At 40.2% G+C, this 116,412-nt stretch overlaps 3 protein-coding genes across 3 annotated transcripts; all 3 read left to right on the top strand.

The window, feature by feature from the left end:
- The first annotated feature begins 18,035 nt into the window (after positions 1-18,035).
- htatip2 (HIV-1 Tat interactive protein 2) lies at positions 18,036-25,523 on the top strand. Its single transcript, XM_084731531.1, has 7 exons — positions 18,036-18,463; positions 19,798-19,990; positions 20,082-20,189; positions 21,886-22,023; positions 22,129-22,190; positions 24,981-25,211; positions 25,451-25,523. Exons 1-6 carry the CDS (start codon positions 18,348-18,350, stop codon positions 25,183-25,185), a joined length of 822 nt encoding a protein of 273 aa, XP_084587657.1. The 5' UTR covers positions 18,036-18,347; the 3' UTR covers positions 25,186-25,211; positions 25,451-25,523.
- A 2,842-nt stretch (positions 25,524-28,365) lies between these two features.
- LOC146332575 (uncharacterized) lies at positions 28,366-30,919 on the top strand. The gene is made up of 3 exons (XM_084724214.1): positions 28,366-28,374; positions 29,048-29,075; positions 29,274-30,919. Exons 1-3 carry the CDS (start codon positions 28,366-28,368, stop codon positions 30,638-30,640), a joined length of 1,404 nt encoding a protein of 467 aa, XP_084580340.1. The 3' UTR covers positions 30,641-30,919.
- A 1,150-nt stretch (positions 30,920-32,069) lies between these two features.
- Positions 32,070-111,910, top strand: prmt3 (protein arginine methyltransferase 3). Its single transcript, XM_084731661.1, has 16 exons — positions 32,070-32,146; positions 32,407-32,545; positions 34,022-34,104; positions 34,187-34,236; positions 34,476-34,581; positions 36,426-36,591; positions 38,094-38,235; positions 42,364-42,429; positions 44,256-44,377; positions 49,624-49,723; positions 67,945-68,023; positions 77,171-77,358; positions 82,928-83,014; positions 97,042-97,092; positions 99,190-99,277; positions 111,643-111,910. Exons 1-16 carry the CDS (start codon positions 32,125-32,127, stop codon positions 111,750-111,752), a joined length of 1,599 nt encoding a protein of 532 aa, XP_084587787.1. The 5' UTR covers positions 32,070-32,124; the 3' UTR covers positions 111,753-111,910.
- The last annotated feature ends 4,502 nt before the right edge of the window (positions 111,911-116,412 follow it).

The raw sequence follows: 116,412 nt of genomic DNA on the forward strand, positions 1-116,412 counted from the left end.
ACAAACACGGCCGCGAAACTCGCAGAAAATGTAAAAGGCCCTGTCTTGAGCCAGCAACTAGTTCGCCCGTTCTGGGCTACTGTAAAAGCATGATGGTGCAGCACGGCGTCCTCCATAGAAGAGGATCCACCCCCTCTGTAAATGTAAACAGCTCGGTACTTCGGAGAACTGCAGGGGGAATGTGAGATCTTTTTTTTAAAATGTTTATTTAAAAAACATCAGTTATGCAGTTATTTCCTAAATATGATAAAAACACAAATATAAGCTGATTAAATCACATTTTATACTTAATATTCCAAAAACTGCCATAAGACCTCACATAAGGTAAAGTAACTTCACTGCGAGCAGGAAGCCAGTTTTGGTATTGAATGACTGATGAAAATGAAGAAAATGGATTTGTGGTTGAAATGTAGCAGCAATATGGCTGAAAACACAGAGAAAGAAGTGAAAAGGAAGCAAAAATAAAGGCAATACAATTCCGTCGGTATCAGAAAGAATATGTTGAGATTTTCCTTTACTGATGGCACAGCGCTGCACATGCAAAATATCAGAATTTTGAATTAGTACCAAAATCAAATCATCTGATAATTAGGTTATGGATGAGCTGTCCATTATATGTCAGCCAAACACACAAACAAACTGGCAGACCAGAGAGAAAACACACACTCCAGAGTCGAGAGCATCTCTGAGTTGCTGCCAAGTGCACTTCTCACATCAGTTTATTAAATTCATTTATTAAGTTCAGATTAAAAATAATTGTCTAACTATACAACAAAGCCAGATCATCAGTGTTAATTTAGTTCCGTGGACCAATAATGTAAACATGTTGCTAAAAATCTGACATACAAGTTCATCTCTTCATGCTGCAAAAGCGAGGAGTCAGCTGCTTCTGTACAAGTTAGTAGTGACACATCCTATCAGTAGGGACCTGTTCCTCCATGTTCTCCACGCCAAGCTACTTTGCCTATCAAAGCCCCTTTTAGCCCGAGGAAGCCTGTGCCGGTTTGACACCATGCTCCCTCGGGGCCCTCTCAGATCTCCACCAAAGCACCCATTACTGGATCATAAGCTCCAGAATCAGCCTACACTGGACAGGAATCCCCAGTAGAGTCCCGCGGATCGGGGCTGATTTGCAACATAAGCCCCCCAGTGATTGCCCATTAGCCCCCTGTCCCCACTGACAGTGGCTAGCAGGGTAGCATGTGTAGCTCTAACTAGTTACTGTGCGTTGCCATTGAGGGTTTTGCTACCATCACGTCCCCTAATTGGCTGTGAGGGGTATTAGGAGAGGTCGTGGCTTCGGGGAATTGATAGTGACATCTGATCTGATGTCCACTTAAAATGAAGACGATGTTGAGTCATAGTGTGCTGACAGAAGAGGATCCCCCGAGGATGCAGCTTAGATCTGATGATTGATGGGTTATTATAATACAAGCCCCGAGTGTCAAGACCGATTTTACTTTTGCTTTGTTTTCTTTCATCTAGAACACAGCTTAAATTCACACTGTACTTCAGTTCGCTTGTTTATATTTGTTCTGACCAATTAGAGATGAGCAAGGACCTGTAGACCAATTTGGGCTGATTCAAAATGAACCTAAATTTAAAAGAATGTTTAAAAATAATACACTGATTACACATAGGTTGGATGATTATAGAGGAACTAGCAAAGTGAACAGAGGAGAGGATGTGTAGGTTGGGTTTCATTTGTGCTGTTTATTTTATTCTGCTTATTTGCTCTTGCTATATCATGAATATTTACATTAATTGAGTTATATTTGCTGAAAATCAGGGCAAAAAGCAGGAACAAATATTTTTTTCTCTGCTGAATGCTTGCAGTTAAGTGAATTTATTACTATTAATTGTTTCGGGAGGGTTGTACTTGTACTTTTTTCTTTTAACATGTTTGAAATAAAAACTTATTTAACCTACTTGACAGCGTTTCCGGTAACAGACATCCTGTCACAATGGAGACACTGGCAACAAATCTGATTCCCCTTTCACAACACGTGAAGAAATAGCTGAATATGATCATTAGTCTGGGCTATAATGAAAAAAAGAGTACTCAGAGTACACACAATGTGCACATATTTTTACTTTTAAATTAGATAATAAACATATCTCCATATTCATATATGCTACTGTTTCATTTCCTACAGCTTGCTGATTAGGTCGTCATGGCGACTGCGTCACAGTTCACTTGGGGGGAGCAGAAAATCTAATTTTCAAGCAAAGTGGTGCAATTTTTTATATGACACCACTGTTTTGTTCTTTCATCAGCAAATTAATCAAATGAAGAGGCAACACATTTTGCACGCCAGAAAACGCCAGAAACTATTCGATATTTTCATTAAAAGGAGTCAGATTTATGTAAACACAAAAATGACAATCAACCAAGATAAATCTAAGATGACAGAGTAAATCATTTCAGGGAGGATGCATGTATGTATCATCCTGCAAGGTGACGGAGCAGGAAAAAGTCAGCTGACCAGTGGATGGTAAACAGTGCTCACATGCACTGAAGTAACCACACTGCTGTCTGTTTTCTGCACTAATCTGATTTCTTAATCACCATGTTAACAAGAACGCTGACTTCTTGGCCATGTACACATAAAGTGTGACCAGATTTGTAATCAGTTTTTTACGTTTATAGAAATACATGACATAGACTTAAGCTAGGGTGAGTAATGCTGCAGCAACTGTGCAAATGATGGAAAAGATTATTACATGAAGCAATGCATCTTTGTCCTCCAAATAGTCCCTATATGTCTGTGAGTCAGTTAGCTGAACAGCTGGAACTCCTTTTGACTGGCTGAAATTGCCTAAGGCGGTCTTGGTTCTACTCTAAAAAAAAACTGAGCAATTTGTTTGCAGTCACCGGTCAAAATCGACCCTCCCATCCCAAACACCTGGCTTGAGCATCCCCTGATGATTAAAGATGATCTAATCATCATTTACCTGATGCACCGTCTAGTGGCATTTAGTGTCGTGCAAGTTTGTTGTAGTATGCACCCATCAGAGCCCATCTCCCATGGAGAACTCTTGAGGAGGCATGTCTTCAAATAACATGCATCACAAGAGTGTTATTATCGCATTTATGTGGTTAACATACCGGTGTTAAAAAAATGAACAAAACAACCAGCTTCAGAGAGCCTCTACTGCAACAAGAAAACAATTAGCAAAGCAAAAAAGTTTATGCATCTTCTGGCCAATGGGAGAACAGCTTGCCCATGCGTGGAATTTCTTTAAAACTTTGACCGCTTTCGAATGTTGCCTTGTAAACACAAACAAAGAGGCAAATGCAACAATTACATCAAATTAGTCTAGGTCTAAAAATGTCCTTAGACACAGTTTCAAAGTAAGGTGTGGTCAGAAATGTGATTACTGATGAGTCTGATGCATACACAGATTTTATAGTATTCATATTAATAATGTGCATGTAAACTTATCTGTTTCTGCTTTTGGTCTGAGACAAACTTACAATTTCATTTAGCAGACGTTTTAATCCAAAGCGACATGCATCGACAACAGATCAGAGCGCACAGACACTGAGCGTGGTCTATCAAAAGCTCTTTCTAATCAACCTCTGAGACCCCGGCTTTTCAGCCACCAAGCTGGCCACTACTGAACTTTCCTTAGTTTTAATCAGATGATATGTCGAACATGATGAACATGATACTGATTTCAGCCATCAAAAACTTTTCCACAGCTTCTGTAGAAAGATTATGGAGCAGAAATCTAATAAAAGCTGCATGTATGTGCAGACAATGGTAAAGTCAAATGTAATTTTCTTGCCATCTTTTCTTCATAATCCTGAATTCCTGCATACTAACTCATAAGTAACCCTCCAATTTATCAGTTCAAAACATTGCAGATCCACCAGAGACCACAACAGATTCACTCTGAGCCTCTTTAAACAGCCACAATCAGCCAGAACAGAGCAACGCATGAGCCCAGCTGCATGTGGTCTGCAGATCAGAGCGCGCAGACACTGAGTGTGGTCCATCAACAGCTCTTCCTAATCAACCCCGGAGACCCCGGCCTTTTAGCCGCCAGCCCTCAACATGTCTCATGTGTTTACACACGCTGATTAGTTTGGTAAGTGTACAGAATGTCCCGAGGACGGTGATCTCTGAATCAATGTGCCCCTCAGTCTCCTCCTTTATCTTCCCATCCCTCCGTCACAAAAGCCAGAGATCCTCTTGGAATCGGTGAGAGAAATTAGGGGATCAGAGTCGGCCAGCTCCTGAGCAAACAGACTGAGCTAATGGACCAGCCGCTTTTCTCCTCCCCTCAAATTATTAGCGGAGCGAGGGAATGTAGCCGGTCCAGTCATGATGTTAATGCTAAAGCTCGCTAATCCCTTATACACACACACTGGCCTCGCACTTGCCTTGATGCGCACACAGCTACCGGGTAATCAGTCCACCACCCAGGCAGTGGGAGAGGATGGGAGAGCGCAGCAGCAAAGGAATGAGACTGAAAGTGAACACATACACATGGCGGGGTTCCCAGGGGCCTGGAACACGTTGGAGGAGTGTGAGATGTGAGAAAACTGGCAAAGAACGGAGATGTTCCAGGAGCTTGAAACTTTTCAATTTCAGATGACAGGTTTCAAATTATCAACAGTTTATGAATCACACCTGTTCTTTGAGGTTTTTCTGGAAGTGCACTGTCATGCACCCTTAGAAATAAAGGTGCTAATTAGAACCATAAAGTGTTCTTCAGCTGGTCACCATAGGAGAACCCTTTTCGGTTCCAGGTAGAACCTTTTGTAAAGGGTTCACTTTGAAGCTTTTCATAGAGTTCTACCTAGAACCCAGCATGTTACATGTTGTAACTTCAATCATCTATGAAAAGTTTTAACCAAAAACCTATTTATATTCTAGGGGTATTATCTGTAACACATTCACAGAGTTCTAGTGAAAACGTCTTTATATTCTAAGGGTTTATCTAGAGCACTTTCAGAGGGTTCTACTGAGAATTCTTTTAAACTCCAAGGGTTTTACCTAGATCACACAAATAGTTCTACTGAGAACATTTTTGTACTCCAAGGGTTTTAGCTAAAACACATTTAGAGGGTTCTACTGTGGACCCTTGTACATTCCAAGGATTTTATCAAGAACCCAGCCAGGGGGTTCTACTGAACTCTTTTATATTATGGTACAAAGAAAGTTCTTCATGCATTTCAATAATCTTGAAAGAAGTATTTCCTTTTAAAAGGAGTCACTGGATGAAAAGGGTTCTTAATGGAACTCTTAAGACTGTGCAGAGCCTCAGCTCAGAAGAAAATCTTTTGGAAACCTTATTTCTAACAATGTGATGTGTTGGTTCCAAAAATGTCAACTTTGAGCCCTTGACTTTAACAAAATAAGAGCCTTGACGTAATCGAAAAGTCTTGGGACTCTACAGGTGGAACCTGTTGCACATGGGGAAACACAGGTAACTCAATACACACTCATTAAAACCTTCCTCCTCTCCATCAACACATCACTGCTGAAGCTTGTCTCTACTGGGTGCAGAGCTGGCAACAGCTGGTTGAAGCAGAATATGCTAATGCCAGTTCTTGGGAGGAGTACTTTGGGCTTATGAGGGATTAGCGCTTGTTGGCCAGCCCTGACTCCCTGCCGAGCGAGCACGCTAATACAGGTGTTAGTAAACTGGCATTAGACTCCAGCTAATTAGCTTCCATTCACCGAGTGATTGTCCAGCCAGCTCTGCCATTTGTAGCGGTGTTTGCTCATCGGCAGGGAGGTCTCTGTGCTGTGGTGGGTCCGTTATGATCCGACATGATCTCCCTTCTTCCTTCTTTCACTCTGTCTGTAGGCTGCTGGGCAGCAGGGCCCATCCAGGAGACAAACTAGTTTTATAAGAGCCAGACAAGGGACAGAAGAGCCAGCAGCACCACCATGATGAGACAGTGTCCATCAGAAAGTACGTAAGTATGAGAACACAGCTTTGCCTTTCTCAGGTTTGGCCTTCCATCCAGGCAAAGCCAACATTTCCTGCCATCCAAAACAGTCTGATCATCCTGCAATAAAACTTTCAGAAGCCAACTTTAAGTCGATGATCAAACGGGCTGTAAACAAGCCAAACATTTAGTCAGATCATCTAAAAAACTTTGTTTGGATGTGAATCTGAAAGTGAGCACGCCTGAAATGTCACTAATCATCACACAGGAAACCTCTGCATACTCGGTAAGTACAGCTGAACCAGGAAACTGGTCTGTAAACTGTGATGGATGTTTACAACAGTTTGGGTGATCAGTGTTTGGCTTAATATTCTTTTCCAAATAAGGTTGGCTAACCTGGAAGTTTGTTTAAAACCTCGGCACTTCTTCCTGTTGTATTATATTGTATTATAAAACCAAACTAGCAGCAGAAAGCATCCAGAAAAACATAAACGATCCTGAAAATTTAACTAATCAAATTGATGTTCAATGCAGCCGTTTTCAATTCTTGTTTGACACGAGACAACACGCCACAAGCACATCAAACAAAAACCTTATTAACCAATGATATGCTTTGAATAATTCATTAGAACGACATACATTTGCAACAACACAATTCCACCTAAAGTTGATATTTACTGTTTAATCAAACTCTTTACCAGAATGTTTCTGACATGAACATTTAAGTCATTTAGGGCCAAGAGTTATTTTTCTATTATCTTAGCATGTCACTGAACCAAATTTATAGAAAATGATCAGAGTTTGTGCGTGAATAAAAAGGATGTGCAATTTTTTAAAGATTTACCAGCAAATATGTTTTTTTACTGATGATTGGCTGCATAAATCTACAGCTGACCTCAGATCCATGTGCCTGTCTGTATTTCAATTAGTCATGTCTCCATAAAGTCACTATTTAAGAAGAAAAACAACATTATTTTACAGGATTCAAAAGCCTAAAAGACCAGAAAACGCTCCAAGTCTGCACACATGAAAAGCATCATGACTGTACATATTACGGGGTTTTCTGCATTTTGTCATCCAGAGGAACCAAGTTGTTGCGCTAATTTGATTTCTGCTAAACAGTCAAAATGTGGTAGGTTTCATGAGTATTACGCCAGCTCTCTTTACTATGATAATTGCTCCATGTTTGCATGTGCGATGGACAAAAAGATTCACCGATTATGGATGTAGGTGGCGGACAGGAATTGAAACATGGGTATTACATGCCCTTCACTGTTGCTGGATGTGGGAACGAGACTAAAGGTTAGTTGGTTGACATTCCCGAAGCCATTCTGCCGGGGATGTCGGCAGTTCAAAGGAGTCATTAAGCTTCACCCGTCCTGCCACAAAGGGGAGATTTAAGACAGCAAATAGATCTGATAGTGAAAACTCAAAGCCAAACACAAATATCCTCTAAGAGGCTTTGGTGTATTATGCCATTATTAGACCCCCATACAAGACCGTACAGATTTAACTGTTTCAAGTTTAATTTTCTCCTGGGAAAGTCTCATCATAACGGATCATCCTTCCTTTTTATGTTAGCCACTGAGAAAAATGATGAGTGACAACAAAATACTCATAATAATCATAAATACTGACATTTCATTCAACCTCAGAGGCCCTGAATCATACATGACTGAAACCACAGGACATGTTAACTCACTATATTTCTGAAACACATGTAACATTGAAAAAGGGGCTGGCAAACTTTCACTAATGTTAGCATAACTTCCAATGACAGAGAAAAAAGGAATCTCCCGTCAATTAGCTGACTGACTTTAACAAAGCCACGCTGATGCAAAGGACTCACAGGCCAATACACATCCATTCAGACAAGCAGCTCAGCAGCAGAACAAAGGCTGCGGTACACTTAGTGAGGAAACAACTTTTGGTAAATGTGACACAGGTACTTTAAAAAGTGAGGTTTCAGAGTCGGTGATGAAATGATAGGACAGTGTGTGGTCTGTTTCCACTGAAGTCAATTTTTACTTTCCCCTGCACAAATTATCTTATTTATTAGCAGTTATAGAATAACTACAAAGTAAATTAATTTACTATGTTAATTGTCATGTTTAATCTAGGACTGGAATGTCTATAATTATAGACATTTAGTTAATAAGATAATAAAGAGACAAATGTGGGAAATCTCCACATTAAAGAGGCTGAAAACAGCATTTTCTGCAATTGTTACATGAAAAATTACTTAAACGAATAATCAATAACGAAAATAATTTAAATGTTTAATTCCTTTTTTTTACCACTTACCCGATCATGCAAGCCAGATTTACTAGCCCCACATGGTATTTTACTTGCCCGGGGCAAGCGGGCAGTCCTTATTGTTGAACCCTGGATATGACATAAGTGTTTTTCTGGTCTTAAACGCTGCATTGCAGTAAAATAATGTAATTTTCTGAACTTAACAGGCTGCTCTATTATTTGTCTTTACCCACTTACTTATTTTATCCACGTTACTGATGATCATGTATCGAAATAAATAACTGAGTATTTGGTAAAAAATATTGTGAAATATTTCTGATTTTTTTCCAGCACCAACATGTCAACACTGATTTTTTTTTTAAATCCACTGTTGACAAGACTGTACTCACAGTTCCTGTATCATCTGCTACAGTTTTGTATATGCTTCTGACCACATGTATTACATCTTAAACGATCATAACTATTTAATTATTTTATTTTTCTATGAAGCCCAACAACATCTGGCAAAGGGACTGCCAATAAAATTCATTTGAATGTTGATTAATGTACATCGTCTCATTTCAAACAAGTAAATGTAATTATCGCTGTTTCTACAGTGAGGGTTTCTGTCAATGTTTGGTGAAAGTTTAAATTTCCCGCTTTAATCTCACTACATGTGTAAGCCAGAAACAGAGAGGTGCAGTCAGGTGAGGTGGCAAGTTACCTGAACTTGAAACAAAACAGTCTGACTCAACAGATGTACCAATGCAAGACGCCGCCACTGACCAGCTCTGCTTCCTTCATCTCTCCCTTCCCGTTTTCCATCTTTGACAAACAACCATAATCACAAATGCCACCAAGTGTCTGTGCAAACCACTGACAGGCAGCTTCGATATTCACTGAAAATTAACTGAAAGTTTAATCAGTCATGTAGCAGTACACCTGATCATAGTGAGATTGAGTGCTGCTGCTTGCTGGATAAACTCTAAAGCGGATGTCAACACAGACAGCAGATACGCACATGGTTGTGTTTATACGTCACCGGGTGTCTGCATACAGGGCAGTGGACAGTCACAGGCACGCAGACGCAAGACGAGTCATTTGACTTCAGCAACTCTAACTGATTCAAGAAATCAAGAAAATCGCAAAGCTTCATTTTCACTTACCTCAGGATGGTGTTGACTTCTGTCAGACTTTTTTCTTGTGCTGTCACAGTGCAAAGGTGGTCGTGCCACTTCAATGTTAGTTCTAGTTGTGCTCTCCTCCCCACATATTCTGCAGTCAGCACAGCTGAAGATAATGTATGAAGACTCGTATTCTTCCTATAAAAAAGAAGAATAAAACACATTTGCTGTGATTTGTTTTCTGTAAACCACAGCTTAATCACAGTAAAGACAAAGCTTTCACTTGATTGGTCACTGGATGTCTCCAAAAGAAAATAATCTTTTCACATGTCACCTGACAAACTTGTGTCCAGCTATGCCTTCTTATTCATTTTTTAAATCTTGAAAAGCAGTTTATTTTAAGCTTGGTTTCATTGTAAAGTTTGAGTTTTCAAAATTAAGATACACTTTATGTCTTATTTAAATGCACAAATGAGGAAAACTAACTAAATGCAGACAAATTTAAGACAGTGACTGACATGATTACAGACTGAAATAGGCAGACAGACGCAGCAGTTAGCAGCAGGCCGGCCAGATGTGCAAGTGAAGTCTTATCTCTACCTGCTGGGAGCTGCCAGGTCCCCCAGACTCTTTTTAGGACCCTCTATTGAAAAACAGTGATAATCTGTTTGCTCCTTTAATGAGCTCATTGTTCCTCAGAGGAGGAGAACAGGTCTCATTGCTGCTTAGCTGCGGCTCTTTGAGCAGGAAAGCTCCTCTGAGCACCGCTGATACTCCGCTTCGCCTCAAACATATTGTGAAGGTCTGAGCCTCGAGTCTGAGCCCGTAACAAAGCCGAGCCAGAGGAAGAGCCTGAGCCTCTGTCCTACTGTGGAGTCACTTTATTGTACTGCTTTTTTCACAGCTGATCAGAGGATCTGGCAGCTGGTATGGCCTTTTTAACCCCTCAAACTTTTGATTTTCCCTTTAAGGTTCCTTAAAATTGAGAAATAATGCTTGCAGACTATTTACTACATATAATACAAAGAGCAACTCGTTTTTTTGTTGTATTGTATGACAAAAGGTACTTATTAGTTATCAGTTAAATTAACCTTTAAATTTGTTTATTGTCGATTTATCTGTACATTTGTCTTTAAAGTTCTATGTATATATATACATATATATATATATATATATATATATACATATATATATATATATATATATATATATATATATATATATATATATATATATATATATATATATATATATATATATATATATAGATTTACCTCATAGTCTTACATATGGTCTTGACAACTCTCAGTACCATTATTACACAACTAAACAGGTGAAGTCAGCTTTCTGTCAGTTATCATGACATTATCATATGGAATAAAAACTTTTAGTGGATTCCTCTGTGTCACTATCCATGCTGTTAAAACCATTTGATTTAATACACTTAGAAACTGTTGCTCATACTGTGATACTGCATGCCAACAACTCTGGCCTCGTTTCATTCTATGTGGATTGTATTTTTAACTATAATTATACACATTTTATTTGTGCAATTTTCAACACTAACATTTAAATGTATTTGTGATTTGTATTGTTTGTATTTTACATATTTTGTATGTCTTTTTGAGTGTGCTTTCCATATAAGCCTTTACAGGTTTCTATCCACACCCTCACATTTATACTCTTTTTGTAGTTATGTGTATGTGAAACAAATAAATCTAATTAACCTAACCACTTAATGGATAGTGAAAAGGTGTGGCAGGGAGGAGGGGTGCTGAGGGAGGGAGAAAAAGCGGGAAGGAGGCCCTGGACTATTTACACAAAATTATCATACATATATTATTAACAGGATATCAATACTTTTTTTTAAAAAAGCATTGTTATCATGATGCTCCTATATTCAATACTGTATTAAAATGGATGAAAATCAGCTTAAAACACAAGAATTAAAAAAAATTAGGTGTTTCTAAACTACCTCCATTCACCACCTTATTTACTGTAAAGTTCAATAATCTGTGTCTTTTTACAGGAGGAAAGAAAAAATCCTGCGTATGTGGAAATACCTGATCTGCACCTTAAAAAAACCTGTAAAAATAAAATATATTCTGTGTATTCTTGTTGCAGTGACACTTCACTGAAGCTAACAGAGGAACACATTAAACTTAAACAGCACATTTACATATAACTGTAACCCTCACCCTAAAATGCTTAAAATCATGAAGGTAATCTTAAAAACTTCCATGTTGCTTTTTACTGCTCCTGAAGTTGACTTTAAGAACACTGAAATATTCATGGATCTGTTATCATTTGGATGATAAAACACATCGGAGATTAATTACCATTGAAACGTATGACAATAAATGGATATCTGTGCAGAGGGTCACCACAAAGCAAAAGGCATCATCTTGACTATTGTTCACACCAGCTGCATCAGCAACAAATAATGGCAACAGTCGGCTCTAATAACAGAGGCCTCTCTCATAACACACACACACACACACACACACACACACACACACACACACACACACACACACACACACACACACACACACACACATCATAAGGTACCATCGAACCCTGCATCTTGATCAGACAGTGCCTCTCTAATTGAGCTAATCCCCACTTCAGGATCAGCGCTGTCCCCTGAGGTCTGACCCTCCACCCAGCCCGTCCCCTGCTCTCACCGTCTCAGCTTAAAGCTCCCGTCCCCTCTGTGGCTCATGTGGACTGTAAAGCTGTTTATTGGGAGACAATGGGCAGCAGATTGTGCTGTCAGGCTCCATTAATTTCCATCATTAGCATCACACTCCAGAGTCTGTGGAACCGGGCTCCTAAGCCTTAAGCTGTGTTTGTGTACAGCATGTGTGAGTGTGTGTGTGTGTGTGTGTGAGTGTGTGTGTGTGCCAGTTTGTGCATCTGTGTTTGTGTGTGATAAGTGTATATATGTAGGCATGCATGTACACGTGTGCTGGAAATATGCCTGAAAACCCATTCATAAGTGTTTTTTCTACCATATTCTGTCATTATCAGTCATTTCTATAGAAAAAACATCTGTTTTTAAGAAAATAAATAATTCTATATATTCTGCAGAACAATCTAAAAATGTGACCATATAAATCATGGAGCTAAAAAAAATAAGCACATCAACTAAATCTGATCAGTTGTACAACTGAATGTGCTCATTTTTGTTAAATGCCAGAGGGCGCAATCAAATGTCATCAACTAACACTTTGAACTGTGAAAAGTCTCAACTGCTTTTTGGAAATACAAGCTTACAGCCTTAAAAAAAAAAAAAAAAAAAAAAAAACGCCCCACAGTAGTTTTAAAATTGCTCCAAGTTTTAAGTAAAAGCTGTTTTATCATTAGCACTGACTGCTAAGAGTAATATCAACACTGAGGTTTCAATACATTTTTATAAAATAAAATGGTGGAACTTTGAAGCAGTTTTAAGGAGGAATAAATAAGGAATTTTGTCTTATATTTAGGGGTGTCACAATACAATGATATTGACAATAACTGTGATATTTGAAAAAAGAAACATTGATATGACATTAAGACACATAATGTCATGTAACTAATCCAGCACCTCTTTAGCATACTACATGCTCTTAAATCATTTCTATTTCTTTCCTTTTTCAGTTCCTCTCCCTCCCCAACACACGTCTTTTCAGTATCTATCGAGTGCAATTGTAATTTTCACACACTTTTGTACAGTTATGGTTACAGACTCTCTCCACCTCTAAAATCATATTTTGAGTGCAATTAATCCCCTACAAAAAGACAAAATGCACAATAAACAAAATTAGTGTCAATTTGTAAACCCTGTATTGTGTGCAGTATTGAACTGTGAGGTTATTTTTAGACTTCATCATCACCATAAACAAGTTTGGTCACTTTTCTGCGATTTAAAAACAACAAAGATTTTCTTAAAATTAACCCTCACGTGTTTCAGCCATGATTTTTTTGTTTTTGCTCCGACATCAAGGTTGGAGTTGAATTGTTTGCACATTTCAGCCTCAACTGCAGAAGTTTCATGTGAAACATGGTACATTTTTTTATTGTGAAGAAGCAGCCCTGCTACAGCTGGGATTATGTGCCATGTGCAAATTCTCTATCAATATTAGCAAAAACCTTAATAAATTAGCATACTATTTGCATTAGCCAGTACCAACTTTAAAGAGCATTATGGTCCAACTGTTTTTCACCTGCATCTGCAATAAAAGTCTTGGAAAAAGATTTCTGACTTTTCCTTAACAGATAATTGAAAACATTATCAATCATTAATAACTTAGATGCAAACACGTTTTTCTAATTTTAAGTTTCATGTTAAGGATTTAATTCATGAAGCACAAACTTTAAATGAACAGAATGATAAAGCATTAAGGCTCTCGCTAGAAATGTCTGCCTGTCTTCCTGTCCTTGTTCAACAATTAGTTGCGCATGAAACAATGTAAAACGAGGTGCAATTACTGTCAATTTTAAACTAAAGAAAATCAAACCAAACCATGTGAGAGCCTGTGAGCTCCAGAGGATTGGTACACTAAACATGACAGGTGAAATTCTTAACAAATTCTGATTAATGAGTAACATCCCTAATATCAGTATTTGCCCACGTAGGCCTACAGTTAGGAAAACACCAAACATTAGTTTCAACTTCAAGGAACTACTTCAATGCATCACTAATTCATATTAAAAACATCACCAGTAAGTTCTGTGTGAGCCTGTTTCATCCACTGTTCTGAAAACAAATTCTGTCTGAATAGGACTTCAGGTGACGTGTGGCAGAACAGCAGTGACAGACACATCAAACACATTATGCAATGTTGAGGAAATGCAGGAGGGACTGTGAACGAGCTGTAAAGAATGTGAATAAGCCAATGAAAATCAGCTCTTTATGATCCATATGTCCTTTAGTGCGCACTAATCAATGGACAAACGCAATTGACCACTGACCACCGTTGGTATTTCCACCTCCAGCGGCGGAGCTCTAAAAGGAAATTGAACCACGTTTCTGCCACGCACCCACTGAGGCATAAGCCTTCTTACTCCAACTTCCTGCCTGATCAATGTGAGAGACAATGACTCAACAGGTGTGACAGACAGGAGCCCAGCGGCAGCTTTCCTCCCCGCAGCTAGGCCCAATTAGCACCCGCGGCTAAGGAACAAAGAGGCGACATTTCATTTCAGCGGAGTGCCAGTTTAAGGCCTCTTCTCTCAACCTCAGCCTCTTTTCTTTCTGTCTCTTACTGCTGACATCTTTACAGGATCATCCCTGGCTCCATCATATTCTATTAAATTGGGTCGATGCCTTGTGTTCGAAGTGGCAGGGGTGTTAAAAACATGGGGTGTTGATGAATTCATTGCATGTGACTAGACTTGCTTTCTTTGTGTGGAGGTTTTGGCTAATGAAACCCCCTGACGGTCTGACAAAAGGCAAAGACATTTTTCAGGGTTTGCTTCGCACTCTCCGCATCCAGGCTGGATTTCCTGACCAAATTACACACAAGTGCCGCCATCCCACACAACTTTTAAACTTATTTAGAAAGAAAATATTCACTGCGTTTTAAAATAAATTAAAAGCTTTTCATTAAAACTGTTTATAAAGTGCCAGGTGTGTAAATAGCTTCTCCTTCTCCTCATGACTGCAACACATTGTTTCCTGCACTGCTATTAACTGGGCTATAACATCAGATGCTACTCTTCAACATCAGCTTTTTTATATAATTATTTTCGCACACTGAACATCCATAGAATTTTCCTCAATTATTATCTATTACACAGAAATTGTTCCATATTGTATTTGTTTGTTATGTTTGTACTGTCCTACTGCACTCATGTGGATTGCAGCTGCAAAATTTCCCCCCAGGTGCAATAAAGTATATCTTAAGTAACAGAGTACAATTGTGAGGTAGTTGTACTTAAGTTGAGTATTTTCATTTTCTGCTACTCTATATTTGTACTCCACTACAATTAAGAGGCAATCTCTTCACTCCACTACATTTATTTGGCTTTGCAGATTAATATCAAATATAACCACCAAATAAATTAAATATTGTGCATCAATGTATGGAGAGATGTCAGAGCGAGGGGGCTGCCACATAGTCAGGCGCCTCAAGCGTTCGGGGCTTTGGTGCTTTGCTTTGTGTGGCGATGAACAGGAGGTGAACTGGCCAGATCATGCTCTGCACTAGCCAGTCCGTGCTGGACTTGAACAGGCCAAACTCTAATATCTCGAGCAGGATGGAAGAATAACTAATTGAGATCATGTGGAGTTAATTTGATCTGTGTAAAAGAAAAAAGGGCTTAGGCTTTAATCCTATGCCCAGGGGTCGAAGTAACTAATTACAGCTACTGAAATTATTGTAATCAAGTCATTTTTGGGTACTTATGAGTGTTTTTTCAAGGTATTTTACTCACATTTAAAGGTATAATCTGCAAGATTTTCTTCAAAATACTTGTAGTTGAGAAATATTTCAGTAATATAACAGTAGTTGTACTTGAGTACAGATTTGCAGGAAAGTTTCCACCACAGTCTACCGGGGCGGATCTAGGAGTTGAGGAGATCAGAGACTGCATTAATATTTATATACTATATTATTTATATACTACTTATTTTTTTTGCATCTATGTGCAGGGAAATATTTTTTTTTAGCTTCAGCACCCACCAAAATGTTTTGCACCTCTGCTGAAATGTCATATGAACTTAAAGTAGACAAAAGACACTGGAGAACATATTAACACATAAATTCACTCCTGTTCATGATGCAAACTAAGCACATTTACATGAAGTACTGTATTTATTTTGTACTTTAACTCAATTTTATCCCACATTATGTTTCTACACTACATCCCAGAGGCAAATATAGAACATTTTAATCCACAAAGCTGAAAAACGGCTGTTTCCTGACTTTTAGAGATACGTGGTTCTCACAGGACAGTGATGCTACAGACATTAAATGGTCTTATAGACCATGATGCATTGCTGTAGATTAAACCAGCCAACAGCAGCCTATAACGTATTTAAAATGAGCTCAACTTTAAACATCTACAGCAGTGAACAGAAGTAACATTAATGCAATAATATTAATCCAGAAACATCAGACATAACAACACTGACAGGAAACATTTTACTATAACATGAATACTTTTACTTTAAGTACATTTATCCAATTATATTTCCATACTTTGACTTAAGTAAGGTTTTGTGAATGCAAGACTTTTACTTGTATTTTTACAGTGTGATATTAGTAGTTTTGCTTCAGTAAAGGATCTGAATAGTTTTTACACTCCTGGTCTCCTGAGGAGTCACATCTCGTCCACATATTGTCTGGACGGACAGACAGACAGACAGGCCTCCGAAAGTGAACACATGTTCACGCGCGACGCGGTTAGCTTCTCTAAGTTACGGATTATAAACACTGCTGCACGTTGGCGCTGATTAAACCTGATATATAGTTTTATTTCATTTTGTGACTCCTTGCGTCAGACACAAAGTCACAGAGCAGCTCTGAATGAGTCTGTGAGCAGGACACAGACAGACAGACCGCAGATCAGCTAACATCAAACAGACTGCAGATCAGCTAACATCAGACAGACAGAGGGAGGAGCATCAACTGAACGTCACTGTGAATGAATGAGATCAAACTTGTAGAGGAGGAAACACAAGTTTACCTGATTACTGTTAACTCTGTTCACTCTCTGGATGTTATTTCGTCTTTAGGTCTGCTTCATCCTCTCATTAAAGTTGTAAATATTGACACATGTTTCGACACGAGGGGCAGGTGCGGCCTTGCGTACCTCATGAGGCCCTACGCGACTTGCGTAGTGTGCGTACAGGGCCGCAGGCTCTGATTATGTGTTATATTAGTGTTACACCTGCACTTTCACCTGAAACATCTCCTGTCTGTGGTTTACTGGCGGCTCCTGATGCTGCTGTTCATGTACTGCTTTCTGTGGACGGTGACGCCGGTGGCTTTTTTTTTTTTTAAATTGTTGATGAAATACTTCTTCTTCTGGGGAGGTTACGGAGGCTACGTGCCCGTCGGCGGCGTATTACTGCCTCTCTGTTAGACTCCGGTACTGCACACTGACACGCAGTGCAGTCAGAGAGAGAAATTACTGGTACAATGTCATTTTAAAAACGTAAAAGATGCGAGGCTTTTGAGAAAACATCCGGGACCTGAGCCTGTAGCCACCCTTAAATCCGCCTCTGACAGTCTATACCTTTCCACTATAAAAATAGACTTATATAGGCAGTCTTTTATCGTTAATGAAGAGCGTGGTAATAGTTTAATACATTTTAAAGGACTAAATAATTGTTTTTTTTTTATGTCAGGTCATGCTAATACACTTAATTGAACCCTATTTTAAACATATTTATGTGACAGATTCTCATCAAAGAGAAGACCTGCATTATTAATTTAATCTGGGGGATAATGGTGGTGAGTATCAAACCTCTAATGCATTTGTTCTCAACATGGGGGTCCGGACACCCACTACGGGTCACCAAAGCTTCACGGGGGTCGTAAGGCTGCCTTGATTTTAAGGGGTGCAAGAAAACTAAGATATATAGAAATCTATACATATATATATATGCCTATATCTTTGTAAATATCATGATACCGATACAATACCAACAACAACAACAACAACAACAACAATAATAATAATAATAATAATAATAATAATAATAATAAACAATACAATAACTTGGGGATTGTTTCGAGGGTCTTCTAATTTGAAGTGCGCATGCGCAGTCCATGAAGCGTTGTCTGTTGTGGAAAATGAGGATGAGAACGATGCCTCGTTAAACATCAAGGTCTTTCCCTCACGATTGCTGTTAACCAACATATCTTACCAGATAAATTAAATATGCAGTTAACAGTATTTTTGTCAGCTCGCTCTGTCTGTCAGGCGACGTTTTGACGCTGACGATCATTTCTGATGTTTTCCTCCGCCTGTCAAAGAAACAGGAAGAGAGCGCGAGCACCGTCTGTGTACAACGTGAATCGTTTCCTTGGAGGCAACCAGGAAGTGTCCCCGCTGCAATTTAACCGTTGCTCCAACCCGTATCTGTTATGAAACTACTGGACAGCACTTTTGGGAAAACGACCGGGCTGCTAACTGTCGTGGTTGTTGTCTTTGCAGCGGTTTTGTATTATTTCGACGACCCTGATTCTGTTAAGTACACCAGGTAAAGATCAGCAGTTAGACTAGCTTATCTGCCTGCTGGACTCCGCATATTCAAACGTTAACTAAATGCTACATGTAACGTTGCGAAATGCTAATTTAACCAGTGGTTTCTGTCAGCTGTAATGGTCCCTGTGCATCTTATTTAATTCGTCCGTTTCTTGTCATGAAACTATACAGTGACAGTCAGTGCATCTGCCAGCTCAGTTAATTTCCTATTATTTACTCAAATGAGTGTATGAAAACAAGCCTAATGCCCATATAAACAGTAATATTGCATGTTTCACATTTGCAAACATTGCCTATTTACAATTAGGGCTGGGCAATATGTCAATGTCATAATGACATTGTGATATGAGACTGGTTGTTGTCTTGATATGGCACAAATGTTGTCTTTTTCTGATTTTAAAGGCTGCATTACACGAAAGCGATGCAGTTTTCTGAACTTACCAGACTGTTATAGGTGTTTTAGTATTTGTCTTCAATTAATTATTCATCATATCCACATCACTGATGATTATTTATCAAAAAGGTTTGTTGTGTTAATATTTTTCAAAAGCACCAAAAATCATCCTTACGGTATTGTCACAGTATTGATCGAGGTATTTTGTCAAAATATTATGATATTTGATTTTGTTAATATCACACAGCCCTAACAGTGTGTTATTTTGAGGAAATGTGCCTATGGAGATATCTGCAATGATTAATAGACTGTTGAATCAATCGCCAACTATTGATATTGGTAATTGATTAATCTTTTGAGTAATTTTTAATGCTACGACAAGGAACTTTCATATCGTGTTGATTTTGGCAGCACCTGTGGACAACAGCGGCTGTGTTTCCTTCACCATAACTACAAAACATATTATAAAATTATCTTAATAATAGTATCCACCTGCTTCATTTTAACTGGCTAACACACTACTTGCTGTAACTTTGGCTAGGAAAATGTAAACACAGACTTGTTTCATTTGATTTCACGAGGATCTGACCCAGCGGTTGACTTTAAGAATGACTATTAAGAAAGAGCCGATCTTATCGCTGATGGTCTCGTTTGCTTATGTAGACCATAGAAGCTTCAGTATGTAATTGAGACCATGTCACAATGGGTGAAAAACTCCTTATAATAGCTTTAATAAAAAAATGATTTCAGCTTCTCCAATATGAATAAAAGACATTATTAGTTGTAGCCCTATTATCATATATTGTGGAGTGGCCTAAAAATATTTAAATATTATAATACATGTTGCCCAACCCTACTTAAAATGCATGGTTGTTAGATTTTACCTTTACCTGAACTTATGCATGTTGCGCTGTCCAATTGTTTTTGGCACACAGCATGGCAGCTGAAGACATCAAGACTCTTGAGGAAAACTTCAAGCAGCAAAACAAGAGCTGCTTCATCCTCGGTGCCACTGGGGAAACGGGCAAGGTGCTGCTTCAAGAGCTGCTGGAGCGCAAACTCTTCTCCAAGATCACTCTCATCGGAAGGAGACAGATCACCTTTGAGGACAAAGCATATGAAAATGTGGTTAGTGGGTTGATCCTCTCATCAGCTGACTGAGATTACCTGAGAGTCATCATGTTGAAAGTGGACTTCTGCTTATTTTCTGTGCGTCCAGGCACAAGAGGTGGTGGACTTTGAGAAGCTTGATGACCATGCAAATGCCTTCAAGGGCCATGATGTTGGCTACTGCTGCCTTGGAACAACCAAAGCCAAATCAGGGACTGTAAGTTTACTCTACTGGTGAATTAATTAAGATTCTACTGTTGTACTATTGCACCAGAATACAGGATATCTGTTGCAATTTGATGTTGTTGGTTTGTATCACGTGCCACGTTAAGTGAGCTAGATAAAGAGAGAGACCACTCGAGATTTAAAAGCAATTTAAACAACATTTTGTTTAAATCTAGGGCGGAAGCAGCAGAATAAAATGAATCTGTAGTCTGTGAGTCAGTCGTGGTTGCAGGTTTGAATATATGCATAGCATTGTGGTGATAAATCAAAAAGATAATCCAGGCTCAGCTTGCACAGGTGCAGATCAGGTTAGGTGGCTCCGCCTGGCAGTATGCAAAGCAAAAACATAAAGCTGCAGCTGGTGGTCACAGTTAGTGGCAATGATTCAGCATTTTCTGTGTCATGTACCAACATTTCTAGTAGAGCCAGACTGATAAAAGGGGCCAGGCCATTATATTAGCTATAGTGCACTAAAAAACTATAGTGTTTTTTATGTGCAAGAGACACTTCATTAATGGCAATAAGAAAAACTGTTCAGTAAAAACGTAAATGACAATAATTATATGCCATTTATAAATGTAGTCTTACTGTAAAGTGGTACCAGGAATTGTTGATAAAGAAGGACAGGTCAGCTCGCCAGTGTGGTAGCTTTATGTTATTACGTTCATGCCTTGATAAATATAGTGATTAAATTAAAAGAAATACATTTATTAAATACAACCTTCTTTGTCCTGGTCCTTATTGAAAATAGATCATTAAAAATTAAAAATAATTATTGATAGACTGAAATTAAACCTTTTATTGTGATAAATTTTTCAGCTGGATCGCCCGGCACAAATATATCAGTATTGTTTTGTCTTGAAAAAACTGAAGGGATCAATCTTAAGCACTGATGTAAAATTATTAATATTGGCAAATATATCTTAAGAGTTTTAAAACTCTCAAATATAATGATGTATTACCCAGTGTTTGTATGTAACTAAGTACATTTACCAAGCAGTTACGTACTTAGGTAAAGTAGAAGTACCTCAAATTTGTACATAAGCACTACTGCTACTGCCCATTTTGTCTTTATACTTCTATTCCACTGCAGCTCAGATGGAAGTATAGTAATTTTTACTTCATTACATTTGTCTCACAGATTTAGTTACTCTTCAGATTACAATTTTTCGTACCCCTCCTGTCCACTGAAAACCACGAATCTCCAGACGTGGTGATTTTGAATAAATAAACTCTTTAAAACCCCTCTTGGATCAGCTCGAAAATGCATCTTCACAAAGCTGAAAACAGAGCTGCTTCTCTGATCTCATGAAATGTTGACATTTTAGAAGTTTGTGGTTTTCATAGGACAGTGACACTCAAAGTACTTCCTCCACCACCACCTTCAAAATTCAGAAATGGTCAGGCTACAATTTCCAGCTTACATGACTCACTTTCTGTCACATAAAGGCTTCTTGTTTGGGGGAAAGCGCTCCACTGTGAATGAGCAGTTGCTACAATAGTTTGTTTTATTCTCAAGCCATAGTTTAAATGTCAAAGCGGAAGTGTTGTTAAAGTGTTTGACATTAAACCACAAGATTAAAAATGTTGAAGTAATCTTTGTCCATGTTCAGTCACATGTGTCTGTTGTTTAGATGTTCTCAGACATTAGTAAGTTTAAGTAAGCTTACTCTAGTTTTTTATTTCAGGATGGATTCATCCGCGTCGATCATGACTATGTCGTAAAATCAGCAGAGCTCGCCAAGTCAGGAGGCTGCTCGCAGTTCCACCTGATGTCCTCCAGAGGAGCTGATGAAAGCAGTAGCTTCCTCTACCTCAAAGTCAAGGTATTTTGTTTCTTTTATTTAATGTGTGCAGCATACTGAAGTCTTCTTTTTCTCAACTAAAGCTCAACTGTGTATCTCGTTAAATGATGATTTTTTTTTTTCCAGGGACAAGTGGAAGCAGAAATTGAGGCGATGGGTTTTGACAGATATACCATTTACAGACCAGGGTGAGTGATATTTATTTAATTCAATCATTTTATGAGACACTTCCACATTCCCCCTATGAGATAAGAACATTTGTCCACAGTTGGCAATTTAAGATCTCTTGTGGTATTCATCAGTACTTGCGTACTTATCGTTTATTCTGAATTTAAGACCACATGTAAGTACACACAAGAGCCAGCTTGTGTTTTGTGCTGTAAAATGTCATGAAGAAAAAGTTATTTTATGAAAATACAAAAGAAAAAATGTTTCCATTTAAAGACGATTAGGTTACAAAGACAGATTCTTCAAAACTTGTGCGCCGTTCTTGAGCATCAACTTAGATCAGACAAAACAATCTAATCCACCTCATCTGCAAGTACTCATTGCACCACTTCCTGGCATTCCAAAGAGAGTTTCACAACATATCTCAGTCTACTGTTTAACTGGTATAAAGGCTGGATCGCTCCCAAACAGACATGTACACAGACAGCTGTGGAAACCACAGTGTGTTTGCCAAAGTTCTCCAATTAACACCACAGTTCATTCAGTGTTCATGTACCGCTGCTCAGCAGACCAGATAAATCCATCAAGGCACCATTTCCACATCTGTTGCCGTTCCTCAGAAGGTAACAATCCTTTAAATAAATGTCTAAATAATATTTGATGCATAGAAACTTGAACACTGTGGCCTCCTGGCTGGGAGGAGGATGACCAGGCTGCACCTGCTGCAGCCTGACGGAAAAACCTCTCCAGTAATTCTCCACTGCTCCCATACATGTCTGCTAAAAAAGTTTTCTGACATGCTCATCTAATGTACAATCAAATGCCATTCACTACACACTGTGCAAGAACAAATGAAAACATTCATGCATGAGACCCATTGTATTTAGTGTAAGCAGTTGAGAATGACACCCTGTCAACTTGGCCAATTTACACATTTATGAATGAGAGTATGCAGCCTCTTGATACCAAACTGCAGTAAGTTTTGTTTGGCAACCCCCTACAGGAAATGACCCCAAAACACATTGGGCCAACAGTCATTGATGAGTGCACTGCAGTCGTCATTGGAGGTCTCTCAGTCTTCTCTGTTTTCATAATGTAAATTTCTTTTACTTCATTATTATTTATATTTCATGGCACAAATTGCAATTAGGTCATTCTTAAATTTTGATCGCAAGTATTCATGATGCCTCAAAAGTTCTTAAATTGTTTGCTTGCACAGTGGATAGCTCCTCACAACAATACAGGGAGGCTGAGCAGAACAAAACTAAATCCTGGCTGATGCTAGCAGGGATACACAGTAATACTGTATCAGTGCCATCGGCCATCGAAGGCTTTAAAATGAAACATGACAGATGTAACTGATGACAGGCAGATAAAATGTCGAGTATGTCTGTGGTGTGGAGATTTTCTGAAGCGTCTGAAGCAGATAGCTGTTTGTAATGATTGTTCAGTGTCTGTCACGCAACAATGAGCCAAATTACATTTCTTCAACACTACATAATTAATTGCCCATCTCACAGTAAGAGCCATCATCCTGATAATCATGACAAATTTGAAGAAAAGGATACTGTATGTTTTCTGCAATTAGATGGAAAAAAATGTGCATATATTGATATTTGCATCGGCCAAACGGCATATCAGATATCTGCAAAAATCCAATATTGTGCATCCCTTATTCTTTGTTCATACAACACCAGAGAAAAAGAGCACAAACATTATGCCTTACTAATCTTTCAGTGATTCTGATCAAGTTTGTTTTGATTGCTCCCTTGCTGGAATGCCCTAAAAACTTTTCTGGCATTTCACCAGGATAGGTGAGGTTTTGCAGGATATAGCAGTGCATGCATCAGCGAGCTCTGTATCACTCTCAGCTTGTATTTGGTCTCACACCTATGAACATGGAAATTGATAGTCTGCCTTGTAAGCCTGTTTGGATATACTGATGCGAGATACTAACTCAAGTAGATTTTTGCTGTTGGACATAATACTGTCCATCTAAATGTCAATCTCTTGTTGCACTATTTAGTTGTAAACATTTCTAGTATAACTTTATAATGATCAATTTTAGAATTGATCGGCAGTCAGGTAGAAATCATTTGAAAATCTGCAGGGAAGTCTTATCAGGCTTGCAGCCATGCCAGCAGTAATGGGAGTGTATCTACTTAAACTGATGATCACAAAAAAGAAAATTAAAAATCATCTGTGTTTGGAGTTAAAATTTGCCGTGAGGTCTCTTGCATGTTTAATCTTGCGGATTAAGACAAAGACCAGGTTAATAAATAAATGTATAGATTACAGTTTTGCTACTTTATCCGAAAATTGACGAGATGACCCAAAGTGAGCCGATGAGAATGTGTATCAGGCACACAACACTCTGTGTGACGCAGGACGTGAGGCACAGCCCCGAGAGTCTTCTCCCCTTCTGAGAAGGCAGTTACCAAACTGTTAACCAAAACTCCATCCAGTGAAACAGTTGTGACACCATGTGCCTTTCTTTAAAGTCATGGATGAATCATAATGTCCTGTGAAATTTTAATATACCAAATGAGTCAAGCCTTTTCACTCTGGTACAGACCAGATAAAACATGTGATTGCATCCTTCTACATGATACAAAGTGTTGATTGTACTTAACTGTTGTTCCGCTGAAGTAATTCTAGTATGACATGTTGAGAATCAGTGTTGTCGATCTCCCCAGTGGAGGAAAAAAAAGTGTCATCTGCTGTATGAAGTGGCTGTTTACTATTGAAAAACCTGATCCAGCCCAGTATAATCTATAAATCATCAATACCTCTGTGTTTTCCTTCAACAGGGTTTTGTTGGTAGACCGGCAGGAGAGTCGCCCTGGCGAGTGGTTGGCCAGGAAATTCTTCGGTGTCTTTTCTGGCACGTCCATGTCCATCCCAATCGATCTGGTGGCAAAAGCGATGGCGGTAAACGCTCCGCTTCAGCCTGAGCAGAAGACGGAGATCCTGGAGAACAAAGACATTGTCAATCTGGGAAAGAGGGCAGGATAAAATGAAAGAGCAGGAAATACACAGAGGTGAGAAAAATATTGCACATTTACTCTGACGAGACAGCCGCTTGCACTGACAGAAACAGGACAAATAGACAAATTATTTACTTGATTTCCATAACCAAACTCTTCTAAGATTTCTGCTTTATAAATATTGTGAATTTTAAAATTTGGACCAATTTTGTTTCAAAGTCTGATTAAAAATTTACATTAGCCAAATACTGGATTTGTAAAGATATATTGTCTGTTTTATTTTTTCTTTTCAGGCAATTTCAGCAGATACAGAGACGACTAAACACTGCAAATACTAATCACATCATCATCATCATCATCATGTCAAAGGAAAATGTTGTATATGTCAAATGTTTATATACATTTTCATCAGGGAACTGTGACCAGGCTTTTTGATGCTCACCATTTGTGCTCAGAGACAATGCTGGAAAACTGCCTTAAAGTTGTATTAAGCTCATTCTGCATTAAATTTAGCATGTTTTAATTAAATTATTACACATTTTCAACTGTCTGTGTTTGAAAAAATGTTTCTATAATGGCTGTATCAATATTAATATATTGTGTCTACATCTGTGCTGTACTACAGCTGTGCAGTATCTGCATATTCTCAATATCTTTGCCATATTACAGGGAATGTACTGTATTTGCTCATGTTGCAGCTACAATGCCATCATGTGAAGATATTAATTTGTATTTCTGCAGAGATACCAGCAATGGAACAATTCTGAATAAACATTGATAATGAGTTTTGCGTACGTTTCTTCAGCTAAATGGCAGCCCTACACACTGATATACAGTCAGTTTGATATTGAGGATTATGAATTTTAACTTATGATCCTTTGTTTCCTTTTGGTCAGTTTTGTTTACATTCTTCAATACAAAAAAATATATATATTGGAACCAAGTTAACCAGTTGTGTACATGCTAGCAATGCCAGATATCAGAAGGATGATGTGATCCAGTCACGCGTGAACCAGCGTGTGTGTATTTATATTTAAAGAAAAGATGTTAAAGAAGTGAAGGCACAAACTACAACAACCTGTGTCCTTGTTCAATTCTAAAATAAAAAGATTTTTAATTTTTCTGTTTCAGTTTTTATTTCTTTTTGAATTGTTTTAGCTTTAATTTCATTTTCCAGTTGTGTTTGAGATGATATTCTAATAAACTTGCCTTTTCTCTCATTGATCTAGCAGCGCCCCCTTGTGACTGAATGTGGTAACACCCAGTAGGCCTATAGGAAATGAAGCCATTCCTGTCCAAGACATCTGTGTTTAAACATATGCTTCTCATTGTGCACCTGTCATCTGGCAGCAGGTCACCTACATGGATCGTCAACAAAGTTTCCTAAAGAAATGGCAATAGAATTTCTAAAGCCACATGTAAAAGCAGTGGCCCAGACTGTTGATAAATCTTTCTCTAAATTTGAAACAGATGATGCTCATCTCTGACAGACCTCTTTGACATATTTTGACATGTCATATCACAGTAGGAAAAGTAGAGTAAACAGAATTAATGGTGGCTGAATTCCATTTATTGGTTTCTTTCATGGTCCTGGTTTGCACTTGCTGCCTCGCTGTTGTATTGTGTCCTCTGCAGTGTGTTCCTACTGCTTTTATTATGCTAGGCACCTGCGTTGACTGTAGTCTGTATTGCACTTTAAATTTTATTTATTGTGTCTTCTTGTTACGTGTAGGACTACAGATGGAAATAAACGTCTCGATAAATCCGGTGCAACCATGTTATCATTTCTTGTAAATGATCAATGTCATTGCATACTGTCCTTTTATAAATCAAATAAACTACACTAAACAGCCACACTTTACCAGACACTAGAACATTACAGGAGTCACTGATATAAGTAACACCTGTACTTTTCCTACTGTGACATTTCAACATGTCTGTTGTGAAAAGGGCCTGTCAGACAAAGGTGTGCACAGAGAAAAAAAAGTAAAACATTAAGTTCTAAATAAAGTGTTTCCTTAAAGGATGATGACCTCGCTTACACACAAATACTCGGTTCAGCTGGGAGATAAAATCACACACTTTACAAGTGAAGACTAGTTCAGACAAAACTTTCAGCAAAAACACCAGAGGAATAAGGCAAAATAATCTCCTGTACTTTATATATGACTGTGACACTGTATCTTCAGTGTTTATCAGGGTAATTGTCACATTTCTGCAGAACAAAAGTCCCTTCTCCTTTTCTTTCTGGACTTATCTTATTAGCAGACAACAGGGTCCTATCTGAGTATTTTTTGAACTAAGTAGCTTTGGTGAATGGATAGCTAAAGCAAATCCATCTAAAGAAGACCTAATCTTTGTAGCAAGACAGACAATGCTAAAATATTTTAAAAAAAATACACAAAACACTGAGATGAAAATGTTTGTCCCAAAATGTCTCCCACTTCCTTCAGCATACAACATTTATGGCCTCTATTCAGTATACTGCACATTTCATCAAAAAACACCCCCAAGAAGTGATGTTGAGCGGGAGAATTTACCTCAGACTGACTTTGTTTGGGGGAAAACATACAGCCTCCTCTTCTTCCTGCAGCTCTGGGTGTTGCCATCTTGGCCGTGCAGCAATCAGCCCAAAATGAGGAACAGCTGAGCCAATCTGCCTCTCACTGCTCAGAGTTGGGAAATAGACATCTGGGTCTGAACTACCTGCTCCAACAGGTTAGCCATAGTCTGATTAACTGTTCAGTAAAGTGCTGCTGAAAAAAGCTTTACAATGAGCCCTACAGATTGTCTGAGGTAAGCTGTCCCGTCACTTTTGACTGTAGCTGTTTAAATACTTATAATCATATAAATATAATTTGGAAACTTCTGGATTAAACCTGTTCCCCTTTGGTTTGCAGGCTGTTTATGCTTTGTCTTTGGCTGCTGGACAGTGATGTAAATTGTGAGAATACCCATGAAGGTATTAAATGATCTGTCAATTTACAATTTTATTAGTGACATGTATTTTTAATATAACTGATGATTGATTGCCTGTTCTGTACAAAAAATCTGTAAAGGATACTGTTAAAGGAAAATTCTTCACTTTCCATGTGGAAGTCCAGTCAGTTTTGGAGGCAGATGTAGTCACCTGAAGCAATAATTTCCTTACTGAGTGCTACATGACCAAGAGAGCTGAGTTCTTCTGCTTGCAGTATTTTTTCCCAGGATGGCAAAGGTATGACCTGCCCAACTCTTCCTCTGATTGGCTTACCCTGATAGTTTTATCCTAAAGCTGCGTACTAGATAATGTCAAAGTCTGACCTTGTACTAGAAAAAATATAATGTAATGCCATGTAAGGTCTGATCTGTTTTAAATCTGTTCTACATGTAAACCGATGTCAGAATATGTTGCCAATGTAAAATGTAGAATGGGTCCCGTTACCTCATGACTCATTTTCCCTAGTCTACATTTTTGCTCATCAACTTTTCAGGGTCAGCCATGTTTTTTTTCTTTTTTAATGTTGGCATTGTGCATCCAGGACATGGAAATTTCAGTTGTCAAATTCTGACCTCCGACGCATGAGGCTGCAGTCACGTGTGAATCAGTGTCCTTTCTTCATGTGGAGTTCAACTTTGAACTTTGAAACTGCAGTCTCGACCAATAGAAAAGAGGTGTGTGTGTCATTTGTCTCAGCTTATAATGGCCACTCACATAGACATAATGGATGTAGGCGCTGCATTGACCGCTTGGTTAGTTGCTGTGATGTATCATCGCTGCCGAATACAAAAATGACTTATTGAAGTTGGTTAAAAAATGTAAAAGTTATAGTGCTCTCTATCCAGATAAAGTGCAGCCCCCTATGTTTACATCCATGACCACACTATGGTTAACACCTGGGTATGTTTAGGGACACAAAGCACTTGATGAGGATCTGGGTAAGATCATGGTTTGGGTTCAAATGATCACTTTTGTGAGATCTTTGCAGGTCTGGGGTTCCCTTGAAGACATTTGTAGCAGGAGAACTCAGCCTTCTCTCACTGAGGAATGTCTTGCTTTAATTGAGTGCATTAAACAACAACACTGACTGGACTTCCATGTGAAAAGTGCTGAATTTTCCTTTTAATGTCTTTCAGTTTATGTTCTACGTGTCCAGGCAGGACAGGCTGCGATGGGAGTCCACAATGACGATGTAGACTATAAAAGATGGAGTGAACCGCCTCTTATCAGAATCCATAAAGCTGGTTACAAGACATCGAGTGTGCACAGAGGGCAAAGTGGAAACAATTACCCCACTCAAGAAGATCACAGCACCGACTCCCAGTCATCACAAATTCAAAGCAGTTATCTTTATTCTGTTTTTCCTGAAACCCAAAATGGAAATTTCCCAAAAAGCCAAGTCAACCATTTTAAATCTGGCTTCAACCTAGCTTCAGTTACACAAAGACAAAGTACTGTGGTGTACAACCGCTCTGGAAACAAAGCGTCCGCTTTTCCTGGTGGCAAGAAGATTGAACAAGCAAACTCTGATTCTGTGCTCTCCACAGGTGCTGCTCAGGTTCCACCCCGTACCTATCATGTCCGTACAAAGTCTATGGGAGGTTTTTCACCCGGTCAGGTAGACAGAGCTGCAGTGGGCTTTGGACTGAACAACCAGAAGAGCATCATCTATTCACAAGCAAGTCCAAATGTGCAAGCTATCAAGCCTAGCTTGAATTTTGAGTCTTACAAGATTCATGTAAACCCTTCCGGTTACTTCAAGAAGACAGGACATTCTGACACAGAGACGTCTTATCCAGCATTTAGGCCCAGGGCCTTTAGCAGTGACGTGATGCCTGAAGCAAAAGGATACACCCACACCCGCCGCCTCAAGCCTGGTTCTGACAAAACAAAGCCCCAAGCTAGTTCTGCTGCAGGTAGAAAGTTCTTGGACACTGGATTTCCATCTGCAAAACAGACTCCAGGTAGTTATGGCCACGATTCAACAAAACTAGGGTTTGGTTTTGGTGTTCCTGTATCGAGTCATAATTATAATTCTAGAGGAAAACAACCCTGGTATCCACCACCACCAGATAGATCACAAATTCCTGTCCAAGGGAAATTCAAACCTTTCCAAAGACTTCCTACTCATGATGATCTCCCTGCAACCACCCATTCGTCAGACAATGAAACAACTCCCACTCAGACATCTGCAGAGACAACTCTACCTCCCAGTTTGAACTCCACAAATATTAATTCATCAGCTGTTCCTTCAGTTGATGGAGAACTGAACACCAAGGCAGATTCATCCATGCAGACAGAGGGCCAAGATGTGGAGCTTGTGCCTCAAGCATCAGACCCAGAAGGCCAGTCTGAAAGTTCAGCAGAAGTTGGACCATCCTTGGAACAAAACGAAACATTTACAGCTTCTCCTCCAGAGCTACAAACAGCAGAAAGGGATGATGAAGAAGATGATGACACGGTTGTTTCAAGTCCTCCAGAAACGGATCAGTCTGGAGTTTAAAGTGAGCTTCAGATGCTGTTTAGGCAAACATGAATATTGGTGGAAACGCCAGCAAGAGGCACAGCTTGACCTGATGCATATTTTGCCATTTGTGTGTATTTTCACAAAATCTGTGTGTAAGAATGCAAATGTCAGTTATCAAGGTTACAGTGGTGAAAAAACTGCTGCATCAAGACACAATCTTTCTGCCTGTCATGCATTTTAAACCAACTCAGAGCTCTGTTGTTTGTCAGAGAGAGTCTCACTTTAAATAAAGGCCATTATAAAATTTTTTCTTAATTTTTCTGGTTTCATTTTAAATGATAGTTTTGCAGTGATGTAAGATATATTCACATTCTTTTTTTTTTTCAAGTAAAAGTAGCACTACACACAGTGTGAAAATACCTTGATCTGCATTATGTGCAGAATATACTTATTTTGGAGATTGTTCCTTTCAGTGTTTTACTATTATACATGTTTTTGGATAAATATTACTGGTGTACTAATGTGAATTCTGGTTTTTACTGCTGTAGACGTTTAAGGTTGAGCTCATTTGGACTACTTTATATAGGCCTGTTTAATCTACAGCAGTGCACCACATTCTATAAGATCATGTTGCTTCTCTGTGAGAACCACATATCTCTAAAAAGTAATCTTTTCATGTGCTTAGAAAAATTTCTTTTTTCAGCAGTGAATTTTAAAATATTTTTACTCAGCTGAGGAAGTCGGAACGGGCATAACATAGAAAAAAGACACTGTGGTTAACACCTGGGTGGGTTTAAGGACACAAAGCACTTGATGAGGATCAGGGAAAGATCATGGTTTGGGTTCAAATGATCACTTATGCAAGTTCTTTGCAGGTCTGGGGTTCCCTTCAAGGTGAAATTATTTTGTAGCAGGAGAACTCTGCCCTTTCTGTCACTGAGGAATGTATTGCTATAGTTGAGTTTATTAAACATCAACACTGACTGGACATCCAAGTGAAAAGCGCTGAATGTCCTCTTTAATATCTTCCCTCCTATGATTATGTATTTACTTTTTTCCATCATTCTCTGAAAGGCTCCCTACTGACAAAATAAATTCTCAAAATAAAATATATAAAATAATGAACTTCAATACACTGTAAGTTATTAAATATATGTAATGTAAAATAAGGAAGTGGCTCGGGGGCAAACAATATTTCTACTTTATGTCTACATACATGAGCATACTAATCTGCACATGGTTAAAAAACAAGGTACATTTAACAATAAATAATATTTAAAATATATCTATACATTTGATTAGTGAAAAATCATTTTTCCATTATATTAGCCGGGTACAGTACAGATTTATATCATAAACTTCTTGAAATTGTTCTTTTTAGCAGCTTAGACAGCGAGTGCGATGAGGAGTAACTGAAACTTTGGCGACATCTTGTGGTGATCACCCGGAAGTGCCTCTCCAGGCCCCTCTTATACGTCACCAAACGTCAGCAGGAAGTCCAGTGAAACCAAGGCGACATCATGGCAGAGTACACAGACCCACGTGAGTGTTGTAAATAGCTAATTTAAACCCCCAAAACTTCACCTGTTAAACATGCAAGAGCTCGTTCTGGCTAGCGATTGTTTCTGTTGTGTATTTAGTTTGTGAAAATTGTTTGTAGTTGCGTTACATGATGCGTTTGCGGCCGTTTGTTGGACTGTAACGGTTATAAGGCTAATGCTACTTGATCTGTTGAATGTAATTAGCTGACTGGGTGATTCGTGGCGCTCGTATGCGGCTGTAATGAGGTTTCATTTGGACAGACGGTGATGGAGCTGCTGAGGAGATGCCAGAGCTCTCTGACGGTGATGATGACATTGATGATGATGAAGAGCAGTGGCAGTGCATGGAGGAGGAGGAGGAGGAAGGCAGTGAGCAGGTTACCTGTCTGTTCTGTGACAGGTGAGATGACTTTGCACCGCAGGAGGAAACAGGCTGCAGACTTTTACAACAGCTCAGCATCTTCAGAAACACACAGGACATTTGGATGAATGAAATGTTTTGCTGTTTCATGCCGTGCAGTGATTTCCTGAGAAAAAAAAAAAACACCTGAAGAGCTTTTATCAGTGTTTCCAGTCTCCCTTAACATTTTCTACATCCTTTCTCCTTCATTCAGACATACATACTAATAACACTTCCACATTAATTCCAGTTATTATGACATTAAACTGTATCAGTCCCTGGAGTTTAGAGGACGTTGGCAACCATTTTGAGAAATTGGCAACTAATTCCTGGCTTAAAATGTGGCGACCACTTTTTAAAATACAAAGCACAGAGGCCACAAACACAAATCTTTTATGTTAAAGTTTTTAAGCTGACATATATATATAACTCCACAGTATCTTAATTACTCAAAAGATAAGGTGACTAAAATTTGCAACCATATTGTAAGTTGTGGCAACCAAGAGCTGATGCTCAGATGCCAGCCTGGCGACGACTTTTAAAATTTAGTGTTGAGCCTTAGTAAAATAAGTTCCCTAAATATTTTTCTTTGGGGGGGGGGTTGGGGTGGAAATAATTATGACAAATTTCCCTATTTAAAAGAAATATGGCAAGAACATAAAACAGAAAAGCAGCTCGGATTTTGACTTTATTTCATGTTGTAAGGGATAATGTACAGCGAGCAGGTTATTATTGTTAAATAAATCCAGGCAGGATGATACAGGAAGTTGTTTATTTCATAATAACGTACATTATACCCATTATTTCATAGTTACTTACAATTTACTTAAAATATATATATATTTGACACACATTTATGTGACACAAAATATTAATTTTAAAATGATTTAAATAATTTAACAGTGATTTTATGATGTGATCAGAGCTGTGTCCATACCAGCGGTCTGTTCTTCACAGCAGTGGTCTGCTATACAGAAATAACAGCCCTGTATTTGACCAATCAGAATTGAGTATTTAACAAAGCCATGTAATAATATGTGATAAATTCTTGTGTCTCCATTTAACTTGTCGAAAGTGGACCACACGATCTAAGGGTCTTCCTAAATTCGGAAAAACAAAAATAAAGCAGGAAAGGTTCAGTTCATCATGACAAAAACCTAAATGATCCAGTTACGACTGTGGTTATGTAGGTGCTAAGCTTTCATATGTCTCTGAGACGTACAGGAGGTAAAAGGGACACCTCTTTTCCAGCAATCATGCTTTTGTGTTTCACAAGTCCTTAAAAAGTCCTTTAAAAAAATCACAAATCCAATCATCTAAATTTTTGGCCTCGAAATGTCTTAAGTATGATTTTGACATGTCTTTAAAAGTGGCTGGATCATGAGGTTTCTTATGATCCAGTATATTTTCTATAAAACAGACTTATAAAACTGAGAATGTGTTACTGAACCTCACCTGTGTACTTTTGTGTTTCAGGTTTCTGAGCTCTGTGCCTGCCACCCTGCAGCACTGCACATCTGAGCACCAGGTCAACCTCGTAGACGTGATAAGAAAACACAGTAAGTTCACAGTGATGATCTCCGTGGCTCTTGAGTATTTTTCAGATTTGCGCAAATGGCTTAAACTTCTTTTTCTCTTTAGATTTAGACGATTACGGCTACATAAAGATGATCAACTTCATACGATCAACAGTGAGTACTGTCTGTGATGAGATCTGATTTAATGCTGGAGAGTTTACATGCAGTATTAAGTTTTTAAGTTTAATATGCTGTTTGTTGAATTTCTCTGATGTTTTCAATTTTTGTTCATACCTGGATTGGTAATATTTCATCCAAAAACATTACCTGCTTAAAGATAGTCAAGTAAATGCAGCACAGCTCAAAAAAGTAAAATAGATGAATTTTCTTTCTAAACAAATGTATGTTTATAGAAATGTGATGCATCCTACCTGACGGGGCTGCCAGATGCTCCTTTACCCTGGGAGAGCGAAGACTTCCTGCGACCAGTCCTACAGGACGACCCCCTGCTACAGACAGGTACACAGACTCCTTTTAGGTTTATTGCACAAATTTTAATTTTTGGAGTCATGACTGAGATCTGACAGTCTGGCTTGTAACTCGCTCACAAACAAAAACTCACACATTCACATTTAGCAGCAGGTACTTGTTGGTGTCGGTTTGTCCCGGGTCTCACATCAGACTCAGATTAAAGAGGTGTAAAGTGTTCAGAACAGTTCAAACAAGCTAGCGTCGTCTGAACAAAATAAAGGTAAAAGTTTTTATTGCTTTTCGAATAGTCACCCTCAAAGGCGCAGAGAAAAACCTGTCGTCATACAGAGGGCAGAGGTGTGCTGAATTACAGAGATGGAGATAAGGATGCACACTTTCAGGAGACAGTCTCTCCAGGGAGGTGCACATGGTGTTGCACTCAGTTGTGCGCAGGAAAAGTGACAGAAGTAGTTGTGATTTTCAGTATCAGGAAGTCGGTAAAAAAAAAAGTCAGGTGCCAAAATTCTGTCTTTGAAAACGTGTGGAAAAGTGCAGTTCAAAGATCCCAGCAAGCACTTGGTTTGAAGTAGTGATAGACCAATTAATCAGGCAGATTATTGAGCATTTTGAGATAATAGCTATTGGCAAATGTCTGTGCTCATGAGGCTGATTAAACAAAAAGAGTCTGCAGACTCATCTGCAGGCAGACCTGTCAGTGTTACCGCTCTTGTGAATTATGGGAAGCCTAATTTCCTTATTCCCCGATGTCTTTTTTAGACGTTAACATGTTTCCCCCCATCCAAATCTAATCTAAAACCATTACTGGCTAATGTTAAATATATATTTTCTGTTATAATGTTCAGAATACTGCAGTTGAAAGACATGTCCTCTGACATACTGCACCGCACTCGCCTTTTAATTCCAGTCGCATCTGAAATGTACCACTTAACTCATTTTTTACAATTTCAATAATTAATAAAAAAACATTTAAGACAGCAAGATTAACAAGATTAGTTACTTTGTGTTCACTAAGAGAAGAGTTTTAATTCATCCTCAAAGACTTAAACGACAGCAGTGTCTCAGGTGACTGTTCTGTATCTGGGTGGCTTGTGTCAGGAGGACAGCTGGCTCAGGTTTCTGTTCTGCATCGTCATCTGTTGTACATCTTGTATCTTGTGATGTGACACAAGCTGCATTTTTATCTTCTCCCACATGATACGTTCGCTCTGACACAGTGTGTAGTGTAATTCACAAAATAATTTGTTAGTTATTAGTGCTTGTTCAATTTTTTTGCCGTTGTTTATCTGGTGCAGCTTCAGTGTTTTCTCTCAGTCAGCTCCAGCTGCTCATCCTGCAGCCAGTGATACAATGTTTCCCAGAATCCCTTTGAAAAACCCTCAGAAAAGGAGCAGGACACAGTTTTGAGAGGAGTTGCAGAGAAAATTAGTGGGGTGCGATGACAGATTTTCTTGTTGAGGAAAAAGCAAGAGTGACGTATTTTATTCATCCCTCAGCCTGCCTTCTGGCGGTAGAATTGGTCTCTGTGACTCGTCTGCGGTGCCTTTCTCCCCACGTTATTGTTGAATGACCGGACAAAATGACAGCTCCAGAATCAACACTTAGTTCTTGTGATGCAACTTACAATTATTGTCAGTATTGATTAACCTGCCGATTAATTTTTTAGTCTATTAAATGTCAAAAAAATCTGAAAAATGCTCATCAAAGTTTCCTAAAGCTCAAAGCAACATTCTTCAAATTGCTTTCTTTTGTCAAAGCAACAGTCCAAAACCCAAAGACTCTTCATTTACTGTCAGAAATGACAAAGAAAAACAGCAAATCATCACATTTAAGATGCTGGAAGCAGCAAATGTTTGACATTTTTACTTCTGCAGATCCCGAGGAGCTCTGTGGCGGCGAGGGCTCAAGCCTGTTAACATGCCAGGCGTCTGGGGCCGATTCCCGCGATGCACTACTGCAGAGGGCACAGGCCGCCGAGGAGAGAGCCCGTCGCTCAGAGGAAGCGCTGTCCAGAGCCATGGATGACCTGCACAAACTCAAGTCAGTGACGTTCACTTTCACATGTTGTTTTTTGGACATAGTTGTTGTATTAGTTTGTATCTTGCAATCTTTGGTTGTTTTATTTTTTCTTTTTATGTTCTTGCTCGCGGGGGTTTGTTTGCCTTGAAAGTTGAGTAGAGCAACAATTTGTTTTTCGATTATTCAGTCAAAATTCTCTGATTTCATTCATTTCATTCTTAAATGTGAATATATATATAGTCTTTACTCCTCTATGACAGTAAACGGAATATCTTTGAGTTGTGGACAAAACAAGACATTTCAGCACATCATCTCGGACTTCAGGAAAAACTGATATTTTTCACCATTTTCTGACATTTTATGGATCAAACAACCAATCGATCAATCGAAAAAATAATCGATAGATAATCGAAGTGAAATTAATTGTTAGCTGCTGCCCCAATAGCTCTATTGATCCCTTACTTTCAGGGTTCCTATGCAGTAGGGAAAAGTGTAGGATTTGAGCAAATTGCAGAAAAAAGAAACTGATATGGAAAAATATTTGTGTTTCCAGACTACTGTTCCTGTTCTGTTTTCTAAAATATTGACTGAAATGCAGAATTTTTAAGGTTTTTCGTGGCGTTTGGAGCAGCACTGTCCATTTTCTGCATTTTCCAATGAATGAAGAAATTATCATTATTTACATTTCAGTCTTTTACAGCAGCACCATCTGTGAGATGGATTGCAAACACACAATAAAACAGGTGATACTGTCAAAGCAACAGGCATACGTCATATGAGGAAAATGTGGGCTCTGTCTCAGCTTTAAACTCTAACTTTATCATTAAAATGTCCTAGAATCCTTTTGTATTTTTTTGCCATTGACCAGTTATGCAAACTAATGTCATATTCTTAATTATAAAAGTTCCTGATCAGTCAGCAATGTGTGTGGTGAAGAGTTATTTACAGACTTAATTTATCAAACTTAATTTCATTACATTAATTACTGTGAGTAAAAAGAAATATGCAGTTACATTTATAATAAGAATTTATTTGTGATCATAAAGGCTTCAAGAGTTTGGAATTTTTTTGTTCAGGTATCTCCAAAGTGCTTGAATTTTACTCTTAAAAAGTACAAACCCTGTACTCAGTGTGTTGCTTTACTTCTGCACTACCCTCCTGTGGCCAGCAGGGGGACACAGTGAACCCAGTATTGCAGAAACATCAACTACTAGAGTACCTTGTGGAAGAAGTTTGGAGGAAGGGGAAAGATAAAAAAGGGAAGGGAAAATTCCACTGCAGCATGGAGGTTAAAGTGAGGAGGGGAGGTAGGAAGGGGGGCAATAAGGGAAAATTACAGAAAGCGGTGGTGGCGGTGGTGGCGGTGATGGGGGTGTTGGAGGAGAGTTAGAAAGATGAATGCCTCCCATCTCCTCCATTTACTGCTACGTCCTGCATGAAGGTTGTGTGTGCTTTGTGCTTTCTGGCTGCTGCGAGTCCTAATATGAGAAGTTAAACGCAGCTCTGTCCTCTCGTCTCCTCAGGCTGCTGGCTCAGGGTTTGGTCCTGAACGCGGAAACCGGCAATTCCGGTAAACTGGGAACCGTGGCCGAGCTCAGAGAGGACGAAGACGAGGCCTACTTCAGCTCCTACGGGCATTATGGCATCCACGAGGAGATGCTTAAGGTCTGAGTTGTACAAACACACACACACACCGAACACACACTCTGACCGGGCCTGCAGGTCTCATTATAGTCTTGTGAGTCACTTCCCCCACCGGCGCAGCAGTCTCCGCAGAGCAGAAGTGGGTTCATCAGCGCGCGTCTTGGCTGAAAGATTTCGATGTAGCACGTAAATGAAAATGATCATCTTTATGCACACATTGATACCGAGGACAAGACATTTTCTCAAAAGTGACAAATCAGCAATAAGTGCTGAGCTCTCATGTGAGACCCCAGCATGCACGGCGGCGGATGCTTGAAACGTGGAAATTAATTTTTACACTGCTCAAGCGCTGAAAGCTCAAAGTGTCAGCAAGCTGAGGGATGTGTGTGTGTGTGTGTGTGTGTGTGTGAGGGGGGGGGGGGGGGGTCTGCTCTGTCTCCTCCCTTCCTGTTCTACTTACCGCAGTGCTTAGACATATTCCTGTTGGCCGTCCTGATTGGTGCTAAGCACCGTTAAGTTTTGCGTCATGTGTGTGCGTCAGGCTGTAAACTCCATCAGAGCCTCAGGAGGGGCCGAGGACACGTGACCGGGGGGCTTTGCGGTAGAACGTGGTCAACTCTTTGACAGGTCGGCATGAAGTACATCACCTATGACGCACTCTGTGTGTGTGTGTGTGTGAGAGAGAGAGTATGAATGAAAGCGTCATGTTTTCTCAGGTAGATTTATGTCACTTCCTTTTAAAATGAGACAACTTTTAATTTGCTACTGACAATATTAGTCTGAATAATAAATAACTGGTTCAATCAGTGTGACATGAAGGAGGCGAGAATCTTTTCAAAGTAAACCTGCCTCACTGTCTTCACGTATCCAACCCACCTGGGAATATCATCAGCCAGTTAATAGTAGTTTTTATACAGAAATTCAGATTTGAAAGAGAGCAATTTTTCAAACTGCAAGAGCTGAAGTTTAGATTATAGCCTTCATTTTTCAGATTTATTTTTAAAACAATGCCCAAATAACAATATGTGTGATAAAAGAGAGGGAGACGTAATCCAAAGTCCTCTCTGTTTTATGTAAAAATACATTAAAGTTTTGCTGAATATCATCAGTCTCAGTTGGTCATCTCTTTTGGGAATCTTCTAATGCTGTGGTCTTTTATCATGAAATTCCCTAATATGTCCCTCATCAAGGAAAAACTGTCAAAAGACCAAATTTGACAAAATTTTAATAAATCCTTCAACCAGTCTTACATGTTAAAGTTCAACCCAAACATGAGTGAACTGGGGGTGTAACTGTGTTGAAAAGATGTGGGGACATAAAAAACATGGCCAGGGGTTTCCAAACTTTTCCATGTCGAGGCCCAGCATTAGCCCATATATACATTATAAATTATATTTTATAATAACGCACATAATATTAATAAAAATCTTTTTTAACCTTTCATTCATCTTCCCTCCAGTTTGTTGAGGTTCCCCCCAGCAGCCCCCGAGGGGACCTCGGCCCCCACTTTGAAATTCACGGGTCTGGGCTACTGCAGAGCTGACAGTACAAAAATACTCAGCATAAGAGCAAAACAACATGGACAGCACAAGAAACAGTCATTCATCACATCCTCAGCTACAACACCACGTCAATCAATCACATAATGCTATTATCACATCTAACTCTAGAAAGCCCCAGTGAATGTCATTCTGCAGCAGAAACAAGATCCACTGGAGAAATAACATTAGCTGAAGGTAATACATCGCATTGTTCGATGTCGAGGTAAATTACCTTGTTTCAAAGTTGCAGACTTTAACATTAGTGAAGTTCAGAGTTCATGAGTCAAGTTCAGCCAATCATGTTTCACTGTATGTTTCTCCTTATTGTACAAATGAACAAGCTTTCTTGTTTGTTATTCAACGTTTCTGGGTGCCAGCTATTTTTAAGAACCTTTCAAGTAAATTGTGTTTTTAAAAAGTCACCATTTTAAATGACGTCTGTGGCATAAACTGTTTGTCGATAAGTTTGGCAAATTAGAAGATCCTCATCATGAACTCAGGAACAACACAAACTTGCAACAACATGTGATTTGCAGCTGCGTTAGCAAGTAAATATTTTCACCAAGTCATTCAGCCCCAAGTCTAAATACTGTTTTTCTACAATGTAAAATTCTGACTACAATAACAATATTTTGTTGCGATGCTCTGTCAGCATGGACTTTGATGTAGTATAACTTTGTGTTTTCCTGGTGTTTACAACTGCATCATAGTTAAATCACACAAACATCGGAGCATATTTGACTGTTCTGACTGAGCGAAATGAACACAGAACGATTCTTTGGTCATTGTGTTCATATTACGAATCATTTTTTAATTGAAAACTTTCTTTTGTGTGAATATCTTCCAAGAGCTCCAGATTCTGTTTAAACCGCCGTACTTTGCACTAATGCATGTTACTGTGGTCTCAATAGATTCTGTAGCTTTTCCTCCAGAGAGGAGGTGCTGGGGTTTGTGGGCATATTTGATTGGCAGGTTAATTAGCAAATCCTGACCTGACCTCCACTAGAAAAATATCAGGGTTCCTCCCGGTTGTGTCTATCCCATAGATTTGTTCTGACATTTTCAAGAATCCCCCACAGTCTGTTTTGATCTGCTATTATTATTATTATTATTATTATTATTATTATTATTATTATTATTATTATTATTATTATAAGAACAAAAAGTTTTACATGTCATGATCTTGGGATCGTCTTTCCTGAGGGATGTGATAAAGCTTGTGTTGAATTCGACTTACAACATAAGTGTCCTGATACAAGAAGTCATAGAACTCTTAGAACGCAAATTAATTTCCATTAATTGTTCAGCCCTGATCCTGTGCCTTGTTTTAGTGGTGGGATACTGAAACAGGGAACTTACACGGCCTAACCCAGATGTGTCAAACTCAAGGCCTGCAGGCCGAATCTGGTCCGCCACCTCATTTTATGTGGCCCTCGAGGGCTTGCAAATAAGATAATTTGAGGAATGCAATTCAATGCTTTGTTACCAAGTAGCGTGTCCATAAACTAAATGTTGCAGAATGCATCCTGATTTTGTTATCTGCACACTAAAAGGTGTCTGGTCCCTAGTAGGCCATAATCAGCACATGCTAGACAGCATCTTATTATCACATAGCCGTTTCCAGCTGTGGTATTCTAGCCAAGTGCTTGTAGCCAGCAAACAGCTCTCATTTGATTTTTCAAGCAAATAAACATTTTGGATTTGAGATCTTGCTTGTAGGCTGGACAAACTGCAAGAACCCTCATTGTTAGTTTGATTTTATTGCTTATTCTACCTTGTGTATTTGAAACAACATGAAAATGAGTTTGACATCCCTGGTCTGGTCTATATATGTCATATATAGCTTTTTATTTTTATTTAACCATTCATTTTTCCTTTTTTTGTTGTTTTTTCTTTTTTGTATTTGTGCATATTGTCTTATTTCTTTATTATTTACTTATTTGTGCATTTTTACTTCCCCTCTATGTAATTCTAAACATACACAGTATATCCAGGTACTATTATTTAGATTTACATGTGCATATTTATGTGTACGTGTATATGTTTGTGTATGTGTGGACGGTGACCACAGATGTGATGTGATGTGGGGTGGGAAGGAAGATGTAAAATAACAGATGTCACTTTAGCATCTGTAGTATCTGTTCTTTTGATTGGAAAAATCCAAATAAAGTTAAAAAATACAGGGTGCACATGATCTACAAATTAGATTTGTAAACTTTCACTTAACTCCCAGAAACCCTGCAGTATATTTAAATTTTCTCAAAATGAAGATTTGGATTTATGGGCAAAATATGGCAAAAATTGAATGTGATAATCATTAGTATGTTTTTTTTAGTGTATAATTAACTGAAAATCAGACTGATCGTGTTTTCGTCACCTTAGAATGAGCTGTTATCTACAGAGGACGTGGGTCTTCTTCCATGGAGGCCGCCATGTTCCTACAGTAGCCCAGAATGGAAAAAACGTAATGCTGGTTCTAGCAATTGGACTCTGCAAGCTCACCGCTAGATGCCACTAAATCCTACACACTGGTTCTTTAACTCCTTTACTGAAGAAAAGTTGGTGCTGTTGTGTATTGTTGTTCATTTTTGTCATATTCTCTTCACAGGATAAAGTGCGCACAGAGAGTTACCGCGACTTCATGTACGGCAACCCTGAAGTGTTCAGAGACAAGGTGAGCTGCTGAGCAAACACAGACAGATTCGTGTGCATTAATGTGTGTGTACAGTATGTGCAGGGGGGCTGCTTTAATGTACGGCCAAGCGTATTAACAGAAACAGGCGTGTGCATTTCGCAGGAAGAACATTAATAAGGCGTCGGTGTCTGATTTAAAACATGGTGTGTTTTTATTAGCACCTCGAATGTCGACTGCAGAGTGCTGATAACAGACGCATGCAATCCACCACCAAACCCATAACACCCACCCCCACCCAAAAAAACCCTTCCAACTCCACCACCACCACCACCCCTCTCCTTCTATTGCCTTTAGTTGCGGGAAGCAGTGGCCTGTATCATGACCATCCATTATATGGGCGGCTGCTGGTTAGTGCTGGGATGAGGCTGTAGAGGAGGGAGGCAGGCTGCGTTGATGGGAACGTACATTATCCCTGTCAGAGCGAAACATTCGGCGGAGAGCGAAGTGTCACCTTCTACAGGAAGCGGCAGATAGAGAGCAAAACAGGATACTCTTGTTTCAGTTAAGATTGGGGGAGTGCAGAAGGAAGGAGCGAGGAGTTGAGTGTTGTGTTGAGTCAGCAGCGTGTTGGCGACCCTCTGTGAACCCATAAAGCCAGTGGGAGGCTCACGCAGAAGTTGCCTTAGATAGAGACACATAACCACAGTGTTACATATAGATGTGTGTACAGTCGCTGCAGCTGTGCCTCGACCGTTTAACACCAGCCGGGGGCGAAGATGAACAAATTAACTGTAACCTATGGGAACCTGAAATAGAGGTGATTAAAATCTCGGTCGACAATAGCAAAGGCTAGATTGAAAAAGTTACTGGTAGAACCAGAGAAATTCAAACAAGATCATCAATTTTGATGACTTCACCTCCTGATGTCAGTACAGACATGGAAGCCAAATCAGCTAAACATCACTTCAGTGCATAAATCTTAAAAATATATTTCACACCAGCCTCCATGACAGTTCTTTCTTGTTAATTTGTTCATCATTTATCCTCTCGTTTTGATTTTCTACCAAGGTAAGTTGTGAATGTAATGCAATTTACCAGCTGTCATTAAAGTCCTACATTACGAGACGACTTTCCAAACAACACGTGAATGTTTAAGATACAGTTTGCATGCAGCTCCTCAAATCTGAGGGCAGCTTATGGCTGAAATGAGCAACTGTTGTGGCTAAAACATAAAAATTTAATTGCGGAAGAACCACAAACTAAAATCTTGCCAACTTATCCTCCGGTCACAGCAATTTTTCCATATTTTTTTAAAAATAATTTTCTGGCTGTCAGACAGTTGGGTGAAAGCATATCTCCCCTTTAACTGTAAAAACCCACCGCTGACAATGTGTGAAGAATTTGATCAGCAACCTTGTTTGCACTGCAGCATCTAAAGCTAGCAGTTTTATTTTATCCTGTCTAAATTCATTTTCAAAGCAAGTACCATGAAATGACTAGTAGGGTCCAGTGGTCATTTCCTGCCCTGTTTTACCTTTTCCGTGGCCTTCTTTTTTGAACTTACTTGACTTACTTAACTTCACACACTCAAGTCTTGTTTTTGCTGACCTGTAGTGGTTTAAATTCTCACCTTGGTCCAGAGATGCACAGGTGACACTTCACAGACCAGTTTTAATGGGACCAGTATGGTGGCAAAGTTGATGATAATCCAAAGCCCAATCCCACTTCAGGGAGTGTTCCAGCTGAAATTTCCAACTGGGAATTTGGAAAGTCTGACTTCCCAGTCCAAATGGCATTTGGACTGGGACTCTAACCAACGGTCCCACTTCTCCCCCCAACCCACTTCCTCTCCCGTCCTGCTGCAGGTGGTGCTCGACGTTGGCTGTGGCACTGGCATACTGTCCATGTTCGCTGCCCGATCTGGGGCCAAGAAGGTCATAGCAGTGGACCAATCGGAAATCATATATCAGGCCATGGACATAGTCAGGTGAGACACATCCACTACTGAGTCACTTTTTATGAACAAAAAAAAAACCTTGTTCCTCAGATATCTGTAGAAAACTTTCTCTTTGCCTTCACCTACATTGTGGACAGTAAAGTTTTTTTGTACTTTTAAAACTAAACACAAACTTGTCTTTCAGTCGACAGTTAACATGCTCGCAGATTAGCTCGCTAGCAGTATGCTAGTTCACGTTAGGACTGGACAATTTATCAATATTAGATATATAATTACTAGATATTGTCTTACACTGTGGATATTGATAAATCGTGATAAGTGTAATCTTTTCCTGGTTCCTGGCTGCATTACGGTAAAATGATGTAGTTTTCTGAATTTACCAGACTGTCCTTTGCTTTTACCCACTCAGTTATTATATCCACATTACCGATGATTATTCATCAAAAATCTTGTTGTGTTAATCTTTTATGAAAGCACCAATGGATGTGATATTGAGATATTTGGTCAAAAAAAGTGATTTTATTGCCTAGCCCTGCTGTTGGGTGGCATCATATTCTGTGAGATCATCACATATTTTCACAATGTGAGAATTTACGGTATGCTATTTCAGAGAAGAGGTATGAGATAGTTATTATATATAGCAGTATAGCCTAAAGATATCAAGATATTATTTATAAGTCATATTCCCCAGCACTAGTTCACATCAGTCATGTGACCCTCGCCTGGACATCACAGCGATCCGTTCGGCAGTCTGCAAGAGAAGGCCGGTCCTCTTCCCTTTGTGTGCAGCATAGGATTGTGGGACTAAAGGTCTGTGTGACCTCCAGCCACCTTTTATTTGTTGCAGCTGGTTGACTTCAATAGAGCTGCTGTCAGTTGCGGGGCCATAATGCACATAATTTACACCTGCGGTCTGACTCATTCACCCCGTGCCTCTTCTTCTCTGCAGCAGCTCCTGTCCGAGGCCTGCAGTCATACACACACACACACACACACACACAAACTTAAACATGTAGATGACCCCCTGTCGGTACCTTTTAATACAGTCCTCAGTCCAATTTCAGGTGCTGTTTGGTTCCAGTTTTCCAGTGGCTTGTTCTCCACAGTTGAGTCATTTACCTCCACCAGAGCGTCCGCCGTCCCTCCGTCTACCTGCAGCCACTGCCTCCATCACACCCCGGCTTCTAAAATGCATTTTTGAGTTAGGGGCCATTATGACTGCTATTATTACCGTTATGTAAGAGAGTGTCGTATAAGCAAAACAACGGGGTTTGCTGAAGGAAAAGGACGTTTTAATTTTACAGCCCACTGACTCGCTGTTGGAGTGTGTGTTGGCATGCAAGCTGCGTCGCAGGTTCGCCAGCGGTGAAGATTCAGCTAAAGAAAGATGTGTAACCCCCCCCCCCCCCCCCCCAATCCTACACACTCACACATGTACACACACACATATACATACAGGAACGCACACGGCCCTCGGGTCCCTGTAAATCTACTGTTTGCTTGTGTTGTGGTTTTTAAGCTCTTCTTTCTGTGTGCGTGCGCGTGCATGCGGCCGGGCTGTGTGTGTCCGTCACTTCGTCGTGATGTTAATATCAGGATTGTAATTAAAGTGGCTCCTGTTGGTTAGGCAGGAGCATCCATCTCCTGTCTCCACTCCGTCGCCAAAGTTTAAATGAAAAGCTCGATGTGACTTCCTTCCTTCACAGTCACTTCCTTAATGGATAATGTCTAAATACGTTTTTTTAAAGGGCTGGAATTGATGGATTATCCAATAGAATGCTTTGAATTGTGACAACAAAGTGGAAAAAAAGGATAATATTTTACGTTGATGAGTGACATTCAACTTTTAATGGTGATATGAACTAAAGATGGGCAGATGATCAGTTTGAGGATGTTTATCAGCTAATATTTGACTTTGATCGACGAATGCTTGCCAGCGTTTTACCAGCCAGTAGCGCACATTACGGATGCATGTGATAATGGACAACCTGGTAAATGTTTATGTTGAAGTGTGTGTCATTCATTATCCCAAAAACATGATTAAAACTAGAAGGGCAGAGTGCAGACCTCCGCCAAGACCAGCAGTCCACTCTTCTGTGATGTGCAAACTTAAAAGTGCAAACTTTATGGTCATCATTGGGTTTGAACATTTTGCCTTAATATCTCTGGATATGTGTAGGAGTATAATTAGTTGCATGTTATGTGTGTATTTATATTTCCATAGCTATACAGAGAAAAAAAACATGCTTGCTAAACCCCTCCCCTGAGCAGCAGCTGTCCAATCATCGATTAGCAGCTGTAACTTGGCACCCTATAGGCCTGTCAAGCTTTGCATTTCTTCACATGCTGAAGTGATGTGCATGGAGCTGTAAGAAGACTGATACTCAGTGTCTCATGAGTTTGGGCAGTACTGTCTTTTTTGTAGTCTCAATATTTGCAGCACATAATTGATCCCTGTGCTTTCTTTTCTGACATAAATGAGTGGATCTTTGTCGTCTATCACAAACGTGCCATTTTTCACTGTCCCACTAATGTTTGCTGGGATGTAAGCTAGCTGTAGCCTCAGTCTTTAAGCATTAATCGCATTATATCATGCACTCAGCTGCTAAGCAACTTAATAATATTGTTTAAGTTCCTTTTACAGGTTACCCATTTTAAAATGTGTCAGATGGAAATATTAAAAAGTCCACTGGAGATGGTCTTCTTCTTTGACTTAGGCGTTAGCATTAGCTAGCTACATTTAAAATAATCTGCTAGTGAGAGTCATCATTTTAACTGACAAAATCTACAGCCATCAGCTGCAAATGAGGAGCTGCTTTTGTTCACTTCTCTGTGGAATCAAAGTGCAACTGAGTGTTTCAAAAGTTACCGCTAGTCCAGCGTTATCACTGTAAAGTGCACGTGTGCAGTGCGAGAATAGAAAGCTTGGCAGGCATAGCAACAGTAACTAAGGAGGGCCTGGCTTAGGGTAGGGTAGTTAAGGGTAAGGGAAGGGTATGGAGTTAGAACAACTACATGTGAAGGCCACCTCAGAGGATCACTGGTATGTTTGAATGTGGATTGTGATATGAAGTCATCGTCTTGCTAAAACTTGCTATGTTTTGAGACTAACAAACTTTTCTACTGGATTTTATAATGTATGGCATTTCTCCTGCCAAGTTCAAATGTCCTGTATTGTAATATTAACGTTTCGTGATTGAGCGGTGCTGGAGAAAGATTGAGATTATTGTTGATTTTCTTTCCCATTTCATCAAAATCAAATGTTTTGGGAACGAGACTCATCATATTACTGACCTGTGATTGGTTAAAAGTTATGCTTAAAGGTCATTATGGACCCTTTACCCAGTGACACCAAAAATTAACTCCCCTTCACAGCTTTTAAATTTTTTTTAAAAATCAAAATAAAAACTAATTTATCCGCCCCTTGATTCATATCCACTCCACCCTTCCACCAAACTTCATGAAAATCGGGCCTGTAGATTTTCCTTAATCCTGACAGACAAACAAACCTCCTTTGCAGGGCTGAATGATTTCTGCAGCATGACAATATTTAATTCAAAATAGTGTTCTGACACACATTTAGCCTTTTACAAATATTGCATTTCTTGCTATTTGAAAATTGCAGTAGGCCAATATTGCAGTTTTGCTAAAATGTTGATTAATGCTTCAGTCCTATTCCTTGGCAGGGATAATATGTTTTTGAACTGTTATTTATTTCTTAATTTTTATTTTCATTCATGTAGCAGTTCCTGTTTAAGTCATTTAAAAAGATAAGTTCATTCTTAAAAAACTAATTTGATTTATAAATTTTATTTTCTTCTTTGCTTCTTTGTTTATGTATAACCCCTGAAAGAAACAGCAGGAAAAAAAGAACGCAAATATCTAAATTATGAGGAAAAAAGTAATTTGTATGACAAACGCATAGATTCACCATCGAAAGACAGCAATTATTTGCAAACACTGGTTTCCTATGATGAAATGTACAGCCTCTCTGTCTCTCACAGACACACACACACGCCTACAAAGCCGCACAGATACTGATTCTCTCCCCAGAGTCTTGACATTGTCCTCTAAATTACCCCAATAATGAGATTACAGTGTTTCCCTCTTGTGAAAGGTGGAGGAGGTGGGGGGGTTGCGGGTGAGGGGTGTGGGGAGTGTGTGTGTGGGGGCGGGGGGCGAGGGGGGTGCTGGATTCTGGGAGGAGGTGATAGCAGCGGTAGCAGAGCAGCAGAGAGGGGAGAGACAGTTCAAGATAAGGATCGCTGCCACAGAAATGCACTCTGGGCCGCTGTGAGTAATTGTTCTGTCCTCGGTAACATTAGCTGTCATGATAATGGAATATTCACAGAGATTGATACCCAGACTGGCCGGTCTGAAAGAAAGGATCATTTGAACAGCGGCACCGATCTTACAGTCCCTACCTGAGCCTGACACCTCTGCAGGCCCACGGGTACAGTTTCCATCTCTTTCACACTCAGTAGGCGGCTGAGGAGAGACTGGACAAGTTTGAAAAAAGGCCCAAAAATGTGTGGAAAGTGGTTGTTGTACAGTTCGGATATATATTTAGATGTATACATCATCCATTTTAAAAAGTTTGTATGTGACTGTGATGTTCTTGTCACTTGACTGTTTATTATGGCTTTTTGAGTGGCACTTTTAGCCACACAAAGTCAAACCGTGCTGGGCAGATTTGAATGAATGAATGAAATACTTTGTTATTCAGTCAGTCGTTGTTTTACTCACACAGGCCTGAAATACACACACATGCACAAACAGGACCTATACGCATGCATTTATACACGGAGAGATGACCCCGGAGAGTAAAGGGTCTTGCTCAAGGGCATCTCGACAGAGTCCAGGAGGTGAACTAGCACCTCTCCAGCTATCAGTACACGCTCCATACTCCCACGGTTCCATGTCCCAGCTAAATGCTGGGAACTTAGCGGCTAAGCCATCATGTTTCCCTTGAGAACTGGTAGAGACCAGAGCAGAGCTACATGGGGACTGGATACTGGGCTTAAAATCTGTGCATGACCTGAAGCATGACTCCAGATGAATCCTAGTGTTGCTTTGTGTTTTTTGTGTATGTAATTTATAGGCAGCTGTTTGCTGACAAGTTTACCTCATAAGGTGATAATATGCCAGCAGCAAAAATCAATGAACTCTCTTTGAATGTGACAGAATTTAAGTGTCATGATTGGGATTTTTAGGGTTTGTAGTGTCCCCTGTTTTGAACATTGCGTTGTCTTCTGACTCTTGCATGTTACCCACAGGACCAACCAGCTGGAGGACAAGATCACTCTGATCAAAGGCCGCATAGAAGACATCAACCTCCCTGTGGAGAAGGTGGACATCATCATCTCAGAATGGATGGTCAGTACATATTTACACACACATAAACACTATAGCAGTTTGATTGTGACAAAATTTTAGGAGTCCGTCTCTCTACCAAAATGCTCCTGTGTGATTTTCATGAATTCAATCAAGAGAAAGAAAACTTAGAGGTAACTTGTGGCCACTGTGGTCATTTTTCCTTCAGTTTAGGAAAAGGAAAACAAATCGATTCAGCCATAAGATGTCATCCCACTAGATTTAAGATGAGTGAATGTACTGAATCTTCTGTACATGAACATAATGGTTCAGATCAAAATGTGAGACAGATTGATTATTAAAGTACAAAACTATTAACCACTATCTACTACAAACAAAACAAGTGATTTTTTACAATTTACAATTTTTTAACAGGTAATGGCAAATAATACACTCTCATTACAGCTCTGCAAAAGTCAAGAAGGTTGTTTTGAAATTGCTTTTGAATAAAGACAAAGTTTTAACATTTTTCTGATGCACCAAAAGAACTATAACTTTTATTATTACTGTGACATGTCAGAGACTCAGTTACAACTTTAGACAAGTCATTTCTCATATTCAGTTTCAGCAGGTCTCCACAAAAACAACTTAATAAGAATTTTACTGCTCTGTCACAGAACTATTGTATATGCATTTACTACACTGACGATCCTCAATATACAGTAGAAAAAATACAGAGAGGCAGAGTATTGTCCAGCGTCCTTCATACTTTGAGAATAGTTTTTTTGAAATAGTTAACAAGCTTGATGCTAGAGGCCAGAATGGACTTTTTAATTTGTCTTTATCAGCCGTTAGAATGGACTCCGAGTATTGATCTTATATAACATAAATTAGTAATATTGCAAATGCAAATTAAACTTTTTGCCAACAGACAAAAAAGTTTTGTCATTTGTTTTCTCAGTCCACGAGATGGGGTTTAATGTTTTTTTTTCTCTTTTTTTTCTGGTGAGGTCAGCAGAGGTCACAGTCAGCAGGACTGGTAGCTTTTAATGACGGTGTTGGTTGGTCTGTCTGCTTGACAATCCAATTTTGCTGCAACATATTGCAAAACGTTGAAAATCTCAATAATATTGTATCACAACAACATGGAGCCTCTGGTGATTCAGAGGCAGGTTAACTGTGGTTTTCTCACCTTTTTCTACTCACTGACTGACACAGTTGATCTTGAATTAGAGGTTTAAATGCTCAGCCTCATTTCAAAGAAGTGGATAAACTGATTTTACTTGGGTTTATCCCCCACTATGCTCCTCCTTGTACCCTTTTGTAGAGGATACCCTTGGGAGCGATTGTTTCTGCCTGGAGTACACCTAATTTCTTGGCCTATTCTGAGGCCAGTAAGTTTGCTTACATGTGTGCTGTGAAAATTATTGGAAGGTTATCTTCCATCTAACAGCCGAACTCTTCAGACACATACTGTATATGCAAATGCCCAAAATGTAGATCCTCAACTTAATCTCGGGTTGGTCCTTTACCAGCCAATGAGTGTGCAGAAACCAAGGTTCCAGCGGCAGTGAAGCATGTTTTAAACATGGCTTAAACGGGGCCAAACTCGGCCATGAGCTCCTCTGAATACCTAACCAGGAAGAGCAGTCTTCCTTCCCCTTGATGCCCATTTATCAGGGAGATTCTCTGTGGCGATACAGGCGGGACGGCCAAAGTTGAACGCACCGCTGAAGTCATCCCTAATTCATGAGCATCCCGTATCTGTCCCCCCTCCACCTCCCCCATCCATCGTGAAACCCCAGGGTCACGAGCAGGGGTCGCCAGCCAGAGCCTTCCCATCCTCACGCCGGGGAAATTGAAATTCGGCGGCTGACATGCCGGTGGAACGGTGAAGGATAGGGGGCGTAATCTCTGATGACACCAGCTCAGAGAGCGCTAATAAATCTAAGAATTCTCCAGTCACTTCTCATCACGCCAGCGATGGCAGACATTTCTCAGAGTGGCCAGAACTTCAGAAGCTGCCCTCCAATCTGCCTGTATAAAATGGAAAAATGACAGTTGTCACAGGAGGACACTTTCTGCTCGGTGTAAATGGCCTCAGACTGTATTAAACTTTAATGGCTTTGTCCTATAGCCAGGTAGTGTCTTATTACCTGAAAGAGATTCTGGAGAAGACATCGACCTAGTATGTAATTTTTTCGGGGGAGGGGGGTTCAGATGCCTTTTTTTTCTCACAGGGCTCTCCAAAGTCAACACAGTATGAATGCTCCTTGTAGTAGCTTCAAGTTTCTCAAAATACAGTTACTATGTTAGAAGGGGAATTCCCAAGTGGGAATGCCAGATTGATCCCTTGCTACCCACTGACTCTCTGAAATAGCCTTTTATTACAAAATGTTTTATTAAAAATCCCTAATCTAATTTAACGTTTTACAAAAACATAATTTAACCTCTCCTGGTGGTGATCAGAGAAACAATTATGTTACCCTCTTGTCCAAACATTTTTTCATCAATAGCCATCCAGTGTATTTAGATTCTGTAATTACCTCTCTATTAGATCTGGGCTATAAAACAATAGTGATCTGCGATATGTATTGGCAATAGACACTTCATCAATAGCAATAAGATTTAAAATTTCTAGTAGTTTGAAACGCATTAAATGCAAACCGCCGTGAAAGCACCTAACGAATATACCCAACCTCGTAAACAGCCTGTCATATCCCTTGATAATGGAGCATGCTACAAGTGACATGCAAACAGCCAATCATTTAACAGGTGTGTGCACTATTGACATTTCACACAACAACAGAAACAGCGTGGAGTCAGGATATGGTCTTTATATAGTCTTTTTCTTGTGTGCCTTAAAAATGAAGTTAAATTCAAAATAAAGAGGTTAAATTGTTTTTTTTTTCCACATGGTCTTTATTAAAAACTATCAATAATTATAAATATCAGCTGATAAATGACTAAGTGATACATTTTTTCAGCTATATTACCCAGCCCTACTTTTTGTAAAGCAGTTCTCATTGTCCGTGGCAGGGTCCGCCATTCCTGCAGTGGGTACACAGGAAACAGTGCTTGCATACGATCCAGCATTACTGCTTACCTCACTGATATCAGCCTCACTGTTACAACAGTACAGTCATATCAGAGCTGTATTAAGTTACTACTGATGCAAACCAAACTTTTTCTGCCACTGCTAGTTCACATTAAAAGAGCTTAACTGGCTTTTATTGTGAAGCAGTCGCAGGAAACGCAATCCATTTGTCACCGAGGTTAGCACTGACAGCAGCCGTTCATCTTAAATATGTCAGCAAGACAACAGCCATTTTTTTTTAACACTGAATCATATTTAAATATTACAGTGGGTAATGGAACAAGAAGGAGCTGCGACATTGAGCCGTTAGATGAAGAGCTGCAACACCTTCAACTTAACAGCAAGATAACCAGCTCTGGTTAACACATCCTACTGCTGTATAATGGAAAACTACTTGTGCAGTGTGCAATATGAAATCAGATTGTGGTTGCTGATGGCATGATGGACAAAAACCAATAGTGAGTAATTTTTTATCAAAACAAGTTTGTTTGGCTGCTCTGTAAACAGACACACCAGTTGCTCTACTGTTGTATATCTGACAAAATAACTGCCTGCAGCACCCAACTTTCTAGGACCTGCTCTTGCCATCACCATGGTAACCATGGGTTTTGCCAAATCAACATGAACTGAAGGACTATAACTTTAAACTCACTTTTATTATTCGTATCCCACTCAGTTTGTACAGTTCCTCCATGCATTATTCCCAAACATCCTGTTCTAACCATAAATACGACAACTAATGGAAGCCAAACAACATCAAAATGTTGTATCTTTGTGACTTTGATCAAGGTTTAATACCTTGGCCTGATATAGCTTTACTGCATGCCTGTGGTGCCGCCAAGCCCTGCTCAACATGCACACAGGCACACACTGCATACACACAGGCTGGTGGGTTGCTAAGGCCTCCAGCAGAGACTGGCCAAACTGGGTCAAAGCAGTGCCGGGGATGCACAGGAGGGAATTCTGTAACTAAGAATAGATAAACATTCAGCATTTCTTCTGTGCAGAAAAGCTGCATGCTTTGGAACATAGGACTGATGAACTAAAAATGAAGGGGATGAAGGGAAAAACTCAATTTGAAGGCCTGAGCTAACAGAGTACCTTTCACACAGCTACACTGCAGTGGGTCTAGCTAGAAAGAATAGTACAACAGTCTGGTGACTCTGCTGTCACTGAACAGTGTAATTAATCTGAAATTTGTAGAATTAATAGGTCTACAAATCCATGCTCTGTGGATCAAGAAAGAGAGAGAGAGAGAGAGAGAGAGAGAGAGAGAGAGAGAGAGAGAGAGCCTTGGGCTTATTGTGGCAGAAGAAAGCATCACTCTTTAAGAAAATAGCAAAACAAGACCTACATTAATTTTTTATCACGGGTGTTGTGATTGAAAATGTTGCTCTGTAGCCTGGAAAGTATTGAGTAGAAGGCATTCAATGACAAATGTCTGAGACTTTGAAAAGGTATTAATTCCAGAGAGACAGGAAACTAATGAAGTACATAATTTCAAAAACAGAAAATAACTAGAGAATCGAATGACAGTTAACGTTAAGTGTTTATATCAGGGATGTACACAATTTACAGACAAACTTGCTTCATGGTGCTACTATTGCTCAAAAACTCAGCAGAGTACTTTTAATGTTGTCACATTCTTTAATGAAAGATGTCTTCAGTGTGTGTACAGATACTGCTGGCAGCATCATAGTTACATACCTCTAAAACCGAGCCTTGAGTTTGGCGGTACGGAGGCACCGTGGTTGGTTTTTGCAACCATGTTTTTTTATTGAGAGGTAAATGAGAAAAGTTGTGTGACTGTCTTCACTTGTGTGTTTGAAACAGAGTTTAGAATAATTACTGGAAGGAGATGGGAAACTCCTTGCCTAACTCTTTCACAGGAACTTTCACTTGTATGTGTTAAACTGAAAGAAATGACACTGTTTCCTGTTCACGTTGCAAACATTTTTGTAACATTTGGCAGCCGAAAGAGACGGTGTGTACGCAGTCAAGGAGTTGTTGGAAGGCTAGACTAGTATTTAAAGGTAAAATTGGTAGGATATATTCAAACTGTACATAATCTCACCAGGAAGACAGTTGATTGTTGAGTCTCCTTCTCGAGATGTGAAATGCCGACATTTTGGGTTGGTAAAACGTTTCAAGAACAGCAAAATACTGAGAAAACAAGAAAACACTTCATCACATGTTCATTCATCATGTGATGATTACAAGGGATTATGTTGGTATGAGGTTTTTATACCATTTTGTGTTTGCTTTTTCTAGGAAAATGTTTTTTTATATTATATTTCTCGAGAAGTTTTCAGCCTACTTCAAAAGTTAAAGGGACTAACTTTTAACGTAGGCCTAAAAGTTTCCCCTCCCCCTACTCTTTGTGCTAAACTAAGCTAACATGTCACAGAGCTACTTCAGTGTTACTTCTGGGTTGGATTCATAGAGATGTAGACTCTCTTATGAGGAAGATCTTGATCTCGGTGACAGTTGCTGAATTAATAGAAGTTTAACTATCCAAGAAATTAGCTGAATTCATCGATCCTCTCTGAAGTACAAGAAATAATTCATTTAAATTTAACAGCCAACTTATCTGATTCTCACATAGCATTAGATGTTTTATATCATTATGTAATTAAGTATTGACATCTGTATTACTCAGACTTTTATTGGTGCTCTATAATTGACCATCAGTTATTTGTTTCTATGCAAAATGTCATGACAAAAAGAAATGGTATCATAAATAGTGGATGTGGGGTTTATTACTTTAACTATCCAAATACCAGCAAATTGTAGCTTTTCAGAGATAACCTTGTAACTTCTGTCTTGGAGTAATAAGTTACTTACTTGACAATTAAGGTCGTTGTGGAAGAGAAAGAAAGGATTGTATCAGTGAAGTCCAGCTGTCAGAGTTGTTGGAGCGAGCAGACGGCCAGTGGTTACAGGGCTAATAGACAGAGATGGGTGATGAATGTGGTGTATCTGTGGTGGTGGCGATGGTGGCGAAGGGGGCAAATGAGAGTCTGTCTGCTGTGGCAGCGTTTGAGAGACTGCCTTTAGCAGCACCGCTGTCATTTCATAACTCACAACATTGATCGGCCCTCTTTCTCAGCACACGGAAAAACAAACAGTCCAGAGCAGATAAGAGACTTGGGGGGGCCGACGGGGAGGAGGAGAGCCGAGTCCCCCCCCAAAGGCTAAATAAAGATTGTCACTCCAAGATCAATCACAGGTGATGGGCCTACTAGCTTGATAGTGTTTAATGGCAGGGACGCACACGTGAACGTGAAAGTAGACTGTCAGAGGAGAGTTGGCTTTAACAAACTTTTGTTATGTAATACAAGAGTGAGCATGAAGAACTGAAGCCTTAAAATTAAAATCACATCAATGATAAACTATAAACAAGACAAAAACTTTTCCTTTGATGTGCATTTTAATAGATTTAATGACACAACCAGCTAACAGTGACTTACTTTGCATTTATGAGTCTGAGTTTTTGTAGTGAATTTATTTTAAAAAATGTGGATAGCTAATAATGTAGACAACAACACATCTATTTGATATATTCAGCAGTTATAATGAAACTTTACAAAATCAAAAATCACTTGCAACTTGACACAGATGACTTGTAACTTCGCTTTGACTTGAGTGTTTTGACTTAAAAATACTTGGTACATTCCCATAAGCTCAAAAAGTGTGTTATTAAAAAAACGTATGCCTTGAAGCAATTAATTTCCTTTAATTTCACTGAACTGAATTGACAACACACCATTGTCAGAGACACACCCGTCTACAAACCAATCATTTGCGAGCACAGGAAGACACACCACATGTAGGTGATGACGACAGGACGTAGATATGTCATGTATAATTCTTTTATGCATTTGAATAAGTGCAATGTGAAAGCAAAACTAATCTGATTAAATTAATACAATGAAAGAAAAACACAAAGCTTGAATCAGACCTTGGTTTGGACTTCCAAGTCTGAAAAGGCCCTTTCTACAGAAACAAACCTGGATCTGAACTGCAGCATTTGATCCAAGTGTGAAATCGCCTTCACAACTCAAGTTGTGTTGATCCAAACCGATGATACAGAAATTTATGATGTAAAGTGAAGTGAATAAGCGTTGACTTTTGCTTGAAGAAATATTATTCTTTTTCTGTGCATGCTGAACGTGAATCACATATTGTCTTCTTCATAATAGTTTGTGTAGAGAAGCGAAGGCCAGTGTCCTTGAACAGTGAGCTTCTTGAAGTATGTGGTAACTCACCTTGGAGAAACTCTCCCAGAATGTCAAATTGGTCTTCAGCAACAGTCTGTTTCCTTAAAATGTGAAAGAAAGCCTGAACAAGAAAAGTGTCAAAGAGCCTCCATGTAACTTCTCTGCTGCGGAGGATTTCTTTGTGCCCACGCCGCTGATATTTTTACCTTGAGGTGAACATAGTTTGATTGCAAAACAAGTATCATTGGCATGCACACCTACACAAAGTCCCAATCCTTGTGTGGTGGAGGTGCGAAGTCAAATAACGGCAGCCCTTCCTCTTTAGCCTCATTATCAGTGCTGGGAGCCTCACCTGCCCAGGAAGAGGGCGGTAGTCATCAGTCATCCTGTCCTTCAGTCTGACTGACTGTCACTCACACACACAAACACACACCCATAGATAGACAGAGACTCAGATGCAATAAAGTAGATACACGCATCTACTCACACACAGTGACGGTGCCACAGGTGTGTCCATGTTCTAATGAGGATTTATTGGCTCTACTTACTTCCACAAGACCTTCAGGAAGTGTTTTCAGCCAGCTGCCTGTGGAACAAAAAGCCTCATCCAACTAACTCAACCCTTTTTTATAGATTTGGAAGGTTTTTGGTCTTGTCTGGTCTAAACTAGGTGATTATATATGCTCTGTATAAAGACAGTCATTTCCTCTTTTGACAGACTTTAACCCAAAGTTTTTTTTAAAGATGCAGAGTTTTAAACTGGTTTAAACCCAGATTTCATGTCCAGACATGCATAGTATCAGACAAATTATTTCCTGCTGCAAAAGCATATCAACCACTGTTGTTTACAGTAGGGATGATCTCGGCCACTAATTTCCCTGTTGATTAAACACAAAATTTAGACTAGCTGACTAGTCTAATGGCAATAAAACACTCAGAAAGCAGTTAAAATTGAGCACAATTTATTAATGTATAATGTTAAACACTGTCCGAAAAAATTAACAGCCATTTGAAGTTGTTAATCACTGTCATATTTTAAATGCGGCTGAAATGTGTGGCACTTTGTGCTGTGCAATACAAACATTGCACAGTCACATACAAAAGATGACAACTCACTAAATGCTTCACCTTTCCAGACCAAAGAGGATCACAGTATCTGCGGGTAAATGACCCAGAGCTGATGTTAGCTGAAAGCCAGTGTGGCTAACGTTAGCAGTGTTAGCAGCAGGAGCTGCTCTGCTTGCAGGTGTCTGTGCTGAATGTGGTCACGTTGCTCCAGTTGAGTGATTATGTACCAGTTTATTCTGTCATGGTCTACATTCAACGTTATTTCCATTTTCTAGATTAAAACACTGCCAGACCGTGCTGGATTTACGAGCTGTTGTCTGTCCAACTTGGCCACAGCCCAGACTAGTGGTTGGCGGCTGCATAACATCTTAGAGACAACAGTTAACTGGCATTGTACATGAATGAAATATTGGTAAATAGTTTAACAGAATAGTATTTCTGGTGCCGACAATCAAGAGTGGCGACATTTAATCGTGTAGTTGACTAATCGCGCACATCCCTATTTTACAATAAGATTTGTCCTCATGCAGAGCACAGCTCAGAACATCTAGCACTAACATGACACAGGGCAACCATTTGTTAACTGAAAGCTTCACTTGCCATGATCTGTGACCGGCCGGTCAACGTCAGATATCCAATTTTGTGACAATCAATTTACATGCGTGCACCAGGTGATGGTTTATGTCCTGCGCACAGCGACGCAGACAGTCATGTCTTGGCTGTATTTACAGACAATGGTCACAGCCACACACACATGCCAGCATGTTGTCGGCGTTAAGAGGAGTGACAGACTCTAAGAACAGGATAAAGAAAAGAGGCAAGTCTACAAGGAGACAGAGCAGCTGATGGTGTTTCCAAACAACGGTAAACTTTCTAACCCTCGAAGCTAACGGTAACTAGCAGCATAGTTCTGTTGACAGGTATTAAAGCTGATAGCTAAAATCTCTCTTCCAGTTCTCGCTGAAGAACAGACAGACAGACAGATCTGGGGAGACAGATCGCGTCTCCCCAGAGACTGTGAGACCGTGCTGTCTCTGGCACAATAATCTTAATAATATCCTGTAGTGTGTCATGCGCCATTATTTTCAAATCTTGTAGTGTGTGCATATTTGAGATTAAAGAGAAAACAGTCTGTGAAGTTTCAAAATTGGTTGGGATTTTAAAGTGCCTGTAGTCTGAGCCCAGCATCAGGGAAAGTAGAGAGGGGGAAATAGATGGAGGGAGATGTGTAAAGAAGGCAAGAAAATGCAAGAAAAGGACAAAAGAGAGGAGAAGAAAGGTTGGAAAAAGGATAATAGTTCTTGGAAAGAAAGAAAATCGGAATCAGCCACATCAATCATTGTCAGTATTTAGTGATTTTCATTTTAAAAAAGGTTTATTTAAACTAATTCTCAATCAGATTTTATACTTCCATACATCAAAACACATTACCTTCTGCTGGAGGGTCATTTCTTAAGTATTTCTATTCATTTATCAACCATCAATCTCTCAGGTCACACAAGCTCATATTTTCATAAGTGTCAATCTACAGCAAGTCAGCGAGACATGTCTTGTGTTTCATGTCAGTCCACCACCCGTCTGTTTTTATGTGACTGTTTTTCCCCCTTTGCGCCCAGTGAAGCGTAGGCATACGGCCATATAGGCAGCCATTTACAATGAGCGGGGTGGTACATAAAGACCCACAATGCATTTCAGTACAATAATATATACTGTATGTATCTAAAATGCAGTGTTGCATTTCAGTCGTCTGGTCAAAACATCCGACTGCTGTCTGGTTTGATCAACGCCGCTACATGCAGAACAGGAACCTGACGACCTGATGTATCCCTCAAACAGACATCCTCATAAACCCAAAACCATAATCCTGCATTGCTCAGTTGACATTGTTTTTGTGGAGAGAAATGGCCTCCTTGTTCCCTCAAAATGATAAATTTAATAACGGCCTGTGAATGCTTGGACAAGTGCACTGCCGAAAAACAAGTATATTAGGATTTTTATAGTGTATATGTGAATGCACAGCTATAACTTTTTATTTCTCAAAGACGAAGGGACACAAAGGCAAACATTGTTTTACTTTTAGTCTGCTGACTTAGACTCTGACCTTAAAACCAAATAAGTTTCCATTTAAAGGTGCTTTTTCCAAAATCCAAACAGTAGGCTTATGTGTTAAGAAATGATGTGTGCATGTATTAAATAAAGGATTATCTACTGCAAACACGATGGAGGTTTTCTCCTCATTACAGCTTCAAACAGCCTGTAAAAACAAAACATTTCATTATGTTTGGCTCTCTTAATTAATTTAAATATTTAGGTAAAGCCTTTATTGGACTGAAAATAATCAAAGATCTTTGAATAGTTGTGAAATTTTAAAAGTAAATTCCACAGTATTTCACATTCATGCATTAGAGTAAACCAGTGCATCACTGCAGCAGGGTGAGAAGTTAAAGCACTGCAGCAAAAACAGCAAAAACAAGATTTAGATGACACCGGATTAGAGTTTGGCAATGGCTACCGAATTGACATATAATTGTCATGCACGATAGCAGGGTTAGTCGGACTCACCGGATGCACGCTGCTGGTTTAAGTCCTGCTATTGGCCGTGGTATTGTGGCATCTGCTATCTGCATTTTCAAAATTTTTCAGCCTCATGTGTCCGATGTCCATTGTGTTCAGCCTTTGAAGCTTGAAACAAAGCTTTACTAGCTTTACTGAGAAAGCTATGTTAAGAACATAGTAGAGCAAATAAGAACAGCAGGGCTGAAGGAAACATGCTAACAGTGGCTCGTAGAAAAGAAACATCAAGTAAGACCAAGTGTTATGGCTTCTCCTGTTGAGGCAGGTTTAATAAGAAAATAACATTGAGATGCAATGACCAACTGCAACAACTTCTTTTTATTTTCTGTCCCATGTGTAAAAACAGAACTTTGCTCTTACCTTACTTTTACCTCATGGCAACTTTGAGGAGACACGCCACCTCAAATACAGGAGGATTTTACTACTCCACTCCACACACATGGTCAGTGCAGCTAATTTCTTTGTGTGAATCAAGAAGGAATGAAAGTAGTAGTAAAAAATCACTTAGCATTCAGTCTGAACTTATCTTTAAAGACTTTTCTGACGAGATGAAATTCTGGTAGCATGAAATTAGACAAAAGATAAAGATAATGATACATGAACATCCTGTAACTAATCAGATTTTACACTGTGCAATGAAACTTTGCCCAAAGTGAAAATATGCAATTTTCCTTTGAATATTTTGCATGTTTAATTTAAATGTTTTACTGTCCATGTAAATCACTGTAATATCTTTTAATAAAAACATGCAATTTCAGAAGAGCCACTGCTTCTAATAACCTTGTAGCTGTGGTGCAAATTACTCTGTTGTTAGACAGACTATCTTTCCCCTCTATCTCTCATTTGCAATCCTTTAAATGGAAATTAGGCTGTAATCTGCACAATGTACACGCGCCGAGCGTTAACACACGAATAAAATCTATTACAAGGATGTGTGTGATATGTTTATGCTAATTTGGTGTCATCTGATCATAGACTACTATAGAGGAGGCTTGTTGTAGAGGGTGCTGCCTTCAGTGTTCAGTGAAGCATGGAGGCGCTCACTCTCTCTCCTTCACACACACACACACACACATCCAGAAACACACACACACACATCCAGAAACACACACACACATTCATGCATGCACACCATCTCCTTTATTTTGCCTCAGCCCTCCTGGGACTGGAAGTGATGATGATCCGCAGTAATTGAGGAAGACGTATGTTGAATGCAGAAGGAGAGAGGAGGTACTGGAGGGCGGAGGAAAGTGTAAACTGCTGATGCAGATTTTGTACCAAAACGCCTCTTGGTACCTATAATTGACAGCACACCAAGCCTACCCCCCCCCCCCCCCCCCACCCCTTGTGTCCAGCAAATAAAGACAGGAAAACACCACAGGAGTAATTATGAAAGTAATCTCTGCAGAGTTTATGAAGAAAACTCAAGTTTAATAGCATTTGTACAAAGTTAAGGACAGTGACAACTTAGTGAAAAATTCAAATTCTTGACACAAGTAACACAGCTGTAAAAGTGCATTTGCCATTATTCTTTTGTGTGCGTGTGCATTTGTGTGTATGTAGACGTGTACGTGAGTGTGTGTGATAGCCCACTCAGGGGAATGTGTTTTATATGCTAATTTTGTTAATGTGTATAAGCTGCTCCAGCCCATTCTCATTAGGTTTTCATTAGTCTCTTTTATGGAAATGCACAGTGACTATACTGCAGAGCATCGCCTGCACCAGCCTGGCTGCCTGACAGCAAACGGAGCCGTTTCCTCACACCGACGCCTTGGCACGTCCGTGTAACTGAGCCCGTAGACAGACAAATCGATCGGTAGGAATGGTATCAAAAAAGTTCCTAAATCAGTCTGGTGTTGAGATTTAATCTTAAAGATAAAGTGAAGTCGGATAAAAGAGAAAGTTAGACAGTGGAATTTTTTTTTTCTTGGTGTAGTTTGAAAATGTTCAACAGCTAACACCTTTTTAAACCAGGTGGATCGCTCTATGGATTTGCTGACTGTTATTGATCAACCAGCATGTTACCCACAACAGACACATTCAGATGCTTTGGGTGTAAAGAGCAGTCAAATCCTGTAGGCTTTAACCCATAAAAGGTTACAAGTATTTTGAAAATACCTCTGATTTTTGTGACTTACTGAAATATCAATATCTGTTTCATTTTTGCTGTATGCATTCAATACAGAGGTACTCGCAGTTTGTTTATCTGAGCCTAGAAAATCGCATGGAGACCAGAGGAAACAGCTAGCGTAGCTCGCCATCCCACAAATCAAAAGGTGTCGTTCTTAGTCCATTTGCAGGAATAGACACCAGTATTTTTAAGCACTGGCGCCCACAGGTCACCAAGCTCCTAAATTTGGTGGCCAAAATACATTTTTGGTGGCCCACATGAAAACTTATATAAATACAATAACGAAAAGGCAATTTAACAAAGCCTTCCTTAACTGTGACACTATCAGCTAGTTGAGAAATTTGGTGGCACACATTGCAGTACATTATGTCCTTAGATGTGTCATATTCTAGCTACTTAAAGTTTTTGTTGCTCTTTCATTTTTTCTTAGTCTTTAATGTTTCTGGTTCTTCTGTAAGGATTGTGTTAGCAGTTTGATTAAACTTACTAAACCCAGACTTGAATTAAAAGGCATGAAGGAATCAGGATGCTGGTGGACCTGTGACACCATGTTAATGATGTTTGAGTGGACTTTGGTTGCATGCAGCTAAAACTGTTTTAAATAATTTATCTGCATTCATATGCAGACAACTGTTTATAGAGATCAGCTGAAATAACTCTTGCCTCTCATTTCTATTCTCAGTGCTTAAGTTTAGTCAGACTGTAAATAATGACATGGACGAGGAAGTCTTAGCCCCACTGACTACACTTGAAATAAGTAAAATTCCAGCAACACTGGAAGTTTGTTGAACAAGTTTATTCTCAGTGTTATTGGTAGAACATGATGAAGGCCGAAGCTGAAACACGTTGGTCTGAGAATTAAGTTCACAGACTTCAGGTTTTGGTGGAGTTTTACCTTTGTGAGCCCTTGTATGTATGTATGTATGTATGTATGTATGAGAAGGGGAATTTGCACCAGAAACCCTGCTCTGCTTCTCATTCTGCACTCAAAATGGTATAGATATAATTTGTGGCCCAGTTGTTTAGTGTTTGACCCCTGATGTACTGTAGGCCTGCAAACGTATAACAAACTGGTCTTTAGATGTAAAGTTGTACTTTCCACCAAGCAGATCAGATATTAAAACTTGTTGTTGTATCACTGCATATTGTCCCCTCGTCCCTGGTGCTGGATATTCTCACTTTGTCTTTTAATTTGTTTTTAGTATCTAAAACATTTTACAGACTGAGACAGTGTGGGTGCCGCAACTGGAGTCCAAACTGTCCAGTAAAATTAACATACATATCAAACTTTACGGTTGGACAAAGATAAAACCTGAAGGGATGATAAATCTTTACACTGTCCTGCAGCATTTTTTAAAAATGTGGAGTTAGAGTAGTGTTGTAATTAAAAGTCATAGCTTTACAATCATTGCTGAGACACTGTTGGCTGGAGTTTGATGGAGGATGAGGGATATTTGGGCTCTGTGTTCTCCTGAGTAAAATATCAACACTAAAGGATGTCAGTGTATCATTAAAATGTTTTACTTGTTGTACACTCTTGGAAAACAAGTGCTAACTAGAACCATAAAGGATTCTTTGGCCTGTCTCTATAGGAAAGCCCCTCCTGGTAGAGAGGTTCTACAGAGGTTCAACAGATAACCCTTTTGTGCTGTAGTGGTTCCACCCAGAACCTTCTCTCAGGGCTCTTCCTCTAAAGGTGCTAACAAGAACCCACCCATCTACAGAAAACCTTTTCATACTCCAAGGGTTTTATGTACAACGCACTCAGGGGGTTCCACTTAGGACCTTTTTAGATTCCAAGGGTTTTATCTCGATACCACCCACGGGGCTCTACAGGGAACCTTTTTATATTCCAAGATTTTTATCTAGAACACACCCAGTTCTAACAACAACCTTTTTATATTCTGAGTTTTAATTAGACACAACCCAGGGGTTCTACCAAGAACCTTTTTATATTCCAAGGCTTTTATCTAGGACCCACCAAGGGGGTTCTATTGAGAAACCTTTTACATTAAAAGGGTTTTGTCTAGAGCACACTTGGAGGGGTTCTACCGAGCACCCTTTTTTTTAGTATGGAAAAAAGAATCCTTGACAAAAGGATTTCAACAACTGTCTTCCCAAAGGGGTTCTTGATGCAATGCTTGGTCCTACAGAGAACCCTTGACAAACCCTTTCTTCTGTATCAGAATCAAATGGTTCCTGGTAGAACCTCAGCCCTTCAGGAAGAACAGGAAGATGTGACCGAAACAACACGTAGACATCTGCTGTAGCTGTCTGTGCTTTGATCGCCTGTAATTGAAAACAGTTGCAGCCCAAAACTGCTTCATCATCCAGTTTCCATTAAACTTTTAGCGATGACACATCGAACAGGATCACCTGCATCATTCAGGAGTGCCGACATGTTCACTGATGGATTGTTAGAGATTGAAGTTTTCTTGTCGTTTCCGTGTTTTTGGTGATTAACATTGCAGATGTATGAATTAGGGGGGTGTGATACACGCCGCTGGGAGGACATGGGAGGCATCAGCGGCAGGGGGGGGCGCAGTAATCCTGGAGCATTGTTGACGATAAAAGTCAGGTGCGATTCTGCTTTCGGGCATCTCTCTTGCTCATATCCTCTTTCCTTCAAGTGAAGCAGTGTCCCGTGAAATTGGGATCTAAATTACGAGGCCGGTGTACTCTGTGTGAGGGTTTTTAAAGACGACCTGCTCCACTGTTAAGGACATTGGCTGGACCACGGCAGTCAGCGGCGGACGCTCCGCGGGGCCTGACTTTGGTTCGAGACCAGTCCGGTGTCGATAAACAGGGAGAATGTTTCCCTTTATCGCCTCGCCGAGGATGACTCGGTTATATCAGCTTCATCGCTGTCATCATTATCAGCTCAGGCCCATGACAGAGATGGTGACGATTTTGGAGTTTGAGTTATAAATCAGGGCTGTTTCCCCTGTTTGTCTGCCGCTTGCTCTTCTCTCCTCTCTCCAATAAAAGGTTGTCTTTATTTGAATAATAAGGCTCTTATCTCACTGAATTGCTATTCCGCTGGCCACTGCATTTTCTCTATATCTATGTCTCCCTCTTCCTCCCTCCTCCTCTACACTTTCTCTCCATCATGCACCTCCTTTATCTTCTGTCCTGGCTCTCACCTCTCCTTGTCCCTTTTTCCCTCCACTGAAGGGAAACTATAGATGTTGGATTCTCAGACAGAATTCAATGTTTTCTCGAGTTTACGCTGCAGAGCTGCTTGCACCTTGCTTAGATGCATCCAGCTCTTCAGTGCAGGTGGTAGAGAACCCAAATATTCCCAAATATTAAATTTCCCAGACCACAGTAGCACAAGTAAAAGTCTGTAGTATCATACTGACCGCTTTGTTTGTAATACTTTGGTTTATAAAAGTTATAAAAGAAGTTTTGGGGAAAAAAGAAGAACCAGGTCTGTCTCAGGACTGAGATGATATCTGTCATGATATTACATGGTCATTTGTTTTATTTTATTTTATTATTTTCTAAGAGGACTGCTACTGACTGCTGGATTGTTTTCAAACATGCATTGCCATAAACATTACATGTTATGAGCCTTTTATAAGTCACGCCCTAAAACAGTCCAGTCTTGCATTCTTACATTATTGTTCCGCTATGGACAATCCAGTTCATAAATGCTTTTTAAAATCTTTTTTTATTGGGCTGAATGCCCTTTATGTTGTTTTACTTTTGCTTATTATTCTAACGGTTGGTTGTATTGATTAAACTAACATTGTACTCAGTAAAGTAATTGCTGAGATCTCAAAATGTGGCAGCATCACTAAGGAGAAGGACAGACAAGGAGAATTTTAAAATGATTACCCAAACTATCTGTTGTACACATCCAACACAGTGTACAAACCAAAGTCTTGGATCAGCATTTACCTGCCGTGCATTTCTCCTACGTAATGGGGGATAATTAGCAACATCGCGTTGATTTTACCCCCCACAAAAGTGGTTTAGGTAGTAGGACTGAACTGTCAACTTCTGTACAACCTGTGCAATCACATGACTGCGGGTGTTTGTTGACCTGCAGGACCTATTTTTAGCAACGTTGCCTTGTTCTGCAACATTCGGTCACTATGTTATCATGACCGATTGATGCGTCGAGCCATGAAAATAAAATCCAGCTTGATTTCCTCATCCTTCCTTGAGCACTTCCTCTTTTTTTCACTATGCTGAGACTGTAAAGCTATGCCAAGTACAGAATAATGAACATGAAGTAAAGATTAAGCATTGTGACTTGAGACCAAAAGTGAATGGAGAGAAGCAGACTTGTACTTTACCAGGGCAAACTGGTCTGTGAAAATTAAAAAGCCTGCAATAAATGGGCTTAATGCCATGGCGTTATTGGGAGTTTAATGTTTCGAGCAAAAATCCAAACCAAGGCAGTGAACATGTGGACAAGTTCACTGTTGTGAAGAAAAATGATGAGAAATGGCAAATATTCTGACTGAAAATTGAAGGTGTTGACCTTTTCCCTGCGCTCTTGTTTTGATCCTTAAGCAGTGATCTGAAAGCGTCAGTGGGTGTTTTGGTTTTCGCAGGAGCCAGTCAGTGCTGTCAGAGCTTTGGAAGGACTGACATGGGTCATCGGTTACAGTAAACGTGCGTGTACGGGTTTTGCTCCGCCTTCTCATCCCAGATGGAGACCTTCCCTCCCATATGTTGGAACCCGCCCAAACATCCTGTGTACAAACACCATATTGAAAGGTCCGGCGTCGCAGCTCGGCCCTCTGTGATTGGTCGATCTGCTGGTTGGAGGGGTAGCTGGTAGAAAAAGCCATTTGTCAGCAGTATCTGCCACTCAGGTCAAAGCCAACAAGATGTGGGCAAAACTCAATTTCAGCATTAATGGAATAATACCACGGTTAATGTGCCGTCTACTGGAGCAGAACACAAGGTCAACCCAGGGTCAAACCTCTGGATGATGCGTGGCAGACCACGTGGCGACATCACTCGATTCACAGTCACGGTTAATTCACATTTCCACCGTAGTGATGTGGGATTTAAAAAATAATTGAATTGTCCAGCGGTTCTGTAGTTTTCTCCCTGCGTGTGCTTATTACCCACAGAACAACTGTCAAAGACACCAGATGATGCTTCTGTCCTTTGTTCAGTAAACTTGTTCCTGAAGATACCAGGATAATAATGTGTGTATTTCATCTTTTTACAGGGTTACTTCCTGCTGTTCGAGTCCATGCTGGACTCTGTCCTGTACGCCAGAGACCTCTACCTGGCTGACACTGGCTCAGGTAGGTCACATCTTCTCCTCAACACAAAATTTAAATTGGCACAAGGCATTGTTATATTAGAATCACTGTATTGGTGATTGTCAGAATTAGGGCTGTAACATTATAATTAATCTGTCAGTTATTTTCTCAATCAATTGATTATTCATTGATTAATGGTTTGCTCCGAAAAATATCAGTAAGTGGTGAAAAATGGTGAAGTTTGTACATTCTTTATGAAAGAAATTACTCAAAACAACTAATTGATCAAGAATATAGTTGCTGATTAATTAACAATGGATTCATTGATGAATCTTTGCAGCTTTAGTCAGAATGATGATATGTTCAGGGCTCACCAATAAGGGTTGCCCGTTTGTAAAAAGCAAAATGCCATGTCAGGGCAGTAAATCTAGCAAAAAGAGTTAAACTATTTTGACAACTGATGAATGGTATAAATCATTTTTCACACAAGAATGGCAGAAAATGCAGTTTTCAGGCCCTTAAATATGAAGATTTCCTGCTTTTCTCCATTTATTATTATATTAAACTGAATATCTTTTTGTTTTACACTGAGAAAACTTTTGAAGACATCATCTGGACTTTGCAGCCTTAGATTAACTGTAGTCTTTATTATTTGATAACCTTTAATAAATGAAACAATTTGTACAGAAGCAAGCAAAAATTGACTTCAAGCAAGTAGATTTCTGACCCACTTGCCCAACTGGGGAGGTGAACATTTTTTTTTGTTTTTGGAAATGTTAAAAATGCACAGACGGTTATTTTTCTTCAGGCGCTGTCATTTAATATCTCCATAGTGGAGTCTGAGTTAATGCTCAGTTTTAAAAGTGATGAAACGCTTCCTTCCAGGCTGTCACCTCTGTCCTACACATATTTGAAAATCAACCACGTGGTGACACACGGGCACGGGGGGAGTGTCAGGCAGCGTTGTTCTGCTTTGTTAACACTATACTGTACTGACGCAGACAGACACCTCCCACCATATGGGGGTGTGAACAGTTTTGTTGTACGGTGGGTTGGGCTGCCTTGGGTGCGCTCCAAAACCCACTTATGCTTGGCAAGTAAACAAAATGTCACATGTATCAACAGCATCTTAACCAATACACACTAAGAAACACTTCATGGTATTTCACGTAGCTTGAAATAGCTGAATTAAAACAGAAACTGTACCATACAGTATTCAGAGATTCAGCGTCATCCTTGCTGCTTCATATGCTTCTTTTCGACAGCAGTTGTGGTGTCTAATCAGGCTGGACTATTACTTGAAATTTTATCACAATTGCAACATGGCCTATTGCAATTTTCAAACTGCAGGAAGCTCAATATTTCTTAAAATACAATTTTAAATTAAACATTGTCATGCTGCAGAGATGTCCATTATATGCTACAGACATATTCTAAACATCTTAGTTTGATACAGATCGCTGCAAACATCACAACATAAACATTTTAATGTTTTTCAATGAAACCATGATGGAAAAATTATTATTGCCTCTAATATTGCCATTGCAGTGTCAGTCAAAATACTGATAAAATTCTTCCTTTACAGTGTGTATGAATGTGTTCACGTCTTTTTTTGGGGGGTGTTTTTTACTTACCCTGCCACTGAATGGTTGGTGAGTGTTCAGTGTGATACTGAGGTCAGATTTACTCTGAATCTCATCTGTCAGCGGGGAGAAAGTGTTCACACCAGCCCCCTGTGGTTACTACATGTAACACATGTGGGAATGATTGGTTTTTTTCCCTGTGTGTCCCACTGGGTGTGTCAAATTGTACACCTGCCAATACAAGAAGCGAACACTTGCAGCACTTCCCTCAGTATATACAATCAAAGCTGATACAATCAAATGTATATAAAGCCACACATATATGAAGGAGAATAGAGGATTTTACTCTCAAACATAAAATATGTGTTTTACAAGAATGTCTTGCAAGTGGAAGGGAAGGTTAAAGCTTCTAATGAGAACAAACTCAGAGGTGGGGAAACAAACTGAGGGGGAGCAGTTCAGTCAGTGGGGAGGCTCAGCAGCTCACCTCAACCTGACACACAGCTGTTTTAAAGACAACATGTCCCCTGTGCGGCTGACTTGAAGGATGGGCGAAGAGGGGAACTCTTACACTTTTGCCTCGCTAGCAGCTTGTCCTAAGCAATGTGATGTCGGTTTGAATTCTCTCTCCTCACTTTCTCATCAGTATTCACAGTTAAGGTTTTATGAATCATGAAAATGAATGAGTGAATGTGGCCCGTGAGGCCATCATGGAAATATTGAAGGTCAAAAATTGAGCAAAGACACACAATAGCGTTTTGCTTACCATTAAACCATTATCAGACCTTTATTTTGAAAGGGGTCAGTGCTGTGCGCATTGGTTCTGATAATGAACTGTAACTTAATTCACTCAATGCTGTACATCCATATTGTTTATGTTCTTCTTCTTCTACTTTTGCTGCCACCATTGTTGCAGCCTTTATGCAGCATGCATTGCGCACTGTAGGACATCAAGTTTTGGACATTGCAAAGACCATTTTCTTTAGGTGTATGCTTGTGTGTGTGTGCATAGTGTAGTGTTTTTGTGTGTCAGTGTCAGTCTCCAGGGTCGACCCATCCCTGCCACTGACCAGATTTAATGGCTTGTGACCCAACTAAGGAACGGTTCCACCACACTGCCTTTAGTGGCTCCTTGGGAGACGAGGGAGAGGTCACAGACACACACAGAGACACACGCACATGCGCTGATGGACGGCCATGAATGGCCACACCTATAGAGACAGATCTGTTAGCGGGGGAGATTGGACAGGTGAAGGTGTGACGGGGAGTGACAGGTCAGAGGATGCCGTATGGTTCGTCATGAGCCTTTAACCCCGACACTCCCAGCACGGGCTGCTCTCACTGGAGCAGCTGCCAGCCAGCACTGCAGGAGGTAAACTGAAAACACTCAAAACCAGATTAAAGTCTGGGAGCACCACTGACTTCAACCAGCGGTGCACTGTGTGGCTTCTCTGATGCTGCTGTGGCATGGTAAAAACTCTACAGCCTTAAACACTCACTACATAACATCCCTTAATATTTTGCACCATGTAAAAAGAATATTGAACTTTGGTTGTTTAGTTTAGTTAACCTTAGTTTTGGCATATTAGCACCAGCTAACACCTACATGATAATGTATTGAGCAACATACTGTGCGGTGATGCTGGGGCTCCGTATAATTACCCTGCCAGCAGATTCCAGTTAGAACAACCATGCTCAGATCAGACTGCAGCGCTGTATTTGAAATCTGACTCCTACTACTCCTACAACTCTGCAGCTACTACTGCACAAAGCAGCCACTATAACTTTATAATTGTAGCACTGGTCTGCTGATTAAGTATTGATAATATGCTTAGACGGTGGGGCAGTCTATCTTTGTTAGTACACACCATGGGTCCCAAACTGCTGGCCTGCAACCTGATGTCCAAAATATAATAAAATCTGGCCCACAAAATTATTTTCTTAAATTTAATTATTTTTTCTAGTTGGTTCGTATCGATTTGAGCTACCACTTCCTGTAAAGTTGAAATAAACAATTTTCAAATTCATTTAGCAGATGCTTTTATCCAAAACTACTTACGTCTGAGAGCTGATGCAACACAAGCAAGGATCTAGTCAGGAGAGAACAACACAAGTCTGACAGGATGTAACCAACACATAAGTACATAAGTACATAAGATGCATTTTTGTGGATATCTTGTGCAAAGGAAGAGGAACAAAATGAAAGAACTGGATCATCAGTCTTTTCTTAAACACTGAGAGGGACTCAAATCAAACAGTTAGGTGGCTCGTTCCGCCATCGGGGAGCCACAAAATGGAAAAAGTCTAACTAGCAACAGTGGGCCCTGTTCACGTGGTTGAGTGAGGTGTCTTTCATTGGCAGAGTGCAGTGAGCGAGAGGGAGCGTAGACCTGCATGAGTGAGTTCAGGTAGACGGGAGCTGTTTTAGTTGCTGTTTTGAAGGCAGCTGTCAGGATTTTGATAATAATAAATAATATATATAATATATATATGATAATAAATAAAAACACAACTTTGCACTTGACAAAGGAAAGACAAAACTGACAGAACTCAGGTATCCATTTTCATCAAACCAATTCAAAGTGACAGCAGAGTTATGGAGCTTATGTCTAATGTCCTAACTAAAAAAATTATAAATTATGTGTTTGTGTGATGACATAAAAAAGTAAATTTGCTGAAATATTACGCTTTCTTATAGAACTTAAACTCTGCAGTGTCCCCTCTATAAAATGAAAATACCATCAGTGTTTGCAATTTTAGTTTAGTTTTAGACCCCTGGTGTAACGATTCCTTTTTTCATGTTGAATTATTTCAGATAAACTACAGTCTGTTAAAGACTCTGGACTTCTGGACTGGACTGTGAGCTGACTGATTGGTTGGATTTCTGCTTTTGTGCCATCGGTTGTTGCAGCTATTTTGTGTGAAATTATATGAAGATGAGACAATTCATTCATTGAAAATTAAGTTTAGCACAGTAAGAGATTGATCATCTCAGTAATTTGATAAAATCATCCTCAACTCAGCATGCATGGTGCCAGGCACTGAAAAGAGGTCAGTTGCCTGAGTCAGTACTATGAGTGGAGTTTCCTCCATGTTGTTGTTTTTGTTCAGAGGTAAACATGCCGAAGGCAGTATTTGTGTGCAAATCTGCGAAGCAAATATTCCTGCTTTTCAGCACAGCCAGCCTGCACCTTAATGCAAGAATCAAAGTGAAGGTGCATACCACAGCTTTTTAATTTATTGAATGTTGATAGAGTCATTGTGTCATGCTAGATTTATCAACTTCTATCCTAAAGTTTATTTTCAGATTTTGAGTGTGTGTGCACACGGCTGTGCTGAGTTATTAGCCCGGCCCTGCAGCACTGCTGCTGTATGTGTGTTTAAGCTACATTAGTAGAGAGTTACAGCGGCTCCCTCATTCTCCCCACTACATTAACCTCCCCTTCATCCTTAAATGTGTCCCCGCTTGCCTGGCACAGCACAGCGTCCAGGGAAAAGGGATCTGTTTTGTCCCATGCCCCCCTCCCACACCGTTTTTCCCTCTTTCACAGCCGACCAATGGGGGCAGAGGGAGAGAGCAAGAGAAGAAGGTGGTGGAGGGTGGGGGGGCATGACAAACGGGCTGTGAGCAGCGAGTCGAGAAGGACGCAGATGTCAAAGCCATGAATCTGGGGACGCCCATGCCCCCCCCCCCCCTTTCTCTTCCTCTTCGTCTTTCTTCCTCTCCATCCACACCACAGCAGCCCCTCCTCCGCCTCTCTGTCTCTCTGTCTCCGGTCCTTTTTCGGTACGTCTCTCAGACGGGCCCGTCCTGTTTCTGCCCAATCAGCAGGCCTTCCCTGGCTCCTCTCACCCGGCCCTCATAATTACTCACTCGGTTCAGTAATCAGAGTAGAATGAAGTGACAAATCTGCTGTTTGCGTGTGTGTGTGTGTGTGTGTGTGTAAATATGTGCGTGCACAGTCATTAGGTATGGTGACACTCACAGGGTCACAAGCAGGCTTCAGCTAATAATGAGAGGCCATGAGTTGCCCATCACTGAGCTGTCACCATTCGTTCACACGTTTTATGGTCCCATGTGTCGAAGGTGATGTGAGGCAGAGTGCTGACACAAATCCCAGGAAAAATAAATAAAATGGATGCAATGGAAGGGTCACTGAATATTTTTAAAATGATAAAAAAGCGGCTTTAAAAAGGTTTGTGTTTTGCTCCTTTATAGACAACTATTGCTGTGGCCTGGTTGGTTTCACAGCAGTTACAGTGGTTCCCAATTCTTTCTCTTCTTAATGTAAAACACTTTGTAACTTTTGTTTTGAAAAGTCCTGCATCAATTGAGATGTTTTCAAGATTCACAATCAAAGAAAACATCCTTATTTATACTGGCGCTTCATGCAGCCCCTCTTTTGACCTTCTGTCTGAAACAAACCACTTTGGCGTCCGTCTCTTTAAGCCCCTCTCCCTAAAAGTTGGTCAACCTCTCAGAAGCCTGCTGACGGGCAGCACCCAAGCTTGTGAGTGTTGTGTGCCAGGCGGTAAATGTACAACAACACAACTTTTTTCACTGATTCTGGATTATATTTCATGGAAAAAAAATCTATAATCTCTCTCTATAATCTCAGGCTGTTCTGCCTCAACTTTCAGATGGGTTTCCCACTGGATCACCAGTTTTACTTGTTAGCAGTTAGTTACTTTAGCCGCTAACTGGCTAGTTAGCTCAGAGATCAGTCTGGTTATGCAGCAGCACCCCGTGCTGCTCAGGACCGTCTCTCCCTTTTGCTGATGTGCTCAATCGCATATGACAGCTGAAGTAATTCTGTTTTATCAGATCACAACTGAGACAAGGATTTGATTGGAAAAGTGATAGAGGCAGCCAGAGCAGAGTGTTTCTGGGGACTGAATACTGGTTTACAGTTTCCTGATGGACAAAGCTTCACTTGTTGTTAGTGGTTGGCTACTTCAGCTGCTAACTGCTAGTTAGCTTGCACAGCGCATGACCAACTAGCAGTAGTGGTAAGCTATAGCAGCAAGTAAAGATACCTGCCCATCAGAGACTCTGTAGATCATTGAGAGTTGAGCAGCTGCAGAACATCAGAGGGAAAACCAGCAAATATGAAACTCCTGCACACCTGAAAAAGCCCTTTCTGTGAGACAAGCTAAACACAAACATAATCTTTAGCAATGTGGTTGAATGAAGACAGCTTTGCTCTCATGTGCATCACTTCTGCATATGTTCATCTCATTATTTGAAACTTTAACTTGAACATCTGACACTGAAGCATTATATATATGTGACAGAAAATAAGGAAAAGCATAATGGTTTTCCTTTAATAGAGTTTTGGCCCAGCTATATCCAGCCTATCTGCTTTGGGGACATGACCTTTCTCTCCTCTTTCTCTCCTCACTGGAAGTTATCATGATGCCATGATGAGGTATATTTTCCATAATAGTTAACTCTGGAGATTTTCCTTCCAGGGTCTCCTTTTATGAACATCTCTAATTGGGGCAGATTCTTGCATTACTACCCGTGGCAGTAAGTTGTATGTTAGATTTTAAGTTTTGATACATCCTCATAAGTTCTAAACTCTAGTTTGGGCCCTAGGCCTCTGTGTTGGCTAATGTTACTTCACAGTAGGGATACCAATGGCTTCAAGCATCTCAGCTCTGGCTTAATCACCAAGCATATTAACCATACAAAGGAGTCTATTCAGATGTGAAAGCACAAAGAAAAGACATTAAGGCTCACGTTTAATGTTCATTTTAAGACGTAGATAATGTTCATTCAGTCAACAGTGTTATGTAATGTGAGGGGCGACCGTAATCACGCTTGGTCCTCGAGTGAAACTAGAAACACAGTTCCCTAACGACTGACCAACATCTTCCATCTTCCAAGAAATTTGAATTGTTGTTTGAGTCTGCAGGTTCAGTCAGTTAAAAAAAAAATCAGAAGCTTGTTTGACCAAAATAAAGCCAGAGTGATTTTTTTTCAGCAGCATCCATTTATCGAAGGTTATTTTACCACAAAGCATAGTTATCAGTGTTGGTGGTAAATAAGGGAAGAGGAGCTCCAGCGAGCGCGGACAGAAAAACATTATTTACGATCCTGTGCAACTTTCATTAACAGACCTACGTGAAGTAATAAAGGAGATAATGGACAAAAGGATGTTGATGGTTGCTTTTGTCTTTGGGTCTAACTCAAAGAAGTTGTAATTTAATTTGTGCAGCAGAGAAAGTTGAAGCGAGTGAAGTGGCTAAAAATTTAAGGCTCATAGTATTGAGGAGATGCACACCTGCCTGTTATGACCATCCCATTAAAATGCACATAAGAGTTCTCGATGATCACAGCTTCATGAGGCAAAAGAAGGATTTGTGTCTGTTTATCAAATGTAATAATTATCGTATTATTTGTGAATGATGATACAAAATTACCGTGCCTCCATCTTTGTAGGTTTGTTGAGTTCAGGTGTCCCCATCCTTTTTCCACATTTCACCATCTAAAAAGTAAGAAAGTATAAAGTAGGACAAAATGGTCATCAGGCCACGTTTTGTGCACATGTGATGGATACAGTCATTACAGCAGCCTCGTGAAATTGATGCAAAGCTCCACACCCACAAGATGTTAAGGCGTTCTCTGATTAAATTTGTTGGATGATTTTCAAGCCACTAAATTTGTTGATATTAAGCACGTCTCGGCACCGAGAGTAGAAGTTTATAGGGCCAGAATTTGCCCACCCTTTCCTTTAGTTATGATTAATGATCTTTTATTTAGAGCAGAATAAAATCCCTGAAGGGATTCACTCATGGCTGACCAGGTGGCATTTCAGTAGTTGAGCAATATGGACTGTGATGCATCTGTTTTGTTTTGTTATGTTAGTGCATTGTAAGGTGGTTTAAGCAACATTTGGGTTTTGCAACGGGTGATTCAGAAACAACAGAAATCACAGTGAAATGAAAAAGAAAAATATTAACTTTGTATATAATATAATTGGCCAAATAACAGAGAAACTGTGGCAAATTCAAATAAAATGAAAAAAATGACCAAAGGAAATGTCTACAAAAGTTTGCATCTTTAGTGACAAAATGTTCCAGCCAGGAGTCCAGCTCCTCCTTCCAGCTCTGAATGAAGCTTCTCTGCTGGTTGTAGGTTTGAGGTACTTTTTCATGGCTGGGTGACAGGGTCCTTCCTCCGGCTGCAAGCTGGCTAACATCACTAACAGCGGTGCCAGGAGTGAGCAGCCCCAGAGGAGATACTGTAGCCTGTCACAGGTGCCACCCAGAGGAGCAGATCAAAGCAAATCAGACAGGATTTTATATGTCAAACATCTGAACCCTCTCGATACTGTGTCTGACCTGGATGGTCCTCGGTGTTGGACACGAACGCCTCACTGACTCCTGGTCAATGACCTTTGGCCGCCTGCTGTGACCAGTTTTGGTCTCGTGGTTCACAGACCGCTGATATTGTCTGTCTTCTCACCGTGAGACTCGAGGCCGACCTGTGACTTGTAAAACGATGACTGCAATAATGATGCCGTTGTACCTGTTATTAACATTTATTTCCACATGTTATAAACAGTCCTCGACTCCCCCTGCTCTTCTCTTTTCTCCTTAGTCTATCCAGACCTTTGTAACATCAGCCTGGCAGCAATCGGGGACATGCAGAAGCTCCAAGACCGCATTGGATTCTGGGATGACGTGTATGGCTTTAACATGGCGTGCATGAAGAAGGCTGTGGTGCCTGAGGCTGTGGTGGAAGTGGTGAACGCAGACACACTCATCTCTGAACCTGCAGTCATACAGGTAAACATGGTTTGAGGTTGTATATGTCAACTTTCACCCAGCAGTATGTCTTTATAAGTTCACAAAATATGCCAATATGTTTTACAAATATCTATAATCTCTATAATTTGACATATTGAATCTGCTTCATGGCATGAAATAACAACTAGAAATACAGTGTTTTCCAGGAAGTAAAATAGTAGTTCAAATTTGTTTTCTGTGTTTATATGAAATAGAAGAAAGGGGAAAAAAAAGAACTTGCATGGCCCAGTCCAAGTCAGGTCAAGTTTTATGAACTCCATCCAGCACTAGCACTTCATTGAACCATTCTGCTCAGAAGCAGTACAGTGTTCATCCATACTCAACAAAATATAAATGCAGCACAAGTTGAAGAAAAAAATCTTTTCTGTGCACAATAAGATTTATTACTCTCAGATTTTAAAGTGATGGAGCACTTCTCCTTGTGGCAGATAGAGATGCACTTGAATATGGCTGTTCCAGGTAGGGTTACAGTAAATTTTCGGCATAGTAGAGCAGATCTTGACTTTGCTCTATCTGTAGCCCTGTGTGAGATAGCCGTAGTTCAGCTCCTAAGAAATGTCTTTTTTCAAAATAAAACTGCACATGTTCGAGTGGTCTTTTATTGTGAGTCCAAGTCCAAGGCACACCTTTGCAATAACCATTAGGTTTAATGACCGCAACACAGACTTTTAACAAATTTGTGAACAAAATCTGAGAGAAATAAACATTTTGTGTACATAATTATAGTCATAGCTTTTTTACTTCAACATCAGAAACAGTGTTGCGTTTCTATTTGTGTTTAGCATATTTTTGGTAAGAGAATTTATGTCGATTGAGCGTTGATTCCCATCCTGAGGGTTTCGTCTAGATGAGTTTAAGGGGTCACAAGATTATTGCTGGGATAAAAGATAAGAAAAAAAATCTTATTATTTTCTCAGACTTTTCTCTAATCTTTGATTCTTTCTGGTGAAAAACTGTGTAGCGTTTCTTCTTCAGGCCTCTAGATATTCAAATCACACAACCACACTTCACATGAGTTTGCGCAGCACTTGTTGCTGTAAGATGACACAAAAAGGACGGGGCGGCTGTGGCTCGGGTCGGTCACTAATCAGAAGATTGGCCATTCGATCCCCGGCTCCTCTAGTTTGCGTCTTATGTCTTATGTCCTGCACCCCAAATTGCCCAAATTGTGCGTGTGATTGTGTGAGCCAATATGTGCAAGTTGTAAAGGTGTTTTGAGTAGTCGATAGACTAGAAGAGAGCTGTGCAAATGCATGTCCGTTTATCAAATGGTATCAGTGATTATGTGAATAAAATATATCAAATGTTTTGGCAAGAGGTCACCCTGAGATTTAACCTTTTGTGCAGACTCATTTTTTTCTGTAGCAGTATGGATCAGAGTGGATACTCAGTTTTGTCATTTGTGGATGACACTAACGACCCAAAATCTGATATTTAACACCTGTATTGGCTGTGCCTGTATTGGCAAACCAATCTGTCAGTCTGATCCTAATGTACAAGGATCTTGGAAGCTACAAATAGGAGAAATTGAGTTTGTGGGGCTCAAGCTGTTAGGCTATAGACAGAGAATGAGAGCAGGAGTTAGCTGTGGAGGGAGAGATAGGGCCCTGAAGGTAGGTGTGTGTGTGTGTGTGTGTGTGTGTGTGTGTGTGTGTGTGTGTGTGTGTGCGTGTGCGTGTGCTGATGCTGTAGCGCTGGGTGATTGATCTGTCTAATCCTTGTTTAAGTTCCTCTTAAGGAAACTTCATTACTCTCAGCCCCCTGTGGATAGAGCGGTTTTCACTGGGCTGATGGGAGAGCACACACACATTACACTGAGATAAAACAAACAAACACGCACATACCGACGTCTAAGAGCACGGATACCTCTTCTGAATCTTTCCGTGTATGAATGCTCTCCCTCTTGTCTCTCACACCCTCGTGCGGTTCCTTCGCCGGTTGGCCTGTTTGCTAAGTAGCATGTCCTCCACCCATCTGTGGATGTGATGAATGAGGGGAGAGCTTGATATAATGGAATTTGAATCCTCTAATCGATAGTTTCTCCCCTCCAGTGACAAATAGACAGCCCCTCTGCCCAAATTACATGGACTCTCATCTATTGCCTCCCGTTGATACGATCCAATAACATTCCATTAAGGGTGGCTGCTATTCCGTAAAATTGAGAGCCCTTTCATGGAATTATAAATTCCTGCAAAACAAATGAGTTTTTTTTTCTCAGTGAGAACAGATGGGAATGTTCAACTTGAGGAACGTTCAACTTGAAACCATTTGAAGCTGCTTTAAACCCGCCTTATGTGTTTCATGTTCAGAGCCATAATTTTAACAGTTTAGCGTGCTGCTCTCAATGGTCTCTTAAAGGCACAATCTTTGATCCACATGTAAACCTGCCAGCGATTACACATATTTATTGTGTCAAAGCGCTTGTTGTGCTGATGTCAGTCGCCTTTTTTCAGTCACTTGACATTAATGGTGACCTGGAGGGCAAAACAATGGGCCAACATGGCGGTTCAAGCTGGAGTCTCCAGAGAGATGGAACACAGGCAGCTAAAATTTCCCTCTGTTTCACGCCACAAGCATTTTGATCACCTCTCAACTAAAGAAAAACAAAGATATGGAAACAAACTACAAGTTTTGGGCAATCCATATGCAGCACCCGCCACCATATCTGAGTCGCTAACGTCCCTGTCAGAGCTCCAATTCGACGATGTTTACATCCGTATCGTGGAGACACTGGCGATCTGGATGAAGGCGTACAAAAGTGCAGACACTTACATGTATTTTTGATCGGAATGGGTCAATAATGCCGCGGTTTGGGAGGTGAAGGATAAGAAATTGTGGTCAGTGTTCTAGAGCGGTAACGACAAGGCAGCATAATTTTGTTAGTTAACATCACATCATGACATAAATTTAATCAAAAGTTTGGTAAAGTGATTGCTGTAAATAAGTGTGTGCTCTGATGGCTGCCGTTGTTTGCCCTCCCCGGGGTCAGAGGGACGTTTAATGGCACAAATCTACAATCTCCTCCTCTCTGGGTTGTCTTTGTTGGATGGGAACCTGTAGAAACAAAGTACATCGGATCGCACAACAACTGTCCGAAACAACAGCGACCGTACAGTTTGTATGCTGGCAGGCAGCGGAAGACGTTTTGCCCTCTGAGGGGGCATTCCCACACGGACATGATGCACATGAAAACTATGAATTAGTAGAACTCTTCAATTCTATGTGTGTTCCACCAGCAGCAGAAGGTTTCAGTTGGGTTTTTAGTTGCCAGTAGCAACCACAACTGTCTCAGTTCAATGGAGAGGCGGGACGAACATTGGATTAGGGCTGCAACTAACAATAGTTATTTGGTCAGTATTGTCAGGAAATGGTTAAAATGTTGATCAATGTGACTAAGATGACGTCCTCAAATGTTGTTTTGTCCACAACTCAAATATATTCAGTTTACTGTCAGAGAGGAGTAAAGAAACCAAAAAATATGAACAGTTAAGAAGCTGGAATTAGAGAATTTTGACTTTGTAAAAAAAAATTCTCAGACTGATTAATTGATTATTAAAATAGTTAATAATCGATTATTCGTTGCAGCTCTACATGGGACCTTACTTAGGAAAAGATGTCTACTGTAGTTAATGGAGAGAGACGTGACATGAATCGCACATATGATGTTTGTCAGCTTAAAAGATCATTTTATTTTACAAATCAAGAAAGTCGCTGTTTGTCATAAAACTGTTGAGGTATCAAACTGTGAAGATACATAATTAGAAAGACCACAAACCCAACAGTCACGTAAGCAACATCATGACTTTCTCCCTCCACAAGCTAATGTCAGCCACTGCAGCTACTCTGCCGGTGTGTTTTGTACCAGGATGCAGTCACACGAGCAATGGGTTTTGCTCTTTCTTTTGCTTCCCGGCCGATCAAAGGACCAGTTGCTGGACGGTTTCACACCAAACTAAACTACAACAAATCTATGACAAACTCAGACTTTCCTGTCTTGTAAAATGATGGTCTAAATGTACAAAATAAATGGACCATGGGGCACACAGAAACTTCGCCTCCCTTTTGCAGTTGCTGCCCACTTGCTGTTTCATCCACCATTTCTGTCAGATATCTGAAAAAGCAAACATTGTCAAACATTTTTCTGCTCCCCAGATCCCCTTGTTAAAGCTTTATCTGTATCCTGTGAGTCCAGTTTTCTTGTGTCTAGGTCTTTTTTTTTTTTTTTTTTTTTTTTTTTTACAACACCTTTATGGTACCTCATTATTTTCTGATTTGCAGTAGCTGTCAGAATTTGTTGTCCAATACTGTTTTCACATTTGTGTCCAGTAAAAGGTAATCAAAGACAATCCACTGTCTTCAGCCTTTACTGAAGTGTTCTGTTTAGCTCAGTGTGTAGCTGTGGACCAACACACATACTGAGGGCAGAAGAATATGGGACTTTACAGTTTGTCATTTTAATAGTAAACAGTATCTGCTGGCTTCTCAAACACCCTGTAACTGAGAGACTGTTTCTTCAATAGGTTAAAAAGAGCATCCTGTTTAGCGCATTTAGATGTCTGCTCAAGAAACCAAGTTTATTAGAAATGTATACTATAACCAGGTGTTGTTTTGAAGCTCTAATTATCAGTTTGTGCAACCCTGCGTTGTGTAATGATAATAAATAACCTTGATTGATGAGATTTTGGCCATGATACTAAAAACAACAGACAGGTGATCATACAGATTGAGAGCAAGTGAGTTTTATGTAGTTTTGCACAAGGTTTTTCTTGCCGTTGAGGAGTTAACAGTGGCATTAAAGGTAAATATCAACTGTATTGTGAACATCCAAAGTACAATTACAGAGTCAGAGTCAGTCTTTGCATTTAAGCAGTGGGAAGCTGCTGTGCAGCACCCAGGGAGCAGCTCCAGCTGTAATCCAGCACCTTGGTCAGAGGTACTGACTGGAGAGTTGACCTAACGTGCATGTTTTTGATCTCAAACACCCGGAGGAAACCTGCACAGGCACAGAGAGAACATGCAAACTCCACATAGAAAGCAATGCTGCTGTAACTGATAGAACCAGCGGCCAGAACGCAGAAAAAAATAAATCAAAGTTCCCCGTAAGACTAAGAAAGTATCAGTGTTGCAGCCTGGAGGGAATAATTATTTTTAGCTGTGAGATATTTTATTCAAAATGATTCAGTCAGAATATAAATTGTTCTAATTCCTGTTATCCTGTTGAAAATCTAGAAAACAGTATATGTAATTTTTCACAGCTGAACAGCAGACTATTTGTAAAATTCAGTTTATGCAGGAAAAAATAAAGGCAGAACTAGCTTTTGCGGATTCTGTCCAAATTCTCAAGCCAAAACAAAGAGCTGCAAACTGCTGCTCAGACTCCTTTTATATTACATGTTTGTTTTGTTGTTTCCTTCGTTTCCGTTGCTCGGTCACAGTTCATATTGACATCAGTATTTTTCTTTCGTGTTTGAAGCTGTGCACCGTATGATTGATGTGTGTGTTTTTGACTTTCGACAGACTGATGTGTGTGTTTTTCCACTTCCTACAGACGATTGACTGTAACAGAGTGTGTTTGTCCGAGCTGGAGTTTGCTTCAGATTTCTGCTTGAAGATGACAAACACCACAGACTGCACAGTAAGTACACACATACAGACACTGTCCACTCATACACTGAGACATCCACAATAATACTGCTGTGTAGAAGTTTGTATAATTGATCAAGTTTGAGTTTCAGCCTCAAATTGATCAAATAGTCAAACTGTGTGAATGAGAAATATTAGATCAGCACGTCATACTTTATGTTGCTGAGATCTCAAATGCAAAAACTATTAGTGTTGCTGTAATGTAGAAGATATTCTTTGTCCTCCCAAAAAGTTTCCTATGTGAGTTTTTTTTTCTAATTTAGTCTAAATGTTGAATGTCAGTGTCTTAAAAAAATGACCTGAAACCAAAGTTTGGACGTCCACTGTTACCACCTGTCATTTATCATAGATGTTGTGTGAAAGGAACGAGGCAGTACAAACAGCGGAGGCATCAGTCACCTCCCGTTGATGGATAATGTCTCTGTGTTTAGGTGGATGTCTGTCAGTTGGATATTTAATAGAGTTTCAAATCGAATCAGAGCGGTGAGGCTAATGTGACTCTGAATTACGTGTCACCCGCCATAGTGAATGTTCGCAGCCTGCTTGCCATGTCATTCTCGCAAACACCAAAACACGCTCACACTCACACTCACTTCAAAGTTGCATTGAAAAACATGTCCGCCTTTCCTGCACGTGGTTAGTCTGTGCATTTCAGTCATGTCCACTTATACATACTTGTCTCAAAATGTCTGCATACTGAGTAAGTTTGTCAAATAAAAAGACGAATAGGTAGCCATGATAGTTTATTTACAGATTTTGACTTAAAGAGCTCAAATATTTCAACCATTTGGAAGCAAACTCATTAGAAAAGTTAATTAATAGCTCTTTCCTACTGTAGATATATGTACTTTCCTGTGTGCCTTTGAGCAAGGCACATAAAGCTCCTGTTATACTGAGTTTCTGGATGAGATGTCCCTGTTGACTTTCTCAAAGAGAGTTTTTCAATCTGTCAGAAATGGAATAGGCTTCATATAACAAAGGTTAAGTGATACCTTTCTTGGTTTGTTTTTCGTTTGCTTGCTTCCGGTGCAACTAGTCCCTTAGAGCTGCAGTTGGTAACTTCTGTGACAATTAGCATTTTGTCATAGTTGCTCAAACTGTCACTATATCATGATAATAGTACACAAGATGGATATTATGTGAAAGAAAATCAGGTTTTTCTGGTTCCTCCTGATGGCATTTGAAAGAATCCATTGCGCCAGAACAAAAACAACCAATCAGAGCCAGCTTCCAACTCCAAACGTCTGTATATGATGACCTGGGAATGAGACTTTGCTAACTCTAGTGGATGGCAGTGTCCACACCGCAACTATAAAGACAATGATTTTGTTTGGATCTTTTTCAGAGCAATTTGGTAAACTGTAGAAACACTGAGCCAATCAAAATCCACCTGAAATTACAGGATATAGCCTATGTCTTATTAAATGCTTATACAATGTAATATTAGGATTCAAATAATAGAGTACAACATTACAAATAGTCTGAAGATCCTTTGGTACTTCCTGATGCCCTCTGCGACAATCGCTAGGATACTATTAAATTGATGTTGACTCATAGGAAAGTATAAATAAATTTTATCCTCAAAAGATGACAGCTCTCATAACAGAATGTTGAATTCTCATAACTTCTCTTGTCTTTGAGGATTTTCGTGTTGTAGTCATTGTTAAAGGTGTCGTTCTTGATGTGGACGACCATTTAACCACCAGCATCCCCACCATATTCATATACCTTTGTCCAAAATGAAAATCAGAATTATTTATTTGCATCACTTCAAATAAACACAGTTAATCAATGAGAGACAAAAATAACGAGTCCTGTGAAAGACATTTCATGACTCATCTGAAACCCGGCTGAACCTTTGAGTTGTGGTTTGTAGGTCAGCTTGACCAACGACCGCCAACACTAAATTGAAGTGTGTGTCCTCAGCGAGGGTCAGCTACAGGCACCAAAGCATGGAGAATTGTTTATGAGTCTATTTGGTGAGGTGCCGGCAGCCACCATCAACCCCCGCCCACTTCCCCCTGAACTTCCTCCGGTGTCTGAGCTGCATTTCTCTCGTCTGTGGTACCGGCGGAACCATCCTGCCGACTACAGAAGAGCCTCAACACCGCAGGCTCTGACGCTCCGTGCTGTGAGAAGTGATCTGTCCGTTAAAAAAAAAAAAAAAAAGCTCATTGTGTTGGAGCTGCTTTGTGTTGTGCTGCAGTGTTACTGCACTGTCTGGTGTATTGGTTTAATGGATAATCAATAGGTGGTTATTATCTGGCCTGTGCTCCCTGGGTGAGGCTGGGGAATTTAATGGGATTTGTAAACATCCTCTCATTTTTCCTGTCTTTTCTGCTCTGTAATTGAAAACATCCAGTTTCTATTTCTAGGATGTAAGTCCAGTCATGTTAGGGGTCCTCTGCAGCAGAACAGATGATGGGATCATAGGGTACAGAGGTGAAATTTTCCAGTTCTCTATTTTATTTTATTATGATTTTAGGTGCATGACCACTTTTCTGAGCTTTGTCCCTCCTATTTCACACTTCTGATCATCCTCAGTTGGCCTGTAGATATGCAAGAACATACATTTGTTTCTCATGTACAGGATGCATCATGATCCCCGCCAGGCTTACCTGGAGGGGATCTTCCATGTGATCATTGGACCTGGAACTTTGTCCGCAGCTAATCTCTCATATTACTGGACTGATTGGCCTCATTTTTGCGCACCTTTCTGACTTTATGTTGAATTATCTCCGTTTTTTTTATGCTTCCACACTGGTGACAGCTGTGGCCAGAGGCATTATGTTTTCAGGTCATCTCATTCTTGTAAACATGATATCTTAAGAACACCTGGGGGGAATCTCTTCAAACTTGACACATACGTCCACTTGGACTCAAGGATGAACTGATTAGGTTAGAAAGGTCATGATGACTGGGTATACATTGTGATTTAGACTGGTTGACTTGTCGAACTGAACTAGTTAATTACTTTTTACAATAGAGAAATTGTATTTTCATTGCAGCTGAAATGTGTGGCACTTTGCACTGTGCAGTAGGACAGTTGGACATCACTAAATACTTCAGCTTTTCAGGCCGAACAGCACCACAGACTCTGCAGGTAAACAACACTGTTGCTGCTACACAGCGTGGCTAACGTTAGCAGTGCTGCACCCTGCTCTCCTGCAGCTTAATGTCTGTGCCTGTGCTGAATGTGATTACGTATTGCTACAGTCGAGCACTTATATGCCAATTTATTCTGACACAGCCTGCATTCAATCTTACTAGAATTCTCTACATCAAAAATACTGACAAACTGTGCTGGTTTTATGAGCTGCTATCTGTCCCACATCTGTCCTATTGATAACAACATCCAGGCATCAGTGAGAGCTGCAGCTCTGGCTAGCGGCTAACAGCTTAGAGGCAGCAGTTAACTGACTTTTTATATGAATAAAATATTGATAAATTGATCAGCGTGTGGTGTGAAGTTTAGTTCTAATGTCAGCTAATTGTGCACATCTCTAATGGTGACCTCACTAAACACATTTTTGGCCATTACTCAAAAATTCATGTTAATTATGATATTACACGTAAATATGTAATAGAAAAAAAAAAGATGATGTGATGACATTTTCTTTCCAAAAGGTCAAAGGTCACCTTCACTGTGACATAACATTCAATTTGCTATCAGTCCTCTTTCATTCTGCCAAAAATATGCTTGTTTTTTTATGGCAGAGGTGTACAACCACGAGGCAGTAATTCCAGTTTTCATAGGTTTTTAGGTGTGCGATTACTTTCCCCTGATTCGTCCCGTCTATTTCACGCTTCTGATTATCCTTTTTTGGTGTGTTGATATGAAAGACCATACATATGTGTCTTTGTATGTCATGTATAGGATTTATCATTTACTCAGGCTGTCAGACTCAATTTATTCAGGTCTTCCTTGCTTTTACAGTGCAGGGATCACTTGTACGCACTGTAGATACTCTCCTGCATTCAGCCTGCTTCTCCCAGGATTTACAGATGGATTATTGACCTGCAGGAGCAGGGTGATGTTACCACAAAGATACTGATCTGTAGTCAGTATCGGTTGCAGCTCCTCAGAAGTAGTTAAGGTTAGGCTGTGTGAAGGGTAAACCGCTCCTGGACCAGTGCTCGGGGATCGGTGAGGGAGAGCTGCTGCGCCTCCTGTCCTGTGATGGAGCGCCTGCTTTTGTTCTCCTGTCGACAGTCCATTCATCAGCCCAGCCTGCCTAACCTTGCATTAAATGAACAGCACAACCCCTGCGTCTGCGCCGTTCACGCACAAGACAAATCCTCTCACTCTAGCTTTTTTTTTTTTTATCACTCCTTTCCTTTCTTGCATTTTACACCTCACATGCTCTGCGCCATGTGTACATTGTCTCTGCTTTTGCAAACCATGAAGCCACACAGATATACAGATATATATGTGTTGAAACTTTCATTAAAACTTTGATCACAAATTCTCCCAGGGCATCTATTCCATTTCTTTTTTTTTTTTTATTAGCCTCAACATCTCTTTGATCCATTTACCTGAACCTTAGAACAGGTAGCAAAAATGGCTCATCCCCTCCTAAAGGCTGGAGATGATGTATGCTGATGGTGTGGCAGGAGAGAATAAGTTTCTGTCTGTAATTAATTTTAACACCGCCGTCTCACCGCTGCTGATGTAGCTACTGTAGCGCTACGGAGAAAAATGTCTCTGCAATCCATCTCTAACCTGCTTTCCATCAAATTTAAATTGTGTGGGGGGGAATGGCCTTCTGGACTGACAGGGCAGGCACTCGTCAACTTCAAGGACGATTTTCAGCACATTAAGAAGGGAAATGTTAATGGAAAAATCCACTCTTTAACTCACAATAGTGTATCAGTACGTTGCATTCAGAGTTGGGGTATCCACTGACTGTCAATAAGAATTAGATTGGTGGGAAATCAACAAATGAATTATGTCAACAGCCTAGAAGTTAAAGGGGAAGTACACTGTTTGTTTACGTGTGTCTGGAGTACTACTGCACATACAGTGTTTATCGCCTCGCTGGGACGGATGGGCTGCAGAGCGGGGAGTGGGTTTGGGGGGCGGTGCTTACTTGAAATGAGTGCACATAAATGAAATTGATAATTTGTTGGGGATTGGACGCCTGAAACCTCAACAGGCTCCAGTAAGAGAACACAGAGTTGGATTTAAGCTCTTTACCTGCAGACTTGAAATAGTAAAAATAAGCACAAACAGAACAGCATAGTTGTGCATAATTTCCTAGTTTCTGAAATAAAGCAAAAAAAAAAAAAAAAAACGCTTGCACACATGTCTGTATAGTTATACAAGCTAGCTGGGCTGACCGGTAAACTTAACACTTAGGACCTCTGTCCTTATAGCATTTTTTGGACAGCATCTTTCCAAATGTCAAGAAAAATCAAACCCACAGCCAGATGCTTCATCCCAGTGCTCTCCAGTGCCCTGCCAAGCAGCTTTCTGCCTGAAAAAAAAAAAAAGTTGGTAGACCTTTAGCAAAGCTAATTTCAGAACAGGCTTAAGTTACTCACTGACATTTACATGCATTGACTAGACAGAGTAACATCATAAAATACAGAGAGAGAGGATCAAATTCTCGTGCTACATGAACCTTAACAGTAGAATTTAGATCGTCAGTGACTTCAGCACTGGTGATGACGCTGAATCTGAGGACTTTTCCAAAGGTTCTGTCATAGTTTTTTTTTAAATCCAGCATCTAGTGGTAACTTGATGAACTGCACCCTGAGAGACTAAAGCCAGTTTTTTAAAGTCATACACAGAGAGACCCGTGCAGTGGAGCGCAGCAGCCATGCAGCCACAAGTTGTGTTTTTACTGATCAGTTTTTTCAACTAGAAAAACCTCTTCTCTTTCATTATTGTCCTCTCATCCATCATGAGCCACAGGCATCAGTTTCTGAGGGTCATCTAAAGGCATTGTGAGCAGTCACTAAGAGGAGTAGTGGTTACATGAAATTAATTTTCATAACTGCATTAAAGGTTACCCCCCGTAATGAGCTGTACATCCCAGAATACTGATGCTGTATAACGGTATAAACACATATGAGGGTTGACGCGCTCTCCTCTACTCATTTATCAGCAGAGATGTTCTTAAAGGGAGGATTCTGATACTTAAGGATTCTGATACTTGTCAAGCTGGATGTTATTCTCATATTCCTGAATACTGATCATTATAACATTTAACATCAGCAGTACATTGCGGAGGAGGGGGCATTCAAGTGCGCAGGTACATCAGAGCACTATTCCCAAATGGGACGTGGACCTTGGAGGAAAAAAAAAATGAGTAGAAATCAAAAAACAAAGGAACAAATACTTGAATGTAAACTTTCTAACCTGGATCTAACAGATGAATAAAAGAGTTTTTCACCTGTTTGGTGATGGAGTGTGTGAAGCTCTCCAACTCTCCACCACCAACTTCACGGTTTGGTTAGTAACCTGGTTGCAGTTATTTCAGAGATACTGGGATGTAAATAACAGAATGGATTAAATGCTGAATATTCAAGTCAAGCCCTCATCATGTCTAAACCACAAAAATGTTCAGGAAAACATGTGGAAGCTGCTAAAAGTTACAGAGAAGGACTTGGTCAGGAGTAAAGGGGGTAATATTTTGAGAAACTCGGGTTAACAGGTGGTAAAGATCCGTACAAGCTGGCTCCCTCTTCTTGGAATAATGACAGGACAGTTTTGCATTCTATTTTTTATGCCAACATAGTGAACTACCCTGTTTTTGGGTTGTTGTTTTTTTGCTGAGCCCACACACAACTGAAAACTGTAATGGTTACAAAGGTTTGGTGGTCATCAGCTCATCGTTGACATGTTTATTATGAAACCCAAGGCAGGTGATCGATTGATCTTTACATTTTGGACATGTAACTAAATATCTAAGACTTTTAGGATTTCCAGTCTGATAGTCTACCAGTACTAGTTAATTTTAATCTAATCATTTCACAGCAGCAGTGCCTCCAGGACCCACTAGGTGGCGCTCTGTGGACCACCAGTGGGCTGATGTAAACAATGAAAACATCCCTCTTTAACCAGTTTCTTAAAGAAGTCTATTGATGGGAAACTAGGGTATTATTCTGACAAGTTTATATTATGTTGACCAAAGTTGACCATATTGTGCAACAGTGCTACCTTCAAATGTTTCTCGTAAACCTAGGAAGTTGTGTATGCCACTCGTGAACTCTGATAACTCTGGCAAAACAACATCATTCAGGGGAGCAAAAAATTACGAATAGTGGCGAGTTCAGGTGCATTTTCTGCAGTCAGTAGCGCCAACATTGCTGACCTCCAGCTTGATAACATGCTGTAAAGATTTTGGACAAAAAGATTTTGGCAGGAGTCACATCGACCGAGGAAGAGAGCCTGGCCCGCCAACTGCTTTCCAAAAAACTTCAGCGCAACAGAAATCACTACTCGTCTCGGAGTCCAAGTAAAAGTAAAAAGGGCAATTGGCCACTTTCCCTGGTAGTAGAGGCTACAGGTCGATGAAGAGTGCACAGTGTGTACCTTGTTCTGGGTTTGCAGTTTGGATCCTTGCAGATATAAGCCAGCGTCTTGCATTTGCTATTGTTTGTTTAGCTTCAACCAGAGCTGACTCATCAGTATGGCAGGTAGTCAGCCAGAGGTGAGTAAAACATTATCATAAGTGATTATCATGAACTGAGAAAAAATGAGAGTAACTTCCAGGTAGACACAACTGGCACTTGCTTAAAAAAATTGCATTTTTCTGACCACACATCTTTCCCCTTTGCCATCTCTCACTTTAAACTTAAAATTACTAAATACAAAATTCAGCCTCATGAAATCAGAGCAAACATTTGTAATCCTGAGCAGAGAATGACGTCACACTCCCAGTGGTTTTGTTGTGATTTAGTCTTCTCTGTTTATGATGTCCGGAAAGGTCTTGATTTGTCCACAGCCTAAAGATTTTATTTTTATCTGAGATGCTGGTGCTCTACAGTGACCTCTAGGGTAAATGTCGTATGTAGCACCTTTTAACTGTGTTCAGTTTTTTTTATTATTCCTTGAGAAAACCTGAACAAAGCTCAGTGGCGCGGCTAACCAGTCGGTTTTGCACAGCGTGAATCTGGACCCTCTTTCTCTGTTACAGTGCGGTCGCTCGTGTGTTTGTCTGAGAGAATTGTGGCTGAGGAACTGTAGGTGCGCTGCAGCCGAGGCTGACTCGTGCTCCACCTCACTGGATTGGCGGCAGTTGGGTGGAGAGGCAGGGAGGAGAGATGGTGGGGGGGGGGGGTTCACACCAACCCGCCCGTGAGGTGGTCGTGCTTGAAGCCTCCACGCCTGGATAAACCCCATCAAAAGCGCATTAGCCCTCTCCTCTCCCGCCCCCTCGCTCCCTCCCCCTCAGCGCCCCTCCCTCTCCCTCCCCCTCAGCGCCCCCCCCCTCCTCCCTGTGTCCCCCCCACCGTTGTATAATAGTATCTGGCCGGGCCACGCGGCTCGCTGACACACAGCCGGGCAAAAGGGGAGCGATGATGAATTGCTCCCTGTTGGTGTTATCCATGATGATAATTATTAATTTTCCCCCCGCTCTTCCCGGAGAATGGGGGCCGGAGAGCTGCAGTGTAGCGGAGCCTCCTCCGTGGGCCGTCAGGGAGCCCACTATCATCACTTATCACAGACAGAGCCGGGGCCCAAGGCTAAACGCTGATGAAAATGAAAAGCACTCATTCTGATTTGTCCTGTTTTTGGTGTGTGGGAGTGCGTATATGCCTCGATATTTTAATTTTACCCTTTCCTTTCCTCATCCTCTCTCTCACTCTGTCTGTCACTCTAGCATCCTTAACTCTCCCTCACTTCTTCCTCAATGTCCTGTAATACAGAAGCCATAATCTGTCAGGGCCTGCAGAAGTCAGATACAATATAATGGCAGGGAATTAGTGAAATTATTAGAAATTAATGGAATAAGTTTTATGTTAAACAGTATTGTTTTTGCTATTTTTTGTATATACATATACATATAACAGCCTCTGATGAGCCACCGAATGCTACCTGCTTAGCACCAAACAGCAGACAAAGTTAGCAAATGGCTAGTGAAGAAAGTGGAAGATGTAGCCGTGAGAACCTGATACTTTTCTCAGGAGTTGTGAAAGACTACAGTAGGGCAGAATATGGCGGAAACAGAATACATTATTCATAGGTATGTTTTAATTGCATAATCAATTGAAAATAAGAATCATTGTGTATTTGTTACCCTGAAACGAGCACTTGCACTGTTCATGATAAATTCTAATGCACTCTTGCTTATATAGTTCAGGGGATGAATGATCAGAGGATCATCGAACCATAGTTCAGGTTCGCCCAAAAAATCCAGAACAGAAACAGTTAAACAATTGAACTCCACAGTTCAGTTAGGGCTGTGACGATAACCGTGTTACTGCAATATCATGGTCATGTGATGCGTACTGTGGCTAATTACCTAGTTAATTACCTAGCGCATTGATTTATTAATATACCTAAGAATCAGTGCTGTCACACAGGAACACAGTCTTTGATTGGTTGACAGACTCAACCCAAGGCATCGTGGGATTACCAGTGGCTGGCTAACAACAAGTGTTTTAATTAGAAAAATAGCTGTATAACTACAGACGACATTTGCTGTTAGATTTATCATCATAGATTTACAGTTATGGTTAGCATTAGGATTAGCATTAGCTTTACTATTAGCCCTTTGTGCTTAGCTGACTTTGGGGCAAACCCTCATCACTTTTCTAGCAGCTGAGAAATAACAGGCAATGCAGCTTTTATTAACTGTCACACTGTAACCTGAACTGTACATTTACTGCCAGCTTGACAACTTACTGCTGAGTTTCTGCTCCGCTATGAGCAGCGCAACACTTAGTCTGCTGCTAGTTCTCCTTCAGTCACAAACTGCACACGCTTATGCATTGCCCTATTCCTTAATGGAGCTATGCTACGCTAATGACATTATGCTTCAGTGAAGTCCAATAGACTGTAATATAAAGGCAGTCGTGCTAAAGCATCATCCTATGGGAATATGTTGCTTTGCCACCGCAGAGTAAGAAAAACTCCTTCAAGTACATTCAGTTTTTTTTTTTACCTGTTTTCAGCAACTATTTTCTAACATGCATCATATGTTTAGACGAAAATCTCTGAATTTCCTTTAAAGGGGTTTTAATTCTCGGTATAGATGACCATGAACAGAAACTCAGTTTGCTGTTGAATAACAATTTTCAGTCCCCATCTGGAAGTTTGAATCCTGCTATACCGTTTTATTGTGTGTCATAAAAGAAATCATTAAGTCCACTCAAAGGGCCCCGAGAAGTTTGATAAACTCCCTTCTCTCAGCCCAGCTTTAATCAAAACGCAGTAAACGCCTGCGATCAGCTCGGCTTGGTACAGTCCATATCAGGTGTGAGTCATCAAGGTCTTTATTGCTCATCTCAACACTTTCACATCTTCTTGTGTTTTATGCACGAGGCAGTTACATTCCTTTCCTTTCTTTCAAATGTGATTTTAATGGGGCAGCGAGGCGCTGAGCTTCTGCAAGTTTCACTCTGTGGCCTAAATTTTAATTGCCCGTCTCGCTGCAGTGTGAAAGTTGCACGACGCACAAGTGACAATCAATCTCGCTTACGAGGCGTTGTCATCAGCGAGGCGCGATGAGGATGATCTCTGCCTCTCCGGCTGAGAGAGGTGAATCCGCTCTGCCTGACGAGTAATTACGCCTAATTTCCTAATTACCTCAGCACCGAGCGTCTCTGTAGCGTTCATTAAAAGCCATAATTGCATTGGGTTGACATGCTCTTTTATCCACTTTGGGTTCTTTTCTGGCGGTTTAGCTGTGAGCTAGTGGTGCCGCCCCTGCCTGTCTGAGTCGATAAAGGTTGATTGAAGCCTCGGCGCGGGGAGTGTGTCGAACACAGCTTCTGACGGCATTGTGATTATCAAGCCTGCATGTGTGTGTGTACTGTACATGGATGCATTGTGAGTTAAAGATCTCTCTCAGCCAGTTTTAGTTGAAAAAAAAAAATATTTAGATACAGTTTGGGAGACTTTTTACAGAAGCTGTGAAGAGATGGTGCAGATTTTGCTTCTCCGAGTGATACAAACCAATAAAAAACACACCCTGTAAAAAAAAAAAAAAAAAAAGGAACCTCCTCCTCAGCTTTTACATTATGTTCCAGTTAGTCTCCCTTTCCTGTTCCTTCCCTCCCTTTAACTTCCTCCTTCTTTCTGTTTTCCTGTCTTTACCTTTCTCTTCCCTCCTGTTCCCCTCCTCTGTCCTTCTATTTTCCTCTTTCCCTCTCTTGCATTGATTCAGCTCTTCTTTGTCTCAGAGAGCTGGCCTCCAAGTTGTCAGCTGCGTCAGGATTAAAAGCTATTAGTTCTGCATCATTGCCACTACAAGTGCGCGCCTGAGATTGATAGAGTGCCTCTCTTCCTCCAGTGGGGGGAGAAATGGGAGGAAAACAAGCCTGGGGGGTGGTTTTTACCTCACATATCTAACGGTCACCTACAGGCACTCTGGCCCTGGACTTTCCCTCAGTTTGTTTTAGGTGGGTGAATTGGTTTTCACTCAGTTGTATTTATAGCTTTGTATTTCCTTACTGGGCAGATGGCATATTTAAAAAGTAAGACTACATTTCCATGCAGGCTTTTGTTGAAATAAAAATCCAATCTGAGGGGAAAGAAATCTGTCATTTCTGGTCACGTTGAAGACCTAAAAAAGCCTTAATGAAGCTTCAGACTCAGTCTTATCAGCGTGATAATGGACTCCCTGAGAGCAGAGATTTGTCAGTTGTCTAATTTCCTTTCCCTTGGATGGTATTATTCAGATGTAGCGCCGCAACTAAGTTGCAGGTTAGTTGTTTGGTCTGTTAAATGTAAGACAATAGTGAAAAGTTTCTTTGAATGTTTTGTTTTACCCACAACCCAAAGATATTCAGTTTACTGTCATAAAGGAGTAAAGAAAGCAGAAAATACTCAAATTTAAGAAGCTAAAATTAGAAAATTTTGACTTTTTTTCTTAAAAAGATGTACTCAAACCAATCGGTTAATTATCAAAATGGTTGGCGACCAATTTGGTAATCAGTTCATCATTGCAGCTCTGTTCAGATGAACACATATTGACATCCAGTCAGACCAAAAGGACCACATTAGTGTTTATTTTCCTTAACTGATTCCACATCTGTGCTGTTTTCACATTGCTGCAACACTGTCACCAAAACAGCCACCTTTGCTAATTTCATGTACCAAGCTGATATGTATTTTTTTTTTATTGTCAGCAAAATTGCCTCGATGTTGTTGGCGGCTGCCTCGTAATTTATTTCTTTTGTCCAGTGACAAGTCTCCCAGATGAGGTGAGAGGGAGCACATGGGAGCTGCTGTTGACTCAGCCTAAACGAGAAGCCGAGTCGGTTTTTAGAGGAAAGAAGGCTGAAGGAAGTCACAGCTCTCACATGAGTCACATCAGTACCCACTGTATCTGTAAAAGGGAAGCTAATACAGTTCTCCAAACTATACACACACCCATACACACACAAAAATGACATGGTGAGCATGGCAAGCAAAATAATCTGAATTTAGTAGGACTGTATAATAACCATCATTAATAAATGGTAAACTGATAGTCAGTTAAACTTTAGGTAATGTTATTGTACTGTTAACAAACATTCAAAAATGTTGATATGATTTATAAACCATGTATTAATCAAGTATAAAGTTTTAGAGACATCAGTTTTGACTTTATAATGACGTGCATGACTCTACAGTCAAGTTAATAATAAACATGCAATATCCGGGTAGACTTTCAAAATAAATGCACAAAAATGAATTAGGTTTAGAAAAGGATCATGTTTTGGGGATATTAAGTATGATGTATATGTGAACTTATCAAGTTATATACTTGTTTTAACCATTTTTACCTAAATCTACTCAAGTACTTTTGTTTTCTGAACCTAAGAAATCAATAACCAGCCAATCTGGCATTTGCCAGAAGGGTCCCATTACTGTAAGGCAGGTCCAGGCAGTGGTGCCAACCATTGTCACCTCCGCTATCCGTCCATTCATGCCAGAGGTCAAGTGGGAAATAATCAACTGCAATCAAGACAGAAAGAGCAGAGCTCAAATCAAAAACACAAATGAAAGGGATAATGTACTGAAAAAGCAAAGGGCTAGAGCAGAAAAGGTCAGAGAGAAAAAGAAAATAAATCTCAAGGCGGACACTATAAACTTCATTGGCCACAACTGTAATTAACATTTTTAAGAAACGTTTAAGTTTCAGAAAGACATTTCCTTGCTATTATCATGGATATAAAGTTATGTTACGATGTTAAGAATGTTTGATTCAGATAAAAGCAGCTGTAGACATATATAAACTGGGTGATACAATAAATGGCAGACACTTTTTGGCATGATGCCTGTCCAGAAGGATTAAACATGACCTGAGTTCTGTAACGCCTCAAGGCAACTGTCTCTCGTGGAAGTTGAGGGCAAACCGACCAGTATTTTGACAACGCGATGGTGCTGGTCCAGTCTGACCCTGCCTAAGGTATTATAATCATCAGTTCCAACGTTATAATAGCCATTCAAATAATGTTAATAGAGAGCTTATTATATTAGGTAGACAATATTTTATATTCAAGTAATTATCTATTAACATAAGTTATAGCATTATTAATAATTACTAAACAGAATTAATTATCATTTCATCAGTTGTTAAAAGTGACACCCTGCCTCCTCTCAGGTAACACCATAAAGAAGAGTAACTGTGCAGATAACTGTAAATATTTGAACTGTAAATCTTCTTCCCAGTTTGTTTTTACTGCCTTTTTCCTGAACTCAGCAGCTCATTGAGCTTCTTTTGCTCATTAAAACCCTGAGACTTGTTCTGCCTCCTGCCTCTCTCTCAGCTCTGCCTGTCAGAGTTGCAGTGTAGTCAAACAAATCCAGGGGTTTATTGTACTGTCACATTCTAACACGCCCCTCATATTTCATTGCAGGCAATTGTCGGCTACTTTGACATTTTCTTTGACAAAGGCTGCAGCAACAAGGTAAGCAGCAGCGGCAACGGCCAAGCCATTTAACGGAAACTCAATTATGTTCACGCTTTAGCGTGTTCCTCCTCCCCGAGGCGTTCGCTGGCAATCGACGGGCGTCCTAGCCGACTGCTGATATAAGCACTTACCCAGCAGAGCCGGCCAGTTGGAACAGCCGATGCCAAGCTCTGTGAGCAACACAGACATGCCTTTTGATTGCACTTGCTATTCTACCTGAGACTCAAACTGCATGCAGCATGGATGGTCCAGTAAATTTCCATTTCTACTGGGAGCCAAAGCTGGAAAGATGTAACATGGGATTATCTGTTTGTTTCATGAATACAGTGCACTGTGGTTTCACTTAAAACACAGACTAAGCTAGAAATGAATTTGACACTCAGAACTGTAAGAAGCTGTGTCCACCAAAGCATTCCCAACCAAAAATGACAGAAGTTCCTCTGAAAATGCACAGCTGGGATCACTTGAGAGCGCTTTGGAGAATGAGACACTTCGGTTGCAACGGAATATCCACAGAAGTAACGATAACTTTACATGTTCTCACAGATAGTTTGTGTTTTCAACAAATACTGAATGTTAAAATGTCAGCACTAGGTGGGGAACTTTCTCTGGTCCTTAACTGGATGAAGGGAAGACTGAAGCACGAAGGGAGGACGAACGGACTCACTGGTCTCGGTGCATTCATGAAATTTTGTACGCGAGGAAACATCACTAGCCTACGATTGTTAAATTCAAGAGCTGAAGTTGAGTAGCCCAGTTCAAGGATTATACTGCTCCCTAACTGGAAGTGATGCTAACCTGCATGTGAGCGAACACCAGATTGTTTGAATTTTTGTTAGTGAAAATGTTCTAACCTGCTGGGCAACATGTCTCTTGTTTGAAAAAGTGTTCGCCTTGGTTCTATTTTAAGTGATCTTAGGCACTCTTGCTTCACCTCCAACCTATTTTCTTGGCTCAAAATTGATACTGACATCCTTTACATTTCTGTTTATCCTCATCAAAGGAGTTGACTAGGATGATGAAAAACTAAAGAGGCTAAGAAGTGGCACCTTTGATATGATCCTCAGCAGGAATATCCTCATAAAAGATGAGGTTTGGAAAGAAATCAGGGAACTGTTTGGAGTTAGATGTAAGTAAACCATCTCCCAGCTATACAGAAACAAGGCTGACTGAGAAAATTACGTAAGCTATGTATAAATAACATAACGCTTATTGCTACCTTACTCATCCGCAAAAAACAAGTGGTGCAACTGTGACATTGCTCATTTTATAGCTGGACAATTTTTCGCACTCCCTCTGCTTGAGTTCACTTGCTACTTCCGTGTGAGTAGGACACAGTTTGTGGTATTTTCCCCACCACTACTCCACTGTGGTTGGACGTCTGGGTAAAAAGTGAGAGTGCTGATCACAGCATTTAAATATAGCTTTTCAGCTCTCGGCGACTGTACAGCACTCAGCGCAGAATAGACACTTAGCGCCTTTTCACCCTGCTGCTGTAGTCTATTTAAAATACGAGTCACTCCCACTTTAAACAATTCAAAAAATGTGCTGGCATCTGAAAAAATGCTTTGGTGGACATGGCCCCTAAGAGTGGATTGACTGTACAGAACAGAAACAGAAACTATGAAAAAGGATTGATTCCAGGCCTTTTGTGCTTTAAACTTTATTTTAATTTAATTGAACAAGACTCCATCCAGTAAGTTTTTCTTGTGTTTTTGAGAAAGTGACACTTAAGCTGGAGCCTTTCCAGTTTTATTACTCCCAACTTTTAAATTGTATTGCTCTTTTATGTTACTGTTGTGTAGGAACTCTCATTAAACAACATTAATTTAAATAGCATGTTTTCCCATAGGCTTACATTAAGGCTCACTGCTTTTGGTTTTCATGGATACTTACTGAAACTTGATCTATTTTAAGTAATTGATCAGTTTAAACTGATTTGTGAAGATTTTATGTCCTTAAGCATCCGAATGTTTTGTTTTTGCACAATGCATCAACTTAGCAAAGTGCTCCAGGCTCATTAGAGAGAATTAACAGCAGAGGTTTGTGATGTCTTTGTTCTGATTTTTTTTTTTTCACTCATTGTCACGGCAGGTGATGTTCTCCACGGGTCCTCAGGTCACAAAGACGCACTGGAAACAGACTGTCTTCCTGCTGGAGAGGCCCATCTCTGTCCAAGCAGGTCAGTGAACCACACAGCGAGGAGACACACCGCCATACTGTAGTTTTGTATTTACATGCACAGTGAGATTTTTGCACTTTCATCAACTCTCATGCAGACTAGAACTACCAGAGCAGGTAAGTTCACTTTTAGGTTTAAGTTTTTACTTCCTTCCATGATTTTATTTTCCTCTCGTGGACCTCGGCGGTGCGTCATCGCGAGCTGCGGCAGGTAATCCGTCTGTGGTGGAGATGTTGTCAGGCTGGTTGACACCCGTTATCTGTCACCCGCGGAGACAGCGAGGGATCAAAACAAATCACGCTCAGCCATCTGAGACAGCATGTAAAACTTCATCTGATAGTCGGTCGCAGGCCTCTGAATCATGACACGTTACAAGACGAGCACTTTGTAACTGACCAGTGAAATATTTATAGAATCACTGTATCAGCAGATTAAACTTTTATTAAGTGGTGCAGCTTGCTGCGAGGCGCAGCAGCATGGATGTTCTCTGAAATAACTTTCTGCAGGTTCAAACCCTGGAAAACATGACAGAGCGTCTTCTGTTGCTGTTTGTGTTGACCTCAGTGTTGTTGATCTGTAGAGAGAATTGTCACTGACTGGCCATGAACGTGGTAAATCAGACAGCATTGTTATTACCAACCAGACAACCCGAAAAAATCCACCCTAACTTCTTATCAGGGTACAAACATCATCTCCACATTATATGAACCGTTTTTACACTTTCACCACATCCCTCTGTATGATGGATATTAGATTTACATTATATTAGATTTGATTTCAAACATGTTGAACAACATAACAGCAAACTTTCAGCAGAAATAAATAAGTTATGTCCAAAAAGGAGTAGGATGTAGTGAATACATGTTAAGACCTACCCCCTTTTTTTGTTTCATCACTACACTTTGTGAAATATTCCAGCTTTTTGACCCAATTTTCATCATACACAACTCAATCATATGGTTATGATATAGATGGGAACCCCAAATTTGCAAGACCCTCGCGTGATTTTTCATGGTTTTTCAAGGTCAAAATGTTCACTCTTGCGAGATCTTGCGGATGTGGGGTTCCCTACTAAATACCGTGTCTACTGTTACTTTCTAATAGTGACAGCACAGATAATTGACAGCGGCTCACAGTAAGTGGTGAAGGTTTCTTTTATTAATGTTATTCAAATGTTGCATAGTTAGACGTTGGTTGTGACAACAGCCAGAAATGGATAATGAACAAGAGAAAAGATGGACCACCCCCACCACATTTAAGTGATGAAGTACTGTGTAATATGTATTAAAAATATATATATGAATTCACATTTTCCATCAGTTATTGAAGGTTTTCAGGAGCAAAGTTCCTTGAATGAAGTAAAGGTTTGTGTATTTTACATTTTGTCTTTGTCCAAAGTTGAAATTTGACATGATTGTTGGAGCAGCTGCACAGGTTCTTCCTGACTTCCCAGACATTGTTGTCAAAAGTATTGTAGAAAATTGTAAACTTCTTATATTGGCTTGCATCAATTCACGAGAAACTTTGCAAAAAAATGCAAAAGGCCCTCTCTAGAGTCAGTGTTTAGTTTGTCCATTCTGGGCCTCTGTAGAAACTTGGTGTCTTTTGTGAATGATGACCTGAACCCACTGTGGATATTAACCCCTCATGAGGTGATTCATTAACTAAATGTAGGACAAATCTCTATTGTTTTTGATGCTCGTGTTATGAATCTTTGTTTATGTCAGAAATGTCTAATCATTACCTTTCAGTGTCCCCTACAAACTCAGTCATTATAAATGTTGTGTGAATGATGCAGTGTTTATAACTGCTGTAAGCGCCGGCTCTCTCTTTGCGTTATCATAATGGGAATCGTGGATGTGTCTGCTGATGTGGGGATGGATGAGGCTCGGGGCCGGCTGTCCATGTGCTGACCAGATACTAGATGTAGAGTCTACTGTAATAAATGACCTGCAAAGAGAAGGAGGCGCTACGTGTCAGGCGGCCCTTAGCCACGCTCAGCCCCTGCCGGCGGCAGGCGGGACGATAAGGACGTCAAAACCTCTGACGCTGCTCGAATGCTATCGCAGACTTCGCACTCCGCTAGGTCAGATAAACACCGCTGAATCTGAGAGCTGAGGACGACAATATGCTAACACGTGGGAAACTGTAGAACCAGACAGAGACGGATTTCGTTTGACTATCTAAATGTCGACCTCTGTTCCTCGTTTCACTTGACTCTGTGTGTTTGTGTCTGTGTACATTAACACACACACACACACACACACACACACGTGAATATATATACAGATGAATCAAAAATTAAACAGAATTAATGAATGGAGAAACACAGTAAAAGCACATGCTTGCACACAGGGCACGAGGAGGCTCTGAATAGTTTGATGACAATTATGTGAATATACTCTGGCCTTCAGAGCCACCAAACTCGGTTGAATACAGATGAACACCTCAGAGTGTTTTTGGACCAGTGTCTCTCTACCTCCATCACCATAACACCCAATCAGCTGATATCTTTTAGAATAATGACGTGCATCCCTCCAGTAGAGTTTCAAGGAACATTGAAGCTGTTCTAGCATCCCATGGTAGATAAACTCCTAACTAAGAAACTGTCTTGGTTTTTCCTTGATTTGTCACCAACATGTACAGTATATAAACACATAAAAATAATAGGAATAAACCTGGAAGCCCTGGTTTATGCCTTTATCTGTTCATGTGTGTTTCAGGGTAAGTTTTGTCTAAATATGAAAGAAAACATTTATATTCAGCTTTCAGGATAAACTAAATTGGCACCATTAGACAAACAATATGTATATTGTAAGACAAGGGATCTCTCTCACATTAAAACAATAAGAAAGAGTTATTTGATGTCATTGTGAAGTAGTGTAGGATCATAGGAGTTGTTTTCTTAACTTTTGAAAGCACAATAGCTGATGAAAATCTATCTGACATGACTTGGGCAGAAATTATGTTCATGGACACAGTATTATTCATTATATAGTTTTATTCATGTTATTTTTAGTCAAGTTAGCAGACTTTCTTCCTCACACTCTGACGTATCCAGTGGTTTCCCATAAGCAATAGCAACTTGCTAGCAATGGTTAGCTGGATATGCACCATTACCTTTATTAAATTAACATATTTCTATGTGTTTAAATATAGCTGGAAACATTTAAGACAATGTAAATACACAACTAAACAAAATAGGTTTTATTCTAACCAGCCATCACCAGGCTGCAGTTCTCCCCTTGATCAATGACAAGATATCTAGAAAACTAAAATGAATCGTCCTGCTTTCTTGATCACACTAATCATGTGAAGAGAAACCACAAACAGAAGTATTAAAATTTCATGTGCAGATTGTCATGATACTTACTTATTAGTGCCACCTTAAGGTCAGTCTGTCAAAGTTTCAAGTCCACTGGCTGGCAGAGTTTGCATTTTCTCTTTGCATTTCGAGCCCCATTATTGGGAAAGGACTAATGAAAGTGAAATCATTAGTTTGCTCTTTGTGCAGTGTGATAAACATAGCTGCCTCTAGGCCCCACTAGACTTCAGTCTTTAAGCTTGTCTTGTTCTTACATAATAAAGATTACAATGCAGATTCAAGTCTGTTGAAGTGTATCAAATGGTGGTAAAGGGATAGTTCAGACTTTTTGAAGTGAGGCTGTATGAGGTACTTAGTCAGTGTAGATAGTGGTCGGCAGCAGCAGGAGTACTGTTGCAGGAAGCTAAACAGTGTACTGCTGTGGACAGGGTCAACAACAAAACATAGTTTAGCCACCTAACAAAATCAGTATCGGTTTAAGTCTATGCTCTATTCCTGACCAGAAACCATCACTGAATAACCCAAATATCACTTTCTCCAGAGCTACCAGACTCCGTAGGTGAAAAGAGTAAATTTACCTCACAGAACACAGGAGTTGCTGGTTTACCACTGTCTCTGTCGGTTGGTTTGTTTGCGTTTTTGTGTGACTTTGGTGTTTTCAAGGGTTAGTGCAGATTCACAGAAGTCACACAATCACACAAACAAATGGAGGTAGTGGTAGACCAGCAACCCCCGTGCTCTGCAAGGTAAAATGTTTTTGCCAAAGAGGTCTGGTTGCTCAGGATAGAGTGATGTTTGGTTTATATAACACAGGTTTCACGTCAGAAAAAGTTGTCTGATGGCAAGGTACTGCAGTGAATATAAATATAGCATACACTTAAACTGATAGTGAATTTTTGCTTCTCCAAACTGGGAACGAGTCGACTGCCATCTAAGGTAGGTAATACCCTGACTATGGATAAGAACCACATACAACCCCACTTCAAAGAAACCAAACTATCCCTTTAATGCAACACACACACTCACACACAAACTTGAAACAGTCTTTTCTTTCGCTCCCTCACGCTCTCCGTCTCCCCGTCTTTTTTTAACCTTGTGCCTGATTTTACAGTCAGCAGAGCATCTGGGCTCTTGGGGTTACTCTGGGGCATAGTGACATGTTACAACATTAGCCAAGACACACACACACACTCACACGTTCACAGCTTGAGCTCAGAACCAGCCTGTTTTCGACATCGCATTAAGATAGGGTCGAGCTTAAACTGACGCCGAGGCTATAAAGATCCATCAGTCTGAGTGTGTGCTGTATACGTGAAACAAGGAGAGCAAAGAGGAAAAGTTTAAAGGAAGAACAAAATGCAGGTGGGTGTGTGTGTGTGTGTGTGTGTGTGTGTGTGTGTGTGTGTGAGAGAGTGAGCGGCAGATTATTGATGTGCTCTCTCCACCCCGACTCCCTGACAGTCCCCAGCCTCCTCCAGGGGCCGTAAACCAGAAATTGAGTTTTTAACAGCATTCACCAGCTTCCTGCTAGGCTCCTTTGGTGTACTTTACAACGCACACACACACACGCACACACTACTCCTTTACACTCAAATTCACAAGAGTACTTGCATACTTCTGTGCTAATCTCCTCTGGCTTTAAGAGAAAACTTCCTAAAGTCACCTTGAAGATGACAAAACTCTCCCTTACACACACTTACACACACACACACTCACACACACTCACACACAGTGGCCTCTCCTCCTGGGTGTTGACTGAGAAGCACCTTCAGCTCTGATCGGCTGTAGTGAGGGCTGGGCATAAACATCCAGTGGTTTGTTTTAATACCGACTCTGTCTGTGGTGATTTATCGCGGCGGAGACCGAATCCTATTTGATGTGTTTGTACGAGTGCAGCAGTAATTAACTCTGAGGCTGCGCTACTGTGGGAGGTGCCGGCGGAAGAGAGAGAAGGCACGCAGCAGGCTGGAACAAAACATCCCTGCAAATCCTCCCGGCTGGCAGCGCAATAAATTAAACAGCGAATCATTTGTCATGCTCTGGTGTGTTTGTGTAGCTCAAGTATTGAAGAGGAGGGTCCTTTTTCACACTTTTACCTACTTAATTTTTACCACAGAAACGAGGTCACACTTAGTGTTTTTTTGCAAGAAAGTCCCATGATCCCTTGAGGTGAGGCTGTGGCCTGGTTACCTGTGCCGAGGGCCACTCAGAGCAGCTGAAACATTTGTGCTTTTGCTTTCATTGGACAGCCAGGTGGTCTTTGTTCCCGCCTACTCTCGTGACTCACTTCCTCTGTCCCAAGCGGTGCTGTAAGTCTTCCAAATCTCCTCTTTCTCCCGCCCTCACCTGCCCAGGCTCACTTTAAACAACCCTTCCCCTTCGCACCCACCCCCTCTCTCGTTTGAACTCTGAAGGTCCTTGAGCTGTCGAGCAGCAGCGGCAGAGCCGAGATTCAAGTTCTTCAGGGCTGTAATTCAACACACGGGCTGGTTTTGTGTCTGCAGATGGGTGCTTGGGATATACTACCCATCAGATCTGATTCTTGGCTCTGCCCTGAACATGAAAGGCCCAAGAAGAAAGAAAACTGATTAAATGAAGGTAGATTGGAGCAAGAGGGAGGATGTCGAAGAGATATGGCTGAAATGTGGCCATGAGCTGAGTCAGGGAGGGGACTAAAGTGAAAGTCCAAATGCTTTTGGTATTTATAGGATCCCCAAGAGCATTGTACCTGAACTTTGTGTCTGAAGTGAACCTTTTTGTTCTCAGCCCTTTCATATGGCAAAAAAATCTTTCTCCTCCGCTTGCATTTTTCCTTACACTTTTATAAGCAATGGAATGCTTTTTAAATGCACCATCACTCTAATACAACACAGTATCTTGCACTTAAGGCTAATTTCTGCTTAACAATAGGTGTGCATACAGTCTTCTGTTCGTACTCTGCGTTCATTTCATCTGGATTTGTGCAGGTTTTCTGAAAGCTTATGGATACGAACACAGAGCAGTGCCAGTGGTTGTTGTTTGGGTCAGTGTAGCCAATAATTCAAGCAAATGATGACCACAAGACATGATGAAGAAGTTGACATATCTCAGTGTATTTAAAGACACCACTGGCCACTTTTACTTTAACTTTCTCCACCTGCCTCCACTGTTACCTCTTTCTTAAGATCTACACTATTGCCACCTCCTCTTCCAACATTGCCATGTTTATAGAATAGAATATAATAAACTTTTTCTGTCCCAGAGGGGACATTTATCTGAGGAACAGTTGATGACTATTAACCTTCACAATGCATGATGGCATCGTCCATCAGCCTAACCCTACTTCATGATCAAAAAAAGTTTGTATTACATTGACACTGCTTTCCATGTCCGCACGCTCCTTTTCTTGTGCTCATCCAGAGTGCTCTCGCTCTCTCTGCTGTGAGTCTGCTGCATCACACATAAATGTCCGGGTTTTCCAGTGCATCATACCAGGCTTGAAATCTAACCCACCACTGGTTATGTGTGTAGCATTTTCCCTACTGCTGCCCCAGCAAAATCCCAGCAAAAGATGCTGGTATCTAAAGGCCAGAGTGATAGGAAAGAGGCATAGGAGAAAACAACGGAATCAGCTGGGGCAGTGCATGTGGGGTATCAAGGCCACTGTGGCCTGTGTGGAGTGTATAATTTTTTTAGGGGCATAGGGCAAAACTGAGGGGGCATGGCAGCCATGTCTGTCATGGGCACTGTGAAATTCCTGCCCAGACTCTTCTTCTTCTTCTTCTAACTTTTTTACTCTAAGCTGTGCCCTTCTGTGGATATATGTTTCATGGAGACATGGAGTCCAAGTAAGTGTGGGGGATTGGTAGTTTGAGTTTTTCCCACCCTTCCAGAGTCAGAAACTAATGAATGCCTTTGGGAAGACTTGTTTTTATGTATTTGGTGTCGTCCAAAGTTCAATATTTTGGCTCAATTGCTGAGTGCCTTTCAAATGACATAATCATGATCGAATTGACATCCAGGAATTGAATGAAAATAAGCAAGTAAGAAATAAATAAGAGGCACCTTAGTCCAAGCTTTATCTGAGGGGAGGCCCAAAGTCTCAGACTTTGAAAACCCCAGGTTTAAATCAATCTGCCCTGCTGAAGAAAATCATAATCTTCTTTTCTCAGCAAAGCACCTCAGCTCAGTCTACTCTTGCCCTCACTGTATGGAGTTTGAGATACTGTAGGAGTGTGAGCAAAACGGTCAAAATGTAAATGACAACAGTTTAAATGAATCACTAAGGCGAGCCTTGTATTTCCAGTGTAATTTCATGGAGAAAGGCTGCACTGGGCTGAGAGAAGCTGTTTCTGTGGGCCTGGTTGTGCTTAATGACACTGGCATGTTGATGTACGACATCGCGGCTCCATTCCCCGGCTCATTTCCACACATGGTTAACTTTTTCTCCCAGCAACTGAGTGGCCAGTTTACTGAAGGCACTGAGGCCCTCTTCCATGGGGAGTTTGGTCTGACTGATTACAGCAGAGCTGCTGTAGTCGCACCACGGCTGAACCAGACATTCGGCTGGTTCGGTTCTGTTTGTATGTTTCAGTACTTCCACATGAAACATGAAAGATTAGTTGGACAGTTTTCTGAAAAGTTAGTTTTAAGGGCAAAATTCTTTGGTCCCACTCGTCTTCTTTTCTTGCAGTTGTTTTTTAACAGAATCTCTCCAAAGGTCAAGCAATTATTTCTTTAACCTTTATCGGCCTTTTGCCAACTTGGGTTTGACTGCAGCCGTCTGCCACCTCCCATGAGCACCAGGCCCTGTGGCTCTTACCAGATATTGAGGCTTCTGGTGCAATTTTTTTTTTATAAAATAAGTGAAAGCAAAGAAAAGTTTGTGGTTCGGTTAGAATATCGTTAATCTGATATTTGAGTCATGGGTAACATGGAAACAGAAGCCCAGCAGTACTTACAACTTAGATGCTATTTGTGTTGGCTCTATTTGTGAGATCTGCATGAGGTTGAGCGCCATCTGAAATCTGGAAAAGAGTTGGCTGAAGGACGAGCAGCTCCAACTGTTGGCTGGTTGTGGTGTTTCCAACTTGTCCAACAGGATGTTACACACCACCGTTGTTTAGCCACACAGAAAACACAAACCAGACATGTGCTCGTGACCTTTACTGCTACAGCTGGGTTGTCTTGCGTCCATAGTGTCGACCACTGGCCCAGTTCATTGAGCTGGTGATGGAGTGGGAGCCAGATGGTGTCTTTTTGAGTCATATTACAGGGTACATCTTTTTCCAGTCTGGAAAATTTCTGCCTGTTGGCTACCGCAAAAAGCTGCTGGTTAAGACAGTGCAGCAGAACACTGTCTCGACCAGAACAGGAAGTATGAATGTAAACAAGCTAGCAGCTGTTACCTTTTCTTTTTGCAGTGTTTTAGTCATTTTAATGTCAGGGCTAACCTCCCCATGTGCAAATGTTCCAACAAAACAACACTATTTTGCAGGGGCACTGTGGCTGCATCCCGAGCTTAGTGCTCCCCAGGCAACTGTGATTGGTTTAAAGAAATACAGACAAGCCAAGCCATGTCAGAAAAAGTGTGAGAACCACTGAACTAGAACTACTAGGCCACAGACTGCATTGGAATCAGAATCTCTAAGCAATTACAGTATTGATTTTTTTTTTTTTTTAACCTTGTCTACCTGTCCTTGATATTTTCTGCCCTTCATGAGATTTTTTTTACTCACACTTCAGACTCTGGAGCCTGGAGAGTAGGGATGCATGATATGGATTTGTTTCAGCCAATACTGATAACTGATAATAACCTCTTTCTCATGGCCGATACTGATAAGATAACCGATAATTTCCCATTTTTGTATCAGAAAAAGTAGTACGTATAACCTGTGGCTTATGCACACCTGAGGGTAAGAAAGGCTGAGATGTAGTGAGCAAAGACGGATGATTTAATATTCCATAACTCAGAACAGAACAGTTCTGACTCTTTGAATATTCAGTTTGTTTGTCTAATAAAGTTAATCAAAAACTTAAAAAATATATTTTAGCCCTTATAGAGCATTTATAGAGCATTTTATAGAGAATTCAAATTAAATGCTTTTGAGAATCATCAAATCAGATGCTAGTATATATCTTTATTGCCTAATATATGCCGATGCCGGTATGGACTGATATAGCAAGATAGGCCAACATCTGCCAGTTGGTTACTTGTTGACTTTATGTGCTGTACAGCACTTTGTAACATTAGTTTGAAAATTACTGTATTAATACAGGTTTAATATACTGTTTATAAAGTTTCCTGTCTAACACAGGAGGGATTCTAGCACCTCACGAAAAAAAAGGAGTTTATATTTAGCACCCAAATCTGAAATGTACTGATGTTCCTTTAGATTTGCAGAGTTCATTTGTCCCACGCTGCTTTTCTGCTTTTGGAAAAAGCACCCACAGTGTGAACACTGCGTCCGTCTGCCCTCTCTGCAGTGGACTGACAGACCCAGAGTGCGGCGCCAGCAGCAAAGACTCGGTGACAGCGGCGTTGGCATGGTAACGAGTGAGACGTGACAGCAGTGATGGCGGCCGCTTCACTGGAGAAAGCGCCACAGTCAGCGTTTCTCTCCACGTCCTCCTCTAACCTCCAGCGATGAAGAGCGTGTAGCACAGAGAGGAGGTGTGGGTGGCTGTAGGAGGTGTGTGTGTTTGTGTGTGTGTGTGTTTTCGGTGGGGGTGGGGGTGGGGGGGTGAGAGGATGCTTGTTTGCTGTGTGGATAAACATTCATTTACCTCCAGCAGTCAAACGTGAAGTTAATCAGAGTGATTATGCGTCATAATCATCGGCCTCTTCTCCCGGCCTCCCGATCGCTCGTGCGTCGTACTGTAAACGCGCTTTCTTCTTGCTGCCATCTGGAGATTTCTGCATTCATACACACTCACACACACACACACACACACACACATACACACACAGTCTTGCTTATTAACATACATTAAACCACATTGCCTTTACACACATCATCATTTCTATAAGCGCCAGTGTGTGTCTGCTCATACTGCAGAGGCCTGAGCTCAGCAGCACTGTACTGCTGCAGGGCATCAGGAAGATTTCTGTTTATGAGACGTTTTTCATTTCTCTGTTATTATGAACAAAAACTGATCAGTGTTGGACTTCGGAGTGAAGTTATTCTCTGCCTTTCGATGTTTTAAATCTGATATAAAGACGTTCAAGGTCTGGTCATGATACACTGTGGACGAATATCAGAAGGAAACCAAATGAATAACAGTTTTATTTTCTTAAACTTTCTCGAAGGTGAAGCCACCCACTTTTTCTTAAACAGCTTGTTGGGAAAAATGATGCACACAAGCAAAAATGAATAACTTTACATACATACATGTATAATTATTCCAAAACGAACGTAACAAGTTTCCAAGGACAAGAAAAGAGGCACAAAAACTTTTATGGATGTTATAAATTATAGCGACATCCTTGAGCCACACTCCATCATTACCCTGAACACACACACTGTGGTTTATTTTGAATTAGCTCCACATACACCATCCTGCTGCTGTCATAAAAAATACTTATTAGCACACTGAATGTGTATTAATCCGCAGCTGAAAATAGTCCCCAACAAATGTTCTGCATAGTCCTGTTTGAGTAACATTTGTAAAGACCTACAATGCCCAGGGGTTTTAAGAAAGTACTGAGTCTTTTTCACAAAAAGATCATCACAGTCAAAGTCCTGGGCAGGTCACCATCCAGGGCAGCCTGCGATGGGACAGTCAGGTGGACCATATGCTGACAAGGGGAAGCTTTTTGCTCTGCGTCGCCTGAAGAAATTTGGTGTCGGAATTGGTTTCCAACTACACAGGCTACGTGCGTGTAGTGCTGGAGTATGCAGTCCCTGTCTGGCACAGTTCCTTGACTGCAGACCAGGCTAAAAGGCTGGAAATCCTGCAGAAAAAGGCTTGTAAAATCATATTGGGCTGTAAATACTCGGGGTACTCGGAGGCTCTGTGTTCTCTTTGGATTGTGTACTCTAGCTTAGAGATGCACTCGACTGTGTCTTGATTTTGCCAGACAGCTGCCCAAGTCTAACTTCAGGGACTGGCTACCCCCCCTGAGGGAGGAGCATGCAGGTCATCAGACAAGAAACTGAAACAAATTGACCATCCCAAGATGTCGAACTGAAAGATATAGGAGATCCCTAATCCCCCTGTATGTGCAAACTCCTAAAAGGCTGAAGATTTTGGATATCAGATTTGTGATGTGAGATAAATCTTAGAAAAGTTTTAAATTTTAGTCTATTTTAAACTTTCAGTGCCTTTTAAATTTTATGATTTATTTAGTGTTGTTGTTTAGTCGGCTACACTGTAGAGAACGCAAGTTAAAATGATGCAACAATATGTGTCTTAAAAGTATTTTCAAATCCATTGCAATATTTAGTACTTTGCTCTCACATAGGTAATATGGACTCTAGTTTTCCATGAGAAGATCAGTTAGAGGTTTTTTTATTCTGTCGTGGTCAAATGCTGTGGTGCTTCTCACCTGACAGGAACCCTTCAAGATAAAAAAAATCTCCTCCTCTCCCTAAAGTCTACCTTAATCTTATTTGCAGGCAGCTGATTTGTGTTTATCTTTGTTCTCACTGCGCTTGCTTTTTTTCCCCCCCCCATCTCCATTCGTCATATTTTCATTTCTGTTTGAACATTCATTTAATATTTTATTGTGAAGTGTCTTGAGAAACCTGTGTGAGAATGAATTTTAAATAATCTTTAACTTGAACAGCTCTTATAAGCTCTTGTGTCTGAAGTTTGTGTTTAACTGAAGAGAAGTCCTGTTTCTTGTTTAAAGTAAACACTAAAGCACTCAGCACAAATGGGCAATGGTGAGCCGAAACTCAGCCAAGACCAGCATCTGGTTTCAGTGATTATCACACCTTCAAACACAGCGGAGGAGGAGGAGGCACTCTACTGTCAAGTGGCTGCTTCAGTGTGTCTCCAAAGTGAAACAAATTGCGTGTTGATACTGGGTTTTATCTCCTCTTCCTCTTTTCTTCAGGGGAGGAGCTGCAGGGAAAAATCACCGTACGTAAAAACAAGAAGGATCCTCGTTCACTGTTGGTCACCTTCGACCTCCGAGACAGGAAGCTGACGTACAGCCTGCAGTAACATCAGCCATCAGATGGTGCCACATCCAGCAAACAGCCCACTTTTATATTGACCTTTGATGAATTCACAACAGGTGGGAGCAGGAAAGAATTAGTCGCTTTTGATTATACAACTGTTAGAATTATTTCTGTGCCTTGTAATAAAAACAGTTTATGAGATTTTCTCCTTGTGAGTCTGTTTTATTAAACATATAGTATAATGATTGAACTACAGTAAGCATTGGTTTGGTGATTTGCAGGACAACTGACTAAATCTGGTTGAAAAGGAAACTTTTTTTTAGATGTCCAGATGTTTCACCAAACTTTTTAACTATCTTAAAATTAAGAAAGATTAAGTTTAAACCTTTCTTTTGCTTTTACTCTAAACCTAAATTGAATTTAATTCTGATGCACCAAAACTTTAAACTGTGATCCAGTATTAACTTTAAACCTACACCTGAAGAGGTTTAACTTTTAAAATACCTAAAATACCTATCGATTGAGAAAAATAATCAAGTTCTTGAAGAAATTTAAGGGACAAACTCAACCCAGCTGAGTTTTATGATGTGTCTTCTTTCCATCACTTCAGTTGATAATCTGACTAACAAGTTTTTCCCAAAGAAGGAGAAATTAGAGCTTTTCTGCTGAGTCATCATGAATATGCTAACCTGTCAGTGAGGTTAGCCTAACTGACACATTAGCCAGCTAGCAAACAATGTTAAGTTTTTTTTGTTACATTTTAGCTAGCTAGCAAACTGTATCATTTTAAACTTTTACTTATCTAGCAAATAATGTAATGTTTTGTTTACTTTTTTGCTAGCTAGCAAATAATTTAATGTCGTCTTTAGTTTTAGATAGCTAGCTGACGAGGAATACTAAGTGATGTTATATTAATGTTTTAGCTAGGTAGCAAATAATGTAATCTTTTTTACTTTTAGCTTGCTAGCAAAAAAATTTGACATAACTTGTTAGTTTGCTCGCAAACAGTGTAATGTTTTGCTAACTTTTAGCTAGCTAGCAGACAAGGATGAAGAGTAATGTTGTGTTGTCTTTTTAACTAACTAGCGAGCAGTGTAACGTTTTGGCTAAGCAAACATGTCCATACTACTTAAACTCTTTTGGTAATATTACTAAACCTGGATTCACTAAACTTGGATTAGTTTTTAATTTTGCAACAGAGCTCTGATTAATTTTAAATCTGGATTTACTCATTTGAAAACAGGTTTTGCTAAACTCCGATCAGAACTAATCATAGATTAAATGAATCATTGTTGGTGTAACCCTGTCTAAATGTCTTTTTGATCTGTAAATAACCAAAACTACACTTACTGGGAGTGGTTCTGCGTGCCTGATCAAAATGTCCTACAAAAGAAAAAGCACTAAGAGGAACTGGCTCTCAGCTTTTTGGTGAAGAGCCAAGTATTTCTCTTAATTTCCCTCCATATTCTCCTCCTTATTGTCCTACTTTGAGCTGCGTGAGATCTCACCAGGGGCATCATCCATCTTCGGTGAGTTTACTGGGACAATGCGAAATGAATTTTAAGCTTTAAAAAGGCTGACTGAAGCCTCTTTACATACTTCATTGAGCAGCTCTGCTTACAATTAAAGATTTTTCCTTCCTTCTCTGCCTGAGATGATGAATCCTGGACTCTGAGAAAGTGTAGTCATCTGTGAGGAGGAGGAGGAGACTGTGGGGCTGGCTGCCTGTCTTATTGGTGATTTGACAGTCACCTCTTCTGATGTATTTCTACTGCTTCTGTGTCCCCTCTGCCATTATATTAATACAGTCTGGTGTCTGCGGTGACATCAAATAGGGCACGAGCTCACGAGAACAGGCTGTTCTGCACAAGAAAAGATGTGTGCATGTTCTTTAAAACTGGGCTGACAGGAAATTATCCACTGGATTGTAGTTGTACCTTAAACACTTCCTGTCAACTATTCAACCACAGAAAAGTTTCATGTTCTACCTGATATACCCAGCAGCTGCACCCACACAAACGTGTGCCTTTGTGTCCCCGTTTTTTGATGATACAACTTTGCTATTTTTAAACATTTGAGCTAGTCTGCAACAAAAATAATAATGAGGGTAGTTACTTTTGGTAATGGCTAAAATAAGTCCAAACTGAAATACCATTACAAACACGAGACAGTGAATTAACAGTGGCATGAGTCGGTTCTTAATTTGGAATATATCTGATCCACAAACCAGCATATATTTTAGTGAGAAATCCTAATTTTTGAATCCGTTTGCCTTTCATTCACACAGTTTTCTTTGACTAAAATAGTGCAGTTAAACAAGAGAGTCTGGTGAGTTGAGACAACAAAATCCAGTATATCATGTTTGTGCGTAAATTTAGTTGATCTTTATGGATTATATTGCTGCCTGGTGTTTGTGTTTTTACAGACACGTAAGGAAATGTTAATGTTATGTTTATTAAAGGGAGTTTGGCAAAGTATTTTCCCAAAAAGCGCAAAAACCGAACGAACAAACAAACAAACAAACAAGACAACACGGTACTTTTTGTTTACTACAAAGCTGACTTGGATGTCTACCACACAATCACAGATTATGAGTTTGGTTGTTGTAACACTAGCTGGGGATAGATGTAACAGTGGGAGGTATCTTGCTGATTTAAGATCTACACTATCTGCTTAACAAAATAACTTTATTGAAGAATAAAGAATTAATGGTTTTTAATAAATTGAGCAATTTGTAGTTATTTAAAAAAATCACTTAATATATGTGTGTGTGGACACATTAAACTACAGGAGCTACTACTTTATGTTGTGTAAATCAAAACATTGCGTCTGCAATACAATGAACACTTGGCAAACAATAATCTTAATAAAAAATTATCTATTTTCTTTAAAAAAAAATTTTGGTTGTGAATTGCACAGTCTTGGTGCTCATTCTGTGCTCAAAAAGGAAATGGGAATGTACCAGAGGGTGACACAGGAAATGATTTTCGCTCCTGTCCCATCCCAATCCAATGATGAGTTGAAAAACAAAAAATCCCGTCCTGTCTCAGTCCTGGAAAAATGATTCCCGCCCCGCTCCGGTCAATCCACAGTCCACACACGACATAAGACGCGTTTTTATATCTATAAAAATCAAAGAATTGTCATTATTATTGTGAAATTTACTCCCATCCTGCAGGAATACCACGGGACTCTTGTGTCCCGCAGGACTCGAGTGCACCTTACTGATGATATCACCGCAGCTCTTCTCTGATTTGTTAAACTGGCAGTGTTACAACTAATCCGATGTTACAAGACTCCCGGGTCTCCCCTATTCTATTTTTAGATAAGTAATTTGCACAGAATCATTTATTTAGGCTAGTTCTTTGCATGTGGCCCATATTGGCCTACTCCCTGAACACATTTACAAACCAGATTGTCACCAAATTTGAGAAAAAGTCCATTAGATTATTGAAATTTTCTTCATATTCTTGCTTAAACCGAAATAGCTGCACTAGCTGAACACGCACCATTCAGTAACAGTTATAATATGAGACATTCTGAGGCAGTTACACAAATCGCCCGGACTTGGAATTGTAAAGTGTAAATGCTCTGACAGCCAGGACTGATGATGATGATGATGATGATGGTGGTGGTGATGATGATGATGATGGGAGCCTGTGGGCCTCTGGATGACCCCCTCCTCCGCTGAATCACTGCTTTCCAGGCGCTTCAGATGGATGCGGCTTCTTATCAGTCAGGCGACAGTGGGAGTGATCAATTAATTACGCGAGCTCGTGTAATTAACGAGCACGAGGAGGAGACCCCTCTGCGAGGCGGTTAGTTCACCTCCTCCATCAGGACTGCAGTTCAGTCTGGTCTAGATAAAAAAAGAGAGAAATTAATGGAGACACTAAAATACAGTAGAGTCGAGATGAAATTTAACTCGGATGAACAGTGATTTTCAGTCCTTTCTTGTGTAAATATATAAATAAACAAAAAGAAACCAAGAAATAATTTGCATTTGTTGTTTTAAGGTTCCGTCTGCAAACATGTTCCTGCTACTTCTTTAACATGAGAACTAGAACTAAATGTGTTGGCGTGGCGTGGTGTGTGTGTGTGTGTGTGTGTGTGTGTGTGTGTGTGTGTGTGTGTGTGTGTGTGTGTGTGTGTGTGTGTTCGGCGTGAAGACGAGCAGAAATCAATTACAATTATTCTCTGTTGACAATGTAATTAAACTCAAGGCGGCGGCTAATACACCCGCTCAGCTTCTTATCTGGAGCGGACGGAGATTTACAAGCGGAGGAGCGCAGCGCGCAGAGTGAGCGACCCCGAGAGAGACTGCCTCAAACCTGCCCAACTGTCGTGAAATCAGCGCAGCTTCAAAGTCGGGACATGCAGAAACAAAAAAAGTGCAAAAAATTACGTTAAGTGCCACGTTAATTACCGGTTTTCAAACTGGGGTCCTGGGCCCAAAAGGGGTCCTTGGGTTGTTTTTAGGAGGTCCAGCAAAAGGAGAATTGTGATATTTTAACTTTTATCACATTTTTTGGGAGTTGCAACAACAAAGGAAGAAATACGGTGGCCATTTTCATTTAATGTAATATGTGATGATCCGAGTTTGATTATTGGTTGACTACAAATACTTTATCTGTTTAAAAAAAATAAAAAAAATAAATACTCCTACTTCCTTTAAACCAAATCCTCTCAAATCTGGAGTCGTG

This window comes from Lutjanus erythropterus, chromosome 1 (genome assembly GCF_056507025.1).
Source record: "Lutjanus erythropterus isolate fLutEry1 chromosome 1, fLutEry1.hap2, whole genome shotgun sequence".
Taxonomy (NCBI): Eukaryota; Metazoa; Chordata; class Actinopteri; order Lutjaniformes; family Lutjanidae; genus Lutjanus; species Lutjanus erythropterus.

Bases quoted from the DNA above. Each gene is read 5' to 3' on its own strand.
- htatip2 (XM_084731531.1), top strand. From the start codon at position 18,348: ATGAAACTACTGGACAGCACTTTTGGGAAAACGACCGGGCTGCTAACT. The intron at 22,024-22,128 runs GTATTTTGTTTC...TTTTTTTTCCAG, and splicing joins TCCTCTACCTCAAAGTCAAG to GGACAAGTGGAAGCAGAAAT. The intron at 22,191-24,980 runs GTGAGTGATATT...TTCCTTCAACAG, and splicing joins TATACCATTTACAGACCAGG to GGTTTTGTTGGTAGACCGGC.
- LOC146332575 (XM_084724214.1), top strand. The intron at 29,076-29,273 runs GTAAGATCATGG...AATGTCTTTCAG, and splicing joins AGCACTTGATGAGGATCTGG to TTTATGTTCTACGTGTCCAG.
- prmt3 (XM_084731661.1), top strand. From the start codon at position 32,125: ATGGCAGAGTACACAGACCCAC. The intron at 83,015-97,041 runs GTAAGTACACAC...ATTTCATTGCAG, and splicing joins CAAACACCACAGACTGCACA to GCAATTGTCGGCTACTTTGA. The intron at 97,093-99,189 runs GTAAGCAGCAGC...TTGTCACGGCAG, and splicing joins ACAAAGGCTGCAGCAACAAG to GTGATGTTCTCCACGGGTCC.